The sequence below is a fragment of the Alternaria atra genome (genome assembly GCF_907166805.1).
Source record: "Alternaria atra isolate CS162 genome assembly, contig: 29, whole genome shotgun sequence".
NCBI lineage: Eukaryota > Fungi > Ascomycota > Dothideomycetes > Pleosporales > Pleosporaceae > Alternaria > Alternaria atra.
Genome location: NW_025091327.1, coordinates 1,780,860 through 1,914,660, shown reverse-complemented (window position 1 = coordinate 1,914,660; position 133,801 = coordinate 1,780,860). Strand labels below are relative to the sequence as shown.

The 133,801-nt window shown below is 51.1% G+C and overlaps 46 protein-coding genes across 46 annotated transcripts in view; 19 read left to right on the top strand and 27 right to left on the bottom strand.

The window, feature by feature from the left end:
- Positions 1-722, top strand: part of ALTATR162_LOCUS8954 (uncharacterized protein) — a gene marked incomplete at both ends in the record, with an annotated part of 1,820 nt that extends 1,098 nt beyond the window's left edge. Inside the window, one exon of the mRNA XM_043316587.1 lies at positions 1-722. This exon is cut by the window's left edge and continues 87 nt beyond it. Coding sequence (XP_043172522.1) covers positions 1-722 — 722 coding nt within the window.
- A 992-nt stretch (positions 723-1,714) lies between these two features.
- On the top strand, positions 1,715-5,680 carry ALTATR162_LOCUS8953 (uncharacterized protein; the record flags this gene model as incomplete). Its single annotated transcript, XM_043316586.1, has 7 exons — positions 1,715-2,004; positions 2,061-2,865; positions 3,605-3,635; positions 3,701-3,886; positions 3,940-4,563; positions 4,616-4,751; positions 4,804-5,680. 7 exons carry the CDS (start codon positions 1,715-1,717, stop codon positions 5,678-5,680), a joined length of 2,949 nt encoding a protein of 982 aa, XP_043172521.1.
- Positions 5,681-5,852: 172 nt separating this feature from the next.
- Positions 5,853-7,223, bottom strand: ALTATR162_LOCUS8952 (uncharacterized protein; the record flags this gene model as incomplete). Its single annotated transcript, XM_043316585.1, has 1 exon — positions 5,853-7,223. One exon carries the CDS (start codon positions 7,221-7,223, stop codon positions 5,853-5,855), a length of 1,371 nt encoding a protein of 456 aa, XP_043172520.1.
- A 599-nt stretch (positions 7,224-7,822) lies between these two features.
- On the bottom strand, positions 7,823-8,569 carry ALTATR162_LOCUS8951 (uncharacterized protein; the record flags this gene model as incomplete). The annotated part of the gene is made up of 1 exon (XM_043316584.1): positions 7,823-8,569. The coding sequence occupies one exon, from the start codon at positions 8,567-8,569 to the stop codon at positions 7,823-7,825; it is 747 nt and encodes a 248-aa protein (XP_043172519.1).
- A 2,408-nt stretch (positions 8,570-10,977) lies between these two features.
- ALTATR162_LOCUS8950 (uncharacterized protein) lies at positions 10,978-11,349 on the bottom strand (the record flags this gene model as incomplete). Its single annotated transcript, XM_043316583.1, has 1 exon — positions 10,978-11,349. The coding sequence occupies one exon, from the start codon at positions 11,347-11,349 to the stop codon at positions 10,978-10,980; it is 372 nt and encodes a 123-aa protein (XP_043172518.1).
- A 2,162-nt stretch (positions 11,350-13,511) lies between these two features.
- On the bottom strand, positions 13,512-14,840 carry ALTATR162_LOCUS8949 (uncharacterized protein; the record flags this gene model as incomplete). The annotated part of the gene is made up of 6 exons (XM_043316582.1): positions 13,512-13,543; positions 13,599-13,665; positions 13,724-14,051; positions 14,114-14,286; positions 14,332-14,396; positions 14,459-14,840. The coding sequence occupies 6 exons, from the start codon at positions 14,838-14,840 to the stop codon at positions 13,512-13,514; spliced, it is 1,047 nt and encodes a 348-aa protein (XP_043172517.1).
- Positions 14,841-17,089: 2,249 nt separating this feature from the next.
- On the bottom strand, positions 17,090-19,033 carry ALTATR162_LOCUS8948 (uncharacterized protein; the record flags this gene model as incomplete). Its single annotated transcript, XM_043316581.1, has 2 exons — positions 17,090-17,698; positions 17,756-19,033. The coding sequence occupies 2 exons, from the start codon at positions 19,031-19,033 to the stop codon at positions 17,090-17,092; spliced, it is 1,887 nt and encodes a 628-aa protein (XP_043172516.1).
- Positions 19,034-19,860: 827 nt separating this feature from the next.
- ALTATR162_LOCUS8947 (uncharacterized protein) lies at positions 19,861-21,410 on the bottom strand (the record flags this gene model as incomplete). The annotated part of the gene is made up of 3 exons (XM_043316580.1): positions 19,861-21,205; positions 21,258-21,322; positions 21,387-21,410. 3 exons carry the CDS (start codon positions 21,408-21,410, stop codon positions 19,861-19,863), a joined length of 1,434 nt encoding a protein of 477 aa, XP_043172515.1.
- A 1,441-nt stretch (positions 21,411-22,851) lies between these two features.
- ALTATR162_LOCUS8946 (uncharacterized protein) lies at positions 22,852-23,878 on the bottom strand (the record flags this gene model as incomplete). Its single annotated transcript, XM_043316579.1, has 4 exons — positions 22,852-23,243; positions 23,295-23,635; positions 23,688-23,793; positions 23,845-23,878. 4 exons carry the CDS (start codon positions 23,876-23,878, stop codon positions 22,852-22,854), a joined length of 873 nt encoding a protein of 290 aa, XP_043172514.1.
- Positions 23,879-24,636: 758 nt separating this feature from the next.
- Positions 24,637-28,220, bottom strand: ALTATR162_LOCUS8945 (uncharacterized protein; the record flags this gene model as incomplete). Its single annotated transcript, XM_043316578.1, has 5 exons — positions 24,637-25,591; positions 25,640-26,469; positions 26,522-26,689; positions 26,739-27,022; positions 27,077-28,220. 5 exons carry the CDS (start codon positions 28,218-28,220, stop codon positions 24,637-24,639), a joined length of 3,381 nt encoding a protein of 1,126 aa, XP_043172513.1.
- Positions 28,221-29,680: 1,460 nt separating this feature from the next.
- Positions 29,681-31,218, top strand: ALTATR162_LOCUS8944 (uncharacterized protein; the record flags this gene model as incomplete). The annotated part of the gene is made up of 3 exons (XM_043316577.1): positions 29,681-29,994; positions 30,065-30,710; positions 30,763-31,218. 3 exons carry the CDS (start codon positions 29,681-29,683, stop codon positions 31,216-31,218), a joined length of 1,416 nt encoding a protein of 471 aa, XP_043172512.1.
- Positions 31,219-31,567: 349 nt separating this feature from the next.
- Positions 31,568-35,585, bottom strand: ALTATR162_LOCUS8943 (uncharacterized protein; the record flags this gene model as incomplete). Its single annotated transcript, XM_043316576.1, has 3 exons — positions 31,568-31,815; positions 33,071-35,347; positions 35,396-35,585. The coding sequence occupies 3 exons, from the start codon at positions 35,583-35,585 to the stop codon at positions 31,568-31,570; spliced, it is 2,715 nt and encodes a 904-aa protein (XP_043172511.1).
- A 446-nt stretch (positions 35,586-36,031) lies between these two features.
- Positions 36,032-37,863, bottom strand: ALTATR162_LOCUS8942 (uncharacterized protein; the record flags this gene model as incomplete). Its single annotated transcript, XM_043316575.1, has 2 exons — positions 36,032-36,213; positions 36,264-37,863. 2 exons carry the CDS (start codon positions 37,861-37,863, stop codon positions 36,032-36,034), a joined length of 1,782 nt encoding a protein of 593 aa, XP_043172510.1.
- Positions 37,864-39,531: 1,668 nt separating this feature from the next.
- Positions 39,532-40,389, top strand: ALTATR162_LOCUS8941 (uncharacterized protein; the record flags this gene model as incomplete). The annotated part of the gene is made up of 4 exons (XM_043316574.1): positions 39,532-39,875; positions 39,928-40,097; positions 40,160-40,216; positions 40,277-40,389. The coding sequence occupies 4 exons, from the start codon at positions 39,532-39,534 to the stop codon at positions 40,387-40,389; spliced, it is 684 nt and encodes a 227-aa protein (XP_043172509.1).
- Positions 40,390-44,493: 4,104 nt separating this feature from the next.
- ALTATR162_LOCUS8940 (uncharacterized protein) lies at positions 44,494-47,109 on the top strand (the record flags this gene model as incomplete). Its single annotated transcript, XM_043316573.1, has 1 exon — positions 44,494-47,109. The coding sequence occupies one exon, from the start codon at positions 44,494-44,496 to the stop codon at positions 47,107-47,109; it is 2,616 nt and encodes an 871-aa protein (XP_043172508.1).
- Positions 47,110-49,868: 2,759 nt separating this feature from the next.
- Positions 49,869-50,778, top strand: ALTATR162_LOCUS8939 (uncharacterized protein; the record flags this gene model as incomplete). The annotated part of the gene is made up of 3 exons (XM_043316572.1): positions 49,869-49,989; positions 50,049-50,416; positions 50,467-50,778. 3 exons carry the CDS (start codon positions 49,869-49,871, stop codon positions 50,776-50,778), a joined length of 801 nt encoding a protein of 266 aa, XP_043172507.1.
- Positions 50,779-51,111: 333 nt separating this feature from the next.
- Positions 51,112-54,249, top strand: ALTATR162_LOCUS8938 (uncharacterized protein; the record flags this gene model as incomplete). The annotated part of the gene is made up of 1 exon (XM_043316571.1): positions 51,112-54,249. One exon carries the CDS (start codon positions 51,112-51,114, stop codon positions 54,247-54,249), a length of 3,138 nt encoding a protein of 1,045 aa, XP_043172506.1.
- Positions 54,250-55,370: 1,121 nt separating this feature from the next.
- ALTATR162_LOCUS8937 (uncharacterized protein) lies at positions 55,371-56,153 on the top strand (the record flags this gene model as incomplete). Its single annotated transcript, XM_043316570.1, has 4 exons — positions 55,371-55,522; positions 55,602-55,781; positions 55,845-55,860; positions 55,917-56,153. 4 exons carry the CDS (start codon positions 55,371-55,373, stop codon positions 56,151-56,153), a joined length of 585 nt encoding a protein of 194 aa, XP_043172505.1.
- Positions 56,154-56,570: 417 nt separating this feature from the next.
- Positions 56,571-57,880, bottom strand: ALTATR162_LOCUS8936 (uncharacterized protein; the record flags this gene model as incomplete). Its single annotated transcript, XM_043316569.1, has 2 exons — positions 56,571-57,255; positions 57,306-57,880. The coding sequence occupies 2 exons, from the start codon at positions 57,878-57,880 to the stop codon at positions 56,571-56,573; spliced, it is 1,260 nt and encodes a 419-aa protein (XP_043172504.1).
- Positions 57,881-60,638: 2,758 nt separating this feature from the next.
- Positions 60,639-61,667, bottom strand: ALTATR162_LOCUS8935 (uncharacterized protein; the record flags this gene model as incomplete). The annotated part of the gene is made up of 2 exons (XM_043316568.1): positions 60,639-61,142; positions 61,194-61,667. The coding sequence occupies 2 exons, from the start codon at positions 61,665-61,667 to the stop codon at positions 60,639-60,641; spliced, it is 978 nt and encodes a 325-aa protein (XP_043172503.1).
- Positions 61,668-62,669: 1,002 nt separating this feature from the next.
- ALTATR162_LOCUS8934 (uncharacterized protein) lies at positions 62,670-63,422 on the top strand (the record flags this gene model as incomplete). The annotated part of the gene is made up of 3 exons (XM_043316567.1): positions 62,670-63,008; positions 63,056-63,268; positions 63,309-63,422. The coding sequence occupies 3 exons, from the start codon at positions 62,670-62,672 to the stop codon at positions 63,420-63,422; spliced, it is 666 nt and encodes a 221-aa protein (XP_043172502.1).
- A 600-nt stretch (positions 63,423-64,022) lies between these two features.
- ALTATR162_LOCUS8933 (uncharacterized protein) lies at positions 64,023-69,019 on the bottom strand (the record flags this gene model as incomplete). Its single annotated transcript, XM_043316566.1, has 2 exons — positions 64,023-68,024; positions 68,078-69,019. 2 exons carry the CDS (start codon positions 69,017-69,019, stop codon positions 64,023-64,025), a joined length of 4,944 nt encoding a protein of 1,647 aa, XP_043172501.1.
- Positions 69,020-70,920: 1,901 nt separating this feature from the next.
- ALTATR162_LOCUS8932 (uncharacterized protein) lies at positions 70,921-72,569 on the top strand (the record flags this gene model as incomplete). Its single annotated transcript, XM_043316565.1, has 4 exons — positions 70,921-70,941; positions 71,001-71,088; positions 71,136-71,505; positions 71,552-72,569. The coding sequence occupies 4 exons, from the start codon at positions 70,921-70,923 to the stop codon at positions 72,567-72,569; spliced, it is 1,497 nt and encodes a 498-aa protein (XP_043172500.1).
- A 633-nt stretch (positions 72,570-73,202) lies between these two features.
- Positions 73,203-74,091, bottom strand: ALTATR162_LOCUS8931 (uncharacterized protein; the record flags this gene model as incomplete). The annotated part of the gene is made up of 3 exons (XM_043316564.1): positions 73,203-73,797; positions 73,848-73,921; positions 73,978-74,091. The coding sequence occupies 3 exons, from the start codon at positions 74,089-74,091 to the stop codon at positions 73,203-73,205; spliced, it is 783 nt and encodes a 260-aa protein (XP_043172499.1).
- Positions 74,092-74,776: 685 nt separating this feature from the next.
- ALTATR162_LOCUS8930 (uncharacterized protein) lies at positions 74,777-76,237 on the top strand (the record flags this gene model as incomplete). Its single annotated transcript, XM_043316563.1, has 1 exon — positions 74,777-76,237. One exon carries the CDS (start codon positions 74,777-74,779, stop codon positions 76,235-76,237), a length of 1,461 nt encoding a protein of 486 aa, XP_043172498.1.
- A 283-nt stretch (positions 76,238-76,520) lies between these two features.
- Positions 76,521-78,760, top strand: ALTATR162_LOCUS8929 (uncharacterized protein; the record flags this gene model as incomplete). The annotated part of the gene is made up of 5 exons (XM_043316562.1): positions 76,521-76,710; positions 76,765-77,438; positions 77,488-77,685; positions 77,733-78,501; positions 78,555-78,760. The coding sequence occupies 5 exons, from the start codon at positions 76,521-76,523 to the stop codon at positions 78,758-78,760; spliced, it is 2,037 nt and encodes a 678-aa protein (XP_043172497.1).
- Positions 78,761-79,205: 445 nt separating this feature from the next.
- ALTATR162_LOCUS8928 (uncharacterized protein) lies at positions 79,206-79,572 on the bottom strand (the record flags this gene model as incomplete). The annotated part of the gene is made up of 4 exons (XM_043316561.1): positions 79,206-79,273; positions 79,329-79,391; positions 79,441-79,493; positions 79,547-79,572. 4 exons carry the CDS (start codon positions 79,570-79,572, stop codon positions 79,206-79,208), a joined length of 210 nt encoding a protein of 69 aa, XP_043172496.1.
- Positions 79,573-80,511: 939 nt separating this feature from the next.
- ALTATR162_LOCUS8927 (uncharacterized protein) lies at positions 80,512-81,864 on the top strand (the record flags this gene model as incomplete). Its single annotated transcript, XM_043316560.1, has 3 exons — positions 80,512-81,002; positions 81,054-81,658; positions 81,749-81,864. 3 exons carry the CDS (start codon positions 80,512-80,514, stop codon positions 81,862-81,864), a joined length of 1,212 nt encoding a protein of 403 aa, XP_043172495.1.
- A 1,190-nt stretch (positions 81,865-83,054) lies between these two features.
- On the top strand, positions 83,055-84,886 carry ALTATR162_LOCUS8926 (uncharacterized protein; the record flags this gene model as incomplete). Its single annotated transcript, XM_043316559.1, has 3 exons — positions 83,055-83,115; positions 83,167-83,862; positions 83,913-84,886. The coding sequence occupies 3 exons, from the start codon at positions 83,055-83,057 to the stop codon at positions 84,884-84,886; spliced, it is 1,731 nt and encodes a 576-aa protein (XP_043172494.1).
- A 182-nt stretch (positions 84,887-85,068) lies between these two features.
- ALTATR162_LOCUS8925 (uncharacterized protein) lies at positions 85,069-85,523 on the bottom strand (the record flags this gene model as incomplete). The annotated part of the gene is made up of 2 exons (XM_043316558.1): positions 85,069-85,202; positions 85,259-85,523. The coding sequence occupies 2 exons, from the start codon at positions 85,521-85,523 to the stop codon at positions 85,069-85,071; spliced, it is 399 nt and encodes a 132-aa protein (XP_043172493.1).
- A 2,011-nt stretch (positions 85,524-87,534) lies between these two features.
- Positions 87,535-88,780, bottom strand: ALTATR162_LOCUS8924 (uncharacterized protein; the record flags this gene model as incomplete). The annotated part of the gene is made up of 2 exons (XM_043316557.1): positions 87,535-88,468; positions 88,521-88,780. 2 exons carry the CDS (start codon positions 88,778-88,780, stop codon positions 87,535-87,537), a joined length of 1,194 nt encoding a protein of 397 aa, XP_043172492.1.
- Positions 88,781-91,985: 3,205 nt separating this feature from the next.
- On the bottom strand, positions 91,986-93,882 carry ALTATR162_LOCUS8923 (uncharacterized protein; the record flags this gene model as incomplete). The annotated part of the gene is made up of 3 exons (XM_043316556.1): positions 91,986-93,104; positions 93,154-93,387; positions 93,439-93,882. The coding sequence occupies 3 exons, from the start codon at positions 93,880-93,882 to the stop codon at positions 91,986-91,988; spliced, it is 1,797 nt and encodes a 598-aa protein (XP_043172491.1).
- A 2,290-nt stretch (positions 93,883-96,172) lies between these two features.
- Positions 96,173-96,957, top strand: ALTATR162_LOCUS8922 (uncharacterized protein; the record flags this gene model as incomplete). Its single annotated transcript, XM_043316555.1, has 2 exons — positions 96,173-96,247; positions 96,304-96,957. 2 exons carry the CDS (start codon positions 96,173-96,175, stop codon positions 96,955-96,957), a joined length of 729 nt encoding a protein of 242 aa, XP_043172490.1.
- Positions 96,958-97,599: 642 nt separating this feature from the next.
- Positions 97,600-99,099, bottom strand: ALTATR162_LOCUS8921 (uncharacterized protein; the record flags this gene model as incomplete). The annotated part of the gene is made up of 3 exons (XM_043316554.1): positions 97,600-97,787; positions 97,836-98,657; positions 98,709-99,099. 3 exons carry the CDS (start codon positions 99,097-99,099, stop codon positions 97,600-97,602), a joined length of 1,401 nt encoding a protein of 466 aa, XP_043172489.1.
- Positions 99,100-99,655: 556 nt separating this feature from the next.
- Positions 99,656-102,415, top strand: ALTATR162_LOCUS8920 (uncharacterized protein; the record flags this gene model as incomplete). The annotated part of the gene is made up of 2 exons (XM_043316553.1): positions 99,656-99,804; positions 99,856-102,415. 2 exons carry the CDS (start codon positions 99,656-99,658, stop codon positions 102,413-102,415), a joined length of 2,709 nt encoding a protein of 902 aa, XP_043172488.1.
- Positions 102,416-102,813: 398 nt separating this feature from the next.
- On the top strand, positions 102,814-107,919 carry ALTATR162_LOCUS8919 (uncharacterized protein; the record flags this gene model as incomplete). Its single annotated transcript, XM_043316552.1, has 4 exons — positions 102,814-103,506; positions 103,564-104,821; positions 105,533-106,743; positions 106,792-107,919. 4 exons carry the CDS (start codon positions 102,814-102,816, stop codon positions 107,917-107,919), a joined length of 4,290 nt encoding a protein of 1,429 aa, XP_043172487.1.
- Positions 107,920-108,524: 605 nt separating this feature from the next.
- Positions 108,525-110,193, top strand: ALTATR162_LOCUS8918 (uncharacterized protein; the record flags this gene model as incomplete). Its single annotated transcript, XM_043316551.1, has 2 exons — positions 108,525-109,479; positions 109,544-110,193. The coding sequence occupies 2 exons, from the start codon at positions 108,525-108,527 to the stop codon at positions 110,191-110,193; spliced, it is 1,605 nt and encodes a 534-aa protein (XP_043172486.1).
- A 1,532-nt stretch (positions 110,194-111,725) lies between these two features.
- On the bottom strand, positions 111,726-112,397 carry ALTATR162_LOCUS8917 (uncharacterized protein; the record flags this gene model as incomplete). Its single annotated transcript, XM_043316550.1, has 1 exon — positions 111,726-112,397. One exon carries the CDS (start codon positions 112,395-112,397, stop codon positions 111,726-111,728), a length of 672 nt encoding a protein of 223 aa, XP_043172485.1.
- A 452-nt stretch (positions 112,398-112,849) lies between these two features.
- ALTATR162_LOCUS8916 (uncharacterized protein) lies at positions 112,850-113,443 on the bottom strand (the record flags this gene model as incomplete). The annotated part of the gene is made up of 1 exon (XM_043316549.1): positions 112,850-113,443. The coding sequence occupies one exon, from the start codon at positions 113,441-113,443 to the stop codon at positions 112,850-112,852; it is 594 nt and encodes a 197-aa protein (XP_043172484.1).
- A 1,672-nt stretch (positions 113,444-115,115) lies between these two features.
- ALTATR162_LOCUS8915 (uncharacterized protein) lies at positions 115,116-116,092 on the bottom strand (the record flags this gene model as incomplete). The annotated part of the gene is made up of 4 exons (XM_043316548.1): positions 115,116-115,204; positions 115,272-115,722; positions 115,776-115,985; positions 116,060-116,092. 4 exons carry the CDS (start codon positions 116,090-116,092, stop codon positions 115,116-115,118), a joined length of 783 nt encoding a protein of 260 aa, XP_043172483.1.
- Positions 116,093-117,084: 992 nt separating this feature from the next.
- Positions 117,085-118,355, bottom strand: ALTATR162_LOCUS8914 (uncharacterized protein; the record flags this gene model as incomplete). The annotated part of the gene is made up of 5 exons (XM_043316547.1): positions 117,085-117,431; positions 117,483-117,638; positions 117,695-117,989; positions 118,042-118,266; positions 118,323-118,355. The coding sequence occupies 5 exons, from the start codon at positions 118,353-118,355 to the stop codon at positions 117,085-117,087; spliced, it is 1,056 nt and encodes a 351-aa protein (XP_043172482.1).
- A 1,596-nt stretch (positions 118,356-119,951) lies between these two features.
- ALTATR162_LOCUS8913 (uncharacterized protein) lies at positions 119,952-121,293 on the bottom strand (the record flags this gene model as incomplete). Its single annotated transcript, XM_043316546.1, has 4 exons — positions 119,952-120,104; positions 120,158-120,332; positions 120,442-121,211; positions 121,267-121,293. The coding sequence occupies 4 exons, from the start codon at positions 121,291-121,293 to the stop codon at positions 119,952-119,954; spliced, it is 1,125 nt and encodes a 374-aa protein (XP_043172481.1).
- Positions 121,294-121,966: 673 nt separating this feature from the next.
- Positions 121,967-123,657, bottom strand: ALTATR162_LOCUS8912 (uncharacterized protein; the record flags this gene model as incomplete). The annotated part of the gene is made up of 3 exons (XM_043316545.1): positions 121,967-122,998; positions 123,051-123,365; positions 123,547-123,657. 3 exons carry the CDS (start codon positions 123,655-123,657, stop codon positions 121,967-121,969), a joined length of 1,458 nt encoding a protein of 485 aa, XP_043172480.1.
- A 669-nt stretch (positions 123,658-124,326) lies between these two features.
- ALTATR162_LOCUS8911 (uncharacterized protein) lies at positions 124,327-126,756 on the top strand (the record flags this gene model as incomplete). The annotated part of the gene is made up of 1 exon (XM_043316544.1): positions 124,327-126,756. One exon carries the CDS (start codon positions 124,327-124,329, stop codon positions 126,754-126,756), a length of 2,430 nt encoding a protein of 809 aa, XP_043172479.1.
- A 596-nt stretch (positions 126,757-127,352) lies between these two features.
- ALTATR162_LOCUS8910 (uncharacterized protein) lies at positions 127,353-130,517 on the bottom strand (the record flags this gene model as incomplete). Its single annotated transcript, XM_043316543.1, has 5 exons — positions 127,353-127,523; positions 127,597-129,200; positions 129,271-130,233; positions 130,288-130,438; positions 130,494-130,517. 5 exons carry the CDS (start codon positions 130,515-130,517, stop codon positions 127,353-127,355), a joined length of 2,913 nt encoding a protein of 970 aa, XP_043172478.1.
- A 1,277-nt stretch (positions 130,518-131,794) lies between these two features.
- ALTATR162_LOCUS8909 (uncharacterized protein) lies at positions 131,795-133,144 on the bottom strand (the record flags this gene model as incomplete). Its single annotated transcript, XM_043316542.1, has 3 exons — positions 131,795-132,608; positions 132,710-132,950; positions 133,114-133,144. 3 exons carry the CDS (start codon positions 133,142-133,144, stop codon positions 131,795-131,797), a joined length of 1,086 nt encoding a protein of 361 aa, XP_043172477.1.
- Positions 133,145-133,801: the final 657 nt, after the last annotated feature.

The window sequence follows — 133,801 nt, the reverse complement described above, 5'->3', positions numbered from 1 at the left end:
GGATCACGAACGGTATCTGGTCCGACTACTTTACGACCGCTGTGCGCACAGGTGGTGAAGGCATGAACGGTGTGTCGGTGCTCCTGATCGAGCGCAGCGCCGGTGGTGTCTCTACACGCAAGATGGACTGCCAAGGTGTATGGAGCAGCGGCACCACCTATGTGACCTTCGAAGACGTCAAGGTTCCTGTCGAGAACCTGATCGGCAAAGAGAACCAGGGCTTCAAGGTTGTCATGACGAACTTTAACCACGAGCGTATCGGCATCATTATCCAATGTCTGCGCTTCGCTCGGGTCTGCTACGAAGAGAGCGTGAAGTACGCACACAAGCGCAAGACGTTCGGCAAGCGCCTCATCGATCACCCTGTTATCCGTCTCAAACTCGCACATATGGCACGCCAAATCGAAGCGAGCTATAACTGGATGGAGAATCTCATCTACCAGTGTCAGAAGATGAATGAGATGGAGGCTATGCTGAAGCTCGGTGGCGCTATTGCCAGCTTGAAAGCGCAGAGTACCACAACATTTGAGTTCTGTGCTAGAGAAGCAAGTCAGATCTTCGGTGGTCTGAGCTATAGCCGTGGTGGACAAGGTGCAAAGGTTGAAAGGCTGTATAGGGACGTTAGGGCCTATGCTATCCCCGGCGGCAGTGAAGAGATCATGTTGGACCTGTCAATTAGACAGGCGCTGCGGGTACACAAGGTGCTCGGTATGAAGCTGTAGATCGTTGTAGTGTTAGTTTGACTTACTTGTACCAATATCATACATCATAATCAACTGCAAGTCCTGGGGTTGTGAGGTCTCGTTATGTTCGGAGTGATGTTTCCGGCCGCCAGGGCTGACAGCCAAAGTTATGTTTTTGGTTGATGAACTTCGTCCTCGTTCTCCACCACATTAGTCTCGCAATGTGGCTCAACAGCTATCACAGAGGGATGCGATCCTTCAAGCCGTGCACGCAGTCTACATCCGACCCGTCCATGGCATGTCGCCAGGCCTGAGTTCCGGCTGATGCCCCCGCGGAAGCCCCACCTCGCGACTTCATCTACGGCAGTTACTGCCCAGCTGCCGACACTATGATTGATACAACTTGTGACCGCATCAAGATTACACCTCATTGTCTCACTGGCCGTCTCGCGAGAGCAGAGGTCATGTTACGCCATCTTTGTGATCTACCCAGGTATCCTGAATATAGGTTTTTACCCATACAGTGTCTAAATGACAGGCGTGCAGGGTCAGCAACCCCACGTGTATGGTGTGTACTCTTTCAGGATACTCATGAGACATCGCAATGCGGGGAGAAGAGCGATCTCGTCAATCGAAAGGCAAAATGCGCTCCTGTAACACAGCATGCTCAAGAGGTCGTACTGCAATGGGACATCTTGGCTCTAGATGCCGACCTCGTTTCAGTACTGATAGCTACACAGGAAGCGGGGTACGAAACAACGCCCTCGGGGTCCAGGATCAAGAGCAGTATGGCTCAATCTATCATCATCTCAGGATCTGGGAAGCAGACAGATCATGTATCATCGAAATGAAAGCCAATTAACAACTGACCGGGGAAGACAACTCAACTCGCATGCGAATAGTATGCACCAGGTACTGCTATAAAGTTTGGAAAGAATGCACAATAACACAAAATCAACCATTTCACAGTCTTGACAAAGTCAGACAACACCAGATCTTCCGTACAGCGCCGATTCACATCGATCAACAACATGGCTCCCGTAACCGAAATACCCCGAAGGGTCGAATGGAACGGCAAGCAGGTCCCAGTCTACCCCATGGAGACAATCGACTTCTCTGCAATTCTTTCCCAAGAGCCTGCTGAGCTTGAGAAGCTTCTCCAGTGCTGCAAAGACGAAGGTTTCTTCTACCTAGATCTGAATAATGTTGATGGGCGTCGATTCATCGATGACCACCAGGAGCTATTGAAACTTATGCATCGATTCTTTGACTCGCCTCTTGAGGTTAAGAACGAATATGGTCTGATCGCTCCTCATCTTGGGTAGGTGCTGGCGATCAACTAGTACTGGTTGTTTTCAAGGTGCTAATAACTTCCAGATACGAACCAGTTGGCTCGCGCAACGGTGTTCTCGAAGACACACGGGATGGCTACGAGATGGTCAAGGTATCTCGCGATGAGATTCAACGCGAGTCCCCTCACATTCCTCGCAACATCAAGAACAGCGGCGATCTCAAGGTTCTCGAGAATGCCATCTCCGGCAACAACATCATTGGAAAGGCCATTCTGGCAGCTCTCTCAACAGCGTTTGGTCTCACGGGTGCTGCGCGCTTTGAAAACCTGCACCGCAATCACCGCCCTTCGACGAGCACCTTGTCCATGATGCACTACATCCCATCTAACCCCGCCAAGGACGGTAACGTCGGCCACCAGAAGCACACCGACATCAGTTCGTTGACTGTGCTCTTTACTGAGCAGTGGGGTCTCCAAGTCCGCCCGCCCGGAAGCAAGGAGTTTGGTTTCGTCGAGCCCAAAAAGGGACAAGCTATCATTAACGTCGGCGACTCTCTGCGCTTTGCTAGTGGCCACACTTTCCAATCGTGCATCCACCGTGTGGTGCCGTACAACTACAGCGAACATCGCTATTCTGTTGCATATTTCCTCCGCGCTGAGGACGAGACCATGTTCCAAGACAGCGAGGGCAGATTTGTCACGGCACGCACGTGGCATGACGAGAAGTTTTTGGCTTTCCTTGCATCGCCTGCGGACCAGGCTGCTGCTCCAAGCTCTATGTTGTTGGGCGGTATGCAGGAAGATGAGACTGATGTTTACAGCCTTCCTCAGCCAAAGCCTGTCGCTGCTGACGCGACTAAGAGCTCTGCTGTCGAAGTGACTGCCGTTGAGGTTAGCGCTTAGTGAAAATCCTCCTGATCAGGTGCCTTGTGGCATAGTCTCATCAGCTATTACGAACAAATTGTATATACCAAGCAACATATCTTGTGCAAGGTCGCTTAATTCTGTCTGTCATGTTTCACGTTCGATGGTGTTACCACCACAAGTGCGATATTAATCACCTGAACATAGAGGTTATAGTTTGCTTTACATCATGGCACATATGCAAATGAACGCTACAATCATGGATATAAGCGTAGATGGAGAATACCCCACAATATGCGACATCGAAATAGAGTACATCGGCTGGGATGTGTCAAGCAACTAACCTGGATATTGGCTAAAAATGCGCATTTGCCGCCACTTGGCACTATATGTAATCTTTGAAAAACCTGGGTAACATTTTTGTATCATCATCTCTAATTGAAGCATCGAGATGACCACAATGTTACTCATTTTGACCTTGCTCTCCGTAAGCCTTGCTTATGCATGCGACAAGGAGCACCATTACCGACACCACGATCGCCATCTGGAACGACGCGATACTTCTCCTGTTTTCCCGCCGATTTTGGCGACCAATGAAGAGATTTTGGTCTCTTCTTTTGACAATACGTCTATAGCATCGTGGTCAAGCTACTACTGTAAGAACCGACTTCCTGCTGTTCGTGTCAGCGAAAATGCTTATCAGGTCGCGCAGCACACAAACGCAACCTCGCGGGCGAAAGTGATGCAGTTCTGAAATGGACTGCAGAACGATGGGCTGAACATGGCTTTGACACAAGGTTAGACAGTTATCGTAGGTCATGTATATTAACGGCTTTGGTACGTAAGCTGACTGGACCTGAAGACGTCTACCTTGATTATCCGATCCATCGTTCTCTTTCCCTCGACTACGGTAACGGCAGTACGTACCATGCAACACTAGAAGAAGAGATACTCGAAGAGGATAAGCCTACTGGTGATGCTGACAGAGTTCCTGCCTTCCATGGATATTCCGGGTCAGGGAACGCATCGGCTGAGTACATTTACGTTGGTATGCGCTCCTCCGCCTAGACCATACTTGACATTAGAAGTTAAATTCGCTAGGCCGAGCTTCCCAAGAAGACTTCAAATGTCTCCTCGCCCTAAACATCACACTCGAAGGTAAAATTGCTCTCGCTAAATACGGCGGTCCATTTCGCGGTCTCAAAGTGAAGAATGCACAGGCCTTTGGCATGATCGGAGCTGTGATCTTTACCGATCCGGGAGACGACAGAAACATGACAGCCAAGAACTACGCTACGTATCCTGATGGACCTGCTAGAAATCCAACGAGCATCCAGAAGGGCAGTGTGATGGACTTGAGCACCTACCCTGGAGATCCGACAACACCGGGATACCCTTCTAAAGAGGGTGTAAAGAGGGAAGAGAAGAAGACTGTACCGAAGATCCCAAGTTTACCAATTTCGTGGATTGAAGCAAAACCGTTGCTCACCGCGTTGAACGGTTATGGTGTTGGTGCAAAGACTGTTAATCGACCAAATTGGGTTGGCGGAATCGATGGCGTTGATTACAATACCGGACCGTCGAAAGCTGTATTGTCAATAAGCAACATCATGAGGGATGAGATTAATTGGATCCACAACGCTATTGGTATTGTGAATGGTACGAACGAGGACGAGGTCGTTATCGTGGGCAATCACCATGACTCTTGGATGATCGGCGGAGCTGGTGAGTCGCAGACAGCACTAGTATATCTTCAAGAGTTTACTGACGGTTATAGCGGATCCACACTCCGGTTCTGCGATTCTGATCGAGTTGGCCAAAGCATTTGATGCTCTACTAAAGACTGGTTGGAAACCAAAGCGAACTATTGTGCTCTGTAGTTGGGATGCTGAGGAATACGGCCTAGTTGGAAGGTAAGCTATCAATACTACCTGAACTCAAAGTATCCTGACTGAGCATTTACAGCACCGAATGGGTCGAGGAGTACATTCCGTGGCTGGAATCCTCGGTCGTATCGTACTTGAACATTGATGTTGGTATAGCAGGCACTATCCCCGACTTCGGTGCAACTCCTGACCTCCACGCCCTCACCACTTCTACGGCCCGCAAGGTCATCTGGCCGCATGACCAAAACCGCACTCTATACGATGTCTGGGAAGAAATGACCGGTGAGATTGACACACTAGGTGCGCAAAGCGATTACACAGCTTTCGTGCACCGCGCCGGCATCTCCGCTATTGACATGGGCACCACGCGAGCACCTCTTGATCCAATTTACCATACGCATTCGAATTTTGATTCCTATCATTGGATGACCAAATTTGCGGACCCGGGGTTTGTGATGCACAAAGCCATTGGACAGTTTCTGACGTTGATGTTGTATCGATTGGTCGACGATGCTGTTGTTCCGCTTGAGCCGGCAAACTATGGGGTAGAGATGCGAGCGTGGCTAGGAGAATTGGAGGGCGTTGTCAAGGAAGTGAATGCAACAGCCATGATCGATCTAGGAGAGCTTGAGGATTCCGTTGCTGTCTTTGAGGATGCAGCACGGAAGTTCAATGCTGCCCGCGACATGGCCGTCAGCTCAAACAGTTCGCTTCTCATAAGAGAGCTGAATCACAAGGCACGCGATATTGGCAGTGGATTTGTCAGTCAAGGAGGGCTTCCGGGAAGAGAGTTTTACCGGCATCTGGTCTTTGCTCCTGGAGTTGATACTGGTTATGCGCCTGTCACATATCCAGGAGTGACTGAGGCCGTTGCTGCAGGAAACCTTACTCTAGCAAAGGAGTTTGTTGCAAAGACAGCAAAGGCGATCTTAGCTGCTGCAGACATTCTGTACTAGTAGACCAATGCATGTCAAATCTTGAGCATAATAAGGGAAAGGCTTTGAAAGTACTCATCGTTGCTTCGGTCATAATATACACGTTGAACTAACCTTTTCCGGGCGTTGAAGCCATTTCACGTCCTCCCAACCCGCAGCGACCCTCTCATGTAAGTTGTTTCCAAGCCAACTACTACACCTTCGCGACTCGGTGTTTGATTCTCATAGTAAATCCGTGTTCTCTTTCGAGATCCAAGAAACCTTTCTCAGGATCATAAGCAAAGTCATGGAAAAAGCCTGGATTGAGTTCCCACATGACCATAATTCCCGGTTGATAAAAATGAATCATGGCGCCGTCCTCGAGATGCTTATTGACAGCGTAGTCTGAGCCTTCCTTCATGTAGAGGATGGCATCACGGTTAATGACACCAGGAAGATCCGGTTCCATATATCCTGCCTTCGTGGTCCCGTCCGCGTATTTGTGGAGCATCTCGATTTCATACGGATTGTGTTCTGTGGTTGTATTGCCAAGGAATGAACCGTAGTCGAGGATAAACTTGACTGGAAGTAGCCTGGCGAAGAAAGTATTTGATGCCCACTGAGTAATTTCCTCATACAACATCTTGCGGAAGCGTATTAGTGCTAGCCACTGGCTGAGGTCGAAATCCTGCTCGTAGATATATGGATAGTGCTTATATATGGTCAAAAGACCCATGAGTACATGGTAAGCAATCAGCCAACGTGATTCGCGCTGCAGAACTCCTACGTGTTGGGGAAAGGCGGAGTCGTCGTAGTACTTAAAGGCAGAGCCGATGCATCGCGTAACGAGTTCGCCGTATTGGTGATTTAGTAATTCGACTGTCTTTAGAGATAGTTCGAATCTATCGGAAACTTTTTCATGTGCGAAAAGCGCAGTGATAGCAGCGCGTCCCTCTTCGGTGAGACGTGTAGCCTCGGGGCTCATGAGGTCACCGAGGCTTTGGAATGTGAACGTGTCCACCATGATGGGTGTGACATTGTGGATGAACCAGCTTTCCAGGAATCTGGGCAAAACAGACCAAACATCCTCTGTCTGGAGTGCATGAGCAATAGTCGGGCCACCAGGATAAAGAAGCTGTGAGTCATTTACGACATTGTCCGCATCGTCCGTTGGGGCACTGGAGAGAGTCCCGAAATAGAACGCTTGGCTTTGGTACTCTAGTTGTGCATAATATTGGCCCGTTGTCGAAGTTTCGTACTCGGAAGTCTCATCTTGCAGTTGGGGTGATGTGATTTTCTCAAAGAGCTCACGACGGCAGAACGGACATAGATTGCTGACTTCCTCACCATCCTCTGTTGCGAAACAGATCAGGAGACATTCTTTATGCACGGGATGTTGAATGCAATGAGGACTCGGAGCTACGACGTCCAGATCTGGATAATCCCATGCATCTCTGCATATCGCGCAAGTCGGCTCATCGGCTGGAGGTTCGACTGAACAGAGGTTGGCGATGTAATCACGTTTTGAGGGAAGCTCTATGAGAGCAAGTTCCTCGACTGTTTCGCCCGCATACTGTAGAGACATAGTTTTGTTAATACAGGGACCCGACGACGGAGATAGTGGCTGGTACTGATGCTAGTCAGTCAATGAGAATTAAGAGAAAAGGTGCGTTCTTAAATAGTCTTCGGTGTGAGGAAGTCGTGCACTAACAATGTATATAGAGTATGTTGTGAAAGTGCGAGATAAAACATATGAAGAACCATGCCGTACACCATATTGTATGAGAGTGCGCGCGATGCCGTACTTTGGTTTGCATCTACCGGTTCAGCGACGACGCATAGTGACGGGCCACTCACAGCTTCTGCAATCCAAATGGTACTTACCCAAAGATTCCTCTTGCACGAGAGACATCGCAATTGTAACATAAGTAAGCGTTGTGTAGTGACCTAGTATTCAGTCAGCACTGCCTTCTTCTCACAACGCCGGAAGCCCAGTGGAGCAGAAACATGCGTTGGTCTACAGAGCAGTGTTAGCATTGTTAGCAGATACAACAGAACCAAGGTTATCCAAGGAGGATGCATATGTACTAGAGCCTCTGTTACATTGGATGCAGAGAACTACATATACATACGAAGTTGTCGTACTAGAAGTTGTGCTAAGCTATATTTACGTCAAAGACGATATTAGTTCCCATGTTTTTCCGCTACTTCCTTCTGGCCCTTCTGGACCCACTCTTTGAACGGATCCTGTACATTCGGATCCTTCCTTAGTCTCTCAATCTGATCTTCGCCCGACGGCACCAAAAGGCCCTTCTGCACAGCATCCCTCTTCTCAATCCTCTCACACCACTCTTTCAGCTTCGGAAACTCCTTCAGCTCAATACCCGCCCACGGTGCCCACCGAACCCAGGTAAATGTTGTAATATCGGCGATGCTGTACTTGCCCCGAACTTTGCCTGCTAGATAATCTCTATCTTGAAGTCGCGCTTCGAGCACAGAGTAGAGACGCTTCGTTTCGTTCTTGTACCGCTTCACACCGTACTCGATCTTCTCGGGTGCATATCGCACGAAATGGTTCGCCTGTCCTTGCATCGGGCCCACGCCAGCGTTTTGGAAGAAAAGCCATTGCATCATTTCCATCTTCTCATCACTATTCTGGAAGCTGAATCTGAAGTCTTTGTCATAGTGCTCGGCAAGGTAGAGGAAGATGGCCCCAGACTCAAAGACAGGGTAGGAGTTGCGGGTGTGGTCTATGATGGCAGGGATGCGACCGTTAGGATTGACTCTTAGGAAAGAAGAAGACTTCTGTTCGTCTTTGGATAAGTCGATCGAAGTGGTCTTGTAGGAAATGCCGAGTTCTTCGAGGAAGATGGAGATCTTCTGGCCGTTGGGAGTGGCTGCTGTGAGGAGTTCGATATCGGGAGTAGGCATCTTGACTTTTTTCTGTTACTATGTAGATTGTTTTCTGGTAACGCAAGCTTAGTGATGGAGAAGGATCAATGTTGTGGCGCTGATGTAGTATAGTTGCACTATGCTTTCGCACTGCTTGTATCATGATGACGTGCGCTCGAGGTAGCTGGAGAATGCGGCAAGGGTCTGCTCATTAAACACACTACGCTGTAGGCTTTTGCATCACTGCAAAACACTCCAAGGATGGTGCAGTGATAGAACTTTCCCGAGTCGCAACTCTCGTAGCATCATATCTTGGGAGTGGAAAGTTGCTCACAGGATCCAACTCGTGTTAGCATTCTAGTTAGCGCAGCGCTAGTCGCATGCCTCCCGATCTCGGGAACTACCACCTCGATACCGGAAAGTTATCTCAACGCATCACAAGGCCGAGTCTTTCGCAACACATGAACCATTGCTTCCCTTCCACGCCGCATGCTTGCACACAGCAAAATCTCACAATCGCCGATAATACGCCGGCACGTCGATGCATAGAGATGCCGTTCGTTTCGCGCAGCACTGAGTGGTCTGATTTTCTTTCGGGCCTTAGTCCCATTTGGCCCAAAACAGCAACCATCATGCCACTTTCAAGACCAAGATCCAATTGATGTGTAAGGGGAGGGATGCATGTGACCTTGGATTGAGCGACTTTTGGAGCCTAAATTGTCTGCTCGTACGCGAATTTGGCGGTCTCACTTCTTCGGCTGTGTTCCTCTTTCCCACTCTCTATTCTTTGCTCTTTGTCTTCTGCGTAACGTTACCTTCGAGCCCACTACATACCAACCTACATTCATCTTCCCATCCCACACTCCTTTTGGACCATCAAAACAGCTAGCCGAACGAAGAACAAGTTCGCGATGATGATAACACGTACCTTTTCCCTCACAAACTTCCTCATCGGCTCATCAGCCCTCTGCTTCCAAATTTTTGTCCTCTACCCCTGGCATGAAAAATTAGAGGAGGAATTTGTAGAGTTGAAGAAGGAGCATGCGAGGCTACTAGAAGAGACGCACTCTAGGCACAGAGATGAACTGAGGGGAATTAGGGAACAGCTGGAACTGGCCAACGAGCGGAGGAAGACCGGGAAGTTCTGGTAGTTTGCTAGGACATTAATGAAAGACGGGGAGGGAAGGAATGGAGAGAGAGAGAGAGATCAATGAGAACTAGAAGAGGAGGAACGAAGGATTTAGTCATCTATGGAACGTTTGGAAGGCGCACCTCATCGCAACGCTAAGTAGAGACTCATGAGCTACACACTTTATTTGTTCACGACATCGGAGAAACCTAAACTCGGTACTTTCAAAATCCGAACTACATCGTGCTACATCTATCCAGAGGCTAGCACCGGGCTCGGATGTTCGCGGAACGCGCTCCCACTATTTCCGGATGTTTTCGATGGGTTCGAGATGATCATCAGCATCTGGATTTGTATGCATATCTGCAAGTAGGAGAGACTACCATTGCTTCCAAACTCACTTTAAAACTCTGGGGCATAGGTAAAAGCGACGGGCGATGGAAGATTCAATGAACTAGAGAACAGAACGCCAGTCCATCTTTATTGATCAATGAAATACATAGTTTCAACGGTCTCTCGAATGTCAAAGTCTGGTCAAGTCTGTCAAAGGCGGAAGCAACTCCGACACAGAGGTACTCGCTCAAAAGGGCGGGACCAGAGCAAGGGGGCGGGCAGCCCCTTAGCCATGCTACCCACGATGACGTTAGGAGGAAGCGGAAATAGACAATGATCGGCACCGAATAAACAAAAGGATCAACGAACATGTATGTGCCGAGCCGTCATGACACGTTTGACGGCGGGTTTAGCACGCAAACTAGATAGCGGCACACAAGTTGTACTGGCAGAAGGATTAATCGTAGACGCGCGTTATGCATTCAAGTCCGTCATCCATATTCACAAGCGTAAATTTCGTGCAACATGATTTCTGTATTCATTCGATTTCGAGAGTCAAGTGAAAAAGTAGACAGGCGCTCAAAGAAGCCCGTACCAGTACAGTTGGAAAGCAAGGAGGAAAAAAAAAAAACGAATTAGTAGTAGGAAATGTAACGCCCTGGTATAATGATGAGAAGTATCAATCCGAGTCCGTCGTGCCTCGAGGAGCGATGATAGAGCACTCGCTAGTAGCATCTTGTAGCCATGGTAATGCCTTGCTACGTCCTGTGACTTCGTTGTGACTGCGACATGTGTCTAGCAGCAGGCCGCCTAACCCCCCAGTATGTCTGCTTGTGTGCTCGCTCACCAAAGGATATCTCGAATGCTAAACCCCGAAATTCGTGCCGATAAGAAATAAGATCGTGTATGACCGTCCTGGCTGCGAGCAGCTGTTGAACCTCGGCTCATGACGAAAGATGAAAGTGTGTTGTTCCGCCGCTCCCGTTTACGTCTGAATTTCCTTCTTCTCACTAACACCCTTTGGCCGGAAGACGGCGTCTTGGCCTGACATGCGACGGGCAAGTGCGCGATCAAGCTTTGCCCCCAGCGCCAGCTTGCTCATGTCGTCTGTCTTCTCGTTGGTGAGGGCGTACCGTTGCTGAACCAGGCGCTTGTCTTCGAGGCGGTCAAATCCAGCGTTCCATGTCTTGATGTCTTGCGACTTGGGGTCGCCGGCGGTCGACGAGGCTGCTGAGAGATGCGATGGTGCGATGGAAGGTGTGAGAGTAGGTGTGGCGCTGTAGGTGGACATGCGGGTTGAGGCGCGGTTTGCGGCCGACTGTTGTTTCTTTTCGTTAGACTGTGCTTGTTCCGACATGTTCGCGGTGTGGTATGAGTGCTAGTGTTGTGGTGTTGGAACGGGAACGGGAGCGCGAGTGGTTGTATAGTGAGTGCAAGAGGAAGGGAAGGCGCAAAGGAAGTACGATCAAGCAAGCAATGCAGGTGCTCGGCGAGCATCGACCACAGGCAGGGGACGTCTGAAACGGGCAGTGGATACGGTAGAATGACTTACGTTGGCAAGCATGGGCCGCGAGGACTCAAGAGAGTTTGTCATGATGCGCGCCACGGCGAGTCCGGTGGTTACTATGTGGGCGTGGAGTAGCGTGCCTTTGCAACGTCGATGTGAAAACTATGGCAGGACGGCGATTCAAGGCTCTGGAAGAGGGCGAGAGCAGGTACAATAGCCCAGAAGCCGTCGTCTGTGCTGAGTTTGTAGATAAAGTGAAGAGATGGGTGTAGACGGTAAAAGTCCTGTGCTCAGCCTATCTTACTCCTCGCGCGTTTCAAAGGACCTAGATCGGCAAGGGGCTGCGTGAGCAACAAGATGCACGTGCAGGGGGACGATGGTTAGCGAGTAGCAGCGGGATGCGACAATGTTTGGTAGGATTGATAAACGTCAGCCTTGCAGAAGGATGGTGATATGTTGGTGTTGATGGCGCGTAATCGAGGATCTCGCCGAGCGCACATGGGGAGGAACACAAGACAGTTATGTACCCGCGGCTGTTACCAAAGACAGAGAGCGACCCTGTTAGCAGCAGCAACACGACCAGCACCAGACTGCTCTGAAACGTCCGCACGTAAGGATGCTGCATGTAAGGACACTCGCATTTCGATAAAGTGAGTTGCATGCAGTCAGCCTCCAGGACAAGCCATTCACGCCGCCACTGACAGCCGGCCAATCTCCCTTTAGCATCACCCACGCTTGCATCGCGTATGCCACGTTTTTTCTGCGGGAACCCACGTTGGCCGCTACAGGGCTCGGTGTTGCTTATGTTGGTTGGTCTCCACTGGTGCGCGCGCCCATTGCCGCTCCTGGTTTGGTCTTGGGATCAGCTACGCAGTCGGTCCATTGTCCAACAACTCCTTGCATCATCATGAGACGTACCCAAAGAGGCGGTCACAGCGATAGACAATATTGCATGCCCCAATCGTTGTCAGCCGGAGTTTCCCAGCAAGCTAATCAATGCATTTTGGACCTCCTTGATGGGACTGCAGATAGTCCTAGCACCAGGTAATCAGCATGCTGTGGCATTTGGGCACCAAAAGATGCTGCCATCTTGCGATGAGCAGCTCATATCAAGGCACAAGGAGCCGCCCCCTTACTTCCAGTCATCTTGACTACTGCGTACATCCTTCTGCTGCTACTGCGTCTGGCTTTGGCCAGAAGAGACATGGAAAAAGTAGGTCCAGAGAGTCTAGAAATCGTTTGGGCAATGAGGTCGGCCACCACAATACCTAGGTATGCTTACCAGCAGTCAAAAGCAACCTCAAACCCCAAACCTGACCCATCAAACTGCACACCATCCCCAGCTATGTCCATACATGCGCAATAGCCGCCCCGACTCCACATACCTCCCCAAAGCGGCAACACGACAGAACCTCTCATCCAGTGTCTGAGCGCCTGCACGAAAATGCATGCTCACCACGTGGCCGCAACGTGGGTTCCATGGCGCGCACGGCCCTCCGCAGTCTGACAATTACGGGTTCCTGGCGACAGGTGGAGCACAGATGAAAGGCCGGGCTGGGTCGGAACAATTATCCTCGATTGTGAAACCGCAGTCATTCCGAGGTTCAAGCACGGGATCGCACGCATGAGCAAGTGCGTAAGCATACTGTACACCACACCACACCACACCACGATGTAGTTGCATTGCATGGCACGTACGTCTTCTTCATGGGCTGAAAGTGGCGTTTCGAGGGTCTAGGGAGAGGAAAAAGTATTCTTGGATCGATGCGACGCGATGGCATCGCTTACCGTCAAGTCTAGACTGTGGCTGCTGCGACGCAATCTGTCCCGCGTTCGTCAATACCATCTCCGACGCGACCACATCTCCGAGGATATAGGCATAGTTGACAACAGAGAATGAATTCTGAAACGACTGTTTATGTGTATAGCGAGCCCAAAAGCGAATGCAAAGTACAATCTGGTATCGCAAGAAGAGACAAGCACCATCGGTCCTGTTGCTAGTCACCACTAATCTACATCGCCATACCTGGCAGATGGTCGAGCCCTAATCGATTTCGTTAGTATATTGATAACAAAATGCAGCTACGACGCCAACCCACATCCATCCAAGTCCTCCTTGATAGCGCTCTTGACCTGGCACTTGTTCATCGCCTGGACGTTCTGGCTCTGCAAATACTTGTTAGCAGTCATCCCAGACCTGAATAGCTCGCGCCGCACGACTTACTTTCAACGGCCTTCCATTCTCGCACGCTTGGAACATGCAGCTGTTATCCATAGCCTTCTGCAGACTATCGTCTTTCCAGCCAAAGAGGTAATCCGCATGAGTACCGTAGCCTTTGTTGTCGTTGTAAGAAAGGAAGAAAGGGTTGGAGCCATCCTTGGGCCACATGTTGCTAAACTGCGTAGTATCCCAAAGCGTCTCGTACGCGACTTGTGGCATGCGGACCGGGTGAGAAGATGGGCATGCACCGGCGGGACTGAAGGCTTCTTTGGCTGTGTTGTACATGTGGTCTTGGTGGTTGGGAGAATCGACGTTCTTACCATCCCAGCAACTGGATGTTGGTATCAGGAGTCAGTACCCGTCTTACATAGAGTGGTTACAGGCACTGCTTACGACGGGAAATGATGCACAGTCATAATGCCGCCTTTGCAGGCCTTAGGTGGGAAGTCTGGGGACTCGGGAAAACGAGTGTTCTTGTCTTGCAGACAAACGAAGCGTAGGCCTGGGTGCTTCTTCGCATCTTCTACCGTGTTGGTAGTGGGAGATCCTACAGTCATTCGGAAGCCCTGAGAAGGTCAACAGTGCGTGAGGTGAATGAAAGTATGACTGACCTTGGGGAACGCTGTTATCTTCTGGTTACCATTGCTGTTGAAATCTTGTTGTGTGTAATAGATGGCTGCAAAGAAACAGGTATAGAGTTAGTGTATGTCCCACGTGCAGTCGTACGACGACACTCACTCATGCCACCGTTGATGCCGTTGGGCAAGGCAGCATTCTGCATTATAGGTACCCGTTTGTACGAGCCGTTGGTATGTTTGAAGAACATAGCTGCAGTCCAGTAGTTGCTACGTTTATTAAAAATAGTGGACAGAAGACTGAAGCCGATGTCGTACCTAAAGTCCTCGGAGAATGTGCATGTAGTGCAGGTAGCTATCGTAGATGGGTCTTCCTGCATTGTCGCGTTGAAGGCATTGCCGCCGACGATTTGGTGAACGTGAGCGGAAGGAAGTTTGCCTGGCTCAACGAGCGGATCAAGGCGCTGAATGCTCAACGTCGAACATCCGAAGCGTAGTGCGGCCTGCGCAGGCGCGGCGAGAGCGGCGATCTGGTACCACTTCATTTTCGTATGTCTTCGTATGGTTCCAGTGAGAATGTGCTTGCCACGGGATAGTCGAAGGGCGAGTTTTCATCTTAAGCTGTAGGTTTATTAATCGCTACAAATCTTGGTATCGTGTTACCACCCCTGCTACATGGTGTTGATGGTCTGTGGTGTCGAGAGCTTTACCCATTGATTAAACGTCTCTGCGTGCGACCAATAACGGCCATAGTCTTTAGATTTCCCCGCGTTAATGTCCGAAACATATTCACAGTGCTACACCGATGCAATCAACTCCAGATTTCGGCACTTGCTTCCCGCGTAAACCTCCGAGAAGCACGGCACTTCTCTCTTTGGATGGAAACGTGAATCCTCGCCATTGATTTTGTTGGAAGGGGTGAGCAAACCGCGCTATTTGACGAGTGAGAGGAAGGATCAGTAGATATGAACGAAAGGCGTGTGCCTCTGGAGTTTCAATGTAGTGACGCCGTGCTACTAGGTATTCGATTTCTCAGAGTGTCTTCAGTAGACACTCTAGCTACCTTCTATGTAGGTTCGCGCGTGACAAGTCAATGCAAGGTGAAGTCGTACAGGTACTATACGGCAGATCAAACGTCCAAATCAGTATCATCGATGCCTTGAACGGGATCGTATAACGTCGATCGGCCAAGTATGGTAGGAGCTTCGACAGGACGAGAGTGAACAAGAACCCAAAAGCTTGTGACGTCTTGCAGAGGTCGGTGATATGACAGCGAAGCCGTTGAGGCAGTCGAGGACCCATGCAAACAGACGATAGGTCCTGGCTGGCATGACACGGGTGTCGCATATAGTGAGACCTGCGAGACTCCATATTGCAAATTGGTGAGCGTGAATGGAAATAGACGGCAGCTTCGATCTTCTGGGAAGCCCTTAGCGGACGGGAGCAACAAGGTAGCGAACGAGAGCGAAAAGGGAAGGAGGAGGAGGAACGCAGATGAGAAGTGTCGCTATGTGTAGTCCAGCCTCGGGCAGCACCGGCGCCCTTAGGATTCAGTGCGGTTGGATATACCCAAGCTCCACGGTTGACAACATTGCGTGTCGACAGTGAAAGCATACTCAAGCAGGCACGAACTGGCGAAGCCGTCTAGACCACATTGGAACGATTAATGTCGGGCCGTCTCCACTGAAAGGTGAAGAGGTGGGACGCTTGACGTAACCGTGACCGTTAGGCGTGCATCCCGAAAGCTTATCGGGTGCCTGACATGGAGGGGTCAAGGGCGAACGACGTTCGCTACAATCGACGGCTTGGCACGCTCGCCTGCCTATCACGGCCTCTCCATTGCTCCCGGTACCCGATACACACCTTATCGCAGCCTGCAGCACGAAGCGACATGAGATGAAGCGCCCGCACATGGAACTGTGATGTATCTTGCGATTGCATCGCGGCTGTTGCGGGCTATTTACACATATGTTTGAAAGTGATACTGTAGTTTCCGAAAGTCAGAGGCACCTGATGACCGGCACCATGGCTGCACTCACACTGCCGATCCAAATGGATGATGCTTCCAAACCAACATCTTCCTCTATCAGAACCAGAACTACCCAGTCATTACCTGTTGTCCAAATATCGTAATAACAAGCACGTAGAAATGTGAGAAAGCAGTCAAACTGACAAGGTCAATGCTGCTTTCCTGGCAGGCAAAGTCAAGCCTTGAACCATTTCACAAGGCCTCATCATGCCTGTCTTAACCCGGTTCATCTGACTATCATCAAGCACCTATATCTTTCCATCAGCCTATTCAATTAGTCATTGGCGGTACAGTGATTGGAGGAATAGAGAAGTATCCAGCTTGCGGCATTAGTGTCGATCGCTGTACATGTGACGGTGGCACGGTTGTCGACGGTGTGAGTGAGTGTGCAGAATGTGGCCATGTAATGTGCGAAAGGTGTTTTGATATTTGGGTGAGTGGGTGTATAGGGCAATTGGAAAGAAGGGGAAGAAGGGTGGAAGGAGAAGCCAGGATTAATTATGAAAAGAGGACGATAACAGTGGAGGTTAGTGAGTCACATAGCAGGCAGGGTACTAGGATGAAGATACTTTCTAGAATCATGACAAAGTATCAGTGAGATGATAGAGCACATATCCCTGTGCAATATATCCCATGCGACACCGAACGCCCCGCTATGCAGAAGTCTTTCCATCCTCGAGTATGCGTCCCCTTTAGGCATCACTAAGACCAATAAAAGTTGAGCGATGCTCTCTCGATCTTTTACCGCCGACGCCATGCTCAATTTTATGCCATCGCGCCGGCAAAGTCGACCAATTCGACAAGCACATTACACACGCCATCAGCCCAAACAGCAAAGGCCTTCTCCCTCAGTACACTATACCAGTCATCTGCATTACGAATAGCACGCCATCCCTGCGGCCCAACAGACTTGATAGCATAACGGGGAAGAGACCTTGTTTCCGGATGACTGTCGTTAGGGAAACTAGGATGCTGGCTGGCTGCCGCAGTCGATATCGGAGGAACAGAGGGGGTACCATCCGCTGGCGAAGATGGAGAGAAACACGCGGTTGAAGAAGATGCTCCGTGCTGAGCATGCTCCGTCTGTAGTGCATTGGCAGCAGCAGCAAGTCCGCGAAGATTGCCTGTGCCGGGCTCGATATCCTGGAATTCGACTCCTGCCCTGAGCTCAGGATATTTGTCTTTGGCGGCTTTGAGAAGAACGACGGTCTCTCTCACCAAGTCGTTATAATCATACCATGCCAAGTGTGCTTGTGGTTTGGCCGTGATGCGCTTCTCGCCGAGCTTGCTGCCCGGTCTGCTACCGGATGAGGCGAGTACAAGGAAGATGTTGATATGAGAGAGGTTTGGCTCAGTAAGACTAACTGCAGGTAGCTGACCAGTGTATTAGCAGCATCGATCAGATCAAGACGTTACGAGAGCGAGTCTTACCTTGGAACTTGCTTGTGTGGATGCGTTGAACTCCTGTTTTCCGCTAGTGTCCGAGGTTCCTTCCTGCCTTTGGAAAGAATGCTGCGGAGTTGGAGTTGAAATGGGGACTGGAGAGGCTACCAACCGTGACGGCTGCGGATGATGAGCTAGGCTGTGATCGAGGACCGACTGCGACTGTTGCTCGACGCCATAGCGCGTATTGTCTTCGCATTGCTGAGCCACAAGCTCAACACTACCTTCTTTGTCTCTCTTCTTTGTGCCTCCTTTTCTTGTCTCAATTGCGTACTGTCGTTGCCGCTCGTTGGTGACCATGCGTCGCATCAACGGAGTAACAAGACTAATAATCTTGTTACCGTCCCTCGGCCATGTCAGTCTCTCACAAGGATCAGGAGTCTTGTCTTCTCCCAGTGCGCGAGCAGCCTCTATCGCGTCTCTTTCGCCTGGCTTCTCAACGTCTTCACCGAAGAACTGCTCACCAACTCCGTCGTTCAAAAAGTCGCGGACGCAGTTGAACAGCCGCAGCTTGACCATGTCGGTATCACCCTTACCACGATTTCCTACACAGCTCTGCCGTTCCGGGTGTGATGTGTCGAGCATGTAGGCTTTCGCTAAAGACTGCAGTTGGAGGAAATTCTCAGGGCTGAGCTGGAGCGACATGAATAGCTTTGACATTGGTGGGCGTGTGTACTTCCGAGACGTTCTTTCAGAGGAGCGACGGAAGAGGGCTGCAGCGGAGTGGACACCTGCGGCACGAGCATCGTTCAATAGAGACTCACTGGAAGGCGGTACACTGTCGTCGACAGAGTCACCATGTATATCGTGGCCATGATCCTGAAGTTGAGGGTCGGTAGGTCCACCGGTCCTACGTCGCTTAGAGTTGACGGGCCCGTCGGCTTGATGCGAGATATCTTCAGTTGGGGAGCTGGTAGCTCTCTTTCTCCTACCTCTATCCTGTGATGAAAAAGTCGCCATCTCAGCATCCCCAGTGTCCATAGCATAGGCCACTTGACCCGCAGCTGTCGCAGCCTCCAGTAACTCAACGAGGTTATGGTTCTCCTCTAGTGCGTGTTCGTCTGACGTCTGACGAGCAGCGTGTTCGGTGTACAGGTGTGGGTGGAGATTGTGTTCGAGCGGCGATGCGACAGTAGCGGGACCAGACAAGTCATATTCATTCTCGTCGGACACGAATTGGGGCGGTGCAGCGTTTGTGCTGTTGGGCGCAGTGACGAACTGGCCGGAGCGCATCTGGTAGTATGGCGCGTCAACGTTTGCCCTCATCGTGATTCGTATCCCCCGAGATCAGACGGATCAGATGGTAGGAGCCAAACAGGGCTGGGAATGGTCGGGCGGATGAGCTGTCAATGTACAGATGGTAAGTCTTGTATTCAATGCGTGGGAATGATGAGAGAGCAACTGAGCTCATGCAAGTTGGACTATGGGTAAAAACCGACTCGATACGTCTGTGAGGCGAGCGCGACACCGAATCTTTTATGTATGCAAGCTCCCACGAGGTTTGGTTTGATACCGAAGCAGATACATGGTTTGGCTGGAGCGCAATAGAGCATCATTTGCGATTTGTAAGAGGGAGTAGAGCATGGCTTGACCCGACATGAGGAGAGGGTAGAGTGCAGTTTGACCCATCTCGGCGTCATGATCTGGCGTAGAGATGCAGAGATTGGGATCGTGGTTTGGTTTGATGCGAAACGTAGGGAAGTAGATCAGCAGACACACCTGATTGCTGTCGTGTGCGAACGACAAGCGGGGCCGGCCAGCGGGCCAAAGAACTCGCGATGGATGGGTTTGTCTTGTTTGCACAGACGACGCGCGCTCATGTGATCGAGGCTTCGCGAAGATTAGATAAGCCATCTCCATTCTCAACACGCGTACTTGGTTATCAACATGGAGACAAGGAAAAGACTATGTTGCAAATAAAATGGTATTTTGTGTCGTTTATTCTGTCTAGGTTCAGGTACGAAATGGTGTGCCGGACCCGAATAGCAGGCCAGCAAAAGCCCTGAAGGCCAGAGAAACTTAACGCCATGTGCGATCACGCCCAGACACGCCTGCCAAACACCCAGGGTATCTTTGAAATAAAATAGAAAGTGCTAAAACCCATCACCCTCATGCCATTCTCTCCCAGCTTCCAATGCCCGATTTCGAGGGTCTCGTCCTCGAATCTCCGCATCATGCTTCAGGCCGTCCACAATAGGTCTCAACCGGTCAATCTCCCACCTGAACTCGTTGTCTTTCCCTAGCTCAGGAACTTCCAACTCCTGTAGCTTTGCCTGGTCGCCCTTCTTGTGTGCCTCTTCCAACTCCTTCCGCTTCTCCTCCCATTCCCTGAGATCCTTTTCCCGGTCGCTAAGCTCGTTCTTGAGAGCCATAAAATTCTCGTATGCTTCTTCACCACCAAAGCACGATCCGTACTGATCGCAGAAACAGATGTGTTCCTTGGGGCAAAATATATTCTGGCCTGTGAACACGAACTGCCAAACGTATTCCCAGATGCGTCCGCTGAGACGATCGGGAAGACGCGTGTTGAACAGCCAGTCTCTGTACCAGACGTATTGCGCGTAGGGCTTCGCTTGTATGCGTTCTCGCGAGAGGGCAAATTGTGCACAGCAGGGTTGTGCGAGCACAGTAGGTACTTCGTCAAGAGGGAAAAGCTCGCTCCACGATTTCGCTAGAAGTACCTCTTCCTGCTTCTGAGCGTCCTTTTCGGTGTTTCCAGGGTGCATCCAGTCGGGGCAGCCAGGATGCCAACTGCACCTCATATTCACGAAGCCTTCCCTCCAAACGCGGTGTCGATTAAGTCGGGTTATGAGGAGATGTGCGTTGTTGCCAAGAATCTCGTCGTTGTGCCAGGACAATTGGTGGGCGTGCATAAAAATAGCGACATCGGGAAGGTTGTCGTAGTTGTCGATGATCCACGAAAGATAGACCATGACTTCGTGTCCCTTGTTCTTGGGCGGATGCAACGGTGCGGTAGGATCGTCGGCGACGTAGACTGCTGTCTGCTGCTCCGGCATCTTCTCCAGTATCCAATTGATATTCTCGTGCTTCGTCTTCGCGATTACCAGTGTCGAAGTATAGTTGTGCTCTGGTGGCATTGGCGAGCCTGGCTTGAAGACGGGCCTCGGGTTCCAGTTCGCATAGTCTGGGTCTTGGGTCGTGTCTTTGGACGGGTTGGCGCTGCCAGTGCTTGAAGGTGGTTGCTCATGGCTCCCAATGTGCTCTCCCAGACCAACACGTTGTGGTAGGCCCCGCCATGCTTGACTGGTGTCAATGCCCGAGTAGAAGAATGCGATTACGAATAGCGTGAGGATTAGCGCGAGGATAGGAATGACGTTTCGACGGGTCATGCTGCGTGGAAAAGGTGGGAGCGAGCGACTGGCGGAGAGCGAAGGGCGTAGATCGCCAAGATCAGGTTGAGACCTGGCGTGTCTTATACTGTTGCATTGTCAGCCGGCCATATTCGAAGTGTCGGACTTGTCAAGCTCACGGTGGAGTCGCCGCGCGGCAAATGGGGTTCAGGGAAAGCTCCGCAGTGACGAACGACGATGGAAACTCCGAAGTGCATATGAAAGACAAAAGGGAAATCACAACCCAAAGACCACATATACATTGCGACAAGGCGCCTAGCTACACCGAGCATGACGCACAAGACACTGGTGTTGCACCTTACGGTCCCTTGAAGGGCGCCGCACCGGTGGTGATGATTGACTTGGGCTGAGGTTTGGTCGTGCTAGATGCCACAGACGGGCCGCTAACAACTGCCTCTAACCCTGCCTCTAACCCTGCTTCGGCCTTCCATTCGGTGCACCCCACAGTTCCGCGGTTGCCGTGGATCACCCAAGAACAGCTTAAAAGTTTAGCCAGGTACAAGCGTTACGAGTACATTTCGCATTCGCATCCAAGAGAGGCATGTTGTGAAGAAAACGGGAGTTGAAATTTTATACATATTCTACGTGGTTATACAGAAACTACGGGGAATCAAAGCGCTCAAAAGCGTCAGGCGCCCGTAAGGTTCAGCGTTAGTTGTTTGATCAGTGATCATGGAAGCTTGAAGACCAGGAGTGGTGGCTCAGGGGTGATAGTTGCAGTCGCAGTCTATGTGCGACAAAGGCAGCTGAGCCTCTTTGGTCACAGGGACGTGGAATGCCATACTGGAGTCAAGTCGTTGCGCAACGCAACGACACAATCTGTGCGCACCCTAGCACAACCAGGATATGCTTAGTTGTTGAGATTCTACTTTACGTCCTCGAACGGCAACCGAACATCGCTGTATTTTACCTTTTTGTATGGAGTCCGACTCCGACGACGAGTGTCATGGTGAGGAAGGCACGTATGACGAAAAAGGAAATGACACAAACGAAATTGGAGGGCACGCACCTTCGGATGTACCTTACTCAAAGAGCCCAGACACGCATGCAGCACTTGTCCGTTTGCATAGAGCAATCGCGACTCATCTGCGAGCAATAATCACGGGCTTGAGCTTTATTTCTCGACAGATGTGCGTTACGTAGTTGGGCGAATTTACATTTCGAGATTGCTGCAGTAATCGGGAGTCGATGAATGCAGGCCATTTATGTTACTAGGTCGGGGGCTGTGTTGACATGGATGCGGTCATGGTGGATGATAGTAAGAGTATTTAGACAGTGCTGGTCATGCGGAAGGTGGTGTGGACTGGTTACTGGACGTCCAGGTTGCATCGTGAGGCAGCAGATAGAAGTACAATTTGGTGTCGATCAAGATGACTGGTGCTCCCAAGGGCTATAGACGTTGCCCCGAAAGCATTTACCGAAGTGCTGAACCGTTTCTCCAAGGAAAATACCGAGCCGACGAAGGCTAAGACGATGTCGCGCTGCAAGACGGCAGACCATGGTGTGATCCTACCTTGCGCTGCCGCGAACCATATCGAAGAACTTTTGTCGACCACATTTCCTTTGTATGCGTGTGAAAGCCGTATTAAACTGAACCCAGTGAAGTAGCCATGGGATTACAGGAATGAAGTGCTGAGAGAGAGGCGCCAAACCGAGGAAGCCATACGAACCCTAACTTAGTACCGCTTGGGTTCTGCCTGGGTTAGCTGAGAGCTAGCGGTATGAGCGATCGTAGTCACCCTCGTACGAGCGTCCTCCGCCGTACGCCTCACGCGGAGGAGGTGCATCGTATGCGCCAGCAGCTGGGGGTGGAGGCCTGTCGTAGTAGCCACCTCCACCACCCCGACGGTCGTCACGTCCGCCCTCACGACCGCCCTCGCGTCCGCCATCCCTGCCACCATCCCTGCCACCATAGCTGCGGTCAGAAGCATAGCGATCGACACCACGAGGACCGTAGTCATCGCGACGGCCGCCACCTCCGTAGCCGCGATCGTCATATCTTGAGCTACGGGAGCCGTAGTCATCGCGACGGCCGTATCCGCCGCGGCGGTCATCAGAGTATCTATCGCCGTAGCGAGGGCCGCCTCGGCCACGTCCACCGAACTCTGAGTTGTTGTTAGCACGGCATGTCAGGTGCGGACAGCAAGCAGACTTACCACGCTTGGGCGGTCCGTAGTACTTGCCCGGAGTGGGAGTACGGGGACGCGCACGGCGAGCCTTCTCGATGCTGAGCGTTCGGCCCTGATGAACCTCTCCTTGTAGACCCTCCTTCGCTGCGTCAGCCTGCTCGGAGGTGACCATCTTAACGAAGCCAAAGCCACGAGACTCCTTAGTGTGAGGATCGCGCATGATGTTACACTGCTCTACCTCACCATACTTCTCAAAGAGACGGGTGACCTCTTCTTCGCTGAGAGTAGGATGGATACCAGTCACAAAGAGGTTGGAGCCCGAGTTGCGGCTCTCATCGTCATCCTCCCTGCGCTCTGGCGGCGGGCCCCTGGACGTACGTTAGTCAACAGTTCCATCTACACGAGCAAGCAGACACATACCGGCTGTCGCGACCGCCGGGTGAGGCACTACGGGCGCGCGCGCCATCGTCGCGACGGTCACCACGCGGAGACCTGCTGCGATCGCGCTCATAGCCGCGAGGCTCGTCTGTAATCCAGTCAGTATTCGCGCGAGCATCACACAAGGCGGGAGACAAACCATCGTAGCCGCGTTGTTCGTTTTCGTACTCCATGGTGGTGATGTTGTGGTGGGTCGGGTGAGTTGGTAGTTGGTTGGTTGAGGAAAGGTGTTTGCTGAAGCTTCGAGGTTGGGCGATTTTTTGGCAGGGCTGATCGACAGTAGCCGCGTCTCTACTTAGTAAGCGTCGCGCTAATGGCCAGCAGCGCTGCAAGTGAGTGGAGTAAAAAGCGGGAAATGTGATGAGAGAGTGGAGGTGCCAGGCTGGTCAGGTGCTATTTGTAGATAAATGCTAAGTACTGACATAGGAGCTGTGCTGGAGGCAACTGCGCATCGGCAGACACAAGTGAGGCAACTGCTAGGGGCGACACCCAGCGCCCTGGCCGCCCTGTCTAAGCCGCCAACGTGCGTCAACACTACTAGTGAACCACCATTTCTCAAAGAACGAGGCTCTGCTTTGCTTGTTCGAGACTTTCACCGCAAATCGCTGCTATGATCAAGGAACCAGTAAGCGATACGCGTCATAACTAGGTGTATTCATATTCAAGTCTATCGCGATGGGGCGCTTCGTTGACCGAACCCTATCAGACGCCATGCAAACCGGCCTCATCCAATTACTCCTGCTAACATGCTCTGCTGAAACAACCCATCGAATGCGGTATCTGTCGCAGCCCTGAAAGTGAACACCATGCGCCAGTAGCACCTCGCCTACCCAATAAGGTAACTATGTTACAAATGCCAATGATAATACAAGACATGCCTCAAAGAGTGCATGCCAAAGAAAATAATGAAAAGCAAAGTCAAACCCATCATCTACCATCCCCTCGACCTCTTCTGCCTCTTACGTGCCACTGCTTTTTTGATCGCTGCCACGTTCGAGTCCGGTGAGTCCATAGGCCGAATAGGATCTGAGTCAGCCAGACCGTCTAACTCGTCGTCATCGAGCTCACTAAGCTCCTCGCTCATATCTCGGAGCACCTCACGGCCAGTGTATCGTTCCTCGTAGACAGTAGTACCGTGTACGTCGAAAGTCTCAAAGTACCAGGGAACACCGCCGTTGCCGAGAGGATTTAGTAAGTTCTTTTCAGACCTCGGAGGCGTTAGAGGCTCAGGGCGGCCATTGGTCCCGGCGTGAGGTTCTGCTACCGTGCTCTGAGGCTGGTTGCTGGACACGTGGAGAGCGTCCTGGCCGAGTTGAATGGCGATGGCCGCCTCGTCTGCCGCTTCATCATGTGCATGATGGGCATCTGCAGCGTTTTCGTCAGGCGTGGGCGCCATTTGCATCTCTTCTGGTTTTTGACTGAGCACAGCAGCCTCTTCCCCATCAACAGCATCTTCTTGAGTTTGCTCAACAGTTGTCGGGTCAGTTTCCGTCGTCTGTCGAACAGTCTCATCATGTGAGAGGACGCTAGGTCTACGTTGCAGCTTCTGGTTGAGGAGCGTCTCTAGATCAGGCAATTTCTCGTATGGCCGACCAGCCAGCTCAGATTCCTTCCGAAGCGCGTCCTCAAAGTAAGGCTGCAAAACTTTGGTAATCCGCTTGACGACCTTCTTCATTTCCTTCTGCTCAGAGGTCAAACTGCTGTGTGAAACCTTGTTCAGCTGTTCTTCGGCTTCGCCAACGTTAGTGACGGCGGCAAATCCGAGCTCCGCGCTCAACACCGCCGCTACATCGTCATTGAACGTCTGTACAGAAGTGTAGTACTTCTCGTCGAGCTTAGTCTGAAGATTGCTGAATCCGTCGGTGAAGTACCCTCTGCTGTCGAGTCTAGTAAAATGTGAGTAAGAATCCCAAAGACAGGAGTAAACTGCTTACGCTTGTGCTCGCACCAGAATAGGCTGTAGTAGTTGGGGAATCGGAAAGTAGATGCAATCGACGATCTGCTGCAGTATCAAGACGTCTTTGAGCTTCTCTGCTTCTCGTTGTTTGACCATCTCGCATAGAACGCGGATCTGCTCCATGTCATCTTCAAGGCGTTCTGCAAACTCGATGCGTCGTTGGAGTCGATGCCTGCCAGCTGCGCCCATGCCCGCAAAATTACGGCGAGTAATCTCCATAGACGAGAAAGCTTCCATTTGCAGCTGAAGGCGCTTGAGAAGGGCAGCACCGCGCCGAGCCTCGCGCTTGAGCGTCCAGTACTTGCAGGCCTCTTGCACGAACTCCTTACGCTTACGCACGTTAAACTTGATCAGCGTGTTTTCCACGTTGTGGTAGACAGCTTGGGGAACAACAGGTGCTCCAGACGGCAGTCTCCAAGACTTGGTAGATTGCCCACGCTTCCGCTTGTTGGATCCGGGGGTATCGTCTTCCGGTCCTTCAATAGAAGGCATTGCATGTGAGGAGCCAATAGAAAGGGCATAGGCTTGACTGTCTGGCCATCGAACGTGACGCATGGTGTGGCGGTAGAAAGCTTTGGCATCCGCGATTGCACTCTCGACATCGTACTCGCGCTTCCAGTCTGATGGAGTGTGACGGTCGCAGTAGGCTTTAAGTACAGTCGTGTCCTGTGGGTTCGATGACTGTGAAGCCTTCATGCGCAGGCATAATCTAGCCCTTCGTGCACAGGTGACATGAAAGGCTTCGAAACATGACTTGTGGCCGCATTGGATACACGCTCCCATCTTCTGTTTGCAGATGTAGCACGACTAGTAGGTAATCAGTAAGCTGCTCACGTAGCGAATAATCTTGGAATCTCACCAGCTTCCACCTAGTCTTAGGGACCTTCTCAACATCCTGTACTGGCTCTTGGAAAGTTGCATTACCCAGTGATACCTCCGGTATCCACATGGCGCAGAGCAGATGTGCCCACTTCATCGCAGTAGTTTGCTTGAATGCTCCGTCTATATTTGGACAGAATATGCAGCCCTGTGATTGTCAGCATGAATTTGGCAGAGTAGACGGGGACAGAACATACCGGAAGCTCACTGACAGGGGTACCGCGTCCCACTAGTTGACACCGTCTGCAAAGCCATTGTCCCTCGGGTATAAAAGGCACGCCGTAGCATTCTTGATGAACGGCTAGGTCGCAACCATCGCAGAAGACTATTGCGTTGGTGTTTTCGCAGTCGCCGTCGTCGCAAATGGCGCACTTTGTGTCTTGCTCTTCACCTTGGCCAGCAGGCTCTCCATTGACTGCGGCTGCACTGCTTGAGCGTGGTCGATGCGTCTGAGGTGGCTTTGGGTTTGGCTTGGGTATACCTTTCACATATCAGCTGTTACGTCCAACACGGTTCTGCATCAGGCCAGACTTACGCTTTTCCAACGCATGCCATTCCTTCTCAATCTGTGTGATGGTCACCTCGAATATCGCAGGCTTGATACCTTCGACACCTTCTTCCTTCCGTTGTATGTTGAGTGCTTCCAGCCAACGATCGTCTTGCTCGTCCATGTCATATTCGACGCGGCCTACAGCAACAGCACCTGCAGTTCCTTCCGCTTCTGTCTGCAGAGTCAAATCCAGATCCTCTTCTATAGAACCTTCGGGCAGCCTTATCAAGCTGTTTTCTGATGGTCTTGTAAAGATCTCGCTCTCCTGGTATCCGATGTTCGCCATTGTCTTGTCGACATAGTTGACCTTGACTGCCTCGCTTTCTTCGTGTTCTTTGAACGGATCGACTTGGCGTACTGATGGTTTGGGCAGATTGAGCTTCTCCCTTGGGTTCATGGTCGGAAGGGGGTTGACTCGTGGTCGGGGTGGTGATCCAAGGCCAGCTAGCATAGAATCTCTATTGCGAGGTGGTCGGCCCGGACGACGCTTTGGTGTGACAAAAGCACCTGAGCCGTTGACGGCTAAGCTGGCATCCTCTTGCTCTTGCGCGGCGTTCTCTGCTTGTTGCGCCCGCAGACCGTCAAGCATTGCCGAGATGCCACTATCGACGGCATACTGGCCAGTCGATGAACCGTTCAGCGGAGTTCCTGGGGCGCTGTCTTGAGGGCTGATGCCATCGATCTGGTCCGCGCTATAGACGGGGAATTCAGCATCGATGTCTAGGTCGGGATGGAACTCATCCCAGCTCCGCTCCTCGCGCGGCTTGTATCCATCGTTTTGAGCCACTGCGGCGGCGACTGCGGCGGCCGAACTGGAACGCGGTCCAGCTGGCGGCCTTTCGCGTCGGGGTCTTGTGTACGAGGGCGAAGGCGCTGATAGAGGCAGGCCTTGTCGTTCGGCGTTGATGCGTCCTACGCGGCCACGGGGACCAGTATACGCGTATCCTCCAGGTCCAGTTCCTCCTACAGGTGTCTCCAGCCCAGCGTCATCCACGTATCTTCCCCCGCCTCCTGGTCCACCTGGAATGTACTTGCGCCGCTTGCTGGCTGGCGCCGAGTCAGATATGTGTCGCCGGGGCGGTCGTGTGCTTCTCACGCGTGGTAGTGGTGTGTCGGGAACAGGCGCCATGTAGACAGAGCGAATGTGTCCAGAGGCCCGCAAGGGTGAGGTTGGGAATCGCGAAATCACGCGCCGGCGCCGGTGCTGTGTCGTGAAAGCTACGGCAAGCGCGTATTCACCCGACAGCCAAAATGCACCGTGTTCATCGATTCGGGAGCCGGCGATGGGCGATGGGCGATGTTCGGAGGGGCGTTGGCGGCGAGACGGGCGCGATACTGTGATGCGCCTGCTTGGAGGTGCAAGCCGGGGTCGACCAAAACGGTTAGTATGCCAAGATTTATGTGGATTGCAAGCTAGTTCGCAGTTCCCGTTCACCAGGCTGCACCCTACCGTCTTGTTGCAGAGCCGATCGCTAACTTACCAAGCCCATCGTCGGCAACTCAAACTGTATGTGCCGGCTTCAAAGACTACTTTGGCTGGTGTTTTCACGACTGTTTTACGTTCTTTCACACGCCATCGGAGTTGTCTCCAGTTCAGTCAACCACCCTGCAGATTTGCTGAACCCTTTCTTGCATATCGAACTTGCAGACATTTGCACGAATATCAAAGCTGTGGTCTGCAATCGACTCCTTGTCATGAGTCGTGCATTCTCGGATACCTGAGCCAACACGACATCTTGTGTTAGACCAGGGTCGCCGATCCACTACCCCAGATTCCTGCGTCACAAGCGAAATGGTTCCTGCATTGACACAGTCGTTGCGGCCTTGCTCGGCGACTTAACCGCCTACAGTCGTTGGCATAGCTGGCAAGTAGTCAATCAAGCAACTATGTTAACAGCAATTTTCGCAGCATCCATTAGCATCACGTCACACCGGTCAGCGAAGCACATGATGTTATCGTGCACCTCGAGAATGGAGTTGTATTCCACCTATAGTTATTGTTGTGGACGGTGTAGAAACCTTTCTTCCACTCTAGCTAACCATATATGTGTGCTGTATCTTTCGCAAAAGATTGCCTTCCAGTATCACACTCGATACGACTATCCTGGAAAGAGAACAAGCGCAGGATTACCAATTGAATTATCTCTGTAATGAGTCTGCAGTCATTCCGCGGGCGCCGATTTAGACAGTCACTGTATTTACACAGCGCTGATGTCAGCATCTACAAAACCGAGATACGGCGGGAATGTTGGAATTGTTGCGACCGCCAGACATCGAGCATCAGCACTAGCGACGAGATCAACCATACGGAGGTGTTGCCAACATGCCTGGAGTTTATCCAACCAACAGCAATCGCGCATGGTCGATGGGGCGTAGGAAGCCTAAATGCAGATCTAGTGGCACACGCCCACCATATAGCTTGTCTCATAGAACAATAGGAAGCATTCTACAAATAGGGCCAAGTCTACTCCAGCACAAATCTAAGCTGCTACATTCTCCCATATTTTCGGCGTCACAGTTCCAACGGCAGAACAATAAATCCTCTAGATCACTCATTATCAACAGCCGACGCCTGAGTCTGATTATAACATGGCACAGACAGATTCAGCCACTTCAAAACCGTTCAGAGTCATCATCATTGGGGCCGGCATTGTCGGCTTATCGCTCTCCCATGCCTTACAACTAGCCAACATCGACCACGTCGTTCTTGAAAAGCACGACAAGATCGTCTCAGTAAGAGGCGCAGCACTGATCATCTGGCCGACCGTCGCACGCATCTTCGACCAATATGGCATTCTCGACAAGATCACCAAGACCATCACGCCTGTAGGCCAAGAGTACATAAGATGGCCAGACGGGAGTTTGAGTTGGCATGATCCCACTCTGCAGTATATGAGTAATCTGTACGTTGGCCTTGTCTTGATGCGCTACTTGAGAACCAGAGTGAAGGACGAAATGCTGACTCTACGGAAGCTTTCAAGTACCGAGTATCTTGTTTGATCGCCAGGCTTTGGTATCGCACCTATACGAGGGACTACCGAATAAATCCTACATTCACACTAGCAGGCGGTTTGAGAGGATCGAGCACACTGAGACTGGTGTTCGTGTCCATCTGGCTGATGATTCTGTGGAAGAAGGTGACATGGTCATTGGAGCGGATGGTGTGCATAGTCTCGTGCGACAGCTCATGTGGGACTATGCCTCGAAATTTGAACCAGGAAGTATACCCGAAAAGGACAAAGAAGTCATGAGATTTAGCGAGTTCAGAGGCTTCTTCGGTGTCAGCACGCAGACCGACTCGTTCGGTCTCGGCCCTGCAGAAACGCATGTCATTCTTGGTCACGATAACACGAAATTGCTCTTTACTCAACAGGGAAAAGCGTACTGGGGTATCACCTTCAAAGACGAGGCTCATCTGCCAGAGAAGAGAGCCAAAGCCACCGAAGCAGACATTGAGGCGGTAGCGAAGAGATTCGCCGACTATCCTATGACAGATAAAATTAAAATAGGAGACTTATGGAAGACTAATACTCGGCACGGTCTTCTCACCGTCGAAGAAGGCATTCTAGGTAAATGGCACGCCGGACGCATAGTTCTCGTAGGTGATTCAGCACATAAGGTACACCTTTCCTCGATCCCCGCCAACAAACCCTTTCCTAACCACACACCAGATGACCGCCGACCTGGGTATGGGTGCCAATATGGGCATAGAATCTGCCGTCTACCTCTGCAACATTCTTCACCGAGAATTCGGCTCGAATTCTACTCGACATATCGCCATTCCCGAGCTCGCGAACCTCTTCGCCGAATATCAAGCCGGTCGCCACGAACGAGCGAGCAAGTTTGTCGAAATGAGTGGCCAGGTGACACGTATGAATAGCTACCAATCGTACTTTGATCGATTTTTTGTTGGGTATGTGGTGCCTTATATCATGCCCCTGCAGAGGAAAGCTTTTGCGAAGTCGTTGGCCATGGGTCCGAAAGTGGAGTATGCGCCGACGAGGACGATCAACGAGGGCGCAGAGGGATGGAAGTTGGGTCAGAAAAAGGATAGAAACAAGGTTTGGCCGTCGTATGTCATCGTGTCAGTTACCTTAGCAGCGAGCTTTATGTATTTCCGGTCTTAATACTGTTATCCAATCGTCGCTCCTCTGCATTCTACGTCTCGTAGGATGACCCCCTCTCGTCTCATGGAAAGTAAATTAAGCACTTAGCAGATAACACTCGCAATATTTTCCCCCTCCCGCATCCCTCGCCCGTCGAGAGCCATCCGAACGATACGGTAGCAAACACTCCCAGCAAAAGTGAACGCGACATTTTATACCTATCATCCAACGCACGTTAGCCTTATATTCCAAAATCCTTCAACCCCGTCTTTCCTGAGGCAAAAGAAAAACTCACATTCCATATGATCGCACCCACGATTCTTCTCAATAGGTCTCCTACACCCAGGACACTGCTTTGTCGTCGCCTTCATTACTCTCCTACTAGCTTCTTCTTCCTCGGCTTTGAGCCCAGCGTTGGTTCTGTAGTCGTACTCGCTGCATGTTTCGCCTTTGTGCCATTTAATGTGGTGGACGACGCAGGAAGTCCTTTCGCAGGTGTTGCACCGGAATTTGGGGGTGTAGGGGAGATGCACTTGGCCGGCTTTGCAGCCATTGAGGTTGCACCATGTGAAGCCAGGACGCGCCTCTTGTTTTGCTCGGGTACTGAGCTCGATATAACTATGAGGTTTGTTAGTGGAGTAAACCGGGTAGGTGAATAGTAAGGTGGGAATGCTAGTACCGTTTGAACACTTCTTTCGGAGCGAAGGCTTGCATATCCGGGCGTTTCATTGCGGTCGAGCAGGTGGGACATTTGATGTCGTCCCACATTTTGGTGCTAAACTCGGATTCAATCCATGTGCGAAGACACTTCCGGCATACGTCGACCCCGTGCTTACAATCCTTGGTCGGAGGCCGATCAGGGAAATGGTGCAGAGAGATCTTATCTGTACAGACCACACACTCCTTCTTCTCCTCTCTTTTACCTCGATGCCTTTCGTGAAGGTGATTATGATGGCTATCTTTCCGGCTGATAACCTTGTGCTTCGTATCGTTTTCTTCGTTCTTCTCTCTTTTGATACGACCGGACTCTGGCTTCTTTTGAGCATCTTTGCGATTCTGGCGCCTATCAGGTATCGATGGCTCTTCTTTCGTTATTCTTGCTGTGGCACTGAGTATGGTATGTCGAGATGTACGTGAAGGGGTCTGCCTGTGATCTCCTTGGTGTGTTTTAGGAGTGACGCTCCTTGAGACTGCTTGACCATCGCGGCGACGTACTGTTGAATTTGTGCTGTATGGCTGATTATACTCCGAATTGACCTGGGCACTTCCTTTCGTTCGTTCCGATTTGGTGGCGGCTTTCCTTCTACGACGTTCATAGGTCGGGTAATCCGCTGCTCGACTACTCCAAGACTGGCCCATAATGGTATCTACTGCAGATAAGAACTATAATATACTATGCGATAATCAGGACTTCAATCGAACTTCCGGAGATCCTGCACTGTATTTAGTGTAAGTCGAAACGAAATGGGAGCAAGTGACGAGCGCAAGGGTCCTTTGTGTAGCTGAACTACAAGAACGGGTGAAACTTGGTGGTTATGTTACTGCAAACGGACCCTCATCATGTTAGGATTGCATAAATGTACGAGAGATTTGAGATGGAAAGATATTCAGGCAAATGCACAGTGATGAGGGGATCATTGTGCGCGGGGTCAGCCCATGGAACCGGTCACGGAACCGGTGAGTAAGCTAGTTGGTAATTGGTTATCCGCCTTGGAGGACGGGATGTCCTGCAAGAAGGCTGAACATCATCTCAAAGACACCCACGTTTACTCTTTAGTAGCCATTCAGCCTATCAAGTGACTTCTGTATGCAAAAGCGCATACCTGTACGGCTGCGTCGCAACGCTATTGTGCACCTCAACGGTAATACCAACCAGATTCATAACGGTTACCGTAGCAGTCAAGTTCGCCAGCTTCTGGGTTCACACTCTTCCTCAGGATCGTAATATCCCCAGGCCAATACCCCTCCACGTCTGGTTCAGACTCGCCCAGCTCCACTAAATTGTTGTATACGGCTTTCCTTTCTTTGCGGAACCTGCCAATCTCTCCTACCACATCAAGCAACGGCCCCGTTTCAGGTACACCCCCGCTAGACCCTATAGGTACGGCAGCACGGCTAGGTGCAAGTTCCAGTCCACTCATAGCTGCTAAGGGAAGGGTACGATTTGGCTCACGGTCGGGTTGCCCGCACTCTTCGTCGTCGAAGAAGGAGAAGTCATGCGCTGCAGCATCCCAAAATGCTTCCGAGTCTGCGTCTTCAGTGGATGATTTTGTTGGATAGGCCCGCCAACTACGGGTGATCTTCTTAGGCGCTGACTTAGGAGGCGCCATTTCAAGTACCACTCTTCGAAGCGCAAATTGGTTGCGCGCGTACTCTTCTTCTGCAATGGCACGTCTACGGCCCGGTGGGAGTACGTAAGTATGCCTAGCGCGCTTCCTAGCGATCGAAGCTTCCTCAGCCGTGTCTTTGATAAATTGTGTGATTCGATGAATGATTTTCTTGTCAGTTGTCATGGCTGGTACGTCCGTCAGAACGAGAGTGTGCAGCTTTGGAAGTACTCCAGGATGTAGTCGAGGTTCCGATGCTTGACGAAAGTCTAAACGAACTTTCCTGTCTTCGATGTAATAGAAGGAGCTCGCTCGAGACCTCACCGCAGTGTCTCTTGTCGGCTGGCACGACATGTTGCTACCATGAGTCGGCGTGAGTGATGGACGATTTTCTCTTGCGTCATCGATACCTTCAACTGAATCAGGTCGATAGTTCTCGTCATTTCTTAGCGGACTGAGTGGGGTCAATGGTGAATCAACAGGTATGGGCTCCGGGGCATATGAAGGACCTCGATTGATTTGTAGTGGCTGTAAATTAACACTTATCGCGGGGACGATTGCGATACTTTGCTTGTCACTATCAGCGCTGCCTGGATTTGACTCAATAGGTGCGGAAGATGGAGGTACCACAGGCGAACCAGGAAGCTCAGCCGGGTACAATGAGTCTCCAGATATCTCATGAACAGCTATAGACACCGAATCGAGCTCGGGTGTCGGTTGCTCGACAGCTTCGAGTTCATGCGCACCTGGAGGCTTGTAGATGCCAAGATCTCCACTGAGTTCCGCACGCGGTGATTTGGGCGCTTCGAGAGGCGCGTCTTCTGTTATCAACTCGTAATTGATCCTCAGATATTTCAATTTACGCGACGCGTACTCAGTCAGAACTGGAGTAAGTTTGGATACGCTAGGCAGCTCCACGTCATCATCTGGTGATCCTGGTGAGACGGCAGAAGGATTCCTTACTACAGCAGGTAGTATGCCTACATCCAGGACTTGCAGGCGCCCAGATCGCAGTAAAGCCGAAATACCTTCTACAGTTACTGCGTTGTTGGAAAGGTACAAGTGTGATACTCCGACATCATTTGTTTCCTCTATAGCAAGGCTACCGACGAAGCCCTCAGTAAGCTTCTTGCGGAGATGACCAACAAGGTTTTCTGACTCGAACGCCTCCGGTTTGTCGACGGGGATTGCATGTTGGACGGGCGCGAGCGGACCACGAGAGTTATGCGCTGTGATGGTAGTCTCTTTCAGGCATAATTCGAGAAGAAGTCGAACGCTAGTGTCCGTTAGGAAGTTGTTGCTTATGTCAAGGCTTCTGACACGACTGCCGATCGTATGTGCAACTATCGAAAAGTCTTCATCCTTGATTCCAGTCCCACGAAGATTCAGGACTCGCAGATTTCGGAGGTACTTCAGGGTAGAGAGAACTGCCTTGTCTCTCGCAGCTGCAGTCTTTGATAGATCCAATGAGACGAGATCTGGAAAGTGTGGTAGGGCTTCTGCAAGACCCATTGATGTAGCGTTCATGCAGCTCGAAGCGTCAAGTAAGCGCAAGCCGAACACCGGATACGCGTTGGGGCAAGTCGACCTCCATTGCAAACTCGAGTGTCGCAGGCTCAAGAGACAAGCGTGATCGAAGAAGGGTAGGCCGTCTACGACCAAGCACTGTAGGCGGGGAAGGTGCTCCAAGCAGTCTCGGAGCCATTCTGCATGCGGCCCATCATATAGCTCTGCATGAGCCGGCGGAAAACGTAAAGTATGTGTGAGCTCTCGTACGGAGGCTCGCGCATAAGGCAACGTACGCTTGAACCGTGTGAGTGCGACTGCCGGACGTCAGATAGTACAACTATCTCCGCGTCATAGTATCTTACCATACACAGTATCATTTTCGACCCCAAAATGTGAAGCTGGACTACCCCAAAGGTTTGGTGTGAAGGTCTGGTGCCATTGCCGACAGACTAGAGCTGCGGAGCATAAATCTTGAGAGGGCAGGTAGGGGGCGATGAGCACCCAGGGATCGCGTCGCATCACGCTTTCGTAGGATGGAAGAAGGTCGTCCATGTTAGTTAGTGGGCAGGAGTAGCACTTAAAGAGCTGTAGTGATGCTATGGCATATCCGTTATATCGCCACCCAGCGACGTATTGGAGACGAGGAACGGAAATGTAGGCATATCTTCTATTTCCGCTCAGAGCAAGATATGCACGCGCATCATTTGATAGACGGTCGACGGTGGGTGGTGGGCTGAGTCGTGAGGCTGTGTTACTGTTGACCGGCTCGCAGCTGCAGCCCTGCGGATGATGCAACAAATGGCGGGCCTGACTACTAACCCGATTCAGCGACCTCACTATCAAGGCTTACTTGCATCTGGCGACAGCACTCTATGCCCATGCGAGTCGGCATCTTTGCTTCAATGACTGAAAAATATTCTGATCACAGTAAACATTCCTCTTCACTTATTGAAAAGCTTGTTGCTATGCTATGTATCTGACTGCTACCCTCTCATCCCTCAACTAGTAACGTCCATGATCTCGCTTGCGAATTTACTTCGCGCTCTGATCCTAGGACCATAGAAGACCAGAATCCAAGGCACGATGGTCAACAATGCGCCGATTCCTCCCAGCAGACTACTCGCAGGGCCGTACCCAAGCTTGTTGTACATTTGAGTCGTAATGAGTGGGAATATGCCACCTAGATTGGAGTCAATATATGTCCACTATTCATGATCAAAGGTGACTTACCAAGCATGTTTCGGCAAAAAGACTGCGCCGCCAGTGCCGAGCTTGCATACCGATGGTATGTATCTGCGAGGAAATTGAAGGTTGCTAGATAGATGCTGAAGATTCCGACAGTAGCGATTCCGATTGCGATTGCTGGTACAACCCAATGAATCTCGGGGAAGCTTGTCCACCCGAACATGAAAAGGCCGACGGGCATGCAGGCGCTTTCTATGCAAGCGAAGTAGAGGCGGCCTTCGGGTGTGCCTGTCAATTTTCCGTTTCTCTTCGCAATTTTCTCTTGGTAGATCGATAGTATAGTCGAAAGGATACTAGCTATTCCCATCGACGCGAAAACTGCGTTGGCTTGTTGTAGTGAGAAGCCGTGGTTGCTCTGGAATACTAATGGAATGGCGGCCAGAGTGAGATAGAGCACGGCCCAGGAGAAGGCTACCCAGAGCGAAAACCAGAATACAACGGGTTCTGTGAAGAGAAGATGGAACGGTCGGTAAAGAGAGACTCCTATCATCTTGCTAAGAGAAGCCCGCTCCTCATCTGATCGGACTTTCCATCTCAGACGTTGCGATACCATCGATCCAGGCTTTTCGGTATCGTAGACGTTGAAGCCATAATATCCAGACGCCTCGCGGGCCTCGTACCACTTGTTCAGGGCCCTAGCTTTTTTAGACAGAAGAACTGAGCCACGGGTTTCCTTGAATACGGCACACATCAGCACGACCACCGCCCCGCATGCAATAGCCTGTACGTAGAATATCCACCTCCAAGACGTGTTCTGCGCGATGAAGCCACAGGCCAACGGTCCCCAGGAAGTACCGAACAACGCGGCGCCTGAGAAGAGAGCCATTGGTGTATTGCGATCCTCAGCATGGTATATGTCAGATACCACGCCACCGACCATAGTCGAAAATGTAGATCCACCTACGCCCAGAAAGAACCGCGCGACGAGCATGCCAGCATACGATTGCGTGAGGCCAGAGCAGAGCTGACAGATTACGAATAGGATACCGGAAGCGAGGAAAACTGGTCGTCGGCCGTTGATCTCAGAGAACGGGGCTAGCACCATGGGCGCGATCGCGAACCCAGTCGTAAAGGTCGTGATGCCGACCAGCGCAGCAACACTGCTCACACCCCATTCCTGCGTCATTTGCCCAATGCCCGGGCTGTAAGCTCCAGCCGAAAACGCAGTGAGCGCGGTGATAAAACATGAGATGCATATTGTGAATCTTTTTCTTGTCTCCGACCAATCGAAAGGGTTCGTATACTTGATAAGGTTTGGAGGTTCAGGTGGAGCTTCCTGATCGGTTTGCGTCGGATGGATAGTCGTCGGGTGTGGAAGTTCCGTGTCGAATGTGAGATATCGCCAAACAATCTCTGAATTCTGTACGTTTTCCTGTGGTGCGAACTCGCTACTGGCGCTGTTTTTCCCATAGTAAAATTCCTTGTCTGGGTCAATGTCTGGTTCGGTAGTGGAATCGTGACTCCTGGGTTCCTGTGCCGAAGTCCTGTGCATGTCCGGCAATATGCTTATTCCCGCTTGGCTTCGCGAATCTGATACTCCAAGCTCAGAGGGTTCTGGAAGGTTGATCTCCGGATTGGCAGCCATGCTGCCATGAACTCCTCTTCTTGAATAGAGATGCCAAAGGGGGTTTTCGAGGATTTCGCAATGAACGCGTCAGAGTTTGAGAGCAAGCGTGAAGCTGGTGACGATGAAAAGCTCGACCCCCATAGCTTAGGTCTTGTCCGCTAACCCACACGCGTAGCCGATATGCATCCCGGCGAGCAACTGGACGGTGTGGGACGCCCGGCTCTATCCCGACGGGATGGAGGAGAAGTTGATTGTATTGGTCGGGAATAGGAGTCTTTCTCCATCATCCAGACCCACCTTGCATGGGGCGTCCCGCTTCGGGGTAAACTTGGGAGTTATCGTGTTCACCGACACGCCAAGGCCGCCTCAAAACCTTTGAAGCGGACGGAGAACGGGGTCCATCTGGTGCGTCATGAGGGAAGGACGCTGGCGTGCCTCTAACAGAGACAGCTCAACCCGGACGAGCGAATGGCTCCCCGATCAGCGACGATGCCAGCGGGAAGTACCGGCACTTTCCCAAAAGCAAACACCTTCTTCGCTGTCCAATCTTGCGATAACCGGTACAAAGATGCATCTTGTCTATGTAAAGTGGGTATGATGGGTGTGATATCGGTGGTTCGGCCTAATTGTGCCATGAACCGCCAGGTGAAGAGTATTCAGGAGCAGCCTAAGGTCGCTGATATGAACTTGTACTAGGAACAGAAGTAGTGATGTTTGCAACGCGTGAATTATACATGTATGTGTAGTTATCATGTCGCACTGTCTGCGAGAAGCGTGAGGCCACGACGATGATGGTTTTCGCGCGACATGAAAAATGGCATGTGCACGCCTTCGAGCAGTTGTTCGGCGAGGCATCCACAAGGGTGCTCGCTGAGATAGAGTTACCCAGGCCGGAAGCGGACTGTGTCCTTCCTCATACTGCCAACTGGAGGCATTGTTTGCGGAAGCGTAACATGGTGAATCGGTGATGAGCGCGACTTCCTCAATCGTTTTGCCAACTACGCAGCCGAACAGCCCGCCTCAATATCAATGCAGGCCATGCCTCAAATCTATACAGCTATCCCAAGACCTCATGTAAAAGACAAGCAGGCTGCACGCACATTGCAAAGCACATAGTTATTAGAAGCTCGACCTAGATAAATGGTGGCCGTCTCATCGAACGGACCGCAAACTATCGGGCCTGATTCTGAGCTTGCTTCACCCAGAGCATACAGTAACAACGATGAGGGATTTCCCGACAGTCTCATTGGCTTCCATATGCTTCCAATTGCGACAAATGCTCGGCAGGAGGGGCAACTATTGGCAGTGAGACACCGCCGGAGATGTTGAGTCTTTGATTCGTCTGCAAGTCAAACGACGTGGGATTTCCAGTGGCAGAAAAGCTTTGGTGGAGATTCGTGACGATTGCGCAATATGCGCTAGCTAGAAGTGTTGATTGTCAATTGTTGTGTATGGCCTTCCAAGAAGACAAAAAGGCGCCATTCACCCCACTACTACGACTCTCTCTCACAACAACACTACAACTTCTCAATTACTCACCTCAAAGGTACTTTGATATCTTCTGCACGCCCACTTGTACACCAAATCACACGACCAGGTATGATGGCGACTTGCTCTTATCTACCCCGCCACCCCGCATGTTTGTGCAGTTTGCTTGGACACGACCTGACATGAGCGCAGAACACAATGAGCGACCGACCAGAGCCTCTCCGCCTCGGCAGCAAGGCCCCTAACTTCAAGGCCGAGACCACTCAAGGCCCTATCGACTTCCACGAGTTCATCGGCGACAACTGGGTCATCCTCTTCTCGCACCCAGAGGATTATACCCCGGTCTGCACAACTGAGCTCGGTGCTTTCGCCAAGTTGGAGCCGGAGTTCACCCGTCGTGGTGCCAAACTCATCGGTCTCTCCGCCAACACCGTCGACTCCCACGATGGCTGGATCAAGGACATTGATGAGATCTCCGGAAGCAAGTTGAAGTTCCCCATCATTGGCGACAAGGACCGTCAAATCGCGTTGGCATACGACATGTGAGCAGGAGAGGTTTCGCGACATTTGCGACACGACTGATAAAATCGCTAGGATCGACCACCAAGACGCGACCAACGTCGACAGCAAGGGAATCGCGTTCACCATCCGCTCAGTCTTTATCATCGACCCCAAGAAGACCATTCGCCTCATCCTCTCATACCCCGCAAGCACTGGACGTAACACCGCCGAGGTTCTTCGCGTCCTTGACAGCCTCCAGACAGGTATGTTGTGATTGTACGAAATGCGTGTGAGACATACACTGACTTCGTACCTCCCAAAATAGGAGATAAGCATAAAATCACCACTCCCATCAACTGGGTCCCTGGTGACGATGTCATCGGTAAGTGTCCTGTACCAGCTGCATGTGAGACATACACTGACTTCGTATACCTACAATTAGTCCACCCAAGCGTCAAGACTGAGGATGCCAAGACTATCTTCCCAGACATCAGAATTGTTAAGCCGTACTTGCGCTTCACACCTCTGCCGAAGGAGAAGACCACTGCGGCTTAGACACAACCAACATCGACGAAGCGATACCTCGAGACGGGATGGTCCTGGAGACTCACCAATACTGTGGCGATGGATGTGGGACGCAAATGGGTAATGATAAGGCATATATGGGCCAGTCTATGATTAGATGCGAAAATGAAGATGGCATGATCATGACAATGGAAACCCCTTACCACAAAGCAGCGAAGGACAAGTGACCATCGTGTCGGTCACAAGACCATGGTGACCACACTGACACGCCCTAGCTTGTCGTAAAGAAGACCACATGAGTGGTTGCGGGCGGGCCCAAACGATAGCGTTATTCCTTAAAGTGATTCAAGGTACTGATAGTCGGCAGGAGAGAAGCCATAGGTGCCATCGGTGAACATCGTACCCGAGTAGGACTGCTGTGCTTTTGAGTGCGCTGGTGGACCATGCGGACGTGGCTACTTGCCCTCGTACCCATCATCAGCTAGCCTCTTGCCATTACTCTTGGAGCCACTATGGTCGGTCGACCTCCTCTGGCATCGGTTACACAAGGGCAGTTGGCAGTTCTTGCAAGTCAGGATCGTGAAGATGCTGTTGATGTATCAGTGATTTATCGTAAACGGAAAGAGGTCGAATAATTACCTTCCGCTGGCTGCTCTGCACGTAGAATGAGAGCGAATAGAACAGACAGCAGGTCCACCTCTCCTGTGCCATGTATTGTGGTGTATACACAGAATCTTTCTAGTGGTCGGAGGGGACGAAAAGCCTAGGGTGAGTCGCTCGAGACTTGGGATGGGCCTAGGAGTATACGTGGTGGCCAGGGCTTGAACAGGACTGGTGATGGCAGCAGCTGTAGGAGCCTGACTCGCTCTGGAAGCTCGACCCAACAAAGCAGCTTTCGAGTATGACAACGCTGAGGTAGGCCTTGTCTCCGCAGCTTCGGTACTAACGGTGAGAGATTTCTACAAGGTGTAAGAGGGAACTGTAAGTTGATGTTAGACTTGGCTGTGATCTCTTTGCAGAGCCGTATACCTTTTAAGACGACATCAAACTGTTCTTTCGTCGGGTAACGCCCGAATGGGGTATGTGGTCATAACGAGGTGTCTGCATGATGCTTGTGTACTGAACAGTGGAAGGATGGAAGACTAGGTGACCCGAAAAGCAAGAGAGAGCTCAGTGACGATGTTGACAGTGTTGAAAAAGAGATGAGAAGAGAAAGATGAAGAAGTGAGCAACGGGGAAATTGAGAGTGCAAGGAAAGAGCATTTGGCTGACGAAGCCAGAGTGACCGCTGGGAAAACGCACACATGACTGAGAGAGAAGGAGCACTTTCACCCACATAAACACTAAAGAGCAACACATACGATGTTGCTTTGCCATAAGACGTTCTCGGTCGATTCTGCGGTACCAGAATGCACCTGCAAGTATTGGACCTGATACAACCCGCGACCAACAGCTGCCAGAGGGCCACAAAAGACACCCATCGCCTACTCAATCCCACACTGAAACCAGAAATTGTCGGTATCGTCGAAGATAGCAACGACGCTCAAACACCCGTTCACACCACACCCAAGACTCTGGGCATTGCTTCTACTACCATTCCAGGCTTACCTATTGTTCCAGGTTTGCCTGGAATAATAGTAGAAGCCAACAAGGTCCTGTCCATACGAGGGCTACCTGAAGCCATACTGTTCTGACCTTCACTTACAGTAATATGTATCTTACCATTATTCAAGCTTTCCATAACGCTGACTTTTACTTCAGCCGTATTCAGAACGTGCATGGAATTCCTGATCCAGCTGCACTGCTCACTTGCACGTGGCCAGGATGTGAAAGTTCATACTGAGATACCTCGGCTTTTCAGCATCTCACCAGTCAGTGCACACCATTCGAACAATATCACACCTTGCTAACTGACAGCCAAGGCACGTTCGTTCAGTACATCCACTACCTGACCGCGTCGAGAAGCGTTACGTCTGCGTATCATACCTATGCGAAGAGGCTTCCGACGATATCAGCGACGCCAAGGCACTCATGGCTGAGGCCCATGGCGGACAATCGATATATCGCTGCAATGCCCTTGAATGCGATGACAGCTTTCGATATAGCTCAAGAACAGCGCGGACGACCAAGAATGGTTTCGAGATGTCAAAATCCAACGAGAGTGCTCTAAGGTCATCCAACCTCTTTTCTTCACAACGTACTCGAGTCATGCGTCGAACCATCATTCGTGTTTTTGGGGTGATGCGGTCTGGAGAAACTTCGGCTAGCATGCCTGCTCAATATGCGGTGTTGGGACTACGAAATATATGACGGAACGTCAGCTAATCTTCCCATCAGCTTTGAAGCGCACTGCCGATGGTCAGGCTCCGATTGGAAACTAGCAGCGACGGTGCCAGACGCCGAAAGGCTACGTCTCGGTCCAGTCCAATGCACTACCAAAAAGTCACCAAAAACCATAGTGACTTCCAAATACTGTCTCCTCGAGTGCTAGCTATACGGTTCCAGCTTCACCGATTATCCGATATGAATATCTAGACGGGCCTCCTACGCTAATAACGCCTCTAATCTTGAACATACGACTGTTGATTTGTCGCCCGATATTCATTGCGCTAATTTGTTTTCGCGACCGTGCTCCTGCGTTGATGAATCCTCTTTGCAAGCCTTGCTGAGCCAAAAGTGTGCAGAGCCCTCGCATCCTCGAGACTCAGTGTCGCACACCAACGTCTTTGCGGCTTGAAATTGTTGCCTGTGGCCCCAAGGTACCCACCGGTTTTGAGTCTCGAGGCTCGACCTATCATCTCGTTTCGGATCTCCTCCGTAGCCCCGCACCTGTCGCCTGGCCTGTACTGCTACTCGTTTCACCCATCGGAAGGTCCTCAGCTATCAAAGTGCTACGGTCGCCTTGACTCTAGAGACGTCCAGCATCAATACCTTGCTAGCGAGCTGCACGCGCCTAGGACTGACAATTCCTGCCAAGACCCTAGTCCACATCCAGCTTAGAGCGCTCCACACGAACCTCGCTGTCATCTGTATCGCGCGAGTTCAGCAAGACCACGCGTTACTACCGCCTCTTCCTTCTCTGCATACGTCTACCGCCCTGTTGGATCTCATCTTCCCCGCTCCCGTGTGTGGCCACTCTCTCTCAAGTAAGGCTCGTCTTCCTTTTCTAAGTCTGCACCCCTCTTTTTGTTTCGTCTGATCGATTTTCAGCCCACTGTTGCGTGCCGTCAACATCAACATGTCGTGTCATTTTCCCCTTCTCATATCTTCAGCTACCCTGTTCCAAACCATGTGCTTGAAAAAGTCTGGAAATTTTCCCTTGTCCTACCATGAGGCGCTGCGTCATTGAAGATTACTGTTCGTACCACTGTAGCAAGTCGCACTGCAGCAACATGCCTTTCCCTAAAGTGTCAAGATGGCTTTTCAACGTAGGATAAGGCGATTTCTGTGCAGTCCATACCTTGCAGCCATGTCTGCATTGGAAATATGCTGCCGCTGGTAACATCGGATCATTTCAAAAACCAGGCGATTCCTCCTCTTTCAGTATTACTTTGCATCTCCATTCTCATTCTGCAAACTGGTCGCTAACGATGGCACTGCCTTTAGGCCTCTTCTACCCCTCTGTCGGTGCTAGTACCGAACCATTAGGCGACACTTCGTCATTTTGGAAAAAGTCAAGAGGAATCAACATCAGACAAGTCTTATCGAAGAAGACACGCTCTATCGACTCTACGGGTTCTTTTCCCGGCACATATTGCAGGGTCCACTCGGAAACGCCACCCGAATCCGATCAGCCTCCACTCTCGTCACTGACCTGCAGTCGCAGTCCGTCCCGTCAAATAAAATCTAAGCCACGTGCCCATCGTCTATGATCAGATTGTAACACCCGGAAGCCCCTGTACGAGTATTGATTTCAGCTCTCCGCGATCGCGCAGCTGCCCCAGCCACGCCAGGTTTCCCTTGCCAAGCGGCAAAACTCTGAGCAAATCCATCAGCGTCAAGTCCCGTCATGTGGAGATTGTGATACCAAATTGGGCTATACCTCTACAGAGATCCTCATCCTCTGCCATCGAGCAACTTCCTGATCTCGGTGGACCCCAGCACGTTGCCCCTTCTCTACAAAGCCCGAGCAGCATGGCTAGCCGGACTAATACCCTGGATTCTCAAACATCGGCACCCTATACATCGAGTTTCAACGATAGCCAAACGAGTTTGCATCATCAGGACGGTCAAGATGGCGGATCCGACCGGCCCCCAACATCGTCAACTCGGACACCTGGTATCTCTCAGTCACCAGCTATGCTTGCAGGTCTAACTACACCGACAAGCTCAACGGCAGGATTGTCGGGTTTAGTCTGCAATGTACATCGCACAACTGGAAGAGAGCCACATCCGCTCGTAGGCGCCACCACTACGATATTAGGCGATAAACTATATGTATTTGGTGGCCGTCGACTTTCCCGGACGAGACCGCAGCTTACTTCGGATTTGTACGAGCTTGACCTTGTCAAGCGTCACTGGACAAAAGTCGATACCAAAGGTGACATTCCGCCTCCTCGGTATTTCCACAGCGTCTGCCCACTTGGTGACACGAAGCTCGTCTGTTATGGAGGCATGTCACCTGTAAGTCCGTCTTCTAACCAAGCAACTTCCGTGATACAAGGCGCCCCAGCCGATGCTCAGCCCGAAGTGGTGGTCATGTCCGACGTTCACATCTACGATGCGCCCACAAGAACCTGGATGCATGTCGCCACGACCGATCCACCACAAGGTCGCTATGCCCACTGCGCAACCATACTCCCTAGCTCTGCCGTTTTCAGTTCAACATCAGCCGCCGTAACAGCCATACGGCATAACCCGCCTTCATCGAATCCGAACCAAGGTTCTCTGGGTGTGCAGTTGGATGGTGAGGGCGGCGCAGAGATGCTAGTCGTGGGTGGTCAGGACAGCGCAAACCACTACATTGAACAAATCAGTGTATTCAACCTCCGGAGCCTCAAGTGGACGGAAACAAGCACGTTAGGCAGAAGTTGCGGCGCATATCGAAGCGTGGTTGCGCCTCTCACCAGTATCGACCCTAGTGATATTGGTGGAGGGACACGGCAGGCCGGCGAAGCAAGAGCATCTGAAGAGCGGATTTCGAACAAGACTGGCGAATCATCAATGCTCATATACTCAAACTACAATTTCTTAGATGTCAAGCTCGAACTACAAGTACGACATCCCGATGGAACTCTCTCCGAGAAGCCAATGCATGGCAACTTCTCGCCACCAGGTCTCCGGTTTCCAAATGGAGGTGTCATTAACAATCACTTCGTAGTAAGCGGTACATTCTTGACCTCTTCAAAACAAGAGTATGCACTTTGGGCTCTCGATCTGCGAACACTGAGTTGGGGACGAATCGAAGCTGGTGGCAATATCTTCAGCCAAGGAAGCTGGAACAGAGGGGTGCTATGGAACCGTCGAAACAGCTTTGTTATCCTTGGCAATCGCAAAAGAAGCTTGGTTGAAGACTACAATCACCGGCGCATCAATTTCTCAAACATGTGCGTGGTTGAACTTGAGGCATTTGGACTCTACGATAACCCACGCAAAGTGACGCCTGCGTCGGGCTTCAACTCTGTAAGCGCACCGCCTCAGCACGATCGACTTGACATGCTTGCTGGTGGTCGCACATTGTTGCCTGCAGCGGCCGAGCTAGGTCAGATGGCTTTAGGTATGCGAGAACTCGCGGACATGGACTTCCTGGCCTTACATGGCGAACGCATACCCGCAAACTCCCATATCATTGCTCGACGCTGGGGCCCTTATTTCAACCAATTGCTCCGCGAGAGTGCTCAAAGTGCTGAAAAAGAGAACGCTGAGGCGGCAACTTTGCGACCTACTGCCACAATGCATCCATCAAGAAACTCAAGCATCACCATCACACCATCTATCAGAACGACCTACTCGAACGCGACAACACTTACCACCAACACCATAACGCCATCCGAAGCCACAGCCGTGTCAGCGAACTCTTATTCTTCATTGAGCCCCCCAGAACCCTCATCACATTCGCCGTCGCAACGGCCTCGAACATTGTTCTTACCACATACTCATCTCACACTTCAAGCGCTTATACATTTCCTGTACACCTCATCACTACCACCACATAACTCACCCCTGTGCTCGCCGCAGATTCTTTGCTCTCTTCTCCAGCTGGCGCGACCATACCACATCGATGGCTTATTGGAAGCAATCATTGAGCGACTTCATATCTTATTAGACAACAGAAATACTGCGGCGATTTTCAACGCTGCGGCCATGGCGGCTGGCGGCGGCTCTGGTATCGCCTTCAAGGGTGTCAACGGTGTTTCGGGTACAAATGGAACAACAAATGGCTTTTCCAGCTCTGTTTCGAGCAACAATACTACAGTTGCCGACGTCGAACGAAGTCTGGATGCCGGCCTACGTGCACTTCGCGTCAACACGGATGTAGATCGAAACCATGACGATGAAGTCAGCTCGGCTGCGTCTGAAGCTACATCAGCTTCGGCGTCTGATAGCGGTTTGGGGGACGGAAGTGGCATTGAAGACCGAGAAATATGGAACGGAGAAATGAGTGCGGTAGTGGGACTGCAGAAGCGGGGACTGAGGGGCCTTATGGAGGGTCGCAGGATCAGGGAAATGGGCAGAGGAAGAGACAGAAGCAGAGACGATGGCGCTATGGGCAACGGAGATGGAGTAGGTCTTGGCTTGCAGGGTGCTTGATAAAAAGAAGACCGAATTGAATAGCCAAGGATGGTCATCTATATAGCGAGAGGGGATTGGCAGAGATTGGCGTTCCTTCTTTCTTCGATGGGAAATTTTCATGGTGATATTGGAAATCTAGGGTTTGATATAGGTGAACCAAACGTAGGAAGTGCTATGATCTTTCCGTTTCCGTCTCAACGCAGCTTCAGGTCTCTGGCATCTATACTCTCATAGCCTCCTGCTGCAGCCAGCCGTATCTTAGGCTTCGTTGCCATACCCGCATAGCTGCCGCTATATGCACTAACTGGTCGACGGCAGGTCTCGTGCGCGATCACTTCAATTATTTCGGAACCCTCGTCCTGGTAGCGATCGTGGAACCATTGGAGCCGTCGGCTCCGTGCGGCGTTTGATAGTTGTTGGTGGGTGTGGGCGCAAATCCCACTCTGCTTCCGGAAAGTAGTCATGCGATGAGTAGGCGGATTCAACAGAGGCCCACAGGCGTCTCCGCAGTCGACCTCCTAAGAACAGTGGACGTGTTCTCTCATACGTCTTCATCCACCACCCTCAACGACCGACTCTAGCAGCTTCAGGCATCCTAGGCATATACGGCGGCGGCGCCTCAAAAGCACCTCTCCCATCCCAACCCTCTCCCTTTCCCCCAATTAACCTCCCTGACGGTAGTCTCACCGTCGCCACTCCATCTTCAGTCCTCAATACTCTGAGCCCACTTCTCAGCCCGCCGTTTACGCGCAAGGCGCGCTCTCGAACGCGTCTACGACTGCGGCTTTGTACATACACTAAGCTGAGGACGACGCTGACAAAGGCACCAACGAAGACGATGATGACGAGGAGGATTATGCGATGGGTTGTGCAGGAGGAGTCATAGGTATTTTCGCAGTATTCAGAGCGCTTCGAGAGGGAAGGCGGCGAGTTTAGGGTAAGGTGATGTGGCGCCATTGGGTTGTTTGTACGAGATGTGTTGTGATGTATGCTGTACGTACAGTACAAGGAAGGACCAGATGATGGATGTGTATACGGAATATGGTCTCGAAGCACGAACCCACCTACTACATATCCCATTTCTTAACCCCCTCCCTCAGTCGATCAGGCCAGCCCACATACACAACCTGGCCCTAAGGCGCAGCACTCTCACACGACATTCACAAATCCAAGGTTTCCATGCATTCGAACAGCGCCTCAATATACCTGAGAGAGACATTTCTGCCTGTGCCTTCCTTTGGCGTCTAGACGCGTTTCATCTTGTCTCTTTCGTTGGATGCTGGCTTTGCTGGCTCTGCTGATTATGTGCATGCACTGCCCCACGCGTTGGGCCTTGGGGGCAGCCGGCAGCCTCGCCGGGCGGTTCTTGGTGTCTGTGCGAGGGAGGCGCTGTAGTCAGGTAAGCGCACAGCATTGAGCGTCTAAGGTAATGTTCTTTCTTTGTCACTTTGTTTGTTAGATACAATGGGATATTTTGGTGGATGGAAAGAGCTTCTTTTGGTTCAGTTTGATGATAATGACGATGCTTGCAGTACGGGAGTCGCTTGGGCCGACCAGCATGCCTGAGACTCACGACAGCACCCTTTTCAAACGCAGAACGGACGGGACCTCCAAACATGGTGAAATCACTTTGACGGTTCCGCCCACGACGTCTACCATTTCAGTGCCGTATACTGGCTTCTGCTCTCGATATCTGACGTTTCAATCGTACTGTCAAGGTCGTTGGACGGCGCTTCGCGACACAGAACTGTGCCGTACCTAGATACGCTGGGGGCTTAGCTGTGCCTTCTAATCGCGCAACGTCAACCAAAACCTCAGGCAATGTACCATCGCGTGATCGCGTAATTGTGTCCTGAGCGGTCTCCAAGGCGATTGCTGAGCGATCAGGCCTCGGGCGTTTTATGCGATAAGAGAGGGCGCAGTTGGTGAGGCTGTCGCATGTTGAGTCAAGATGATGCTGTCAGGATGCTAATAATCAGGACAGTTGCGTAGGCATTAGTCAAGAGCTGATAGTGTGTTGGGTGCACGTAAGCAGTGGCTCTTTCGTACATTCCATCAAATCTTAAGGTTATCTGTTGGATGCTTTCATACTTTCTCAGACGTACATGCAACCGTTCATAGCCTTCTCAAAGCATTTATGTATAACGAAATTATCTAAGAGCCCATGCCACTGCAGCTTTCTGAGGGTAATTTCATATGGTATCGAGCCACTGTCGTCTTGATAGATGTCTCGGGGAATTGGTGATACGTTTTTGGCTGACTTGGGCAGAGTACTCATAACACGTATCTCAAACTTTACGGCTGTAATAGGTTTGTATACTCCGAAGCCGAGCCGAACACAATCGTCTCGAGGCCGAACACCTTACTGGCTCTTGGTTCAAGCCACGCATGGTCGACGTGGGTGACGATCCAAAAAGTGTGAACTTGAGATTCCCGCGGGGGCCTTTCGGTATGCCCAATCAGGCAACCCACCGAAGATGCCGGTATGCTTCCCCGCAAACCAGAGTATTGGAGTCTTCCACAATCGTGCCATGCATGCAATGGAGGAGGACAGTCCGAGGCCAGGCCTACTCCAAGAAAGTCCGGTGACCAGAATCTCCGCCTGGAGCCGGTTTAAGAATCCACATTGGCCCCAGCTTGCGTCGAATTTACGAACCGATCTCGCATTCCTTCTCTGTGTATAAATACTCATCTTTGAGCGACGTTGTCTGCGCATACCCTGACCTCTATAATCTTTGTCTCTTGTCTTGATTCACCGAATCCAAATGATCCAAACCATGCAAAAGACGCAAGGACTGCCAGAATTCAGCCTTGCGGGGAAGGTAGTATTGGTGTCGGGTGCTGCTCGAGGACTCGGTTTGACACAAGCCGAAGCATTGCTGGAAGCTGGCGCACGAGGTATGTCCTTCTAGATAGCTAGACAGTCAAGAGCTTTGTCAAATAACATGTGCCCACAGTGTACGCACTTGATAGACTTGAGGAACCCTCACCAGACTTTGCGCCGATTGCTGAGAAAGCAAAGAATGAACTCGGAACCTCGCTCGAATACCGCCAAATAGACGTACGAGATGTAAAAAAGCTTCACGAGATTGTGGAGGAAATCGCAAACAAGGAGGGCAGACTTGATGGATTGATCGCTGCTGCTGGCATCCAACAAGAGACAACTGCGCTGGAGTACACTGCTGAGGATGCGAACCGCATGTTCGAGGTCAACATTACTGGGGTTATGATGACTGCACAAGCAGCTGCGAAGCAAATGATCAAGTTTGGAAATGGCGGAAGTATCGTGCTCATCGCGAGCATGTCTGGCACAGTTGCAAACAGGGTACGACCATCTCGACTCCTTACCACGTATCATACTAACCAAGTCAACAGGGCCTCATCTGCTCCGCATACAACGCGTCAAAAGCTGGTGTAATGCAACTCGCCCGCAACCTAGCATCGGAATGGGGCGAGCACAACATTCGCGTCAACACCATCTCGCCAGGATACATTGTGACTGCGATGGTGGAGGAACTCTTTAAGAAGTACCCAGAGCGAAGAGAGACCTGGCCCACACAAAACATGTTGGGTCGTTTATCAAAGCCTGAGGAATACCGTGGTGCAGCGGTGTTCTTGCTGAGCGACGCAAGTTCTTTTATGACTGGAGCGGATCTGAGAATGGACGGCGGTCATGCCGCGTGGTAAAGCAGATAATCAATTGGTAATACAGAGCGACGATGTTCAAAGCACTCTTGCTATGTTTCTTTTGTGAAGGTCTTCCGTCCAATGCGAAGCTTCGGAAGTCCGTGAGCTGATGCTGAGTCAGCCGCGATTGTCGCAGTGCGGGCAACAAGGTCTACGGGTTGCTCCCACTTTGGTCAGAGCGCGTTTGACCGTTCCCTCCGAGCCATGAAGACGTCAAACGGGTGATTGGGGTACTCTTGGTAGGAATCTACCTGCCATGTTTTACTCAACGCCTATTCCATTATACCTCCACTAAGGACTTACCAGCCACCGCTCGTCTGAGACCGTTCTAGCATGACGGCGTCAACACCCTCTACCGTGTCCCGCTATACGCCCGCTATATTATTCCTCACCGGTGTATCGGCTGGATACGCGGCATATCTCATCTACAACACTATCCAAAGTCCTGGCCTTGGCGATGGCCTCCAGCGCAGCAATGCGGTACGCAGACGGCGCCCACGAGAACCACCACCGGCACCCACCCTTCCACTGAACGAGCGCGACATACCATTTTTGGGGCGATACGATTTACTCGGTACCGAAGTACCCCTCGACCCTCGTAATCTTATCACGCCAACCGAGTTGCGTGACATCATCCTGGGTGTGCAGCCAGACGCCGATGATGAGACGATAGGAAACGCCACCCGAAGCCTATACAACGAGTTCTTCGATCGACTGCTAGTCGTACTCTACCCAGATCGGGCTCTGTCTCCATCACAGGCGGACAACGTCGGAATCTGGCTAAATCACCGCAATCCGAACAACATAGCATTGGATCGTGCTGCACTAGCCCGCGCCGTGGCAAGGCATGCGCAGATATTCCCTCCTAGCGACAACCCTGCTCTCGATGATGCTGAGAGCGTCGCAGCTACAGATCTGTCGTTGGGGAGCGACGAGGACGCGGATGATGCTATCGACCCGGAGGGCCAGACACTTCAGCGCACTCTATATCACATTGCGGAAGATCGTGCGAGGCTGGAAGGTGTCATACATCGTGGCATCACGTGCAACGGCTGCGATGAGAAGCCCATTCGGGGAACCAGGTGGCACTGCGCAAACTGTCCAGACTTCGACCTGTGCTCCAACTGCGAAGCAACCAACTCGCATTACAAGAACCATATCTTCTATAAAATTCGCGTGCCTGCCCCATACCTGAGCCTACAGAAGCAAGAGTCCCTATACCCTGGCAAGCCTCATATGATGAGCCCTTCAATCGACCCAGCACTCAAGAGACGCCTCGTAGCCGAGACTAATATGGAAGCTGAAGAGATCGAGGCGTTGTGGGATCAGTTCACTTGTCTCGCAGGGGCCGAGTGGGCAGCTGACATCACGGGAGTAGGATGGGCCATAGATCGACGCAACTTCAATCACGCATTCGTCCCTCGCTATAACGGCTTCGTCGCTGCACCGAACCTCGTCTACGATCGCATCTTCGCATACTATGACACGGACAAGAATGGGCTCATCGGTTTTGACGAGTGGGTCAAAGGGCTTGATGGCATGCACGACACCGATGTCGATGTCAAGGCTAGAATAGTTTTTAACGGATACGACATCGACGGAGACGGTTACATATCGCGCAAGGACATACTGCGCATATTCAGGGCATATTATGCGATCGAAAAGGAGGCTACAAGGAACTACATTTCGGAGCTGTCCGATGAAGTGACTGTGCGGGCAGCTCTAGATACGATACGCTCTAGCCAGCCACTGGGCTCTGCATTTCCGCCCCGCAGTATGGCTGCATCCAACACGAGCAACTCTCGCCTAAGGCAGAAGCGGGAAGAAGACGCGACAACGACACTGCCGCTGCTTGAACAGAACAGCGACGTGGCAGATCGGGCTGAAATAATAGGAACAACAGGTATCCATCATATCGCACCCACGTATTCACCACGAACGCCGGATGAACAACAGGCCAACATTGTCACTCAAAGATGGGCTCGCAGACAATACTACATTGACGAAGAAGAGGGTTTATCACGGCCCGAAGGTTTTGAGGAGTTAGCCGCTGATGAGCTGGGGGCCGTCAATGAGGCGAATGATACTGCTGAAGTCGCAGACACAAATGAGGACTGGGCCCGCAACAGGAGCTCGCGATCATCGTCAAGAGTTCGCTTCCAAGATGACGTGGAAATCGACACACGCTCAAATGCCTCATCGTCCAGGCCGGTCGGAGAGCGATGGGGTGGTTATGAAATACCCGAGCCTGAGCAGGACCTTGGCAAAGAGGTGTTATATCAGGTTACGCAACAAGGATTCAACGAGTTACTCAACCCACTTTTCCTGGAGAAAGAGGATATGGCCATGGACGCACATGAGAAGCGCAGCGAGCGTCGAGCGAAGGCAGCCGCTATCGATGACCTGACCATGCATCACTTCACGGAGGGTAAGGCTGCTGTTGAAGCTATTGTACAGGTTGGCGTTTTTCGATTCTCGAAATGCATGATCGACAAATTCTGCAGGACGCTCAACAATAGACGCCCAGACGCCAGAAACCTGTTTCGCAACCCTACCGATGGCAAACCATGTACTGAACAAGAGGCATGCGCAGTGGTCCAAGAGGTCTACGACACCGTTGAAGAGAAAGTGCTCCAAACCGTGAAAACATCCAGAAACACAAACGTCGACAACATGACGATGTGGAACACGTTGTTGGTCAGATCCCAGCTTCGAAGAGAGGTTCTCAATGCTGTCATGGACTGTGTACACAACAAGGGATGGCTGGCACCGCCCGCTGTAAATGGAAGTCTGGCTGGTTCATACAGAGACCCTACCATGCCTCAATTCCGACCAAACTCATCCGATCATCCTTCAACAACAATGTTACGGACTGTCTCCAATAGCTCCTCAACCACCAGTGTAGCTTCCGATACCGATACATCCTCACTATCTTCAGACGAAGATATGGTCCTAGAGCGTTGTTTCTTTGTGACCCCAGGCCACGACGGCCTGGAACATAACCCAGAGCGAAGAGATGTTGGCGAGACAGGTTCTCTAGCACCCGAAGCTATGAATTCTCCTGAGGAGGCTTCCCAACTCGAGTCTTCGACGGCACATCAAGAAGCAGAGGACCCTTACACGATCAATTGGCGATGGTACACCGACAACCCAGAAATCCACTATCTTTTCATTCACAACTCAGAAGGCGTTGACACGTTTATGTGCGCGCGTAATCAGATCAATCATTCCACGAATCCACATTACACTGAGACGAATCAACTTAAGCCGTTACAACGCTCGATCCGCCAGCTCGCTATGGATCCGAGGTCGGGTCTTCACCTCATCATGCTAGCCAGTCTTGAGGCTGTCGAGCAGGAGATCAATGAACGGAAGGGAAGCGGTCTCATCAACTTCGAAGAGTTTGCGGAGCACATGAGGCAGGGCAGGTTGGGTTTTCTCCAGGCCTGGATGGAATGGGTAAGCATGTGAGCTGAGCATGGAGGATGAATTCCCTCTATGCCCACTTCACTCAGGCTTCGGGTGCTCAATAGGCCCGCACAGTTCGAGACTCAGTCTCGGTCCGTCGACAAAATCGCTGTGCTTATAATTTAGTCCAAGCGGTCGGCCAAGGCATAAGCTACTCTTGTATTTGGCTGACACGGCTGGATTAGTCCTTCCTACGAGAGCCGCTCGTTGCGGATTCATAACATTCTGGCTCACAATCTGAGCACGTTGGTCTGACCTGGTAATCCACGCAAGGCGACCTTGACGCTACGAGGAAACCTGTACATATCCACCGGAGGAGGGGACGAATAAGGACAAGGAGGAGGGACTATCAGTCTTGATGTCAGGAAACGAGATGCACGAAACATCCAAGAACTAATGCCTACGAAACTTATCTTTCTTATGAGCTGTAACAAGCACTTCAAGCGAAACAATACATTATATTTCATCTTCCAAGCTTCCAGGCTAGAACACTGCCAATATCTTTAGGGCAGGCTTTGTCTAGTGCAAACGAGTTTCTTCGTACACGATAGAGTCATTACCAGCCACGACAATGTCGCGTCATTCCTCCCTTGATAGGTCCTCTGCGATCCGCTTATGTTGAATTTCGCCTCATGAACTGCGCCAGCTTGTCCACTATCCTTCATTCAGTTCTCGACGGCAAGTTTCCTTGCTGCCCAACATGTGGTGAATACATACATGGCAACTACTTCCCGTCCAAAGCCTTCGAAAGGCAATTCCTTCTCTCTTTCAGGCTTCCGACCTTCAAACCACGTGCGATCGTCGGGCTTTATACAGGAAGTTGATCGGAGAAGGGTCACCCTTTCGTAGCCGTCTTATTGTTACCTCTTCTTGACAATGCGAGACGGATGCCGGGATGCTCGAAAGTGGTTAGCAAGACAGGTACTCCATTCCTTCGACACTAAGATCATGGTACCGTCGCGCCTCAATAAGTATTGACGTTCTGAGGATTGTAAATGATGTGTTTCGGTAATGATTTATCGAGAGTATTTGAACTCTGGTTCATCACACACAATACGTTGTATCCTACACACATCTTAGCACAAATCCACACCAGACTTACACACTCAAGCCTATTCGCCATCATGAAGACCTCTACTATTCTCACCGCGACCATGTACGTCCTTGCTACTGCCTCGCCTGTCCCGAGCCCCGAAGCGTTAGCCACCAGCGATATCTGGATAGGCTTGAACTTGAACAAATGTCTCGTCAATGCCGAAGTCATTCCTCAGGCCAAGTAAGTTTCAGCTACCAACTATGACTGGTGCTTAAGAAAATTCCATCTCATCTTATACATCATCCTGATAAATACACAGTCTCGAAGCCCAGAAAATCGTCGCCAAAGAGGTTATTGATGCATACAACGCCTGGGACATCGAAAGGATCCTCGGATACCGAACCCCAGACTGTAAGCAACAAGTCCTACCCACCACTCTCAACCGTGCACCCAAGAGCAACGACGAGTACCGCGCATATTTCAAGTCCATAGAGCCTCTGTAAGTCGACCTTGTATGAACTACATATGAGACACATACTGACTTCGAATACCCAAATTCTAGGTACATTAACTTTACGGTATGTAACATTGTCTTCCAAAGATAGGGCTAGATGATTGACTAACTTGGGTACAGGCCACTGTCTTCCAAGAGACGCATGACCCTGAGACGCACACATGTATCATACATGCGCGGAGTACGGCTCAGACGCCGATCGGGCCGTACGGGAATGAGTACGCACTTATCCTGACGCTTACAGAGGACGGTACGAAGGTTAGATACTTCGATGAGTTTGTCGATTCGGCGTACACTCTGGAGTTTGGGGCGAGGATGGCTGCCTTCTTGGCGAATGGGACGTCCACTGGTCACTGAGCTGGATAGTAATATGATCAGTATATCTCACAAATAGTGACTGCAGGATGAAGGAGGGGGTCGAATGAATATAAAAGCGCATTAGTCTAAAAATGTATTCATCATGCTCGTCTATTGAGTCTATTTGCGTGAGCGAAGCCTTTCCTTCCTATTCATGTCGCGCTGTAACAGTGACAGCACGTTGAGTTGAGGCCGTTACTTTTGTACTGTATTGCCTCGAAGGCATCCTGTTTTTGCAACGTCACAGGGCGAATATCCTGCGTTTGCATATATCGTGCTTGCAAGGGCCTCCTGCTGTATCTCTAGGGCTACCTTAGTATGTGCAGAACCTTGGGTTGTTGGCCTGCATCTTATGTATATGTAGATGGCCAATACATGTCGTGATGATAGATTGTCGTTCAGATTTCAAGCAGCCTCTCAGTGCGCAACATGGGGTATTGCCAGCTCTTTCAAACTCAGATTGCGACTTTCGTTTGTACCAGATGTATCCTGGCTCCATCTTGTGGTCGGTGTGCGAGGTCGCGTTATGCGTGCCTCGGCCTCCAACTCTTCAAAATCCTCTGGTTGTGCCGGCTCGCTTATGACCCTTGTTGTAGTGACCAACTTGATGTCTTTCGAACCGAACCCACAAAGATCGTCTGAGCTTTCGCCTCCTGATGGAAGTGTTACCCTGCTCTTTGATCGTCGACCCCTTGTGTGTGTGTTCATCGCTTCGATTGTGCATTCGCCTCCAAAGCGCTTAGGCTTCTCGATCCAGAACGCGGCAAACGTATCCATACCATCTCCGTCGGAGGGTGGCTCGTCAGAAAAGATCATGATGCGTCGAGTGCAGGTATAGAGAAGTACATCAAGCCAGCCATTGGAGACGATCATGGCTCCCGAGAGGCAAAGACGAGCAAGCGAGGGTGGGTTGCCGGACATCGACGCCATTCGCGCAGAGGCTAGGGGGATAGTGCAGACAACGTAGACGAGCGGGTAAACGACCATGAGGTTTGCGATGGAGCGTACGCGCTTAGCTTCTTCGGTCGTGTAGTAGCCGGAGCGAATTCGGACTGACAGGATCGTGTAGATTATGGCGTAAATTAGGACGTTGCCGAACTCACTGCGGTAAGTGTTAGATTGCGATGCATTTGAGGGTTCACGAGAGCTTACAAGACGAAGATCCAAATGTAGTGTGTCCAAAGTCGGAGATCCTCAAGGTCATGATGGATCCAACACCATACTCCAGATCGTACGTAGATGCTCTCTCCGTACATACCAAGGGGGATAGAAGATACCCCTAGGATGAAGGCCCAGAGTAGCAAGATGCAAGTGTAGAAGCTCCATGGCTTCAGACGGAAATCCAGAATGACTGAAGCAAAGGTGTGTAATCCAATGACAAAGCACCAGACTCCGCTTCCCAAATCACCCGTAGATACCAGCCAGCCCTGCGCAAAACATACCGGATTTTTTACCTCGACGGATCCCAGTCGCAGCCATTCAACGTTTAGTAGGAAGGCGAGTGCCTGTTGGATGTCCGCCCAGAGAAGATTGAAAATCAGAATGACAAACTGGTTGCTTCGCTTCGACCGTAGTTGCCAGGATACCAGTTTGTAAGTGAGTAGGAATAGTAGTGACACCGATGCGAAGAAGCTGATGAATCCTAGAACGACGACTGAGCGCAGCCACGGGTGAATATGCTCCGGTAGTACAAAAGAGGCCGACTCCGGGTCCAGTGGTTCTAGCATCCTGAGGGTGAACTATTGATCCAGCAATGTTTCGACGAGTATATAGGATACACCTAAAAAGAAAGACTCCTGTGGCTGTCCACAACTATCATATCGTGCCAGAAATCATAAAAATATCGTAGGCGAAATAAAGCAAAAAAAAATATGGCGTTCAACCTAGCACCGGCGCAGGCACAGAGTAGATCTTAGGGCACTTTCTGGGGGCAAGCGACGATGATGTACGATTGACCCAAGGGTCCCAGCATGCTGAGAGGACCCACCAACACACGACAAGGACCTTTGTAATCTAGGATCCACTATAAGCTGGGGAGAATGCAAGAGCGATGACCCCAGTCTTTACCGATTAACGTTAGTGTCGCTCGTAGCATCCACGACCCTAGTCGCAGCGTGGAAAGACGGTTGCTAGCCTGCAAGCGTTACAGCGATTTCTATGCGAAACGTGGTATAGCCGCCGCGGGGAATGCTCTAGAAGACAAAGACTTCTATTGCGTCTTCGTCTGCCATCTTTTCGTCTATTGCTCCGTAGTCGCTGCGTGTTATAGTGCTCTGCATATCGACCTCAGTCGACACCAAACTCTTCATCTGTCTGGAAGAGGAGAACAATCCGACCGCGCGTCATCTGACAGGCATGCGATCACGCATATGACCGACCCTAAGACCGACCTGCGGCACGGCATTACTGTATTTTGAGTCTCGAGAAGTCTAGGCACCAATGGATGGGGTCAGTGGCTTCGGCGGGGCCACGAGGAGCCCTTCCTTTTGGTTCTTTCGGTTAATGTGATCGTCTAAACTCTGATTTTGGTTGGTGGGAGCCTCTGGGAGGCTTGCGGGAGCTTGTGGAAACAGGCCGGTTGATTACACATTCATATCAAGCATGCCGCGATCTTGTCAACGGCCCCATGTCGTTGCCCTCGTTGAGTCTACGTCCCATGTCGCGGCACAACCGCGGTGTTGATGAATCTGACTGCTATCTGATCTGCACTAGCTCCGGAATATTCCCCAGGAAAAGACCTCGGGATCGTCAGCACCAGGTTCTCCTAACCAGGCTCCCTTCGGCTTCAAAACCTCCGTTACGAAGCGAAGTACTGAATATCCCTAACATGATACGCTCTGAACACTCTACGTTCAATCTCACGCAAGCTTCAAACATCGGGCTATCCGAGCGCACGACAATGGCCCGCCTGTCCCCAATCCAGCTGAACTACAGAACGCCTCTGCGCACGGCCGCACAAAAAATCATCGCGTGCGCCTATTGGTGTGTTACCTTTTGACGCGTCCGCGGGAGATGGGCGTGAATATTGTTCGGGGATAACAGGTGCGCGGAAGCCCCTGTAAGCACGGTCTCATCTACAGCACAGACAAAGGCGCTGCCCCTATGCAACAACACGAATTGGAACGCAAAATACAACATCTTAATTAGTTGACTAAAGTAACCCCAATGAACTCTCTCACCATGCTTTGAGGAGGGCCTTCTTTTAGTGAGTATCTACGCACGACCCGCTTACCTTACTTTTATCCTAGGAAAAGGACTCTTGGCCGAGGCCCCAACGCCATTTATCGCGATCCTACTCAGCTAGCCAAGCCCTGCGCCCGATCATGCGCAATATCGCTGCTGGCCTTCCGTTCGTGGAAAGTTGCACGAGCCGCTTCAGCCTTGTCTGACCACACCATGCGACTCAAATGTTGCGTTTCGGCACTCGTGTTCCATCTTGCATTCTGCCCTTCGGCCCGCTATCCATGACATTTTACCGCGATAGTTTTTACCGTTCTGTTGGGTACAGTGCGGTGGTATGGCACCGAAGGATTGAGTTTGAAAGTTGAGTGCTCATGAGGGGGTTTATCAGCATGGAGAGCCTCACGATTGCTGACATGCAGCTCCGGTGCATCCGAGTCTTTGCCCACGTACCTGGTTACGCAGATCTGTTATCGCTTGCCTTGCTTCTAGAAGGTTTCTGCTACATTTCGGTTTCGTCTAGGCCCTCGTGGACGCACCCTATGCAAGAAAGAAACTAAACAGGTACGATAAATCTTCCACTACCCTACAGTCTACATTGGCACAACTCAGAAGTGTAGAATATTTAGTACTAATATAGGTATCTAGACTATATACTTATGTATATAATACTCCTCTCAAGTCTATTGTAGACTGCATCATAGTGAAAGACATGTTTACGTCTGTCTAGTTTATTCCTTGCGTGAGGCGCATGTGTCACGGTTCCGCACTAATCCTGGTAGAGCAGGCATAGAAGAGAAAATGCACTAAAATGGGTGTTGGTCTCATAAGCAAAAGTCAACATTCGTTCGCATGTAGTTTATATGCTAACTGTGAGGAGAAATATCCAACGAAGGTGAACTACGCCATATGCGCGGATGTACTACAACCATGACCAACGAAAGGCCAAACTCAACCCAGCAATCTCGACGTCGTAAGAAGGAACTGAAGGGAAACTAAGAAGCTTCAATCATTGGACATTGTAGGACAAGAAAAGTGACTCAGTCGTGATGTGTGTGTGTGTGGGTCCGCGCCATCGCCTCAATGTGTGAGTCGGACAAATGCCGAACCACAGACCGTAAACACAGAATCACCGCGATGCCCAATCCGAAAAATCCTACACGTAAAAGGTACGCAGTGATGTAGGCCATTCCTCTCTCCTCTATTCATGTGTTGTGTGCCGCTTGACTCAGTTTGTGGGTCTTCTTTGTCCTTTGGACGTCTTCATACAAGCTTATCACCTAGCTTCTCCACCGTTATAACACCTCAATTGTGGACATGCTTGCTGGATTTGCGCTGTGTCGATGAACGCTCTTCTTGTGGGTCTGTCACAGATACTGCGCTGTCGTTGTCGTACGCGTCGTTGCTACCACGATACTCCATGTTCGAATCGCCTGCCTCTTGATGCTGGCCGTATGCCACTTCAGCGACGTGTTCAGCGGCAAGTACGGGAGGTCTCGCATTGGCGTTAGGCACAGGAGGCGTTATGTTAGCATTTGGTACGAGAGGGACCACATTGGCGGTGGGTACTCGAGTGGTAGCGCCAGGAACTGTGGGAGGTTGTGTGGCATCGTGCGCGAGACGTTTCTGCTCGAGGAGATTCTCTTGGAGTTTGTTCCAGTCGGCAGGCGCTCGCTCTCCAATTCCTGATTGGTTCGCACCAACTACTTTGATCTTCTTGATGCTGACATCATCGAAGGGTTCATTTTGATTGGGCTGACCAGTCATTATGGAATTCACACCATCAACGTCGACGTCTTCAACCGTAAACTAGATTGGTGTTAGCAATCTGCTCGACTGGATTACATGAAGAAACGTTACCGAGCGTGATCCTTGGGTTGCTTTCCCCGTGGAGCTTCCCGAAGGGGCCGCCATGTTCGATTTGTCGATCGTCTCCCGGAGATCTATGAGAGCCGCTTGGTGCGCTTGGGAGATGTATAAGTGAAGTATTCTCCTCTTCTTGTCAAGTGATTCGAACGCTGAGGTGATTTTATCCTGGCGTATGATAGGGGCCCAGTTGATACCAAACTTCTTCCTTGGCTGAAGTAAATGAAGCAACTCGGTAGCGAGTCCGGATATGGCTATCAGTACAGGAAGAACAGGGTCGTGGTTATCGATCTTCTGGTCGCGAAGACGTTGAAATATATTTAGCAGAAGTTCAATGTTTGTCGCATCGCTGTGATAAGTGGAATCGCCGTTTCGCAGCTCAGTGTATAACTTCTTCAGGCTGACAGCAGACGAGGTTAGATATACTGCGAGCTGGCTGATACTTGCAGCGTACCCTACCAATTCCATTACCCTGTCTCGGCATCGGATATTGACATGCAAGGGTTGGTTTCCGCAAGAATGGGGAATATTAGGCGGCGACGAAAGGGTGTTTCTAATGATGGATTCACAGTCCGCAGCTGACATGTATCTGACCGGTCTGTGGAGCTACCACTTCCCCCAAGAAAGGCTTCTCAGCCTTTCTTGTTGTGTCTAAATAGAATGTTACCTGGTACGACGAGGCTCGGCCAGCGAATTTGCACCGGTGAAGGGCTGATAGATGGTTGCCGACACCATCCTTTCCAGCGTCCACAACGCTTTGTTTACATGCAAATCGGATGTTGCTTCACAATTATCGCGCATGTACGCAGTTAGGCCCTTCCAAATCTGTTGCCCTAGATTGCGGATGCAGTATCGCCACGAACGCCACTGGGTTACACGAACCAGACGCTCAGCCAAACATCTTTGATTTCACATGTACCCCACTTTCAGAGTGCAAAACGACTCAGCCATAGTGACCAAGAGGCAGTGATTCCGGTGCGACATGCTGGCTGCAAACACGGTGAAGAACGCCTTGACATGCTTTGACGGGAAGTCCAAAGCTATTGCGGCCCGTCCCATCTGGCCAGCATTAGCAACTCCATTGGTATTGGTGGAAGCCTGAGCATACAGAGATGCGGGCCGGATTTTATCAACATAGGACCTAGGCATCGGCTTGCCGGTGGAGGACCTCACAGCCTTGGCTTCAACCTTGACAAAAGTAGATGGGCAGTGCTCAAGCGTCGGGCCTGTGGCCTACACTAACACCTCGAAACCCCCTATTAGATACTATTGGTGGGTGAGGGGCGACGATAGATATGTAGTAGCTCTCACCGGACGAAGGATTCTTGGCACCAAGGCAAAATGCAGGAGCTTGTTTCATAACATTGCCCAACTGTGAGGACTTCGCTAAACCCACAGAGCGAGTAGGCGAATCGGAATTCACATGAGTTCATCTCTTTCATTCAACAGCTCCAAGTATCCTATCTCACCATGGTCACGCCTGACGCTACACCCAACGTCAACGGCGTGAGGCTCGCACCCAACTCGACGAATACCATAGGCAACCCATCAACTGAGCTAACAACCTTCAATCCGATCATCAACAACAAAGTATCCGGATCCAACACGGATAGCAGACGAGGAAGTGGCGACGAAGTACCGATCCGAAACCCCAGCATCAAACAGCGACTGAAGAACCCCACGGAACACCCATGGTTAATCCTCGCTATAATCGCTCTTGCGGTGCTTGGCTTGGGCATTCTTGCCATGGCTATAGTTCTCGGGCTGAGATACGCACCGGACCACAGCAGTGCCACGACTGATCGTGCAGTGAGTGACTCGGAACAACATCATACAAAGTCATATTAACATATTAGAAGCCATCATCCGACACCCCCACTATAGGTTCTTCCTCTGTACCCCCCGAAAGTGGTGTCAACACACCAACATCGTTGCCGCACTCGCCTATCACCATCTCCACCCCCGCAGAGTCCATATCAAGCCTCATTGAGAGTATGACTTCAATGATGTTTACGACAACACAAAAATCCACCCAAGCACCTTCAACCCAACCTCAACCCCCAACTACCGTTAGTGCGCCCGCTCCTACCGTCTTGACTCCTGGCGCAGCTTGCACTGCAGACGCCCAATGCACTCCAAACATCTGTTACACCGAGCCGACCGCGACCTACTGCTGTGGCCCAACAATACAAGGTTGTCCTGGATGGCCATGCACTGACATAGGGCATACGGACTGCAAGGATCCTTTCAAGTGTAACTTTGCGGCAAGTACGTGTGGGTGAAGATGTATCTAGACAACTGACCAGCAGTGGTCTCGGAGATGAAGTTGTGTGGCTGAAGGAGCGGTCGATGTACTATACATGTTTGCGCGACCAACACCTGTACATTAGCGTTGACTTTCAGATACCCCGGGAGGCAGTCAATGTCATGATCCTTCAGAGACGATCTAGCGAGCATTCATAGAATCTTCCTCTTGAATGATGTGTGCGGCAAGCGCTATTGATTCGATATCTACTCTTTTGTCTTCATACATCCGCAAATTGTGAAATGCGTGATCAAACCAGCTACCCGAGACCCCCTATTCCAATGCAAACCATGCATGCGTCCCTCAACAAACAGGAAAAGAAAAAGGTTGGTCATAGTACATGAGTATGATAATGAGGAGAGTGCCTAGGGATGAATACGACCAAGCTCCTGAGAAATGCGTGCCAACGCAACGCTCAAATGTACCTCCTGCCGCCTAAACGCCGTGCATGCTCTATGCAATGCCAACCCATCAACCAACTTGCCGACTAAGGAAGGGTATTTACAAACAATGCCAACTTAGCGACGCGCCTGTGTTTGCGAGAACCAATCGTCTTGTGTGGAGTGATACTGCCGCCGTAGTTCTGCTTCTTCCTCTTCTTGGCTCGACTTAAGGATCTCTTGCATCGTCTCGATGTCCTTAATGATAACGTTGAACGCCTCGGTGACCTCCTTAAGGACGAGATTACGATTGTAGTCTGAGCGGTGCTTCCAGATGGCGTCCATGAGCGCGGCATTGATCTGCTCCAGCTGCTCGAGCGAACAACCAGATGTCGAACGGACCAGCTTGTCATGCAACGACGTGACCAAATTATCGTCGAGAATAAGCTGTGGCTTCGGCTCTTCGTCGTTAAGGATCTGATTCAGGTTCGAGTGGTGCGGAGGCGCGGACGCAGGCGCTGGCATAGAGGTAACCTGTTGGAATGACTGTGAAGGTTGCGATGGTTGTGAGTTCGACGGCTGACTGCTGACGTAGTGTACTTCTGTAGTGGAAATATGGTCAGTGGTGTGTTCTAATGAGAGACGAGGGGAGAGTTCAAATCGTTGATGGAAAAGGGTTGGCGAACCTTGTGTATCGGGAAGCTGCGACCCGTTTTGCTCGGGCATCATTTCTGAGAAGTTGGGTATGCCGGATGGTGCAGCACCGTTGCTACTCTGAGTGCCAAACTTGTTGTCCGAAGACCTGTTTGAAGTCTTCTGACCAGAAGTCGTCGTAGAAGCGCTGTTGTGGTAGTCGTTCGGGTGCGAGTTTGGTGCCATGAACGTACGACCGGACATCTGCGACTTTTGCGTTTGTGTGCCCTGACCCTCGATTCTGCTCGGGGTCTGGAATTGGAAGTCGTGGTGCGTATTGGCATTGAGATCTTGGCTGTCTGTCATATGAGTGTCATCGTTGGAAGGCGCGGTAGAGCCATTCCTTGCATGCTGTGTGCCGTCACCGCTCGTGCCGTTAGACAAACCTTCAGCGTGAGGGGCTCGCATCGGAGTTACTGGTGGCATAGCCAAACGGCCAGGAACAGGCTCACCCAAGGTAATGGGCCCTGACGTCTCAGTGGTACCGATTGACTGCTCTGGTGGTACGCGTGCAACATCGTCGAAATCTTTGTTCGCGGCAATGGCTCTCTCACGCTTCTCCTGCGCCTTCCTCTCCCGTTCGAGTTCGCGCTGATAGACTGCTTCACACTCTTGGAGAAGGCCGGGATTTTGGTGCATGAAGAAGTTGTCCAAATCGACTTCGACATTTGTGATCATCTCATTACCCTTCAAAGTCCGCTCAGCATCTCCAAACGTCCTTGCATCCTTTACGAGGGTCTTGATATCGAAGAGGTAATCTGCAGGGCGCTTGTAGTAACCATTTGACAAGCGTTTCTCGATAGTGCCTAGATCCAGATTGTAGTATTTATTGCCGCTCTCGACGTGCAGTAGAACGTCCACGCCTTTGGAGTCTTTCGAGAATTCCCAAGGGCGTATAACACCTTGCTCTTCTTGTTGCTCACGTGGCAGGTCTGATCTCACATGATCGGAATCTTGCTCCTCGAGTAGATAGGCGTACCAAGACTCCTCGAGGATGGGCTTGAAGAACTTCCTGTGACTCCTCTTCAGTTGATCCATGATAGGTTGAATGACAATCTTCATTTTGTTGAGAGTAAGTCTGTCCTGTTTCTTTTGCCATTTCTCGCGTGCTGCGAGCTCCTTCGGATCTACTACTGGAACAACGATCGGTGCTGCCTCCAGTTCAGGTAGAACTCGCTTCTTCCTGTTGTCCGGGTCGGGAAAGTCTGCTGGAGACATGCGAATGTAATGACTGATGTTGTTAAAGAACTCTGCCCGCCCTTCCTGATCAGGTCGCATAAGTTGAAATTGGTTGGATTGCGAGAAGGAGAACAAATCCATCATCATTTGGCGATCAGGCTTCTCCTTCTCGCTGAGCGATTCCAGGACACCCAACAGCATGATCGGTTCGTTCGCGCCAACACTCCGCAATAAGAGCTTGAAAGTCTTGATCGCTTGTGCAGGTAGTGTCTGGTACCAGACATCGACTGAAGGGATGTAAATGACACTAGGCTTATGTCGCCTGACCTCTGTAAACAGCTGAGTGATGGCTGCTTCGGGCGCTCGGGTGGAGTCCTCAAGAATAGTTGGCAGATCGAAAGATTGAACATGCAGACCCTCAATCTTGTTTAAGAGTGCAGCACCGAGATACTGCTGACCCATGCCTTGAAGGCCGCTGATGAGCAAACGAGGCCTGAAGATTCTGCTACTCTCAAAGTTGCGCATGGTGGCTTCACGCTCGAAGCCTTTCTCGTCGTCACGGTCGTCGTACTCAGCTTCCTCAAGTGCAGTAAGCTTCTTCCTCCGAGGGATGAGCTCATCTATGCGCTTCAAGATTGCGGCTAGGGGCTTCCGTAGTAATGGTTCAATGTTCTTGCCCAGTGGTGCTGCACTAGCGGTGACTGTTCGTTGCGAAGATGGCACCATCTTGTTGACCGAGATCATGAAATCCTTCGCTAGGATCTTGATGGTGCTAGGATCGATCAAGAGTTTCTTCTCAGAAGTGTAGATCTGAGGGTACGTCCCCTGTACTGCATTGAGAGCTGCTTCTGTACACAGCGCTCGAATATCGGCACCTCCGTAGCCCTTGGTCAACTCTGCAAGCTGATCCTTCATCTCTGGCTTCAAAGGTGGCTCCCATTTCTTCGTGTGAATATCAATAATAGAACGTCGACCTGCGACATCTGGCAATGGGAAGTAAAACTCGCGATCGAATCGTCCTGGGCGCCGAAGCGCAGGGTCTACAGAATCTGGACGATTGGTCGCGCCAATCACAATAACTTGTCCCCGGCCGTCCATTCCGTCCATGAGAGCGAGCAAAGTAGCGACAATTGAAGCGTGAATCTGTTCTTGCTTGCTGGAGCGAACAGGCGCCAGTCCATCAATCTCGTCGAAGAAGATGATACTTGGTTGTGTTTTCCGCGCTTCCTCGAACAGTAGGCGGAGCTGCCTTTCAGCCTCTCCGACCCACTTACTCAAAGCATCAGCACCTTTGCGCATATAGAAGGTGACCTTCTGTCCATGAGTGCTAACGCTAGAAGCAAGAGCTCTGGCAAGAAGCGTCTTACCAGTACCGGGCGGACCGTGGAATAGAACACCTCGGGGCGGGGTGATCTTAAAGCGCTGGAACACTTCAGGGTAGAGCAAAGGAAGCATGACCATCTCTTTGAGTTTGTTGATGTGATCGTCAAGCCCACCAACACCATCGAAATTGACGTTCGGGTCGACTCCAAGAGGGTCAGAATCTGCAAGGGCTTTCTTGTCTTTGACCTTGCCCAGATTTGCGGGGCCACCGCCAGAGTCTTGTTTAGGGTCTGCATTATGAGTCTGAGGAAACCCGAAGGCAGGGGCAGTCGCCGTAGTAGGAGTCATGCCGACCATGCCGCCGACAGGCTTGGGCATCTTCTGGTTCTCATCTTCACTGCTGTCAGAGTCACCACCTGCAGCTCCCATGCCAGCCTCCACGCCACCACCGAAGGGGCCCTGACTACGCCATAGGCTTTTGTATGTGGAACGTCCACCTCTTGCCCTAGGTCGCTCCATAGCCGGCGCATCGTCGTCATCGTTCTCGAAGATAGTATTCTGCTCTGGTCGAACAACACGATAATCTGGGGCGTTGCGGGCGCGACGTTTTGGCGCTTCGTCGTACGCCAGGTCTTTGTCAGGGTTACGTCGAGAAAGGCGCCGTCGTTTGTTGTACTCCAAGTCTTGAAGCTCATCTTGTAGTTCGTCTTGATCCAGCCTTGACTCCTCGGAACTAGAATTGCGCCTGCTACGCTGCGACCGACTTTTCTTCCCTCGTAGTCGGTTTGAGCGTCGTCCTGACCCTGATGCGCTTTCGGATGCCGAGCCCTTGGCCTTTTCGTGATCTGACTCGGACATCTCCTCTTCTTTGTCGTCATCGGCTGGAGGCTCGAAGTCACTGCTCTCATCGGCGCCTTTTTTGCGTTTGGCTGAAACGGCACGGGTCTGGGAGCAAAAGTTAGTTGCGAGACAGATCATAGATGAGTAGTTGGACGTACTCTCGCGTTGCGACCCCCGCGGGTGACTGGACCTTCCTCGTCAGAATCCTCAGCAGCGGCTTCGTCGTGCTGCGACTCCTGGATGACACCTTCCATGTCGTCGTCGTCTTCACCTTCAGCGTCGTCCTGCTGGGCTTCTTGTACGGGTGAACTGTCCTTGCTGGCCTTAACTTGAGTTTCTTCGCCAGCGAGAAGCGTGTCAAGAGGACCAGGACTGTCCTCGCGAATCATCGAGGTCTCTTGTGACGCTTCCATGATGGCACTGGGATGCTGAACTCTCGGGCCTTTGCCACCTCGAGTGGCGCGCGCGATGACGGGCTCGGGGCTGCGAGTGCCTTCGCGCACGACCTTGACGTGCCTGCCGGAATCTGTAAGCTCGACAATGGGTTCTTCAACATCGTGCGACAAGCGATTACTCCGTCGCGTGCCATGTACTTCGGGTGTCCTTCCACGCGCAAGGGATTTGCTGCCTGTGCGTGTGCGCAGGTTGCGCCCAGAGGCGTGATCAGGCATCTTCAGCTTCACAATGAGCGAAGGCTTCTCGACTTCTTCGATAGATGGCTGTGCTCGGCGTCGCGATGCAGGCTTGGGCGCCTCGTCTTCCGATGGCGTATCTTCGATTTCGTCCTCACTCTCCTCGTACTTGATCTGCTTCTTGGTAGCGCGGCGCACGCTTCTGCCTGTCGCAGGGTTGATCTCGGGCTCCTCCGACTCGGAGCGCTCTGTGAAGGAATCGTCGGACTCTATCTCGTCGTCGTCGTCGATATCGGAGCCGCCGTATGCGCGTCGCTGGCGCTTAGAAGGCTTCTTCTTAGCTCCTGGCGTGTGTCGATTACGGCGTCGTTGGGGCGCGGCGCGTTTTTCCGAGTCGTCGTAATCGTAATCGTCGGGATCGGATGCGTTGGGGTCGATGTCGAACTTGCGCTTCGCTCGGCTAGACATGGGGACTCGTCGCGGTGAAGCCTATTGCGGTCCTTCGGGATGTTGTGAGCGACCGGGCCCCGAGGATGCGTCACGGTGAGAGCGCACTTACACCGCTTATGTAGATTTTTCAAGCTTCAAGATGACATTAGAAGCAGGGAAATATTCTCCTGCATATGCGCCGATGACGGCGAAAGTGTGCGCGATGCTGACTGGCGTGTCGCCTGAGTGTCGTGTTGTTATGAGTTGGGGAGCGAAGTGCGCGATGCACAGGTAAAGAGGACGCAGAATTCAAAGAAAGCGACTACAAGGAGAATTAGTATCTTGATAAATGCCACCGAGAAGCAAAGTAGTCGAGATAGGCAGATGAGGTCGAGGGGCGTGTGGTCTTGGGGGATGCGCAGCGCTGAAGGTCGGTCCAATCCAAACACGCTAAAACCCAACCCGAATTTAGAGCAAGGGAACACTTTTAAGACGCACAACCACGACGACAACAAAGAGCTTTATTTCTCGACATCCAACAATGCAAAATGCATCAAAATGCACAGGAAATGCTAAATTGCTCCTCAGTGAGTAATTTCCGCAAATTTTCGGGAGTCTTCCGGCACGTTTTAAACCACTATTTGAGCTCTCCCTTTTCTGCTTGTCACTCTTCCTGCTGTCGGTTCCTGCATGATCGACATGCGGCTCCAAAAGCTTAACGCGTTTAGAGCTTGCTGTCATGTGTGGGGAAGAGCGAACTATGCACGTGCACCATGTGCAGGAACGACCCCATTCAACGCCGCCCCTGAGCTGCGTCGTTAGTGACGCATAGGTTATGATTCTGTTTCTATTTACTGAGATTAACATATTTGTTTAGTGAAGGCATTGCTACACACAATTGTTGTCGATGTCGCTGAGAGGCGTTCATACTTTGCCGTTGACCAACATATTCCTAACTAAGTCGGATCGCATTCACGTACCTATTTTTATGATGGTGTCTTTTTCTAAGAAACATTGTCCGCGTGTGTGGTGTTGAAGTGCATCTTTCCGAGCTCGGGTGGATGTAGAGGCTAGGTGGACGCTGGGTGTCGCAGCGAACAGCGCCTGATAAATACGCTAGACTCAGCCAGAATACTATACGAACTTTGCATACTGAAATCCTAGACCGACTCTCGTTACATACAATCTGATCAGATTGATGTTATTCGCCATTTTAACCAGGGTAGAGCACTGATGTGATCTTTAGAGAGCCCATCGCAGCACTCGCTAGATACCGGCTTTGGAACGAAGTCTTGCAAACGTTGGATAAATTTCCAGCCCAACAACATTCGGTACTAGATCTTTTCCAACTCAACCCACTTGTTTAGTCAAGCTTAGGGTCGGTGTGCCTCACTTATGTCGCGATACTTAATCTCCGCAAAGATCATACGCTCTTGACGCTGTATACGCTGTATACGCCAACATTCTCTGGATAGTATGTTACCTGCTTACTTGGAGAAATAGTAACATCTATTGAGAAATGCAAATACACCAAAGTGAAGCTCTTTAATACGCCTCTCAATCTTCTTACTTTGTCTTTGATCATCGCGGAGCTGCCTCCGAATTGCCCGTAGCCATCCCACCCAGCATAAGCCGAAACCCCGCAGTCTGGCCATAGCTCTGCTCAACGTCATAGGCTCCCGAAGCTCCGCCAAACCCCATCTGAATATTAGTCTACGAGCAATTGACGTCTTCAAGTGGGCTAAGCTATCTTTATTTCCACGTGTGCCGCCTTTAGAGTGGGCGGGTTCGTCGTAGCTTATAATCGATCTTCACACCCACCCAAAGACGCCATGCGCTCTATCGTAACAGCAACTCGATCACTCGGACGCCAACAAGCTTACAGAAGTCACTTTCAGAAAAGGTCATTACCATCGATTGTTTCGCGAGGATACGCAAATATGGGTCACTCAGTACCACCGGTATGTTTCGACCTCGTTTCGGCAGGTGTACAAAGAACAAGCGCTGACGACTTGCACAGCTTAACGACAAGTCTCTCTTGAAGAACCAGACATATGTAAACGGAGAATGGATAGACGCAAAGTCAGGAAAGACGTTTGAGGTCCATGGTATTTCTGCCCTACCCACTCTCCGGAAACCCTCTAACAGGCAACAGATCCAGCAACAGGCAAGCTCATTGGCACCATGCCTGAGATGGACCGCGCAGACACAGAAGCCGCCATTTCAGCAGCATCCGCCGCACTCCCTTCCTTCCGCAAACTTACCGGTCGCGAGCGCTCGCGCATGCTACGGAAATGGTATCAATTGATGATGGATAACGCAGAGGACCTGGCGAAGCTCATAACGTGGGAGAACGGAAAGCCCATAGCAGATGCTAAGGGAGAGGTCAACTATGCTGCAAGCTTCTACGAGTGGTTCGCGGAAGAGGCACCGCGCATGTATGGAGCCACCATCCCAGCGTCGGTTGCTGGTAACCGGGTGTTCACAATCAAGGAGCCTGTTGGCGTTGTTGGATTGATTACACCGTAAGTCTTGCTGTATGTTCGGATAAACTAAGGCTAACAACTTCAGATGGAACTTTCCCGCAGCCATGATCACAAGAAAAATTGGTCCAGCTCTGGCGGCTGGATGCACTGTCGTTGCAAAGTCCCCTGGTGAGACACCCTTCACAGCAGCAGCTCTCGCCGAGCTTGCACATCGAGCAGGAATCCCCAAGGGTGTTGTCAACTTCGTTACGGCGCTCAAGAACACACCCGAAGTCGGCGAGGCAATCACGTCAAGCAAAACCGTCAAAAAGGTCTCCTTTACAGGATCGACTGGTGTTGGCAAGCTGCTGATGAAGCAATCTTCGGATACACTGAAGAAGCTCTCTTTTGAACTTGGTGGAAACGCGCCCTTTATCGTATTCGATGACGCCGACCTTGAGACGGCAGTAACCGGAGCTATCACATCCAAGTTCCGTTCTTCAGGCCAAACCTGCGTATGCGCCAACAGGATTTACGTCCAATCAGGCATCTACGACGAGTTTTGCACCAAGTTCACCGAGAAGGTCAAGAGCTTCAAGGTCGGTAACGGCTATAAAGAAGGAACCACGCACGGCCCACTAATCCATGACCGTGCTGTCTCCAAGGTGGATGCTCACGTTCAAGATGCCGTGAAGAACGGCGCTAAGGTCTTGTTTGGTGGACAAAAGCTACCTGATCTTGGAGAGAACTTTTATCAACCCACTGTTCTCCGCGACATGACCAAGGACATGCAGCTCGCCAAAGACGAGACTTTCGGCCCTGTTGCCGGATTATTCCCCTTCGATACCGAAGCCGACGTTGTCAGCCTCGCTAATGCGGCTGACGTGGGACTTGCAGGTTACTTTTTCAGCAGAGACATCCAGAGAGTTTACAGGGTAGCTGAAGCCCTCGAGGTCGGTATGGTTGGAGTCAACACCGGTCTCATCTCGGATGCTGCTGCACCTTTCGGAGGTGTGAAGGAGTCTGGATTTGGACGGGAGGGAAGTCACTTGGGTATTGAGGAATACGTCGTCACGAAGACGATTACCATGGGTGGGAACGGCCAGCCGCTACAGGGCGAGTAGAGGATATACACAGTCAGCTTTGCGACGAGGTTCAATAAGACCCATCGCACACAGCTTCATATCCACCATACGTGTGAAAATAGAAATTGACCATGAAGAAGATGGTGATCAAGCCTTGATAGATATTATAGTGGTCGGAGAGGGTCCTCACGACGTTTATCAGGACACGACGTACAAGGAAAAACATGGACAAAAAAGTAGATAAATTTTCTACTCCCAGAACTCATTCACCATGATGCACTCATCCTAAGGGACACAATATAGAGACGCGCAGGTTCGGGAGAGAAAGAACAGAAAGTACGAATATACTCATATTCTATGTCATACAGTTGATGAATTTTTTGAGGCTTGAATTCTCGATGATGACTAAATCACATCATGGCAGATTGCACTCCCCATACTCACAATCGTTGTGGTAATACACTGAATATGCCTGATCTTGTCACTTTCCTAATTACATGCACTTTCGCATATCAAAAGCACATGGAGTATCATGACTTCAAGGTCATCATTGAAAGTTGTTCATTTTCATGCCGGTGTACCCAGCACTATCGTTGGATACATACGTGAGGTCCTGAATGTAATACCCCGCGCCATAACCCTTATGCTAGAAAGAACCCAAAAACAAACCCTCTAGTACCTCTTACCCTCACGGAGGATGTCGCTGTACTCCTCAAGCGGGGATGGGGTGAGCTTCTTCTCAGCCCACAGGTTGGGGGTGAGGAAACCGTAGGTGTGTGCGACGGCGACGAAAGTAGCCTTCAGGGTGTTCTCAAGAGTCTTGGTTGAACCGGAAGAGGCAGTGTAGATGTCGGCGACACCAGCCAATTGCAAGAGACGCTTGACAGCGGGCGATGCGACAAGGCCGGTACCACGGGGAGCGGGAATGAGACGGACAGTGACGGAACCGCACTTTCCGCTCTCCTTGGTGGGGAGCGAGTGAGGCTCACCAAGGTTGGTACCCCAGTAACCTCTTCGGATGGGGACAACGGAGAGCTTGGCGATGATGATGGCGGCGCGGATAGCGGTTGCGACTTCCTTGGAGGTCTTGATACCAAGACCAATGTGGCCCTCGGAGTCACCAATGACGACGATGGCCTTGAAGCGGGTACGCTGACCGGCACGGGTCTGCTTCTGGACGGGCTTGATCTTCATGACCTCGTCCTTGAGCTTGGGAAGGAAGAAGTCAACGACCTGGTACTCCTTGATGGGGAGAGAGTGCAGGTAGCTGCCCGCTGTCAGTACAGGTTCCTCGCCCAATGTTGCCTGAAAACATACATCTCTTCCATGCTCTTGATCTTGCCAGCCTTTACGAGACGGCCGAGCTTGGTGACGGGCTGCCATTCCTTCTCCTGTACCAATTGTCAATTCCGTGTAACTTGTCCCTCCACGATTCTCATATGCGCACCTCAGTCTTTCCGCCACGGCGGCCACGGCCACGTCCGCGACCACGTCCACGGTCACCACCGCGGTCTCCACGAGAACCGAATCCGCCGCGAGCGGGGGCAGGAGCGTCAGCCATGATGTATGTTGGTGGGGTATACGGCTGCTGGAGTTGCGATTAGCGACGGTTTTGAAGATGAGGAGAGGTGGAAGAGCGTACGATTAAGAGTTCCTGGGAGTTAGTGCGTGCTGTTGTCGCGGTCGCACTTGCAACTTTCGATATTGAAATGCTCGCTTAAGTCGTGGATGTCACTAGCCGTATTAGGATTGGCGCTAGTACGCCGCATGTGGGATGAATTGCAGGTGGTTCATTGATGATCACCACAAGTACCAGGCACAACCTCTGCAGATTCCATTTGCAGTTGTATGTACAATTGTGCACATATCTCTGTTTTCGCGAAATATTTCACGCAAAGATCTAACATTAAATGCCCATGTGAGATACTTCAAGCAATATGGTTACCTGGTTAGGTGAGTTTAGTACGTGAATGGAGTGCCGATGCATTTCATTTTACGGAAAGCCCTCATGTGTGACTGCAACCGTTGCGCTCTTTGATCACCCGATAGAGAGCTGTCGTGCGCATCGACATTGCCCATTGTGCTCTCCAAGCTGCTTGAAATGACGTGGCTGACTAAGGGCCTTCTGAGCGCGCATGACTCGTTCACATGCTCGAGGTACCAGCAGTATCACATGCACGAACACCTTTCACCAACGCTCTCAGAATCATATTACATGCCACATCGCGAGATCGTGATTAATCATAATGTCTATCTTCAACTCAGTCCTCGGCTCGTTCTCACCTCCGCCACGATTTCGAAAGTCCTTCGAAGACCCGCACGCGCGCGAACATGAGCTTCCACTGTACAACTCTCCGCCGTCTCCGCGAATACCACCTCCTGTAACTTTGTCGGTACTATGGAACGCTCCAAAAACCAGCCTATCTCCACCTCCACGAGTTCCCGACGACCTACTAGTTTTGCAACGGCGAGCGAGGCATCTCGAACAACAGCTGCAAGAGCTACTCGACGCGCAAGCTGATGGGCTGATGGGTGGTCGTGGCGGGGGAGACGCTATACCAGATGATCTCGTATCAAATGGAAGCACTACACCGACTGTTAGCAGTGTCCGATCGAGCGATCAAGGTGCGGAGAATGGAAACGGCCACAACGGAACGCGGAGGAAGAAAGTGGGACTGAATGTAGCAAGACTAGGCATATCTAAACGAATAAGGCAACTTGCCAGTGTCAAGTCCGAGGAACTAGATCTTCTAGACGAGGACCTTAGGAAACTGCAAAGCACGGTGGAGAAGACCGATGCATGGAGCCAAAAGCGCGTACGGCTCGAGAAGAAGATCAGAGACATAGAGAACGAGGACGCTGGTGCGAAAGCGCAAAGCCTACAGACGGAAGCCTCGAAGCTAGAACAGGAGATTCGACAAAAGGAAGAAGAGCTATGGTCGCTCAAGAGACGACATCGGAAGGTCTTGGACGAGCTGGCTGATACCGAAAACTCTGTGGAAGCGAAACTGGCATCTTACAAGACATCGTTGTCGCTATTAGATCGGGAAGTTTCAAATTTCCTTGCGCGACCTCCAAACGTGGACCACGTACCAATGTCATCATCCTTGTTCCTTACGTTACCCGCGAAACGACGGACGCTCGAAATGGCGCGTGAGTACTGGCAGGACAAATACACAAGACTGGCTGAAAAATGCGAAGAGGTCGATACAGATCGCGGTGCGCTTGATGAGGGTGCGGTATTGTGGTCCGATGTTGTGAAGAAAGTAGAAGACTACGAAACAAGCCTGCAAGACTATATGCAACCCGCAACACGAAAGAGCGCTCCCAATCCCAATAAACTTCTCGAGCAAATGGATACAACTATTGCCTACTTGGAGGAGAAGCTAGAGCTTGCCTCGTCGCGGAGTTGGAACTTATTGGTTTGCGCCATTGGTGCCGAACTCGAAGCATTCATACAGGGCAAGAATATGTTAGAAGAGGCTCTTGGATCGAAACGAAAGGGCAAAGAGCGGGCTGCAGAACCGCTGATAGACCATGATGGCTATGAGGCCAAGCAACCTGAAGAAATGACGGTATCTGCTATAAGAATTACTCGGTCTCCGCCGAGACAGCCCACGCCGCCTAAACAGACATATTTTGACTCTGAAGACGATGATCCGGATCCTGAGCTTATGATTTCACATCAGGATACCGATACTGACTAAGCTGGAAGTGGGATCATCGTGCAGAATATCCTTTAAGATTATATACCTTTCCGAGTAGCCACGCTTTGCATAGTCAATCAATTATCATGAGCATATTCGCGCTTGCCCATCCTAGTAATATGTACTCACCATGCGGAAGTCCGTAATGATCTATCGATAAGAGTGGGGCATTCGGAGATAGCCCTATCACCGCGACTACTACAAAGCTCACGCCCGTTACGAGCATTACCACCATGTCGCCTCGGCACAACTTGCGACATCTACAGATCAACTTTTCGCAGATATGAGTTCGTCCCACGCCCCAACCAGCCCGCCCACCGATGGGGACACAGCAAGGACCATTGTATACGACCCGAGCGACCCGTTCTGGCGAGATACCGAGGATGATGATGACGACATGGACTTTGTACCGGCAGAAGAGGGCACCGACGATAATGAGGAAGGTGAAGGTGAAGGTGATCTGAGCTTTCACGGTACACAGCTCTATCACGCCTAATCTACGATCTATCTACTAACGTTATTGTAAGATGCTGCCGAACGATTGAGTAACCTCAGCGGAGTGGAGATCGCATTCGAGTACAACGATGATAACGATGAAGATGACGATGAAGACGAGACGGATGACCCCCGCCGACCAGTCATGATTACTCGCGAACAAATCATGCAGTTGCTTGGGCACGCTGGATTGGGACGCATATTCGCCGCCGACTTTATCCCACGATCTGCACTCCGGCGACGCAGACTTGACGAAGATGAGGAGGAAGAAGAGGAAGACGATAGCGACCCTGGCACTGGATATGACCCTGTTGGTCCGACAAGGACTTCTGGCAGAAGGCGGCGGCCACGAGGCAAAGAATTGTTCGAGAAGGTGCCTAGTGAGCAGGGTCAGGAATTGATGGAGGGCGGTAATTTCGGAACCAACCCTCGACCTGAGGACACACTCAAAAGAAAGAAGAGGTTAGCTTACAAAATTATGCGGAGAGAGCTAGGCATCGGTAGTGATGGGCGCCAGAAGAATTCCACGAGGCTGTTGAGGCAAGACATGATACCAGAATCTGTGGCCGACACTATCATACACTACAATGCGCGATGCTATTCTGGACAATTTTCAGACGACGGTAATTTCTTCTTTTCGTGCGCTCAGGACTTCAAAGTACGCATGTACGACACGTCGAACCCATATGACTGGAAGTATTACAAGGCAAGCCTCTCTCTCAAACTTGAAGCTCTGCAAAGCTGACATATCGCAGACTGTGAGATACGATGGCGGCCAATGGACGATTACGGATGCGTCGTTAAGTCCAGATAACCGCTTTCTGGCGTACAGCTCCATTAGAAGTATCGTGGCGTTGGCACACACTGATCCTGACAACGACGCTGAACCTCATTATCTTGATTTCGCAGACCTCGGTCGGCCCACTCCACGTGGATTCCGCGGATACTTTGGCGTAAGGTTTGTTCATCTGATATATGAAACTGCAGCTCACCGTTCCAGATTTGGTCAATACGATTTTCTGGCGATGGCCGTGAAATTGTAGCAGGAACAGGAGACAGTTCCGTCTATGTATACGACATCGAGCGTCGTCAGTCAGTACTACGCATACCAGGTCATCAAGACGATGTAAACGCAGTCTGCTTCGGGGACACTCAATCGCCACATATTCTTTACTCCGGCTCGGACGATACAACACTCAAGGTCTGGGACCGAAGAAGTATGGGTGATGGCCGAGAAGCTGGTGTTTTCCTTGGGCACACGGAGGGATTGACGTATGTCGACAGCAAAGGAGACGGACGATATGTGCTTAGTAACGGCAAAGACCAAACTGCTAAGCTTTGGGATTTAAGGAAGATGATGTCGAAAGAGAAAGCTGACCGCATCGATCCCAATGCGTACACCAATCGCTTCGAGTACCGATCTAACGCGTACGATTTCGATGAGTACCGCCCACATCCGCACGATTGCTCGCTTGTCACGTTCCGCGGACATAAAGTGCTGAAGACGCTTATCCGATGTCACTTCTCACCTCCTGGTAGCACAGACTCGCGATACGTTTACTCTGGTAGCTACGATGGCTCGGTCTATGTCTGGAACATGGACGCAACTCTTGCTGGCAAGGTCAACGTCCTCAAGGCGACTAAAAACTCACGACCACGCGATCCAGACCTTCTCGCTGGCATGTACGAACACTGGGGAAGGAATGAGGGTAGATGGCAGACGTGTGTCCGTGATGCGAGCTGGCATCCCAATGCACCTATGATTGCCGGTAAGTATTTCCATATTTCCAATTTCCTTGGTAATCTTGCTAACCGTCGCTAGCAACCTCATGGAACGGCTGGGGCACCTCACAGGGAACTTGCACAGTCCACACCTGGAATGATGGGCTTGAAGAAGATGAAGCAGAACCAAAGATCGGGAGGCGGGTCAACGCACAACTGCAGCATGATGAACGACTTTACACGAGTCCCGAGGGCAGGGCGAGAAGGCATCCCATGTGGTACGAGGACATGATGAATGAGGAGTGAAAGCCCCTGCATCGGCTGACCCTTCTAGACTTCTGGTCAATGGGTGAATATAGGTATTGTATATAAGCATTTGGGAAGGAGTTAGGGAGGCTATTGGATGTTCATAGAGACTTTCAGTCATGTTCAACATCGCCGTCGCAGTGCTGGAAGCGCTACATCACCATTCCACTCTACGCACGCCTTTCACATCACGTCACGCATTATGTAGGCCCAATCAAAGTGAATCCTGTGCATGCCTAAATTTGGATATAATCAAACTCCCGCTGACCCAACCTCCATACTGTACAGCCATTTTGAGTATGCCATATCTCCTCTATGGAGCCAACAAAGCGAAGGCCGGTCGGTTCCCCTCCAATGCCCTAATACAAGATGATATGATGAACGGACCGGTGTCGTGGTCGAAGATGCAAAGGGAAGAGAATCGATGGTTGTAGTGTAGTAGCGTCTATGAGCCGCCGACGAGGATATTGTTTACGGGAATGTGGACAAGCTTGACAACATAGCCAATGACACCTGCGAATGTGTCAGTTTAATGAACTTGGGGGCGGGTGTGCGGCCTGCTACTGACCCATGATCAGGAAACCGATTCCGACTGCTTGCGATATCCTGATGAACTCCTTCTTGTCGGGCTCTGTAGTCATGTTAGAGATGTCATCCTTGAAATGGAGAGGCGGTCATACTGGTGCATCGGTTCATGAATAGAGTACCCTCCTTGAGGAACTCAGCGGGCATACTACGCAGAGGTTAGCGATTGCTCCCTCATCGTGCGATTCCAGTCTGGCTTACTCAGCGAACTCCTTGATGTTCTCCATGGCGATTGATGTGCGACTATTGATTCGTGGGGGTATTTGAGAGGGTCGTGAGTTGGGTTGTCGAGTGAAGTATCGCGGATTGAAGAAGTCGCGAACTCAGGGTAGTAGCTGCCAAATTACCAGACGGACGGCAATCTGGCCTTGCGGAGAAACCCGACAGGGGTAGGTGTCCCGCCAAGAACGCTAACCTTGACGCTAACTTTGAGCTATCGCATCCGCGTTCTCGTCTGTCGCTCATCCTCACTCGTGCTCGCGCCGACAAGTCGACTCTACCCGCTTCCCCAGGTTTGTCACTGAACGCAGTTACTCACTACGCAACAGACCGATTAGCGAGACGTGCGATCGCAACCCGCTTTTACATCGATATACACAGAGTCAAGGGTTGAAAGGGAACGTGTTTGGCATCTACATCGAGTTGTCGTGGCTCTCCATTTCTTCTTATTACTGGTAGCGCACGATTCAGCGCCGCATCAATTCGAAGGGATATTGTATACAGCAACTTCGCTTCGCGCAAACTGTACTGGAAGCTAGCAAAAGCAAGCGCAGGAGGCAGGCTGAGGCTTCTCACACACACATCTCTCACACCACATCCTGTACCTTTCACATCTCCGCATCTGCCAGAGGCGATCGGACTATTCCGTCTTGCACTGAGCTGTCTTTCTGGACCTTGTCACCACGCGCCGACAGCGGCACTGTACGTATTGCCTTACTTTATGCTGTTTGTCTTTTCTCTCGACATCGCATTGCAGCGGACTGCAGGCGCACACTTTCTTTTACGATACCCTCTATCTCATCATGCTGATTTGTATGCCAATCACAGAATTGCATGTACTTTGGCTATTGATACTAGCACATCAAGTACCTAAGAGCGAATCAAAGAAAGAATACCGGAACAAACCTCATCGCTTACTGCAGTTGACTTGACATACCACAGCAGATATGGCTGACGACGACAACTTCGATATCGACATCTACGGCGATGACTCCTACCAAGACTCGACTGCACAGCAAGACACCACCATAACCGACACGAACACTCCGAACACCGATGCGAACGCGCCGACATCGAACCACGCATCAGATGCGACCAAGAACGAGAACAGTGACCAGGCTGTCAAGGAGTCTACAGATGAAGCAACAAACGGGGAAGGCCATCATGACCAGAGCACCCAACAGATAGCATCCACAGGAGGCTCGGCTGGCCTCGACGTTCATAAACAAGCACCTCAGCAACAGGGTACAAAGCGCAAGCAAGGCGAAGACGATGATCGTCCAACTGACCCCGGCGCTACCGCAGCTCTCATGATCAACGATGTAAACTGGTGGATCAGCGAAGAAGACATCCGCGGATGGGCCAACCAGAGTGGTTGCGAAGACGAACTTGTCGAGGTAACCTTCAACGAGCACAAGGTCAATGGCAAGAGCAAAGGGTGAGTTACACTCTGTAGTTTTGAAGCAGAACATGCTAATCACTTTTGTAGTCAAGTTTTCACTCTATTGAACTCACCACAAGCAGCTACTGCCCTGAAACACCAGATCGAGAACCTCTTTAGAGACCAAGCTCATACAAAGAAGCCGACCGCGATCTTTAGCCCTCCGCACGTCAACCCATTCAAGACCCTGCCCAAGGATGTTCCCGCGCGAGACAAGGGTAGGAATGACCGCGCTACCTCCGGCAACTACGGCAATCAGGGCGGCTACAACAACAGGGGCGGATACAACAATAACCGTGGCAACTTCAACAGGGGCGGCATGGGCTACCAAAACAACCGCAACTTTTCTCCCGCTGGTGGAAACATGAGTGGCAACATGGGTGGCTATGGTGCCCAAGCGCCGATGAACAACTTTGGCAACCCTATGGGCGGTATGAACAACTTCGGGGGCGGCTTCAACCGCGGCGGTATGATGGGCGGTAACATGCGTGGTGGGATGGGCAATCGTGGCCGTGGCGGCAATATGGGCATGAACCCTATGGGCGCGAACCCCATGGGTGGCATGAACATGCCTATGGGCGGTAACATGATGGGCATGGGTGGCAACATGATGGGTATGGGCGGTGGCAACATGGGCATGATGGGAGGAATGGGTACGTCGAGAAACTTTCATACTCCGATTAGTGACTTGCCCCACACTTCTCAATTCTTTACTTGAATAATCGCTAACGGTGAGGCTACAGGAGGTGGCTTCGGCGGCAACCCAGGATTTAACCCAGGATTCTTCCAAGGCAACCAAGGCGGCAACGATGGCAGCTGGCAGAACCCGCACGGTGCTAAAAGACCTCGCCCCGAGTAGCCTAAGAGATGGAGCATATGTTTCACGTACCGATGCTCTTATGCAAGCCGCCGCTTTCGAGAGATTCATTCTTGCCGGAAGACCAGGCAGGCTACGAGCGCAGGCTGATTCAACGCCGACTCGACGCGCTTGAACATCAACGTGAGCGGGGGAAGCATGGTCGTCCTCCAGAAGACAAGATGTCTGACGCGACTCTGTACTGCATAACGAGGGTACATTTTTTTTATTGCAGTTCGAGCACTCTGACACGCTGTGGGCTGATGACCCATTGAGTATTTGATCCACTGTTTTTTCCGGCGTTATAAGGGCGGCAGGGACAACCTCAAGGAATCAATCTCTTCTTCACTTGTCTTAGTAGCTTTCTCTCTTGTCTTGTTGGAAGGCATAATGTACCCTGATGGTATTCGTAAGCCTTCATTTCTTTAGTATATGCTTGTCCTAGATGTTTCACATGAGCATGTTTAGTCTAGGGGTTTGTGGTTCTTATCGGTTCTAGGAACAATATGCGCTTACGTCTTTTGATCGCACATGCCGCTACTTGAGTACTTTGCACTGGATCTATGACTATCACGTTACATTCTGGCGAAACTGTTTTGGGTACGGAACACTTGTATTACTACATTTGAAAACTAGCGTTCCCATCGTTAACATGTGAGCCTAGTGTCACGAGAACTAGGAGAGACAAGGTGTGATCACTGTTTGGAGCATCTGAGTCTTTGGTGGAAAAATGTCGCTACCCTGACTAATTTGGAGATTAGGCCCGCGGGGACCTGCATATGAAATCGGGCTGGGGTCTACAATATAAATCGGACGAGGTGTCGCACTAATCATGACCACGACCAATCAAAGGGTCTATAGCGAGGAAACTCACTTTTCTAGACGTCTTCCATGCTTCCCTCTCCTCGATCTAAAACCGGGTAAGAAGTCGGTTTTGCAATCAAAGCAAATGAATAAGGAAGCTTGATGATGGCGCTAGCCGGAAGATGCCGCATCCTGGGGTAACAGTTCATTAACATGTGAAGCTTATAGAGAAATGGCGAGGGGAGAGTGGGTATGGCTATATGGAAGATCTCTATACCTAGGTACCGGGATGAAGAGTAGGTGAACCAGGCTGATGGGCGAAGTTGTATATCTCCTTCTATTTCCCAATCTCTTGGAACGACAACCGCTCAGGACACTCAACGTTCGCAATGAGGATCTCTCCCGCAAGTGCAGTAGTGCTGCTACACAGCGCCTTTACTGTCGCTCAATGTTTGTTCTTCCATGATTTCGATGAATATCGCGGTGGCTAATGCGAAGTAGCAACGAATAGTACGGGTGTAAAATGCCCTGCTACGGCAAAGTTCTCATCGATCTCTGCTGGCACTTTCTTCGAGAAGTTGAACCCAGGCTGGAATCTTGGTAACACGCTTGATGCTGTAGAGACCGAAGGCAGCTGGAACAACCCACCAGTCGTCGGCAGCACCTTTGACGATGCGAAAAGAGCCGGCTTCAAGAGCATTCGGCTACCCGTCACCTGGGCGTACCACTTCACTTCTCAATCACCAGATTGGACCGTGGATCCCGTATGGATGCAGCGTGTATCGGATGTCGTGGACATGATCACAGACCGAGGGCTCTACGCGATTGTTAACGTCCATCACGATTCCTGGACTTGGGCCGATCTCACGCAAGCGAGCACCAATGTCACGGCTGTTGAAGAGAGACTTGGAAAGCTTTGGAAGCAAATTGGAACGAAGCTGGCTTGCAAGAGCGAGAAGGTTGCTTTCGAGACCATCAATGAAATTCCTGGAACTACGGCTGAACACGGCGCTGTGATTAATAGGTTGAACGATATCTTCCTTCAGGCTATCAACGATGCAGGTGGTCACAACCCCAAGCGCGTTGTTACACTCGTTGGCGCTGGAGAGGATGGATTGAAGACGATTCAATGGTTCAAGAAACCTGATCCAAAGTTTAAGAATCCCTGGGGTATTCAGTATCACTACTACTCACCCTGTAAGTGCCCTTTCCCCATGTAACTTTCATCAGGACTAACCCAAGAGAAGACGACTTTGTTTTCCAAGCTTGGGGAAAAACCACATGGGGCTCCGACGCCGACAAAGCCGCCCTCGAAGCCGACATCGCCGCCGTCCGCGGCAATTTCACTGATATTCCCCTCGTAATTGGCGAATGGGCCGTGTCACCCGTCGCTACCGAGACAGCAGCGCGCTGGCGATACTTTGATTTCCTTCTCCGCACAGCAGCGAAATACAACACCACAACTGTTCTCTGGGACAATGGGGCCGACTTCCTAAACCGCGCGACGCATCTCTGGCGCGACGAAGTAGCCATGGACATCTACCGCAATGCAGTAAAAGGCATCCCAAACGCGCTTCCAGAAAGCACAACAGATGGCTCTGCAACAACGCAGTCAAGCTCCGCATACATCTACCATCGCAAGAACGAGACTGTAGGAGACGCCACACTAGGCTTCACTTTCAACGGAAACACACTCAGTAAGATCAGCAAAGGAAGTAAACAACTGGCTAAGGGCAAAGACTACACCGTCTCCGGCGAGAAAATTACTTTTGCGGCAACATACCTCAAGTCCATAATTACGCCCACTTCATCCACCGGCACCCTGGCAAACTTGACTCTAACATTCAACCGTGGCGCCGCTCTCCAAGTTAACGTCCTTCAATACACCACACCAACCCTCTCCAGCACCTCTGGACCCTTACCCGCAGCGGGCCAGGATCTCCTTATCCCCATCACATGGTCTGGCCAGAACAGGCCTGCGGCTGTTAAGGCTATCAAAGCTGATGGAACGTATCTCGTGGATGATTGGACGCAGTATCTAGGCGTATTGCAGCAGGCACGGATGACGTATGATGGACAGTGGAATTGGGATGCTGGACATGTCATCATCAAGGCTGCGGCTTTGGATGCCGTGAGGACGGCGGGTGTGGATACCACGTTTACGATTGAGTTTTATCCAAGGACGCCTGGGAATTCGGTTGAGTATACTGTTACCGTGTAGAACATGACAGGGATGCATTATGGTTTATGTAGGGGATATACGAGAAAGCTATGCACTCACGCCATGGTAGATTCGTTGTGTTCATCCAATAAATAGCATTACATTAAAGCTTGGAAATATGTACACTACGCTTTACAGAGGTAATAAGCCCAGAGGCATAAATTATTACACCGCCGTCCAATCTAAGCCACAGCGCTGGTGACAGGAACGATAGTACCGTCCTCGAAACGTCCGCCGCCAATAAAAGTGTGAATGGAAAGGGGTGCGGATCCGTAGACGGTAACTCCACTGTCAAGAGTCTGTTGAACGTTGACAGCTACGAATGTTAGCTTGTATTAAAGGAAACAACTTGATTCAGTAATCTGAACTTACTCGCTCCATCGTAGGAGAAGTCGAACGCGGCGCGGTCGCAGCCGTGGATAACAGGAAGCTCGGCATTAGGTGCCTCAACGCAGGTGCTCCTCAGCTTGTGCTCTTCGTCGTACTCATCCGACGTGAACTCAGCGTGGAGGTAGAGTTGCTCAATGTCGGGGCCAAGGGTCACATGGACGGACCACTGGCCTTTGTTTTCGGTGCGGGGAAGCACGGCGGCGGAGGTGGTGGCTACGAGAGCGAGGAGGACGGTGGAGAACTGCATGTTGATGGTGATGGTAGCGAGAGTGGTTGGTAAATGGATGGGTGGATGGTGATGCTCAAGAAGTGATGGATGCTTGTGATGATTTTCTGTCTGAGAAGATGGATGGAGTTATATACATAAAGCGATAGCTGCCGAATACCACCGTGATGTACATCTTTCGTGATAATGGAGTCGATAATACGATTGCCATGAAAAGCATCTATTTTCACCTCGTACTGCGAGGTGCATCCTTGACTGGCGGTGTGGAGTTACCTACCTCTTTCGCACTGATCGGCCGAGTGCTGTTGTGCTATGAGGTAACCCTAGATTCCTCATATTCTGCTGGAGCATTCACACGCATCCCTGTGTTGGTTCTCCTTTCCTATGCGTTAGCCAAGTTATTTTTAGAGTCGTGTTAGCTCCTGGTGCAAGGACTGGTGCCTGGTGGGGAGGATATTCTTCATCTTCTAAATTATCAATTCTTGTGGTTGATATCATATTCTAATGTACTAGAAACTTACAAAGCCTGCTAAGTAAAGCTAGACGCTGTTCTAGTTACATGTTGTTCATCAGTCTTTCCTTAGTTCTGCTCAAGATTCTCCGACTTTGGTGAGGCAAGAGACTGGGCTTTTTCTCCCACCGGATGAATCGCGTATGAGCATGAGAGAGGAAGTGGAGCAAAATCTCCGAACCACTATATTAGTTTGGCGCCGTCAAGCCAGAAGAAGCTTTTCAGGCCGAGAACACGAAATCGAGTGAGGCAAGGTCTGATATCGCACCTTAGACATGTACGTGCGTCGATAATGACGGTGTAATACTCACTGCAGGGATACACTACGACCGATCGACACCATGTCAAAACGACTGACCTGACCATAAACGCCGAGCCGGACTATCGATGGCCCACCTCAGAACTGTTGTCGCCATTTCATGTCTTCGCATTGACATCTTCTTATTCGACAATTATCAACTTCCTCATCAGTGCTGGACTGTTCGCAACTGGGGGCCTCTGATGCGGCTATCAAGATGTTCGTCGAATGCGAAAGCGAGGAACTCGATCAGAAAACTAGCTCAAAGAATCCATATCTTTCTCAAACCCTGAAGCGTCGAACCCATGGTTGACTGGCATTGATCGATGAAAGTAGCATCGCAGCTGTCCCCCACAAGAAAAATGGCATGACTGCTACTAAGTCATCGCACCGGAGTATCGACGATGTATTTGGCTTTGTATTACTTGGAAGGGGGCCCTATGATGTCGCCGTCCAGCGATTGTAGCTACTTGAAGGTTGCGGACCAAATGCGATACAGCTACGTCATCGCCACCTGCTGCGACCTGCCCGCGGGTGCTTTCCCTTGACATTTATAGCTTCCTCAAAACTGTGACTGCTCGCTCATCTGTCGTAACAAAACATGTACGTTTGAACATGTGTCGCACTGTCATATCTGACCTTTGTTGATATCTTCGACTCAAACATGTCCAATGCATCGACTCAGCCTCTCTTGTAATCAGTCTTCATACGTCTACACCAACACTTTCTCTCTGGCAATCCCACATACACAGTACCAGTAGAATATACTTGTGAGTCTACGTGCCCAGTATGCGCTCTCATAAGCCTCTACAGTGGACAAGCCAGTCGAATATCAGTACAATATCCCAACCACTGGAAGGCCCCCAGCCGCCGGACAGGCTATATCTCTACAGTTTCGTGTAGTTACGATCTGATAACCGAGTATGCGGATACGGTCTTGATGCGACTAGGGCTAAAATGCCATTCGTAGACATGCATACGCTCGCGGTGAAGCTGAAGACATACGCGCGTGGGGCTGCTGATACACATTACATGGAGGCAGATTAAAGGTATTGGGTAAAATCGAGAGAGAGTAAGTATTGGTGGTTATACGAGGATGAGATCGAAGAGGGACTAAATGTAGAAGGGGAAAGAAAGGTAATGGCTGAGAAAGGTAATAGGGTAGAGGGAAAGCCGGACTACTGGCTAGAATTACGGCTGTGACTTAAGACTGTTGCGTTGCCTTATCGTATCGTAGATTCCCAGTTCTTCAGTGCAGTTCTCAGTGTTACTTCTACATCGCTTTCGATCCAAAAGTGCCCTGCGCCTATGACCTCAACACTGGTGAAACGTGATGCTGGCTCGGCCTTGAGTTGTTCTGACCAGTCGCGGATCCTCTTCGCTGAGGTAAAGGCATCTTGGTCACCATAGATAGCTAGGGATGTGTGTTTGCCAACCACATCTTGATGGTCGTCCTTAGACCTGCTCCAGAACCTGTGTATCAAGGCTGGTGCGGCAAGTGTGGAGATTGGCGGTGTCAGTGGCGAAACCAGAAGATAACGCACGTCTGGCATTGTGACTGTTGCGCTCTTCGTTTCCGGTCTCAATATCGGTTCGTGGCCTTCGCGTCTTCTGTGACTAAGGCTCCGAAGCCTTGTTCGTATGGTACCGCCTTCGAGACTCCTTCGGACGTCTCGGCTACTTCTACGTTTCTCTGGGCTAGTTTCCTCTCCGCCCAATGTAACTGAAGGTCTCGCTTCATTCCCTGCTCTGCTGTTCCTCCTAGCTCTTGTCTCATCTCGAGCTAGGTTGATCCACGCCAGGTTGCTCTGGTCCGCTAATCTACGAGCGCGCAGGACTATTTCATCGGCCGCAGTACCCGCCACTGGAGCTGAGAAGGGTTGTAGTATGGTCGGTACAGGCGGTAGATGTCTAAGGATGAGGGAGCCGTACGAGTAACCTCCTAGTACGACTATGGGGGGTTCATTGTCATGCGTCGGCACTGATGCGCTTTGGTTCGACAATTTTGGAAGCTGATCTGGCGCGAAGATAAGATCGGAGGTAAGCCGTGGTCGAAGGTAGGATATGTAGTGCATGAAAAACGAGGCGAAGGATGTGTAGTCGTCTAGTTCAGGTCTTCCAGACCAGCTGGTACGTCCTTTAGATCCGTGAGCACCTCTAACACAGATTAGTCGCGTCGTTGTGCGGATAAGACATGTTACGACCGTACCTGAAGTTAAACGTGCCCACCATCCACCCAGCATGTAAGAACTCCTCCACTACGATGCCAACAACCCGATCGTCGTAGCTACCACCCATTGGCGCATACGGATGTGCCATAACAATACCCCGTCTCCTCCATTGTACAACATCGCCTGAGTCCTTTGGCTTGGTCAGGGTATCTGGATGGTATACGCGGCAGTCGAGTGTCGTGTCATCATGTATCGAGGGTATCGTAAAACTGTAGTAGGCGTCTGGTGGGCGACGCATCTTCTGGGCCGAATCGAGACCCAGTAACAATGCTCATTGCATTTTCAGTAGATGATTATGCTAAAAAAACAGCCGGTGCAACTATAGACAGGACAGTTCCACTACGCGATGATGGAAGAGTGTGGGGTTCAAGGTTGCGGAGAACGCTCCGCTGACGCGCCCGTGCGCGCCTTGTCAACAGCGAAGATGCCCTAAGACGCGTTGAACCACCAAATGATTCCTTCAATACACAAATCTATATAGCTTCCACACGGTGAGTTCCTACTTGATTCTATTTTCAACTTGTTGTGTTGAGGGTTCCTGCGCTTTTGTACCCATATCTGGAAGCGTGGGCAATAGTCACGACTTAGATGACGTCCCACGGGCTATGCAGCTGTCAGCCTTCGCTCAGATGCGCCTGGGCTGATGAGCGTACATCTAAAGATGCCTCGGTCCTCAGCCTGATAGCTACGACTCCTTTACAATATTCTCTCGAAGACTCTGGATATCACAGCACACTCACTTCCAGTATCTATCGTCACAGTTGGTTGCTACCATTACCATGAGCCAATAGCCGATACAATGGATGAAGCGTCAAGTGCCGGTCGGCATAGTGATGTTCATACTTTCGATTCCTTTCGTTCTTGCCTGTCTTGTGGTGAGATCATTACGGAAGCAACATCGCTAGCTATTTCAGAATCACCTTACAAATACGAACCGCTCGGCTACGAAACCGAGCAATGTATTCGGCTGCTGCACATATACCCAGGGCAAGAGCAAGAAGATATCACATATGAGCTCGTCAACGTCAATCTAGCGGCTGCACCAGTCTACGAAGCGGTTTCCTATACCTGGGCGACAACAAGCGGCGATGATTCCCTCTCCTAAAGCATAGTATGTAACGGGAAAAGGCTCGCTGTCACAAAAAACTGTAAAGCGGCTATTCGACGCCTTAGAAGCAGGAACTGCAAACGTGTCTATGGATAGATGCCATGTAAGTGCACTATGCAAATTTCATATCTTATAGAGTGGCTGGCTTTTCATCTCACCAACCGGATGTATAGATCAGAAAAGCACGGCGGAGAGAAATCACCAAATTCTTCTAATGTCGGCCGTCTATTTCAATGCCTCTCAAGTATTGACATATCTGGATTTCAGTCCATCCGAAAAGATATCGAAGTTCGTGGATTAGCTGAATGGAAGGTCTCGAGGCACCATGACTGAGGGTACAGGGGTTCAAAAGTCCCTCGTTCTAGTCTTTCTGCAGCATCCATATCTTAATAGGGATTGGTTGCTATAGGAGATATCTTTGGCGAAGCTAGTTGCCCTCCATACAAATAACCAGACTGTCTATTGGGATGCGCATACAGTTCAGGTACTCATATCTCTTTGCAAGAAGCTGAACTATGATCCACCAGGTGTTCTCCGCTGGCTTCCTGCAACTCAACGAGAGGGTCACAGCTGTCTAGGCTTATTGCATCGAGCTCGGCGCTGCATAGCCACAGACGCAAGGGACGAAGTTTTCGCCCTTTATGGTTTCCTCCATCTATGCTTTCAAGGGGCTCTTCCAGTGAATTATGCCATGGACACCAAAGAAGTCTTCTCGAAAATTGCGACGTATATTGTATCCACTACGAGACGGCTGCATGTGCTGAAGCATGTACCTCCCCATCAGCCTTTGGGTCTTGACAAAATGGCCAGCTGGATACCGGGTTGGGGTTTACGAGATTTCATAGACATGGATCTTCCCCATTTTACGTCGTTGCAGATAGAAAATTTTGCAGCATTTGTATCCAGGCCAGTTTCAATGGAAGCTTCGTTGAACACTGGAATACAGTCAGGAATCATATATGCCACACAGATCGCTCATCAGACGGAGCTTGGCTCGCAAGACGATTCTTTATTGTGGTATCGATATCAGGTCAAAAAGCGCTCGACACATACAGATGTTATTGAGTATGATAACTTTTCAACGTGGTACCCATACCCAAAACATAAACAACATCGTCCAGCATATATCGAAACTGACGTGGAGAATCTTTCTGGAATCCCGTTTTTGCGCGTCCAAGGATACCTTCTAGATAAAATTATCATGCATACTTTTACAGTCCCACATTTCGACAATGACAGCTGGATTGCACGGCAACAGCAGTCAGGTCCAAAAGGAACAAGTTTTCTCAACCCCAGGTTGTGTCGCTTCTGTAGCGAAGACTTGGGACCAGCGTCTTACGATGGGGTCTCATCTGACTAGCGTCAAGGTTATCAAGCGCGGCAATTGGCGAATTTGCATCGAGTAACGATGAAGTTTCGTGGAGAAAAGCGGGCCTTCAAGACCGAACAATCAATCGGGTTCACTTTGCTTTCACCAATGTACGAAGCACCGCCTTCCAAACAGACAAGGGTGGCAGGACCAAAGGATTCAATTTGGGCTTTGGAAGGACTTGATATACCTGTCATCTTGCGTCGCCGATCGCATGATGGTCAAGATTCTTACGTTCTTATTGGGCAATGCTATCTTCATAGAGCGGGGATGGACCAAGAGTGTCCCGTATGTGGCAGAAGCACTCAGCCGTGGTCGATGAAACACGAAATCATTGACGTTTGGTAGCATTATAGTGCGCATGGAGGGTGTAATCGACAATATTCATCGCAGGCACCACTTCAACTATTTAATCTCTAGCGAGAAAGCTGAATTAGTCAATATGGCCCACCCGCGGAGTCAATTAAGTCAGTATGAATCGCCTGTATCGACCCTGCTTGAAGCCAGGTGGCTCAAGCCACGCAATTTGTTGAGAAGAAGTGAGATGTGCTTGATGAAATGCTGCGAAAGGTCTCAGAGAAGTTTCTTTAGCCGAATCTCGAACTTCCGACGATCAAATGGAGGGGACAGCGGGGTGCCAGCCAGGTATCGTAGTCCTTGGTGGAGAAAGCCGATGCCTAAAGAACGTTATATTTTAGCACCACCTGCTGAAAAGCTTTTCATCAAGGATCAGGCGGTAGCATCAAAGAAGGGGTTTGCTGGTAGACGAGCACGAGAGCTCCAAGGAATGACAGTTTAAGATTATAAATTATTTGGGTTCACCCATATTCAGAGCGTCATGTTGTGCGTATAGGGAACCACCCATGACCATTGTTATGAAGACGTAACTCGATAAATAACTACCACCAGAATCTTAGATACAAGTGCAAGCCCAGCTAATGCATCGCCCTTGCGCTATGCATGTCTCTAGAGCGGGCGAAGCGCACCACTCCGGTCTTCAGCCCACCTACCAGCGATGGCCTGTCGCGTGCTCTTACCCCAAAAGGCGACCGGCATGGCGATCAGTCCGCCTACTACCTGAAAGATCATGAGTTCAATACCAACCCACATGTATCCGTGTGAATCGATCCAGGGCACAAGCGCAAAGCTCATGGCGAAGGAGAGTAGGTAACACCCTCCACCAACAACAGCGATGGCAGGTGCAGCCCATCTGGGGAAGGCTTCGGTGACCCAGAGCGTGTTGGCGATCATCAGCGTTATGAAGGAGAAGCCATTGATACCGTACGCGAAGTAGATGGCAATAGGCCTCCAGTGTAAGTGGACTGCAAGACCATAAAGTACCGAGCTGAGAGCACCGGTGATGACGGGCATGATGTAGCTGACGAGATAGTGTTCAGCCTCCAACACCCCTCGATTGCGGCTTGAAAGGCGTTTCAGTACCTTGCAGAAGAGCAAAGCAAAGATGGGTAGGCCACATAGGGCTCCGAATCCCGATGCGATGTTGACAGTACCAACAACGCTTGGCGACATGTTATAAGGCGGCGCGATGAGGATGCGTGCGTAGGTCGCGCCGATGAAGATCATGCTTGCTGAGTTGAAAGCGGACGCAACGAAGACCCAGAAGATGAGCGGGTTGGTAGCACAGTAAGCCATTTGGATGATGCAACGACCAGCCGAAGCCCATGACGCGAATGGTGAGCGCGATAGACCGACTTTGTCACGGAAGCCCGCGAGACCAGTGCGCAGGGGGTATTCGGGGAGATCGCGATAGATTTCAGAGTCTTTCTCGCGATCTTCGTAGACTGTCAGCTTCTCGGTAGCGCTTTGCAACAGAATGAGCCCATTGAAGGCTACTGTTGGCCTTTTGAAGTATGTTTCGGGATATAGGGCAAAGGTGACGACAAGCGAGACGACAATGGGGATGGTCCAATAATGATAGAACTGGCGCCAGTTGTTTCCATGGTCTGCCAAGACAGGTACCAGAGCAACGCCAGAAGTGCCAAAGCATCCTGCCATGCACCACATGAGGGCTACCGCTATTGATCTTTGGTTGATATAGGTGAGGTCAATGACCATTAGGAATGCCTGATGTTGTTAGCGGATGACGTTATAGTTGTCTTGGAAGTCTACTTACTAGAGACAACGCGAGTCCTTCGCCGAGACCGAGGAAGCAGACCGCGCCCACGAGCGAACGGAAAGTACCTGCTTCACCAGCCCAGAGCATGGCAAGCAGTACGACAAGTGTTGCGATCAAGATTGTAGGGCGGCGACCCAACCCAATGGACACTGGCACCCACAGAAAGCATCCTATGCCCATGAATAAGGTCGGACCAGTCACCAACGCTTTCAATAGCCATGTAGGTATGTCCTGGATGTAGCATATTAGTGATGCACTCCAATTCACTAGACTTGAACTTACCTCATGTTCGAAATCTCTCTGAATGTCATCGAGCACGACAGACGCAGCTTGTGCAGCAGTGAGGCAAACAATAGAAAAGAGGGCTATTGAGAACAACGCGCCCGCTGTCTTCCATCTGCTCCAGTTCAAAGGATCGGCCTTGGAATTCGAGGGCACGGGAAGCTTGAGCGTCCTCCCATCATTTGTGATGAGAAAGGTGCTGCCAATTTGATTGTATGATTCGCGTTTCGACTGTCTTGAGGTGTCTGCAGTCTCTAATCTGGATCGGTACCCCAAAACAGAAGGCACCGATGGTCTCTTGCCGGGTGTCTCGTCGGGGAAGGGTGGGTATATGGGATGTGGTGCTGAGACTGGATGAGCGTTTGGTGGTGGAGCCAGCTCCACCATAGGATGCGGATCTTCCAGGGCAGATGAAATCCTGTTGGAATATGTTTCCGACATCATGATGTCCATAACAAGAGAAGAAGGACGAAGGAAGGAATGGCGACACACGAGTCACCACACAAGTGGATCGTGAACGGACGGAACTAGCGATGAAGGAACAACTGAAGGACTAGTCACTGAGAAGCATGGCTAACGCCCCGTCCTATATCCACAACCGTTCGGCTCTCGCACTTTCGGGCGTTGCGGGTGTGACCGCACTTCTGTCGATCCCATCTAGAGTTGAGGCTTGAATGAAAGTCTAAGCTCCTTTTTCCTCTCTTGATACTCCCCAAACAGACCAGCTCGCACCGAATGTAAAGGCAGTCAAGGACTCGTCGGCATAACTTGAATGTGTCGTCCGTAAGATGCAGATCATCTTTCCTGATCAAGCAGCGTGCGCGGTGTCCGGAACTTGCCCTGAATTGGCCGATTGGTCTGATCGATTATCATGAACCCGATGGCCTGGGATCTCGTGTTGGGCCTCAAACTTCAAGGCGGTCTTCCAAGAGAACGGGTAAAGCTACGGCCATATTGCGGTATCATAGCGTTTCATCTGCCATGCTGATTCAGAGTTGGTGACAGCGGCACTCAACGGCTGCCTGTGCACTGCGTGCGGAGAGTGACCGATGGTCGCTATTCGTCGTTCACTGACCGCGTTTCAAAGCCCCTAGGGGAAGTCTACGAACAGCTATCTAGCCTAAAACACTTTTGTGTTTGGAATGTGGCTAGCAAGCATATATCTGAACTTACTCGATCATGCAAGTGAAAAGTGACGGTGATGTGACGACGGTGTTGAAGGATTCCGATTTTCCTCGGTGTGATATTTGCGAAAATCCGGGGAAGCGAGGTCCACGTCATCCTTCTCACCGCAGCTGCGAAGGGCTCAAAGCTACGAAACCCAAGAAAGCTTGTCGATCGAACATACGTACAGCAACCGAATACGTGTAACGGAGAATTTCGTAAGATGAGGCTGATGAGAACGTTGATGACTTGGCCAGCTAAGGGGCGCGCTATTGACCAAGGGTTCCACAACACGTGCAATGATCAGCCGAACAGGCGTTTGCAATCTCAACAACGCCCAACTCCATGCTTACGGCATCAATTTGTTCGAGTATTCTGCAGGCATATGGAGACGATAGGGCTGAAACCCCAAAAGGCTGTACAGCGTTTTTAGACAAACGAAGCGTCAGCTGGTGCTGGAACATCCCGTCTGGAACATCTGTGACCTCAAGTAGATGGCTGCCAAGCATCACGACATTTATTCGTTCGGGCATTCGCCAAGGCGAGCGCAGAGAAGACACCCCGTACCTTCTAATCCCTATATTCCACCAACCTCGGAACAACGTTTGCATTGGCTTGCCAAATAAGCTCTAGGCTACAGGTACTGCCACAAGAAGTGCGAGCCCTAAGAATGTCAACTCGGCCCGAGCCCGCGTGTCACGACAACCTAATAGCCCTACAGTCATCGTGAACAACGGCTGTCGACTTCCTAAACACCAAATGGGCATAGAGAGGCCAAAACAATTGCTTATCTCCTCTGTTGACTTGAGTTTGGGTCAAGCGGTAAATTACAAGGCGGGTACCCGACCACCGGCGTGCTAATTTCGTCGATCACCACCTGCCTACTTGGGGATCGTGCATCAAGGCTGTTCGAGCCTGGAAAGCCCCAGAACGCTTGGTGTATTCGAAAAGCCTTTCACGTCCCTGGATGCTTCACGAGCCTGACTTTGTTGACTTGCGGCTGTCAACACCCGCTGGCTATGTCGCGAAGAACAGTAAGCGCCCTTGGCTCAGACTACTACTTGGGCTCTCGTTCACGCTTGTCATTGGATCGGTACTCTGGGGAGCGGGTTATTCCGATTGCAATAGCTTTCGGTTTCGCCGGCTACGTTGAGAGGCTTGACATGTTAACTCCGCCAAACAATTGTAACTCCGCAAGCCACAAGAGCCTAGTCATGTGAGGATTGGACAGATCGATATGTACTGTCGGGGTATACATGCAGTCGCCTTTTATGGCCTAAAGTATGGCCATCAACTCCGACAAACAACTGTGACTGCGCAAGCCACGAGATCTTCGCTGTCCACGGATTGGCCTTGAAATGAGTAAACTAACGAATGTTCCATGACATGTGTACAGCCATCATGAAGACTTCAAGTATGATGGTTAACTCCGGAATGCCCGTCAGGGAATAGCAAACTGAGAGACTACACAGCAGGCTGTCTGTGATATAAAGTCATCGCTATCAAGTGCATCTGTAGTGACATATTCGAGAACGTATCTCCGTTAGTCTATCAAGAATCACTCACCACGATGTCAGCAGTCCCGACAGTATACGCAAAGAATCAGCCAACTGGCTTCACTAATCGCATCCAAAGGACAACCATTGTAGGGGTAAACGACCATGACCATAGTTTTACCCTGCCAAAAATAATGGCCAACAGGGTGGCGGTCAAATGGGTAAGCATCTTACTGTGCACCTTCTTGCGACTAAGAAGCATATCATCACTGCTATCACCCGGCCTGCTAGCACTAATCAACTGCGCGAAAGTCTCATCGTTGTGCGCATTGACTATGCTAGTGAAGACGCATCTGATATAGACGCTCTGGTAGACGCTCTCCACAACCAACAAGTCCTTTTAATCACAATGTCCCACCACGCCCTAGCTGCGACCACAAACCCCGTTCTTGCAGCCGCCAAAGTAGGTGTACCTTATGTCCTACCCAGCTGGTTCGGCCACGATGCAGCCAACGAGGCCGTGATTAAGGATTCCATGATGATGGGCTTCCTAGACAACGCGAAGGTGATCGGGCGCTTAGGTGTCAGCTTTGACTTCTTGTTAGTGTGCAACTTCTGGTACGAGTTCAGTCCAGGTGGCGGACCACAACGATACGGCTTCGACTTCAAGGAGCGTTCGCTCACGCTATATGATGGAGGCAAAATAGCCATCAACACATCGACGTGGCTACGGTGTGGTCGCGCGATTTCAAAACTGTTGAGCCTGAATGAGCTACCTGAGGATGAGAACGACATCTCACCTGCGATCTCGCAGTCCTGCAACATATACGTCTACATCTCTTCTTTCCGCGTTAGCTAACTTGACATGTTTGAGTGGGTTGAGTGGGTTACCAATACCACAGACGCGGATTGGAAGATTACCTATGAAGATACCGAGACACGATATTGAGAGGGCTTGCATAATGATGTTCTGGGATTACCGGTCGAGGAGTTGGATGAGTGGACAACGATTGGTGTTGGGATGGGTGAGCGTGGCGAAGTGTGGCCTTGAAGAAACGTCGCCCGACGGGGTATGACTGGCAATAGCGAGGGAGAATGTAGAAGAGTTTAACTTGTACGTCTTCACTTCTTCTCTTGAAATTCATGCGAGCATGAGGAAGACGCCGTGTTGAGTTGCAACTACATAAGATGCCTCTAGAAGATCTAATCAAAATCTTGGGGTATCATGTACTAGAACTAAGAGTAAATGGACATGCTGCTGAAGCATGGCGAAGAAAAGACAGAAAAAAAAAACATGGCAGCACAAATGCCGCCCATCGTCGTACATCATGTCTGTGATTGACTCATTTGAACGCCGCCGAAGAAAGGTGTCGTTGAGACGGGTAGTGAAAATGAAATGATACCAGGACTTCGCCCTATTGGAAGAGCGTGTGGTATCGGTACAAGTCAAGATAGAGCCTAGAAGCGGAACGAACACCAGAAGATGCTATGCGACAGTGGCTTATCCGTTATACCAACCGGTAGCGCCAACGTTTGCCGCCTCTACTTCGCGCTGTGGTATGAGTGGCGTTGTAATATCATATGCTTCAATGAACATCCGCCAGGCAGGGAAGTCAATGCTGAAGACGGCTTGATGCTTTTGGACATCCTTCCCTCGGTGTTCTGAGACTGCGCTGGGGTGTGCCGGTTCTAGTAGTAGTTAGTAAATGCATGATCCAGTTTGACTTGCAGACTTACGAAGGAGCGGAAGCCCGTGGGCATCTTTGACAATCTCGGCATTCCCTTCTCTCACCAAGAAACTAATGTAGAAGAGATTTTCTACCGTCTGCGCGAAGTCATGGGGATTGATAGCAAAGTCTAGTAGACTGACGGCAGGTGTTCCTTCATTGGTCATGGCTAATCTGTGGCGTCTAAGAGCAGCAGATTGATCCTCGTCTGTCATTTCCTCTTCCGGTATTTCCTCGAGTTCTTGGTTGACCAAAGGTTCCGCAGCTGAGATGTGCTCTACTAAGCGTTCCCTGATACCCCTGACCAATGTCAGTTGGGTGTCGTTGTTGCTCTGCTGCGTATTCCCGGTTGTGATCTCCTCAGGTCGAGTTGCTGGGCCGACTGGTTGTCGTTGCGATCGGGCTTTTCGTTGAGTTACACGAACGCGCTTCTGTACGGATAAGGGACCAAGCAGGAAACTCGATGTTGGCGGCCGCCTGTTGCAGGGGAAACATGCTTTCCGACCTAGTAGTGCCCAGTCAAGGCCATCTGGATCTTCATCGTCGTCGTCGCCCACGGGTACTACTGGTGCGTCTTCCTCGCCTGCGATATGGCCGCCAGATTTCATGAAATATATGCACTTGGAAACGAACTGATCCAGGTCGATGCCTACGCCAGAATTCCCTAAGCTGTTGTTGAGCTTCTTGCCTGCTAGGTCGCTGGCGTTGACCAAGAAGCGAGAGTCAACTGTGGCGTCGGCCGTTTGTCGCACTTTGCCGAACAAACTGTTTTGTGTCTTGAGAGCATCGAGCAGTCCGCTGTCGCGCGATTTGACGAGGTCGTCGCGATTATCTGCGATGGTCAGTGATATTCATCTCCCGTGGACCAAAGTGCTAAACTCACCATCCAGCATGCGCTGGTGCTCACGCATGTTTGCACGCAGTCTCCTTCGCGCCTCTGGGTCTTGATTGGGGTTGTAAAACTTGAGGTCGCCTTCCTCATCAGGCTCAGGCAGGGGTTGTGAGGGGAGTTGCGAGGGCGTTTCCACCTCTTCGTCCTCGTCCTCGTCCTCGTCCTGTTCCTCTTCATCGTTCTCGCGATGTGCATCCTCACGAATTTGCGAGCGGGCCATGGTGTAGTTGTCGGTTCTCCTCCTCTTACCGCCGTTTCCAGATGTTGAGCCAGAATCGGGTGTTGGCATACGCACCGACGCGCTCCGCAGGCCACTGGCTTTGCCTCGCCGTGGGGTGTTGTCGCGTGTCTCAGGGTGCTCATTCTCTTTGTCTGAGTTCATTGAGCGCGTCGGGCTGAGGACCGAATAGGACGAAGTGCGCGCGTTGCTATCATTTCGGGGCGCTACGGAGGGGTCGCGATAGAGCGAGTCGACGGTGGAAGCGCGTGTCTGGGGGGTAGCAGAGGGGTGGGTGTTAAGACGCGCCATCCCGCCCCCAAAAACGTGAGCCGGGAGAAAGGGTGGGTGTGGAGGGGTATACTTTTAGGATGGTGATGATGCGGGCGCTGTCCTGTGCCTGGGACGCGGTTGCCCGATGTGCAGAGGCGGCCGCTTAGCGCGACTTTGTTTGAGGCAAGTGCGACCGCGTTCGTCAGCCAAGCCTTGCAGCACGCGAAAGAGCAGCTTCCATTCGCGGACCCCTGCATGCGCGTCGGCTTGTGGAGCTTCTGACCCGCATGGCTTTATCAAGTGTCTCTCCCTCACCCCGCCCCGAGATACGATGAACTGGTGTTCCTGCTAGCCACATCGAATCCTGTCATGTGCTGGTAGGCAGTCAGACTTCCACATGCTTCACACCCATGGCATGCCGTAGCCACCAACTTCCCCACCGCGCACGATGGAAGCCTTCAACTTTGCGACGTCTCTTGACCTGACCGAGCTGTCGGTCCATGTTCGAATAGACCGTCTTGATGGAAACCAGAAGCCCATTCCTTACTCGGTTTTGTTGAAGCGGCCGGACCTAAGGCACCGAGCTTCGAATATCAAGTGGGTCCCCCACTAAATGAGCGAGGAGAGTGAAGTACTGATAGGTGATAGCCCACACTTTGAGCTATATGTGACGGCACAGATATGGGCAGACAGCAAGCCCCTCACCGTCCCCGTTCAAACTGCCTACAAGTCCTTCAAGAACGCGCGCATCTGGAACGAATGGCTCCAGCTGCCCGTCACGTATGCGAACCTCCCCGTCTCGGCCCAGATAGCCATCACAGTATGGGACCTGTCTCCTGCTGAAGACACTGACTCGAACCTCCATGCCGTACCCTTTGGGGGCACCACGATACCGCTGTTCGACAATGACAACACGCTGCATAAGGGCAGACAACGCTGCCGGATACACCGCTTCAAGGCAGCAGATGGCCTGACCAATACTACAACGCCGTGGGTGATACCGCCGGCGCGACGTAGTAGGAAAGCAGAGGTGGTGGAGGACACTGTGGATGAGCAGGTCGCTGAGATGGAGAGGCTGGAGGGTTTGTTGAAGAAGCAAGAGATGGGCGATCTGCCAACCAACAACTGGCTCGACGGCCTGGTATACAAGAAGATGATGCAAATACGGAAAGAGGCGCTCAAAGCCGAGGCTGTAGCGTTGAACCGACAAAGCAAGACAAACGGAACGAATGGTTCTACAGACAGCGAAGACCAGGAACTCTTCTATCTCGACATCGAACTTCCCCGCTTCGATCACGCCATTGTTTTCTCCGACGTCGAGTACCCACCACCCCCCGTATCAGACCTGCGATTACCTGCCGAAGCCGATGTAAGGTTGCGACCCCCACCAGAAGTGTCGTTCGGTCCGGGAATTGACATCGATGGAATCGGATATGGTGATGCAGATGCAGGTCGGCTTATCAAGATCTACGATCCTGAAGTCGGTCGAAGGGTCAACCCCGCCGAGGATAAGCATCGTGAACTGATGCGCAGTCAGCAGACTGATTCACTTGATCGCGATCGGAAGCCTAACGTGCACGTTCGAGACAAGCTCAACCTGCTGCTTTCCAAGGGACCTCTTGAGGAAATTACATCACATGAGCGAGACGACATCTGGAAGTTCAGATACTTCTTGCTACGAGACAAGCGAGCTTTGACCAAGTTTGTCAAATGCGTCAACTGGAAGAACCCACGAGAAGCACGGCAAGCTGCGCCCTTGCTCGACAAATGGGCAGAAATAGATGTCGACGATGCGCTCGAACTTCTTGGACCTCATTTCGACCACCCTGTAGTACGAAGCTATGCAGTTGAGCGGCTGAAGAAGGCGGACGATGAAGAGCTCCAGCTCTACCTTCTACAACTGGTGCAAGCGCTAAAGTACGAAGCGCCAGGTGAAGGTGATGACTCGTCGTTAGCGCGCTTCCTTGTTACTCGTGCAGCCAACAGTTTCACACTGGGCAACTTCCTTCATTGGTATCTTATGGTGGAGATCAGTGACTTCAGCACGGATCAAGAGCCAGAACATCGTGAACTTTTCGCCAAGGTCGAATATGACTTCATGGTCGAGCTAGAGAAGACACCCGAGGGTGTTGGAATCCGCAAGACCTTTCAGCGCCAAGGCGAACTCCTCACCATCTTGGCCAAGATATCAAAGGACGTGCGCTTCGGTGGGGGTGACCGAGCTACAAAACTTGCTCGTCTCAAGAAGGCAATCGCCGACCCAAAGAATGAGCTCACTAACTTCGATCCACTGCCTCTACCTCTGGACCCGTCGGTCTACATCACCGGGATATCGACAGAAGACTGCAATGTCTTGAAGTCGTCTTTACTGCCTATGGTACTTTCCTTCAAGACTACGACGTCAAACCCATATCCAATAATCTTCAAAACTGGCGATGACCTGCGTCAAGATCAACTCGTCATTCAGATTATCACATTGATGGACCGGCTCCTTCGCAAAGAGAACCTCGATCTAAAGCTAACACCATACCGTATCTTGGCTACTTCTACCTCTGCTGGCGCCTTCCAGTTTGTCCCGTCGATGAGCATCGCAGCAGCGTGCCAAAAGCACAAAGGTTCGCTGCTTGCCTACCTACGCGCCAACAACCCCGACGATAGCGCTCCTCTTGGTGTCCGCAAAGACGCAATGGACACATACATCAAGTCATGCGCCGGATACTGTGTGATAACTTACCTCCTCGGTGTTGGTGACCGTCATCTTGACAATCTTCTGCTCGCTCCATCAGGTGCCTTCTTCCACGTGGACTTTGGTTACATCCTTGGGCGAGACCCGAAACCCTTTGCACCAGCTATGAAGCTTTGCCGTGAGATGATAGAAGGTATGGGCGGCGTGCAGCACCCGAATTACCTTATATTTAAAGAGTACTCGTACACAGCGTGGTCTACCTTGCGCAAATCTTCAAACCTCATACTCAACCTGTTTGCTCTCATGCAGGGAGCCAATATCCCGGACATCAAGATAGAGAGGGAAGGTAGTGTGAGGAAGGTTCAAGAGCGCATGTGGCTAGGGAAGGGTGTAGGTGGGGCCAAGAATGAAGATGAGGCAGCGAGAGAATGGGAGGGGCTCGTTGAGGAATCATTGGGTGATTGGAAGGCTGGGGTAATTGACTGGGCGCACGAGTTTGTTCAGACCTATTGGCGGAAGTAAGGTCAGACTGCAGGATAATTTAATAGGTGGAGCATTGAGTAAAGACTGTAATACTTGCAAGATCGGATTCGCATAACGTACGACGACAGTAGGGCGCTCACCATGCCAAGGCTGACCCCGCCGGATCGACATCCCCATGGTTAACACACCGCGCGTGTCCCGGTGGAGACTCCGATGGAGAAGCCCACTCTCCACAAATTGTAGGTGTTGCATGACCTCAACCGTGGAGTGCATCACCGGAGGAATGCAGACGGCGGCTTTCCCGATTTTGAGTAACCGCGGCTTTGGTGCGTTCGACCTCAAGCGCGTGAAGCTGCTACAATGTAAAAGACAGCCTTTTGCCCCTCCAGGCCTTGGGAGTCCTCACATATCCATAAATTTTATACGATAAACGCATCATGTTCGGATCCAAAGATAACCGCCTCATCTACACATACGATGCCGAGCAGCTATGGATCGAGCCCTGGGGTCGCAACGCAGTGCGCGTCCGCGCCACTAAAATACCTACCATGCCACAGGAAGACTGGGCGCTCCTACAACAGCCCGACATTACAACCAATATCGACATCGCCAGCAATGGCGAGTCAACTACCCTCACCAATGGTCTCGTCAAAGCCACCATCACCAAGCGAGGCAAGATTACAATCTCAAACACCTCCAGCGGTAAAGTCCTCTTAGAAGAATACGCCCGTCATCGCCGCGACATCATTGATCCCAAATGCAGTGCTCTAGAGGTCGAAGCCCGGGAATTCAAGCCCATCCTTGGCGGCGACTATCACCTTACTGCCCGGTTCGAGAGCCTGGATCCCAAGGAGAAGATCTATGGGATGGGACAGTACCAGCAACCTTACCTTGATATTAAAGGCACGCAATTGGAGCTTGCGCATAGAAATTCACAGGCCAGCGTACCGTTTGCTGTTTCTTCGCTTGGATATGGACTGTTGTGGAACAACCCGTCGATCGGTAATGTGGTTTTTGGAAAAAACGTTATGAGTTTCGAAGCATTGTCGACGAAGGTATTGGATTATTGGGTTGTGGCCGGTGATACACCAGCGCAGATTGTCGAGTCGTATGCTGATGCTACTGGCAAGGTAAATACCAATTCCCATGCTGATATATGGGTTGGAAGCTAATTTCATGGTATGCAGGTGCCTATGATGCCAGAATACGGCCTAGGCTTTTGGCAATGTAAACTCCGCTACCAAACCCAAGAAGAGCTCCTGCAAGTCGCCCGAGAGTACCGCAAACGGAACCTCCCCATCGATCTTATCGTGATTGACTTCTTCCACTGGCCCATGCAAGGAGACTGGAAATTTGACGAAAAGTACTGGCCAGATCCCGAGGCCATGGTCGAAGAACTGAAGCAGTTGAAAATCGAACTCATGGTATCCATCTGGCCAACCGTAGACCGACGATCAGAAAACCACGAGGAGATGGTGGAAAGGGGGCTGCTTATTCGCACTGAACGTGGTGTACGCACAGCTATGACTTTCCAGGGTCAAACAATCCATTTCGATGCGACGAACCCGGCTGCACGAGATTATGTGTGGAACAAAGCGAAGCAGAATTACTACAAGAAAGGTATCAAGGTATTTTGGTTGGACGAAGCGGAGCCAGAATATCGACACTACGACTTCGATCTCTACCGTTACCACCTGGGTCCAAACGTAGCGATCGGAAACATCTACCCTCGAGAGTACTCCCGCGCGTTCTACGAGGGCATGGAGAAAGAAGGTCAAAAGGACATTGTCAACCTAGTTCGTTGTGCATGGGCTGGTAGCCAGCGCTATGGCGCTCTCGTATGGAGCGGCGATATTTCATCATCATGGTCAAGCTTCCGCAACCAACTCGCTGCAGGACTCAATATGGGTCTGTCCGGCGTGCCATGGTGGACAACCGATATTGGAGGTTTCCACGGCGGGAATCCAGATGACGAAGCTTTCCGTGAACTTTTCGTCCGGTGGTTCCAATGGGGTACCTTCTGTCCGGTGATGCGGTTACATGGAGATCGAGAACCGCGACAGCCGAAGACTAAGAATAGTCCATCTTGTCGCAGTGGTGCGGACAACGAAGTGTGGTCGTATGGTCCAGCGGTATATGAGATCTGCAAGAGGTACATGGGCATTCGCGAAGATTTACGCGAGTACACACGGAAGCTCATGGAGGAGGCCCATAAGAAGGGTTCGCCGGTTATGAGAGCTCTCTTCTACGAGTTCCCTGAAGACAACAAGTCTTGGGAGGTGGAGGAACAGTATATGTATGGGGATAAGTACTTGGTGTGTCCTGTTCTTGCTAAGGGTCAGGTGAAGACAACGGTTTATCTTCCACCGTTGCCTAGTGGGCAGAAGTGGAAGAGCTTTTGGGGTGAGCAGACGTGGGATGGTGGGAAAGATGTTGAGGTGGGTAGTCCGTTGGAGGTTATGCCGGTCTTTCAACGGGCTTGAGGTGTCCTAGAAAACTTGTCGATTTACATCGAAATGAGTGAGGTTGTAACCTGTCTTGATGTTCGCAGCCCGTGCGCTGAAGCCCCACCATCCCAAGCTTGTGATGCCTGTGAACTACGCCAGCCATCTATTTGCTCCGTTTGCCACTGACTACCACCCCTCTGCCTTGTCCCCGCATCTATCTTGGCTGGCCAACGATGACTGGGATGGCCTGCCTTCAATTTCAACCCGATCCAGGCTGCCTGGGCATATATTCGCGCCCTCCCTGCACGAGACCTGCATCTACCTTTCCAGGCAATGACATCTCCAGATGCACAGGAGCGGCCGGTTGCAGTATGCGACATCTGCGGTCGGGCCTTCGGCAAGCAGGAACATCTGGGTCGACACATGAGGATCCACACGCGCGAACGGCCGTACCTCTGTCCTTCCTGCCACAAGTCCTTCTCACGCCGTGATGTCCTCAATCGCCACATCGCCGCGCACAATGACCACGGCAATGTCGCAACTCAGCTCCCCGGATCTCGAGCGTGTTTACGATGTGCTTCAGACCGGGTGAAATGCTCGCGTGGTCACAGATGCCACCGGTGCTTACAGCGCGGTTACAACTGCCAGTACCCGGCACCTCGCGCCTCGCGAGATAGAACGGTGGATTCTGGCGCGAATGATTCAACAGACGCCTTCAGTAGCAGCAATCTGCAACCCGACAATGCCAGTCAGGAAAACAACGGCGAACTAATGATAGCCGACTTCAATGACGCGATACCAGAGTCTTCTATGAGCGCGTGGACGTGGAATAGCAATGTCAACACTATGGCTGGTCCTGACGCATTTGGCCTACCTGGCTTGAGTTTGTCAGACGTCAATTGGCTTTCGCCACAGTATTCAGGACCAATCGACTTGGATGCACTGCTCGCGAACATGGGAGGAAATGCTAATGGTAGTGTGGAGCAATGGCCCTGTTCTATCGCTACTACGATGCCCTCAGTTCCAGCGATCACCACAGTTCAGCCCGTGTCACATCCAGAAAGGATTGACTACAACACGGGAAACACTCCAAGGAAAATTGCCTCAGAAAGATCCACGTCGATTTCGGAAAATAGATACTACGTTGACGGGACTGGTGCCAGGGCCCCGTTTGGTGGTAGAGGCCAGCACTCGATCTGCTCAGAAGAAACTATAGATTTGGAAGAAGAAGAAACCAACATTGCAATCACGCCATTCCAAACGCCAAGCACATGCTCCCTATGTCCGTTGATAGCATACCAGTCTCTCATAGAGGGCATCACCACTGAAAGTCGCAATTACCTCATCGAGATAAACGCTTCGAGTTTGCCTACGCATGAACAAGTGGCCTTGTCCATTCGCCAATACTTCGACCGTTTCCATCCAGTCTTCCCATTCTTGAGGCGATCGTCTTTCGCGGACGATGCTTCCAAGAGCTGGCTCTTGTTGCTCGCTGTGTCGATTGTCGGTTCAAGATACTCGCAACTATCGCAGCATGCACGACTGAGCGAACAGCTCTTCCGCCTGCTAGGCGCCGTCCTCACGCGCTGTAAGTATGGTGTAGAGTCGCAAGTGACGATAGACGATGAGGACGTTGATTACAACCCCAGCTGCCCAGCCCGGTTCAACGTCCGCCCTAGCATACCTGACCTACAGGCCGGTATCTTGAACATGGCTTGCATGCTTCATTCTGGCAAAAAAGCTCTTGTTGAACGTGCCTTGGTAGAACGACACAATCTGGTAGAAGTTTGCCACTCACTGCGTTTGCTCATGCAGGCGAAGCGATCTTACGATCCGAGGACAGCAGCTGACCCTGACCACGATTCCGTCCGTGACTGGCTTATAATAGAGTCGAGGATCCGCACTGGGATGATGATATGGGTACCTCGTTCTTCTTGGTTTTGATAGATGGCCGGCTAATTGCAGCAGACTCTTGATACTTTGTTCGTTTATGAGTTTCAGGCCAAACCCCTTATGCGAATCGAAGACATCGATGTGCGCCTGCCATGTCACGAAGACATATGGGAGCAACCAGCTTTGATCCGACACAGTCAGAAGGGTATTCCTGATGTCACACTCACAGAAGCCCTAGAGATGATGTATGTGGAAAAGCGGTTACCCACCGACCTTGGAGAATTCAGTATGGGGTTGCTTGTCACTACTATCTACCGACATACTAGGGATGTTCTAGCTAGGGATCGAATTCGACTGAACTCATGGACACCAACATCTACGCCACAGCGCCGTAGCGACCTGCAACCACCTGTACAGCAGGATTGGTTACCGACAACGCGATTGGCGACTAAGTGGCGCAACAGTGCTTGTGATTGCTTGGATGTTTTGCATTGGCCTGCGAATAGCAAGGTCGCTCGCCACTCAGGTTTTGAGCACCACACTATTCTCCAGCTGCATCTAGCTCGCCTAATCATACTGGCTCCAACTAGCGCTATACAAGGATTTGCTTCGGGGTCTGCGTCAAAGGATCTAGCCCAGAGCGATAGGGATAGCCAGTCATTCGCTACGGCTCGTATCCAGGTCCTACAGTGGGTCATTCGAGATCACTGCAAGGCCAGACTTTGCTTGGTACACTGTGGGGCTTTGTTCTGGCACGTCCGCAGATATAGCTGTAGCAGTCTGCTTGAGCCATACGCAGTCTATATCGCGACCCTCATACTATGGGCGTTCTGCATTTGCATGCAACTTCCTGAAGCCGTCGAAGCTATTGCTTCCGAGTCCGACGAAGTTCCAGAGCCATCGTTCCTCCACCTCGATCGACCATTAGATGATGAGCTGGTTCAAACATACGTGCGAATGGGCCATAAAATGTCAGCTTATATTGCCAATGTTGGCAGCCTTGAACATGAAGCAGCTCCAATGCAGATTGCAAGAGAAGGGATTTCATTGTTGGCCAAAGGCTCTGAGCATGCATCCAGTTCCGACTACAGTTCCCTGTCTTCCGCCAAAGATGCTTGCCCTACGTGGGGCATCGAAAGATCTTATATAAACCTCCTGCGTCTTCTCACGAAGGAGCAACAAGATGAATATCTTGCGGCGTGAGTCATGCGGAGCATCCCAGTTTTGTACTCCTCACCTTGTCTTATCGAAAGAACGGTTCTTCGAGATACATTCCTGGTAACCACCATTCGTCATACCATAATTCTTACAGTGTTTGACTCATTTTGACAAAACAATTCCGAAGTATCAACGATCACGGTACCGTGTTTCATGCGTGACGATAGCCGAACCTCGTGTTCCTCGGCGTATTAGACACCGGAACACATGATACTTCTCCACCGGGGCGATTAGTGAAAGATCCACGCTACCGGTAGAGTGGCCGCGCCCCGCACGTGTCTTGATGGAAAATGCCGCGCCTAGGATGATCTCCACCGGAGCTGGGCCTTCCCAGGATTAAACTTGGCCCAGCACATACCCCATGGGGTAGTCGCGTTCCGGTGGAGAGAACCTGGGGTAGCAGCCATGTTCCATGCATGGGTGATTGGCTAGTTCCGTGCAGATGCCCGACTATGTATACGATAGTCATGTCCTCGAATCCACGAAAATCGTCTGCAACACATAGCCTTTGCAGCTCGCATTCATTTTTCTAACTCCTAAATCTTGTCACCTCTCCTATATACTTGGTGCACGCACCGAACCGACCGATCATGGCAGACATGGATGAGAAAGCTGCAACCATGGAACAGCAGGAGGTCTTCGATCAGGCCAAAGCGGCAGCCGACGAGGAGCACGAAATGACGTTACCCCAAGCCATGCGTAAATATCCCAAGGCTGTGCTCTGGTCGGTACTGCTATCCACTTGCATCATCATGGAAGGATACGACATCGTCCTGATGAGCTCCTTCTTCGCACAACCATCCTTCTCGCGAAAATACGGGGAATTCAACGAAGGTACTGGGACATACGAGATAACGGCATCATGGCAGAATGGACTCAGCAATGCCGTGAGCGTAGGTACAATCATCGGAGCGTTTGCCAATGGGTACTTCATCCATCGATACGGTTATCGTCCGGTCTTGCTGGTGTCGATTGCGGCTATATGTGCATTAATCTTCATCTCCTTCTTCGCGCCTAATGCTCCCGTCCTCCTCGTTGGCCAATTCCTTTGCGGTATACCGTGGGGTGTATTCGCTACCATGGCACCTGCCTACGCCAGCGAGGTCTGCCCACTAGCTTTGCGAGGTTACCTGACAGTATATGTCAATCTTTGCTGGGCGTTTGGCCAGCTCATCTCCGCTGGAGTACAATCAGCATTCTCCGGCAATACTACGCAATGGGCATACCGCATACCCTTTGCCATCCAATGGGCCTGGCCTATTCCTCTCTTTGCGATCCTCTGGATGGCACCCGAGTCTCCGTGGTACCATGTTCGCACCGGCAACCTCGACATGGCCGAGAAGATGATCACACGCCTTTCGTCCTCATCGCAACGACACCTTGCCAAGCAGAAGGTAGCCATGATGGTTCGTACGAACGAGTTGGAGAAGTCTCTTGAGGAAAATACGTCGTATCTCCAATGCTTCAAGGGCATCGACCGCCGTCGCACCGAGATCGCATGTATGGTTTTCGCGGCACAGCCTATCTGCGGCTCGGTCATGGGCGGTACGTAATTTTTATGTAACAACCGCGTGTGAGACATATACTGACTTCCTACATCTACGCGTAGGTACACCGACCTACTTCTTCGTTCAAGCCGGAGTACCAAACTCGATCTCATTCAAGATGTCCGTTGGCGGCCTCGGTATGGCATCTGTCGGCACACTCGTGTCCTGGGTTCTCATGAGTTACATCGGTCGTCGAAAGCTCTACCTCTGGGGACTTGGTGGGCTGGCGACCATCCTCTTCATCGTCGGTTTCATCAGTGTGGGTGCCGGTGACTCCGCCGGCGGCAACTATGCACAAGCTGCCATGATGATCGTCTGGCTCTTTTGGTACTACATGACCGTCGGTCCTATCTGTTATGCCATTGTCGGAGAAGTCTCTTCCACACGTCTTCGCAGCAAGACTGTGTGTCTAGCACGCATCACGTACTATATCGCGCAGATTCTTACCAACGTCATTAACCCATATATGTTAAATCCAACTGCCGGCGACTGGAAGGGCAAGACTGGTTTCTTCTGGGGCGGAGGAGCGCTTCTCTTCTTCATTTGGGCGTTTTTCCGTCTCCCGGAGACTAAAGGACGGACTTATGAGGAGCTGGATATTATGTTTGCTGAAGGAATTCCTGCAAGGAGCTTTGCAAAACATACTATTGATGCGTATGCTCATGGAGGTTATGCTGATCGGAAGGGTTCTGGGGATGAACATGTTGAGTGAACAACATATAGCAATGCGTCACTGGGGAAAGGTTTTGAAGCTATTTCGTCCGATCTGGCGCGAGAGAGCTGTCATCAGTAGCAATGTATCCGCTTAGCCTTGCATATATGAAATTTACGATAAAAATGCTTTCGTACACACGGATGAATGAGATAACTACATGTCTTGGTATTACAGTGCTCCCTTCAAGCGTGGGGTACGTCAAGGTCCACTGGTTCTCCACTAGTAAAAGAACGGAAAAAAGCACACACGATAACGCGTAGTATTCGAGCGATCCCTGCGTCACACTAAACCCCAAGTGACGCGTTTGTCTAGAACTTTTGAGTGAGTGTCCAAAGCGATGAATCGCTGTTGCGCTGCTCAACGCTCTGTTTATACCGGAACGACTTGGATAAGAAAGCACGTGAGAATGCCGAACGCGAGGCAAAACAAACATCCGAAAAAGAGGCGAAAGCAAAGACTGAGCGCGGGGTAAGGGAGATTAAATAATACGTAGTACAGAGCGCTCATGAGCGTGCGGACCTTGCGAAACGCGAAGCAAAAGAATGAGAGGCGGAAACACTTGCAGCACAAGAAACTATGGAGCAAAAGAAAAACCCCCCAGGGCTCCACGAAGACAGACAATACGAAAGGGCACAAGGCCGAATATGGGGAGACAAGCGATGGAAAACAGCAATTGTCGGAGCCTCCATCAACTACTACGCCGCCTGCCCGGCCCTCCATCACCAACAGTACAGCGATCCTCAAGAAGCCCAGGAAGAGATCGACACGTCCACTGTCCGCTTGCTACGTTTGCAATGAGGCAAGCCATATCGTTCGAAACTGTCCTGTGAAGCATGTCAAAGCCACTAAGGTCAATTTGTCTTCACATCGCATCGCAATGAAGCCTGCTCCAGACATCGAAGCAATGAGCAATCCTTTGCCACCAATGTCTATGCCTGCAAAGATCGTGGTCAATTTTCCAGCTCCACGCGATCAGAAGACTAGAAACATCGCAAAGGGCACCTCGACCACATTTCAAGAGTCTGCAATTCTTTCCGCAAACACAACAGCACCTGAAGAGCCTGCTGATCCAAGCAGTGGTCCGAGAAAGAGAGGTCCGCGTTCAGCGCCCCAAAAAGATCAAGGCCTCGATGGTGTTGCTACATCAGCCCCTCCGTTCATCAATACAACCCAAGTGAGCGGTACCGTGGATGTGCCTGTTAGCACCCAGGCAAGCAAGCCAGTCAAGAAGCCGAAGGTGAAGGCCCCATTGGCTTGCTATGTCTGCAAACAGGCAGGACACAAGGCGAAGAGCTGCCCCAAGAAGACTCCAGAACCGATGTTAGAGACAGTCAGGTAGAAGAATTTGTCTTGCAGCGACGTTGGAAACCGAGTGCTTCATATGGCGTTTGGTTTCAGGACATGATTCGATAACACTCCATAGCGATGTAATGGTAACCAAGGATAATAATTGTAAGCGACAAAGTAATATAAACGAGCTCTTAGAGCCGACCACGAAAGGAAATAAGAGACTGACACCATTTGATGTTTCACAACTCGTCCCTCCCATCCTTAGCCTTGACCTTCAACGCCTCAACTGTGAACCTAACCTCCTTCTCCCCAATATTCGTATGACTGACCTTGCCAATGACCGCCCCATCCTTGGGTTCATTCGAGTAATTCTCCAGCCCATCAAAGACACCCTCACACTCTTCTCCGCCTTCCTCCGCATCATCAACCCACAAGGGCAGAATCGGGTAAATCGCTCCAGGGGCAAAGAACACAAGATCATCTTGCACACTATAATGCCGTTGTAGCAACTCGCGTTTCAGCCAATCTCGCACTTTGTACGGCATATCTGCCATGTTCATCTTGATGAGTTCGCGACCGGTGCCGTGGACGTCGATGCCTGCCCAGGAGCCGGCGTATAGTTGCTTGTTGTAGAAGACTTTGAGTTGAGGAGCTTGCTCTTCTAAGTCTGGGTAGAGTTCATTGAGCTTGTAGATCTTGGCGGTGTAGGTGTTTTTGTTGCGGCAGTGTTGGGTGTATGGTTGCAGGGTGGTGCTGTCCCATTGCGCTGTCCAAAGGGCGCCTACAGGGGTGGGTTCGTCGGCTGCTGGGGAGGCTGCGGCTGGTGGTGTGGAGGATGAGGACGAGGCGTCTTCGGCGGCATACGCGGTCGCTGCTAGGAGCGCCGGTGACAGCAGAGAGAGGAGTTTCATATCGTAATCGATCGGGTTTCTATATGTTGAATTGGAACAATGCCGGATGATTGGAATGTGCAGTTATGAAAGTTTCTGATGGTGTGTAAATATCACAACGTATCGCAAACCAACCCACAGCTATATACCGTATCATCCAGCTTTTATGCGTTCTGTCCTTTTCGTTCCGCGCGAGATCCCATGACGTCTCCGCGTTGATGTTCCGCTTTCCATATTAATAGCCAGGGTTGTTAGCGACGCGACAGGAACGCGATAAATTAAAAGAACACCGTGGAAGGACGCTGCAATGATGATCGGCGTATACGTCGCCGGGAACTCGCCCACAGCGCGCGTTTTGTTTATACGATTTTCATGCTTCCGAATGGTGGAGGTTGGCATGTGGAAGAACGCGGGGTGAAGCTTCCCACAGAAGAGCTAGCGCCCGCACGTGGAGAAGGGCTGTCGCCACTCGTTTAGATGAGACAGAATTCCTGTTCTTGTCGATTTCCTTCTTCGACTTCCTTCATAAGCTCTCCATGCATGATACTGTCCACATATGCCTCGCCCAGAAAGAGGTACTTATCGCCTTTCGGTCGTAACACAAACGGCGTTTGGCCACCATAAAGCACCACGACGATATCGCCAGCACGCATACACTGCGGGCCAAGACCAAAATCTCTTTCTCGAGTCCAGAAAAAACAACGCTGATAGCAAAGGTCTTCTGCTTCAAATCGACATTTACGTGCATTGTCGCTCAAGCGGTTCAACTCTGCTGGTGAAGCACGCAACCACTCGATGAGATCCTCAAAACTTCTATAGAAGTGGCTCGGCGTCTCCTTGCCAACTCCTTCTTCTAATGTCGGGGAGAAACAACGGCCCGCTGTGAAAGTGCGAGCTACAACGCGCAACTTCTCATCCCGATTTCCGTCACTGGAACCAATATTTTCATAGATCTTTGTGACTATATTCTGTTTGCCAGAATCCTCGTCTTCGAAACAGTCAAAGCCAGATGAGAGTTTGACGATGCTCGTCGCAGCGTATATAACCCAGTAAGTCGTAATTCGCATCGTCCTGAGTCCTGCATGGCAAGAGGCCCAACTATACGTCCACCACACGCGTTGTTCGACATGTCCACCAAGGACGAAGATATTCTGCAATTCCGTTGAGGTAGATCCCATCGAGGTGCTCAAGATGCAGACTGATTGTCTCCGTCATACCCTCTACGGTGTTCTACATACGTCAAAGCGTTTGGTTGCCTGTTGAGACTGAACGTATATACAACTGTGTCAGCAAATACTTGGCCTGCACTTTTCTCGTAATCTGGTCTGTGAGCTATCTCTTCCGTTCCAATTTTTAACGAGACTTATGAGCCCGTACACCTTGTCTCTAGGATCCGTCGACTAGGAATAGCAAAACCGTTTTAACAAATCGAGGAATGATTCCTCATAGAGATCAATGTCGTACATCTCGTATATCCCTCCGATATTGATTTTGCTAAGTGCATCCAGCAGATCGCGAGCCACATCAAACCGTGGTGCCTGACAGAGGATCCACAACGCTGTTAGGCCAACATCTGCCCAAGGCAACTCCTGCTAGCCCCACGTGACTACTGGGTGCTTTGCTAGTAGTATCTCCTGGAAACACCAGACTCTTCTGAATAATGGGCGAGTAAACAACATTGAAAGACCCCGGATCACTTTAGGAGTGAAAATCGTCGGTGATATATCCACAGCCCGGAGAGTTTCAGTGCCATGCAGATCGGTACCATGTTTCAGGCTGAAGTCCCTGCAGACACTCGCGATAGATCTTGCACACTTGAGCGCCACTTTGATAACTTTCTCATCACCGTGACCTAGCGAGATATTGACTTTCGTTGCCTGAGAATATATCTTGCTCATCAGAGGAACTTGATGACTCTTCTCCTTGGTGTCGTTCTGATTGATGCAAAGAGCATCTGTCCATACGATGCGAGTCTTCCATTTGAGCCTGAGCCTCATCAGAGCGTACGAAAGCTCTGGTCGGATGGCGATAGGTTGGTCATTACATACAATCCAAACGCTCGGTGGTTCAAAACCCCACACGTAAGATAGAGCTTCATAAGAAGGTCTATCATCGAGGTTGACAAGCGTGAGCTCACACTTAAGTTGTTGGTGTGAGTCGGAAGAAAGCTGAATATGGAGGACACAGGTTTGGTTCCCAGAAAGTAGTCTTTCCGAGTAAATCGATGATTCTGCCTTGCTGCACGTAGGAATTGACGTGGCGTGTGGGCTTTTGGAGAAGTTTGATACGGTGTCTTGCTTTAGACGCCTGAGCGTAGCTATGCCGCGCTCTCGACGACGTCGGTTGTTAGAAGGTGGTGTGGTTAATGACATGCTTGTGTGCGGCTCAGTTGACATGGCATTGGGGGATGTACAGATAGAACGCTATCTGCAGTGCTAGTATATATCACACTAGAGATAAGGTGTGGTGGTAGTCGGGTACAGTCTCACGTCTGACGAGACGGAAGGCATCACCACGCTAGCCGGGGAGTGTCTTACATTTGACCCCGCGAAGAGCTTGCCTAACAACCTTTCACAGCGGCTAATCACGACACGTACACGTCACGTATAGGAGGAAAACGTGATATATCTAGGAACCTATCACGAACATTAAGTCTATACAAATTTCTTTCCGTGCTCAGTTCTGCGTTGGATAATCGCATACATTCTTCCGCAACACTAACTACTTCCCCTCTGGTGTTTAGAATTTCCTTTGTCTGACAAGTGGCTTGAGCCCCGGCAGCGCAACGACGATGATCGAGAGCGTCATCTCTACCATACTGAGTGGATCTATGAAAGAATACATCAGCTTGACTATCGCACATAGGATGCACTGTTATGAAAAAGGTGAACTTACAAACGAGGTTTTCTTGTCCTGTTCCAACCTTGAGGCAGACGAAGCGTACGATACCTGAGGCAATAGTAAGCGCTCCCAGCGCGAATGTAAGACTCACGCCAGTTGAAGATCTCAATACACCCTTCACCAAGAGCACTACAGGCACGGCATAGACCGCCAGGTAGCAAGCCAAGTTAAGAGTGAAGTTCAGGATGAACGGCTCCGGCGCGTAGAAGACAGAGCACGCGCCTTCTTCTTGAGACCACTGCACCGATACGGGTGTACCGCAGAAGAAAGTATCATCGAAGAGGATAGCCAGGTAGCTGGCGATGACAAAGGCTGTGATACCGAAGAGCATCTTGCGTAGTCCTGGATGACCGGAGAGATTGAAGAATGCCCAGTAGAAAGCTAGCATGCTGAGTTTCGGGAAACCCATGCCGACGTCGTAGAAGTAGTTCGAGGCGAACGAGATCTGTGAAGTGGGTTAGACGAGCATGGAGTATGACGGCCAAAGTAACGACTTACCTTTGATAGCCTTTCTGACGTCTCATAATTGTCCAAAACTCCCATCTGGTATGTGAGCGTGTCGCAGATGATCAGTCCCAAAGCAATCAGCGCGGATGCGATCAATAGGTAGTCAGACGCGTCCAACTTTGCGCGGAGACGGAACAAACGCGTGTACATGCGCGCCGCAACGAACAGGTATGCGAAGATCAGGAGGATCCATTCTGAGATCTGTTATAATGATGACTTGTCAGTATTGTGATATCCTGGTAGATGGTTCGGTATTTCGAAAGACATCGGCTTACCATGCAGTCTTTCCCATCAATGTAGTGTGTCATCTTCACTGCTGTAGTGTGATAGAACACTTACGAAACAAAGGATAAAACCAACGAAGAGTGGTTCGCTTGCTTCATCAGAGAACTACAAGGCGTATGTATATGAACCACATCTCATCCCATGCAGGGTACTATATTCTCCCGCGGATGAATCATGCCACAGCTCCTGAAGACATCTCTGGGCGTGCAATTGTACCGCCTATCATATGAAATTGTTACCGGACATCAGTCCTGGACTGTCGAGATGCATCTTGGCTTGCTCGACCTGCATGCATGCGCGCGGAAAACTGCCTGTAAATGAGGCGCTTCAGGAGCCGTGTTGGATGGGCTGGTCCCAACTGCGACCCTTGTGCATTGAACGGCTGTACCGTCTTGGTGGGTTTGGTTCATAGCGGGAAGGGCTTTTTAGGCGCATCGCATCCGGGTTTGCATCTTTTTATTACATTCTGCGCAAAGGTTGTTGAACGACGATCAAGCATGTGCAGATACTGCTTCTTTGTTATGTTCATGCAGCTTTTGGCTGCTGGTAACAAGCAAAGTCAAGCATCAAAGGTGTCCTCTCTTGCTCGGCTAGGCGAACCGATGGATGAAATTTGTTAAACGAGCCCTCTACTAGGCGAAGCCGTGGGCCAATGCCGACCCACAGCGTAATGGCAGGATTGCGGCACAGTTAATGAGTATTTTCTGAGGTGCGTGAGAACTCTTGGGTTCACGGAGTGATATACGGTTGCAGCTCAGTTGGAAGAAGCTCCCGTTCGGCGTGGCGCTTGATGGCTTGTGCGGACCGCTATGAGCGGGATGGAGGTGCGATCCTTCCGGACTGATACGAGTGGTCGGCCTGCTGAACGGTACAGGGTCCATTGAGACGTTTAATGTTGAGATGACCCGGCTGCTTAAACTCGCACAAATGGACTTGGTCTGATCCTTCTGATTCTTTTTGCCCCGGTTGATACTAATTACAGCGCTATTGGAAACGATCACCTCCTGAACCGTTCTCATGGGTATTTTGCAGAACCGTCGTGCTCATCATCCTGCGACTTCGAGAACTGCACGCTAACGCGACGAGTCTCGTAGATCACATCCTTCCTTGTCATGGTATTAAGCTCCACTTCGCTGCCTGAATCTTCATCGGTGTGCACACGGACACTGTGTTTGCCTCTTCTGGAAGGTCGCAAGAAGTTGTGTGAACCCGATGCTGGCGTTTGATGCCCATAGGTACGAGACTCGGAAGAACGCGACTTCTTATTGGAGGAGAATAGGGAGCCACGTCGTAGGAAGGATCTCATCGACGGTAACGAGACTACCATGATCGCGACAGCCATTTCGGCCATGGATAGGACGTCTATACGAGTGTCAGTTAGAGGTTGTAGTGCACTTGACTGCATCTACCTACAGACGTTGGTCCAAGCATGTATGACCTCGATTGTTGCAAACCGGACCATACTCATAGCTATGGTAACGGCGCCGAGTGAAAATGTCGCAACAAGACCCCAAATCTGGCGACGACGAAGCTGCAGTGAACGAAGAAGTGGAAATGGTAAAGCAAAAACTGTAGTTTCGATGTTAGTGCTCAAAGCGCTTTTTGACTGGCACGCTGCTGCTTACTGAACAGATCGGACGTGATATTAAGGCCCCAGTCGATCCGGAAAACTTCTTTTGAGCTGAAGGTGTTGCATGCTCCCTCATCAGGAGACCAATTCTGAGAGACCTGGCGCCCGCACCAGAAAGTATCGAGAAAGAAGGTCGATATCATAGCACTTCCAGTGAACAAGGTTACCATATAGAGTGCTTTTCGTAACCACGGCATCGTCGGCGGAATGAGTCTGAAGTACAGTGCGAGGATTGCCAACTTTGGCCAGTAAATACCGGTATCGTAGAATGCATTTCCGGCGAATTGTACCTGCCAGTGTCAATCCTGCCATCGGATCAATGAGACTAAGTTGTCCACTTACTTTCTTGAGTGCGATAACACGAGCTGTTGATGGCTCTGGTACATCATCCGACATGCCTCCCCATATGTATGTCAGGTAGTCGGTGATAAAGAGCCCAATGGCGTCCAAGATAGATGCTATCAGAAGACTATCGCTGACAGTGGGACATTGTCGTTGTATAAGGCGGGGAACCAGTCGACCAGAGGCCAAGAGCATGGCGAGGGCCAAAAGAGTGCCCTCGATTGGCTTTGCGCATACGTTAGCAGGAAGAATGACAACATATTGAAGTGTATGAAGCATACAATTACAGAGTCTGGAGCAACGCCGTTAGCCATGTTGAAAGATACCAGATGTATACACCATGAAGCAGTCGATGACAAGTAACAAGCCAAGAAGTCAAACAAAGGTTGTCATGTGGTTTTCCAGAAAACGAAAGCATCGCTTGGGTGTATACAGGCCCTTAAGACGGACATGTATCGGGTCCGTCTCGCCATCCACATGGCGAGTGGACCCTGTTGCTGCGATCGTACCACGCCTAGCTGCTCGCTTGGCAATTTACGCGGAAATAATCAGTATGTCTGCATGCCGGAATCTGCGGTTACAGAGTTCGTACGGAACAACATGGGTGTATGTGTTGGCGCAGGGATCTTTGCTGAACGGTAAACGGAAGGCCAAGGCGAAGGATCACGGCGCAGCCCAACAGAGTGTAGCCCTACCTGCCTATACAATGTGAGTCCGCAGCCTATAGGAGCTAACATATTGTTGCTCCGCGACAGAAAGAACGCAGTTTGCATACGAGAATGTGGCACGGAGGTGCTCGATTGTGATGGCGGAAGTCCCATATTTTCTGCTGGCATCGCGACCATGTTGCTTCCTCATCCTCGGGGTAGTCTCAATAGTTTTGATTTTTTTTCTTCACGATCATTATCGTTACAGCGTATTCTAGATGAGAATTAGACGCGAAGACATCCTGCTCTCGCGGCAATGTCTTGCTGAATGTCACATGAACGCGTCCTGGCTTGTTAGTACTCAATGTGAAAAAAAAAAATGATGAGACTGCGACACCGGAGTACCATGAACTGATGCAAGCACGAAGGAAGTTACTCAGGTGTAGGAGAGCAACGAACGGTGAAGTGAGGATGGTCGTTCAGCAGAGATCGCGCAGTGCGCGCCATCATAGCGCACCACAGCGATGACGTAACACCAATATCAACCTCGAACGCGAGAATCCAACGCGCATATCGCACCAGTACAAACCCGCCAAACCAACATGCCTCCCAGCTCCGACATCGTCCCCTCCACCCACAGCTTCCTCGCCCTAGTATCCGTCAACGCCCTCTTCGTAGGCTTCATCCTACTCCCCGCAATATTCCCCCAACCCAACACAAACGAGGAATACACAGGATGCATAGAATATGCAGAATACTGGGACTGTTCAGAAAACTATGCTGAAACATATCCCGAAACTATACATCTCCCACCCTTTTTCTACCTTTCCGCTTTAGCCTGCAGCATAGGCATACTAGGCTGTTTGTGTTTATGGTGGAAACACCAGAAGAACTACAAGTGGTTGATCAAGAGAATTTTCCTGCCAGCGTTGTGTAATAGTGTTGCGGGACTTGTGTCTACGCTTGTGATTGCGAATGCGGCAGAGGAGGATCAATATAGTAGGGCTATGAGGGTGGCTATGGTTGCTCCGTCGGCGGGGTCGGTTGTGGCTGCGGCGATGGGGTTGGGGTATTATGCTGTTATGTTATGGCTTGTCAAAAGGGAGCATGAAGGGAAGCCTGTGGCTTTGGAGAAGGGTAAGCAAAAGGGGCAGAATGCGGATAGCTAGTCAACGAATATGTATGCTGAAATTTTGACCTAAAGGTTGGTGGGTATCAAGGAAGAAAACGCCAGAATCTACGAGTACTGCATAGAGACGCATGTTACACGTCCTTACCTGACTCCTCTTTCTTTTGAGCCAACTTGATCCTCTTCTTTTGCTCACTTACCGCATGCGTAATGGCTTTGACCATGTTGAAGAGGAAGATGCCGATGAAAACGATGGTAACGAATGCGAGAACGGCGACCACGGAAACCTGCAAACAGTCAGCTACCACAATACTTAATCTCTTGCAATGCGATTGCATACCATACTAAACACAACGAAGACGTAACTGGCGCGAAGGAATGCATAGTTGCCTTCGAGTTCTTTCAGGCTCGAGCCAACTTGCATGGCGGAAAGAACAAGACTGAAGAAGACGAATACGATAAGGATCCAAGAGAAGTTTCGTTGGAAGAAGATTACGTAGCGGTTGTATCCATATCTTTTCAAAACATGTTAGCGGATATACCTATCACATGCCTTTTGAGCAGTTTTCCTTTCACGGAGAATTGACTTACAAATACCCTCTCACAAAATGCGTATGCGCATACCGTATGCGATAGATGCTGTTGATCCGTCCCAGCCTCAGGTCGCCGAACTGGTAACGTTGGTTCACCTCCTGTAGTGTGTTGATATCCACATGTTGCATAAAATCTTTCACGAAATCTTTCCACCAGTGCCAGGTTACAAAGCTTGGTAGGAGCATGTACTCGTGTGCAATCTTCAAGTCCAGCGGTGTAGTGATGAGCCACACGTAGCTCACCAGGAACCCTGCTGCACTCTTCCACAACCAGCCCTCTTCCAACTTGCGCGTAAGATCAGCATCCCCTGGTTTGCAGATGTGCTCGTTCCAAAAGTCGTAGCTGAGCATCCACTCCGGTAATGGCTTGACCAGCAGCTTGGTTGAGAACTTCAGCAGATGCAAGTCCATCTGTTGCGTGCCTAGCACTTCCATGCCTAGCATCTTGTATCTGTGAAGTGGCCTGGCGCGCATGGGTCGGCCTGCCATCCATAGGTGCCCATGTATGCGATTGAGGCGTGAGAGATCGAGGTCGTGTTTCAGAAACTGGCGAGGGTCGTCGTTGGCGAGGAATATGCTGTTGCTCCTGCCGCTTATGGTGGGAAGGGAGTCTTCGGGTGAAAGCGCTATCGTCGTGACCGAGTCCAACACGGGCTGTATGTGCGTTGGGGTGCGATCCTGGCTAGGATCGATGTGGCCATTCTGATGCGCGATTTCGCGCGAGGTGGGGTTGCTGGAGTTGGCTGCGGTGGATGGAGGTGGAATGGGACGGGAAGAGAAGGGTGGTGTCAAGGCGTTCGTCTGTTACTGGTAAGCACTCGTCCAGGACGTGTCAATACTAGTGGGCTCTACTCACAGTCTGTACAGTCGTCTTCTCAGCCATGCTGCCCGTTAGCGATCGTCTCGTGTGTTCCCATAAGAAGTGTAACGCGGCACGGTGCTCTATATGATGCTTGACGCCGGCAAGCCTGCTGCGGCTGTAGCACGAGGCTCACATGCAGGCACACTGGCGCACCAGGTAGGCACATCATGACTGGGGTAGGCATCAACTCCGCCTTCTCGACGGCGCGCGGGAACTACGCATTAGGATGTGGGGGCTGAAGGCGGGGGCTAGACGGATTCTTGGGGCTGAATTTTGGTACTGGAATGAAGTTGTGGCGCTGGGACTTGATTGGTGAGCTGGTTCGTGTGCACTATTTATATCTGCGGACAGGTACCAAGCCACCACCACATGGGAAGGCGCCGTCTGGTTTTAGATACTACCCGCGTCAATTCTCGTTCTGAGACGACGGAAAGCACGTTACGACTGTACTGCTAGGAAGCGTTGCACGCCGGCATGCTTCTGCCGTTGAAGCACCAATGCACGCGCGATTCGCAATGAGATGCAAGAGCTAGTCAATTTGCCTTCACTTGAGTCCACCTTGGTCGTTCTGTATCTGATTTGCAAAGCCACCAAAAGTGTTGAAACGCCATAACGCCACCTTCTAATGCAGTTTTGGATATCATTGAACTTCTCCTGTCCCGTACATCCGCACATCGCCTGACCCTGACCGAAATCATTTGCAGTAGTTGGCAGGAAAGCTACCCTTCTTTCCATGAATCTCGCCCTCCCACCAATCTTGCGAGCTTTCAGTCTTCTTCACCACGCGAATCCGGTCGCCCTCTCTAAAGTTCAAGTCGCCAGGTGTGAGACTGTCGAAATCATACATGGCCGTCACGTACTCGGACTGGAAGGATCCTATCTTCTTGGGGGGCGGTGGAGGCGGCTTCTTTTTCCCTGCTGCTGGGTTGGGCGATGAAGGATAACCACCTGGAGTTGATCCGTTCGAGGCAGTAGATGGGATCTTGTTGAAGTAAGAATCGCCGTTGGTTCCATTGGAGTAGGAGGAGGCCTGGGATGTAGAAGAAGCACGGCGGCCATACATGTCCTGGCCGGCGCTAAGATGGGGTGAGCTACCTATCTTTGGTTTCGAGGCGCTGAGAGAGCTGTACGAGGGTTTGCTCGAGAGACTAATGGGTGGACCGCTCTCGGAGGTTGACGACAGAGTTTGAGATGGTCGCGCAGGTCTTCCGCCCCCTGTAATGGTGGGCACACTGTCATTGCTACTGGCTCTCCGACTGGGCATTACCTTGTTCCTAATGCCTAGGCCCGTCAGTGTCTCTCCCTTGTCCGGTAGTCGCATCGGCAAGTGAACCGCCTTGCCAGTCTTGAGCAAGCCCAAGCTGGTCTCCATCTCCTGTCGCAGTGGTGTGAAGTTGGAATCCCATAACGGTATGACTTCTTCCGGCTCGGGTGGTGGATCAGGGTATCCCTGCTCGTGTGAGTACTGGTGTAGCACCGTGTACAGGTTTCCAATCAGGTTGTTCTGCAGCACAATCTGGTTCGCCAGGAGGTGCGGTAGAATAGAGAAGGTCGCGGCATTCAGACGTGGTAGACGGTCTCGGAGGTTCTCATCGGCAAGCTGGTATGCGTGGGTAGAGCGCTCGAGATCGACTTCGTGTTTGGCCAGAGCGCTGTTTTCGCGCTCGGAGCGCGTCTTCTTACCCTGGAGGGTTTCGCAGCGGCTCTTGTAGCGTTCGTAGTCGACCTGTCATCGTCTTGTCAGCATAGCCAATGACACGACTTGAGGGTAGTCTGACCTTTGCATCTTCCCGCTTTTTGATAGCCTTCTCCATAGGCTTCAATGCATCTCGAGCGAGCTTGGCCGGTACGACTAGTTTTCGGTCAATGTCCTTGACTTCCTCCATCATATCCGTCTTGAGTTCCGAAAAGGCCTCATGCAGCCCATGGACACGCTCCAAGACAGCGGGCGGAGTTTCGGCATGTGCATGGGTGCTGTTGGACCCTTCGCCGCCGAGTGGTTTGAAGATGGCATACAGGAGCTCGACCGAGGTGAGTTGGTGGTTGAGGATGTTGGTCCACGCGTCCCGCCATTGCTTTGCTGACGCTTCGAGCTGGGCGACAAGTCAGTTCAAAACTTGGTGACAATGTACACACCGGGCTCCTGCGCCGGATAGATAGGATGCATTGCATCCATTGACGTGGATGGTCGGTATAGGGCTTGATGGGTTTAGGGATCGCCCCACTAGTTCATAGGACCGAACAATGTGAGATAATAAGCCACACCGGACGTACCTTTTCCAACATCGTCTTCGAGTCGTTGAAGTCCTTCAACATAGCTTCGACATCAGCCTCATTGGGCGTCCTCGTAAGGAAACGCCCCGTGATCCTTTGCATGCGCTGCATCTTGCGACGTAAGGGCAGCAATTGTGTGCGACGTAGGCCTGAAGTAAGAAGAGGACAGAATAATACAAGTAATGGGCAACGGCAGTAAGTAATGCTCGCGCGTCCACTAGCGGTGGCTGTGCTCAAATCCGTGTGGTAATTGAGGTGAAGGTAAGCAGGGGTAACAGATGGCCCCGCACCAGTTGTCGCAACAATTCGCTGCCCGCTTAGGCCAGTTTGTTGTCTAATTGGGGAGAGTGAGAGCACTCGCGGGGAAACCCATATTTGCCAGACTCAACTCCCAGAAATGGGAACCGAGTTGTTGCTACATGCTGCCCGCGTTTGATTTCAATAGCTCAGCAAAGAGAGAAGCCATGGATCGGACGGCATGGTGATGCAAGGCCACTCAGCGTTGGGCCGCCGAGCACGAAGACGTGTCATGACTGAAGTGGAAAAGACTGGATATGGGTACCCCCTGATGTGTTTCCGGTGAAAGCTCGAGGGCTTTAGGGCTGGGTAGCCGCTTCTGTAGTGTGCAACGCTAAACCACGTGCTCGCGCGGAACAGCAGGCGCGGTTTATCCCGCCGAGGCGCGTCACCGTCACATCTCTCGACTTTCACCCTCCACAACGACCCCGCCTCTATGTCGCCCATGCGCAGTACGACGCGTCTCGACCGAACTCCAACGCGATGACGGCCCCGCGCGGTAATACCCAGTATGCTTCTACCATCGCCGCCATAACCGCCTCCCAGAACAGCGCGCCCGTGGCAGAATTCCGTTGCCTCTATACACAAGATGTCAAACGCAAGCAGAAGCGGTGGCAAGACGGGTACCTTAAATTCCACACCTTCAACAGCCGGGTTATGGTCTACGATCAGGCGAGGAACTTTCTAGGAGATACATATTACAAGGACAGCAACGAGCTGCAGGAAGGAGACGAACTCAACCTCAACAATGGCGCTCTTGTAGAGGTCGCCGAGCCGATGGGCATTACACATACAGACCTAACACAACTACTCGAGAAGAAGACGAAAGAACAGCCACCACCTCGCCCGACTGCCCCTTCTCAGCCAAAACCCTTCCAGAGACCGTCATCAGTGGCCCCCACTAACGCCCAGCGAAACGCGTCGCAACTGCGCCACAAATCACTCAATACACTGCTTGGGACGCCGAAAGGGCCAATTGGGAAGGCTCAGCCTATGCAGTCCCCATATGAGGCTCGCAAGGAAAAAGAGAATGAGCAGATCGAGGAACGTGTGCCGAAGAGGCAGAAGACGGTCCAGCCACTCTCAAACTGGAGGGCCTCTAGCCCGGCCCAAGAGGAAAGCCCTATAGCGAAGAGAGACTCGGTCACACCTGCGAGACAATCGGACACGAAGAACGCTCGGAAGCCTGCCAAGTTTGTACCCCCGACAGCGAATGTCATCACGATAGAGTCCGAGTCCGACCCTCATCCAGCGTACTTGTCAGATGTAACGCTTCCGAGCACACCACCAAAACTCGCTAGAGCGAGGGCACGGTCTGGCACACTTGATACCCCAGCACCGCAGCCCGCTATACCCCAGCAATTACCCGTACAAACTCCAAAGATACCCAAAGGCAAAGTGTCGGTACCAAGTGTAAGAGCTTTAGAGACCCCGAAGCAACGAGCGCCACCATCGTCACCCCCAGTGAGCGCCTCGAATCGCCTGACGAACGTCGATTTTGCGCTCCAACCAACGAAGGAGCCATCTAAAGACTCTACTCCTCCACCACAGCCTTCACCTCCTCCCAACCGCAAAGCCAAATCACTTCGCCTGTCTACAGGTGTAAAGCGCGGAAGGTTGCTATGTCAGTCTTTGCCTCAACAAGTTGTAAGAGCTGGTAGTGAGGCCAGAGCGACCAGTTCGAAAGCCAGAGTTCGGCCAACATCACGCGTAACGACCAAGGAACCATCGCCTACAGTGTCACAAAACAATGATGATCCTCCACCACGAGAGCTCATCTCTACAGAGGCCAGACGGATGTCCAAAGACAAGCGAAGAAGGATAGACGGAGAGGATGGTGATGATGTTGCATTAAAGAGGGTAAGGATCTCCAAATCTCCATCGCTGCCATCGCCAAGTGTTCTCGAAGACCCAGAAGTCATACACGACTTCATGGATCAGCAACTACTAGTCCCATCGTCTCCTCCACAGCCTCAGACCCTATCATCTCCTCCAGAGAAAGTTCCCAAGTCTAGGCTAGCTACTACCAAGAATCTGGCGAAAAAGACATCCGTTGAACCGCCACCTAAACCCGCGGCTGCGAAATCCAAGTCACCTCCACTAAAGGAACTCGTCCGAAAAGCGCAGCCACGAAATAGCGCCATGGAGAAGCCCATATCAGTACACAGAGCCCCATCGCCTCCTATACCTGTGCTCGATCCACCGATACCAGCATCGCGAGACGTCTCACCAGTGCTCATCGAAGCTTCGGAAGCACGATCACGTACTTCATCAACCTCGCCTCGCAGAGTCCCTCTTTCAACTGGCGGCATACCCAAGCGACCAGTGAAGCGAACCAAGAAGCAATCGGCCGCAACAACCTCAATACAGGAAGGTCCTGCTCCACCTCCCCGTAATGAGTCCGTACCTCTCCCACCGCATCCACTTCGGGCAAACAAGAAAGGACCCATGATGAGCACGACTGAACTGGCATCTCTTCTCCAAAAACCCAAAAACCTCGCCAAGGCCCTCGCAGATCCCATCGAAGACGGCTCAAATATTACCAGTGCTGGCAAGTCGCCGAGCAGGAACTTCAGGCGAGTGAGAAGCGAGAACGACACACCAATACCTAGTACAGCAGATGATTGGGAGAAGCGCAACTTCCCAAAGATGTCGAGCGATATCACAGATATCGTAGACGAACCTGTTGAGGAACCAAAGAAGAAGAAAAGCAGTGGGCTCGATGCGCTGATCAAACGAACAGATCCTAGGCGGAAGTTCAAAAGGACGCAGAGTCTGCAGGTGGAAACCAATGTGCCGCCGCCTGCTGTGGGCGAGGTCGAATTACCCAGTCCTATCGTGGACAACGATGTTGGACCGTGGAGTACAGAAGCAGGTGATCTGTTTGATTGGAGACCACCTGGAAGAGATTGAGGAACGAGAGAGTAGGAAGGATTGGTGGTTTTGCCTTGAGTTAAGACTGGCTGTTGGTAGCAATGTGGTATGAGGCTATGTAATGATGATGACATGATATTGATACCCCACAGCATCTCAATTCCAACTGCTCTCCTTCTTTGATGGTGGCTCCCATCATCATTGTGCTTTCGCCAACTTCCCCTCTGCGCCAACAAAAAGTCGGGGCAATGTAAGTTGACGAACGCCCACGTCGTCGCAATTCCAGTCTTGACATATTCTGTTGCGTTGCGTCGCATCGCTATAGTGTGTGATTGAGAGTGAGAGTGCTTCATTCGTCATTCTTCACATTGCTACCAAAAGAAACCCTGAACGCCGGCATGTTGACTGTACGTCACACGACTTTGCCCTGTCCAGATAAACCGTGGACTCCAAAATCATGGCTATGTACACCAAGTAAAGCAATATTGGCCTCGAACACTTCAAAAGCCAGTGCTTGTGAACACATGAGGATATATACGCAAACACCTCGCCCTATCCAGAATAACCGAACGCCCCATTCTGCGACACACACGTGTCACGGAACCCAAAGCCAGTTCACATCATGACGATCAAGTCTACGATGTCTTGGTCTGCTTCTTCGCCGTGCCAATGTGTGTGTTGTACACCTTGGTCGCGAACTTGAGACTCGTAATTGTCTCTTGAAGATGTGCTTGCAGCGGGCTGACCATAACAAACATGAGTGTTTTCGAGTTGCCACCCAACGAGTATTGGAGGAGATAGGTGAGCTATGTATGTGTTAGTATAAGAACCGTTAAACGTCAATTCAATGCAACATGCCTTCGAGTTCCTGTATGGCACATGTGTGCCTTCCTTTGCTGACCCAAGAGCATTAATGACATCGCCCAGACAGCTCAGACTTTTGTTGATATTCTGCGTCTCCTTGAGGCGCGCACCTTCAGCCTTGGAGTGTTCGAGTCGCTCTGATCCGGCAAGATCGACCAAGTTGAGTGTGCCTTCGCTCCTCTCACCAGTGATCTCATTGGTACCGACAAGCTTCAGGATGAAGACAGAGTGGCTTCGACTGGAACGCATGTTGGCCTTGGTAGCAGCGACTGTCCTGTTCTTGTCGGCGGTCGCTAAGATCTCCTCAACACGACCTGGGCCGTCGAGCTTGACACTGACTGCGTTTTCGAGGATAGTCTGCTTCTTCGCAGCATCGTGTCGCACCTCAACCTTTTTCTTGTCTAGATCCTCTGAGCGGCCGAGCAAGTCGTTGTATGTCTCATTGTAAACTTCGAGGAAAGAGCCTTCCATGTTGTATTTCCAGCCCTTCTCTTGCAATCGCTGCGCTTCATCCCAAATCTGAGCTGTCGCACGGGGGATCATACCGTCAGCTGAAGACATGGTATGTGTCTTTCCGGCTCCTGTTTGACCGTAGCAGAAGATACAGACGTTATAGCCATCAAGAGCACTCTGCACGAGCTGACTGATTTCTTCGAAGACTTCGTTGTTTTGCGACGCTGGACCAAACACACGATCAAAGGAGTACGCGTAGGCGGATGTAATGTCCTTGCCAGTTGCGCTTTGCTTGCTTGGGCCGAGAACTGCCACTTCTTTGCTGTCGGTATCATTGTCCGGGAACGAGATCTGCGCTGGGTTACGTTCCGTGTCATGGGTTGGCCTCACGCGACACATGACTCTGATGTTGCCCTTGAGTTCTTGAACCTGGTTGAAAAGCTTTCGGCGCAGTGTCTCCTCTTGACGAAGTTTGTCGTGCGCTCTTTCAGCAGCCTCAATGGCATCTTGCATTCTCTTGTGAAGGTCGTTGAAGGCTTGCGACTGTGCCTGGCTGTCGGACTCGAGGAAGTCAATCTTCTCCTTCATCGCCTTGTTCGCCGCGTCCAATGTGAGGTTATTGGTTGTTGCTTCTGTCAATTGGGTTTGAAGGCCATTTTTGAGCATCCTCTCTCGATCGAGTTCGGACTTGACGTTGGTGAGTTCGCCCTGGACCAGTTGCGCCTCGCGGTGTTTCGAGTCTGCTTCCATCGCTGCCGCTCTAAGTTTTGAACCGTACTCCTCCTCGATCTTTTGTGCTTCTTGTGCGCGCCTGCTTCGCTCCGTCTCCGTGTCGGCATCCAGCTTTTTCCGTAAACCGGCTAGTTCCTCGTTGTGTTCTTTCAGCAGCTTGTCGATGCGTCCTTCAAGCTCGAGGCGTGTCTTCCTTTCTACCTCATCTCGTTCTCTCTCCATTCGGTCTGTGTCTTTCCGATGCCGCGACTCCAGATCTTCGACTTCGTTGCGTAGTCTCCGCCGTACGTCGTCGACTTCGTATGTGTGTTTCTGCTGCATCATCTCGAGTTCCATCTTTACTGACTTGAGGCAACTTCGTGTATCATCGAGCTCCGACTCTAGGCCCTTGTTGACGATTTCCAGACGCGCGCGGATGGCTTCGAGTTCCGTAACTGTCAAGATGACGTTAGCATATTGACACTCCACTAGAATCGAGATCGAAAAGCATTGTTCATAACATACCGCGACTTTGAAGTTGTTGAATCGATTCCTTGTAGTCAGTAGCCTGCCGCACGTCTGTCTCCATCTTCTCCTTGAACATGCGGAAGTCGCGCTCCATAGCCTCCATGCGTTCATTGTAGAAATCTGGACAGCGATCGTTAGTGAAGCGATTCAGAAAGGGTTTTTGTGCTGATCTCCGCGGTGTAGTAGATAGAGGCCGATACGGCGACGGATCCACCTGCTGCTGCTGCTGCCGAGTAGGCGTCGGCGTAGGCTGGGGAAGTTGAGATGGAGGTATTTTTGGTTTGAGAAAAGGGTTTGTCCCGTAGTCAGAAGTCATACCACATCCGACTTGATTGCTACGCACGTCTGCCTTGGTTGCGCCCAATGTGAGCGCGCCAACCGCTGTGCAGATGTCGTCGCAATCTGTATCGGCAGGCTCTTCGATGACCGGAGTGACGGCGCGGAAATGAGAAGGAGATGAGACTGCTCGTGCATCTGACACACGAGCGATTCTCTGTTGGGACACACTGAGGGAGATTGGGCGCTTCTTCAGATGAGAAGTCATCCCGCCAGGCACTCTTGCACTGGCGTAGGGGTTTGTAGAGATAAGAAATGGTTGCACACCTTTGCGCTCTGCTTGCTCACTGTCGTCATTATCATCTCGGTTCAGCATTGCCGTCGCAGGACGCGGCCCCTGCTGATAAGACTTGCTTCTAGCATGGCTTCCAAGGCCATAGGCCGACTTTGGTCTCACAGCTGCGGCAGCCTTGGGAGCTCCGCCAACGCTGCCACTGAGAGTAGAAGCTGCAGGATGCCTCACTGTCGGCTTTGAAACGGCACGCGATGTGGACGCTGCGAGTCCACGTGCCACGGTACTTTTGATCCCACTCGATATCTTCGACGGCGGGGGTAGTCGTCGAGAAATGGGCTCTCCGGCTTGTTCAGCAAGAGTCTTCCGTTGCTTGAATGCAGGCTCCGGTACTGGTAAAGTCAGCGACCTGTCCGGTGCTACTAGTATAGGGAGGGGCAATGTACAGCCGGAAGGCTTGTGTTTCGCTGTAGGTATCGGCATTCCACTTCGCGCGTTCGCGCCGGCTTCGTGCAATTCGCCAAGGGCGCGAGTCGGCGACGAGGTGATGGTGGAAAAGGTTGATGGTGGTTTAATGCCTGAGCGCTTCGTGATACCCTACAATGGTCGTGAAATTAGACTTGCGCCGGGCAAGGGATGGGGGCATACGTACCGTGTTCTCGTTCGCAGTGTCCATAATCAAATGTTGTGTACCTACGTCTAGCGAAGGAAAGATATCAGTAAAGCATATCCCGGCGCGGCCGAAAGCACAAGCGCGTCGTCGATGTCGTTAACGTTGCTGTTGCGGAGGTCGGATATCGATTGTTTGGGCCTGCGCTCGGACGGTAAACAGAGGAAGGCACGATCCCTGTAACCACATGCTAACTTCGGTTAGCTAGCATAGCGCTAGCAACGACCTTGTCGACTCCAGCGTTGCGTACGCCAACCTCGACTTACGAAGAATCGCCGAATGCGAACTGCTCTTCTACTTGATTATGTTCGGTTCAACACGGTAGTACGTCCACGATAAGACTTCGGCACGCAGACGTCATGATTAATCTTCGGTTCGACTCGTAACCAAACGATGGCTACACTCTCCTTCTCTCGAGAACTATGCATCAACGATAAAGAACTAGGCGGCCGCAAGGCAGAAATGGGTTTGGAGAAGGCATTCTGAAGATTGGTTTCGAATTGCCGCAAGAGCAGTAACTTTGGCTAGAAAAAATCCACCACGATGATTTCCTACAGTTACTTTAGTTGAAAACCTCAGTTGAAGCAGGTTGTGCGTTTTGCGCTGCGCTACGCAATGCCGTACCTTTTTAAGCTACATTCAGACTCAGATATCAGTGACGTCTCTACATTGACATATGTTAGAAAGAATGACGCCTGTTATGCAAAACATGATGAAGACAGCACGAGCGCCATCGATTCAGTATATATGGATCGATGCCCTTTGCATTGTCCAGACCATCTTGAACACTGGGCGCACGAGGCAGAGTGTATATGATTCGCTTATTCCAATGACTTCATCACATTCTGCGCTATACTAACTTCTTCATGTCTGGATAGTCTCTATCGACCCCTACCGATCAGGGTCGCCTTCAGGTCTTCAATACATCCTAATGTATGCGAAGCCGAAAACAGCATGATCAATCATGTTTTTCATCGGTCACACATGTCTTGATCTCGCAATCTCTCCTAACAACTCTTCCAACAGGACCTTGCCTTCCGTCCGGGTTAATCGCCATTGTGAGAGGAAGCATGGTACCACAACAAATAATATGAGAACAAGGCGAGAAGCACGACATGTTCATTCGGGAAACATGTATTGATATCGCATGCTTGCAACTAGAAATGCAGTGCTATCAAACAGCCATGAGGCTCTTAGTAACTCCTCGGCCTTCTCCTAAGTATCTTTTAGTTTGCCAACACTCATACCCTCAACCCTTTGTATTTTCTCCTCCATACCCGTATTCACCGTTTCCTCTTCCCCCAAACCTTCAAAAATTCAACCTTATCCTTAACACCCAACCCCACCCTTTTGACCCTCCCCAGCCTCGCCAGATCCTCCGCAACCCTCTCAAGGACCTTCTGTTCATCCTCACTAATAATCCCGTCATCGCCATTCACCATACCACCAACGTCAACGTCCATGCCATCACCAGCCTCGCCATGCTGGCCACTAAATCCATTCCTAAAGTCCGATTGATCGAAAATGTTGGTGTCGTAGCCGGACGCCTTGAGCGGTGTCTGTTTGGAACTTGATGTAGGGCGGGACGGGAAGTCTTGGTTACTGCTGTTGTACACACGCGAAGCGATGCGAACGCGCATTTGATGTGATGGCTTGCTGAGAAGGCCCCAGAACCACGATGTATAGCCACCGGGGACGGGTGTTGTGACGTCTTGAGGTGTGTACCTGAGATTGACGGGGTAGATCTTCGTCTTGCCATCTGCACTCAGCAGACTAGGGCATAGTGGGAGAATACCCCTGCCATTCGTTGTAGTTGTCTCGGGGAATACGCAGATAATTCTGTTCGGGTTCTCATCGGTGAGCTGTTTGAGCGAGACGAGCTTGGATGAGTCCGGTGGGGAGAGGGCGGGCGGGGAGAATGCGTGCAGTATGGCGCCTAGAAGTGTTATGCGTTCGACTCTTCGGTGGTTGGGGTACGAGCGTGTGAAGATCGGTTGGAAGATACCGGCGAGGTAGAGCGGGTCGAGGGGTGACGTGAAGGAGGACGCGATGATGGTGCCGGGCTTGGGGAGGTTGTCTTTCGCAGAGTGTAGTTGTCTGTTAGATGTGTTAGCAGTGACTCAGCGCGTTCAACCTCCGAGTATGGCTCCTATCTGAACTCCTCTACGCTTTGACTCTAATGGATGTTTTTGACGTACCCTCGTTTGACACCATCAACCTGCAAATCAACCCACCACACGCCAGGGATGCCTAGCATCAGCCACAGCACCCCATACTTCAACCTTCTCCCAATAGGAAACCATTCCAGAATCAAGAAGTATAGCAGTGAGAAGGCGACGACGAAGGGCGCGCGCACGCAGAAAAGGAAGAGGTATAACGGTAGCCAGATGATACCGACCGGTGGGGCGGGGACTGGGAGGAAAGGCGCTATCGACGTGCCTGTGTGTTGCCTGTTAGCTAAATAGTTGCTTTTTCGGGGTGTGTCAAAGGTGGTAGGTCGACATAATTGGCGGAGGGTCAGATTGGAAGAGACGTTATGAAGAAGGGATGTAAGACTACAATAAACTCTGAAACAATCGCAAAGGGATATCCTCAAACACACCTTTGTCGCGGAACTGACTGTATCTCTCCATGACGGGTGATGTCTAGCAAAGAAAGATGCAGGTGTGGGCGTAGTGTCACCGAGCCATGTAAGGCGAAGCCAACTTGCAGCAATCGCGAGCGGAATGAGCCTTAGCGAGAATTGAGCGTCGTCACAGCGAGGCTATGAGAACGTGGCAAAGAAATAAGGCGCAGCACTGCAGGTAAAAGCTGAACAAGCTTCTTACGCTGGACCCCTCCAGCGTGGCGACGACGTAATGCGGACTGTATTTGGGACACTTTGGGTGGGACGTAAGGTGAGTGATCATGCGAGTCATGTATTTTCGACATGTGAATGCCAAGACGGGCGTTCTGTTGGTCTGTCAACGTCAGGTGCGCGTGTGACAGCACAGACAGGAAAGACGTTGGACGGTACGATATACATCTAGAGCGTTTTAAGAGATTCTGGATTGTGGTCTGACTATGGGAGTGGTATTGGATATCTAGTTACTATCTGGCTAGCACTCCTGCCGAACCGTCAAGACAGACCCGTGGACATACATGAGCGAAGAAGGAACCGAGCCAAACGACGAGCAGCACGAATACACGCTCCAGTCGTGGGTATGAACAGACCATGCATGTTCCAGCCAGCAATGCAAAACCAACAAGAAAGCACACAAGTATACAAAGGAAATGGTATTGATAGTAAG